The sequence below is a fragment of the Dermacentor andersoni genome, chromosome 10, assembly GCF_023375885.2.
Source record: "Dermacentor andersoni chromosome 10, qqDerAnde1_hic_scaffold, whole genome shotgun sequence".
In the NCBI taxonomy this organism is placed as follows: Eukaryota; Metazoa; Arthropoda; class Arachnida; order Ixodida; family Ixodidae; genus Dermacentor; species Dermacentor andersoni.
This window is the reverse complement of record NC_092823.1, coordinates 6,404,138-6,540,644: the sequence shown is the minus strand read 5'-3', so window position 1 is coordinate 6,540,644 and position 136,507 is coordinate 6,404,138. Positions and strand designations below refer to the sequence as shown.

The 136,507-nt window shown below is 47.3% G+C and overlaps 1 protein-coding gene, 2 long non-coding RNA genes and 1 other non-coding gene across 4 annotated transcripts; 3 read left to right on the top strand and 1 right to left on the bottom strand.

Annotated features, from left to right (window-relative positions):
* Positions 1 to 16,889: 16,889 nt before the first annotated feature.
* LOC126519673 (uncharacterized) lies at positions 16,890 to 23,421 on the top strand. The gene is made up of 4 exons (XM_050169035.3): positions 16,890 to 17,437; positions 19,047 to 19,970; positions 21,941 to 22,021; positions 23,408 to 23,421. The coding sequence occupies exons 1-4, from the start codon at positions 17,086 to 17,088 to the stop codon at positions 23,419 to 23,421; spliced, it is 1,371 nt and encodes a 456-aa protein (XP_050024992.2). The 5' UTR covers positions 16,890 to 17,085.
* A 466-nt stretch (positions 23,422 to 23,887) lies between these two features.
* On the top strand, positions 23,888 to 34,606 carry LOC129382039 (uncharacterized). The gene is made up of 3 exons (XR_008610123.2): positions 23,888 to 24,564; positions 26,643 to 26,766; positions 34,042 to 34,606. It is a non-coding gene; the product is annotated as an uncharacterized lncRNA (long non-coding RNA).
* A 13,039-nt stretch (positions 34,607 to 47,645) lies between these two features.
* On the bottom strand, positions 47,646 to 122,456 carry LOC140213629 (uncharacterized). Its single transcript, XR_011890543.1, has 2 exons — positions 120,610 to 122,456; positions 47,646 to 47,839 (listed from the first exon to the last, which is right to left on the bottom strand). It is a non-coding gene; the product is annotated as an uncharacterized lncRNA (long non-coding RNA).
* On the top strand, positions 79,503 to 79,577 carry TRNAS-GGA (transfer RNA serine (anticodon GGA)). Its single transcript has one exon. It is a non-coding gene; the product is annotated as a tRNA-Ser (tRNA).
* Positions 122,457 to 136,507: the final 14,051 nt, after the last annotated feature.

Here is a 136,507-nt window from a genome sequence, read left to right as displayed (position 1 = left end):
TCGACGGTATATTACAAGATCACCTGAAATACCTTCAAACAAACGTTGTAATTGCAACAGATGCTTCACAATGTGAAGAAAAGTCAGGTGTAGGAATATTTTCCCCGATTCTCGATTGGACATTTTCTCTTCGGCTGCCAGATTTCATACCGATTTTTTTAGCTGAATTCATGGCCGTGGTGCTGGCATTACGCAAATTAGGACCATCAATTACGTCAGCCGTGATAGTCACTGATTCTTTATCATTGTGCTCATCCCTTACTGCTTCTAGTGATTCTCGCGTGATGAGGACATTTCAATCATTGGTACCTGGTTACTTGAGAAGCGTGCGTTTGATTTGGGTGCCCGGCCATAAAGGACTAATCATTAATGAAATTGCAGACTCTCTAGCCAAGGCATCGATAAGTGGCCCGATTCTTCCTTGCTGCCCTTTGACTGCTTACGTTACTGCAGCTAGATTTCGCAGGAGTATCATTATACAGTCCGTATCAGGCTCCGCAATTACTAACTCTGAGGATTACGGACATCTCCTACACCCTTGGAACAGAGATTTTTGCCGAACACGGAAAATTGAAGTGTCCATCACGAAGCTGCGCTGCCGTATACCTGCATTGAACTTCTACCTCCACAGGCCTGGTCTGGTCCCCTCACCATTATGCTCATTCTGTGGCGAAGCGGAGACAATCGACCATTTCTTGTTGTCTTGCAGACGGTTTTCTATTCTAAGAAAACGACTACTTGAAATGCCGCTTCGCTCTATTGGTCTAACTTTATCAGTGCCTGTGATCCTATCTTTTGGAGCCTCCATTGTTGGGTTCAGCCACAGAAATGTTTGCTTGGCGATCCAAAATTACCTAATTGAAACCAATCGTTTTCCATGTTAGATTGATCGTTCTCCCTCCCTACCATAGCTTTCTTTTATTTCTTATCTATTATTAATTGTTATTGTAATTATTATTATTATTTTCTTATACCCGGTTTTCATCTGATTATCTATTTTTTTTCTCCAGACATAAAACGTTTACTTTTAAGCTCACACGCCCAAATTGTTAACTCCCTTGTTTCATTATTATTTTTAGGCACCTAATTAAACCGCCCGATTCTTGGCCAATCCCCCACTGTGGGTATGTGCCACGGCCACATAGGACAACAACAACAAAAAAAAAAAACTGTATCGCATTTTGGACGGGGACAATAACCCCAACATTTATTACGGCGTAACGCTACCGTACTTTAACGAACGCTACTGCAAGCACCGAGTGGGCATATCTTAAGACGCGGAGAAAATGGAGTGTTACCGCACCGTCGGCCAATCGATACTGGAAGATTTTGTAATGGGCACGCTGGTGAGGGAAATGTTTGTCGGCATACACGGATTCGACGGATGACTTCCTCTTAGATAATTCACTGTAAGCCGTAACACTAGCATAACCCAAGACTACCACCAGCCATACTACCAGCTGATCCGAGAATAACACACTATTGCTTCGCAATCACCAGGCTTAACCAAGCTAAGCCACGGCAGTTTTTTTTAAAGCCGCATAGGGACTAAGTTTTACATTCTCCCACCAGATGGCAGAAACACAAAACTCATGATTCGCTTTGGATTCTGTTTTTCCAGTGGTTCTCTTGAAATATTATGTTTTCTATTTTTCCTTCCTAAAACATTGCAGTGTCGTGTTCATTTGTTAAGTCATCGCATTTATGAAGATTTTATTCATTGGACATCATAACTACAAGCTTGCGCATAGCTTTGTGTTAGGCAAAAAAAAAAAAAACTTTCGTGCTTTGTAGCGTGGAACCTGGGAGAACAAAATGGCTATTCTTATTACGTTCTTCTGGAAGGTCCGTTTTCTTCGACTTTAGCCTGTACTTAATGGCACATACTGCGAGCTAATCAGATTCACCTGGGCCACAATGCCACCCGGCGGCCAGTGCCATTCCTATGCAATATTCGTGCGGAACAAAGGGTCTGCTAAGCTGAGTCGCTGCCCGAACGTTAATTGTTTCTAAACATTCATCCAAATAAGTAATGCACCAAGTAGGAGAAGATGTGCAGCGTGTGGATTGATAGCTACTGTTAATGTGTTCCCTACAGCCAAGTGGTATGAATCCGTAGGTGTGGCCGTAAAAAAAGCATTTGAATAAATGTCCCGTGCTGTGTGTGCCCCGGTCGCTCTACAGAGAAGCTAGCTTGGCTAGCCGTCAGTATTTAGGATCAACAAATGGCGTCGCTCGTTCGGTGCAGTTGCTTTTAATGCGCAACATTGTTTGGCGAGTACCCCAGCAATTTGGTAGCAAAATCGTGCAAAATCGTGTCTGTAACGCCAGAAAACTTGACGCATTTCCCATATGAATACATAGGTCTTCATAGAAAGGGTTGGGGTGGCCAACTTGAAATTGGAAGTGGCATCAGCATAAATTTGGGCGTGATACACGGATGGGCCAAGTTGTATTTGGTAGTGATATGGGAGTGGCCCAACCTAAATTTGGGGTGAAATGGTAATGAGCCAAGCTGAATTTGAGGCGGATATGGGCATGGCCCAACCTAAATTTGAGGTGATATAGGGGTGAGTAAGCCTAAGTTTGGGGGTATATGGGGGGTGGGCCAGCCTGGATTTGGGGATGATACGGAGGTGGCGGAACCTAAATTTGCGGGGGATATGGGGGTTGGGCCACCCTAACCATGAGGATGATAAGGGGCTGAGCGAAGCTGGATCGGGGGTGATATGGGTACAAATACGGCGCCGAATAAAACAACACACGAAGAAAGGAGACACGAGACAAGCACGTAGGCGTGCTTATCTCGTGTCTCCTTTATTCATGTGTTGTTTTATTCGGCGCTGTCTTTGTAATCATGCTTAACCAACTAGCCCACCAGCACATGCTCGGTGATATGGGGATGGGCTAACCTAAATGTGGGAGTGATTTGCGGTGAGCCATCCTAAATTTCAGGTGATGGAAAGGTGGGCCAGGCTAAGTTTGGGGCTGATATGGGGGTGGGCCAACCTGGATTTGGGGATGATATGGGGGAATGCCAACGTAAATTTGGGGGTGACATGGTGACGGGCTAACCTAACCATGGGGGTGATGTGCGGCTGGGCCAAGCGGAATTGGGGGGGGGGGGGAGGGGGTGATATATGGGTGGACTAACCTTAATTGGTGGGTGATTTGCGGTGGGCCATCCTAAATTTGAGGTGATCGAGGGGTGGGCCAGCGTTAGTTTGGGGCGGATATGGGTGTGGGCCAACCTCGATTTGCAGGTGGTATAGGAGTGGGCCAATCTAAATGTGGTGGTGTTGTGGAGGCGGGCCAATCTATATTTTGGGGGTGATATGGGGGTGGGCCAACCTAAATTTTGGGGTGCGTCGACTCGAAATTTGCAGGACGATTGATGGAAATTCGTGCGTGGACCAACTTGAAAATTAGGGGTGGCCCAATTGAAATTTGGGATTGGGCCAACTTGAAGTTTAAGGCTGGGCGAAAAGAAAATCGGGCGTGGCCGACATTAAATTTGGGGGTGGGCCCATTTAAATTTGAGGGGGTGCCAACTTGAAATTTGGGGGTGGGCCCATTTAAATTTGAGGGGGTGCCAACTTGAAATTTGGGGTGGGCCAATTGAAATTTGGGGGCCTGTTTACGAGTAGTTAGACAACACCAGTGGTGTTTCTGCATCTTTTTCATCATCGCAAAGTACGTATATTAATAATTGTTACCAAATACACCTCAAGGTGAGCTACCACTCGAGCCTTCCCAGCCCACTGAGCTAGTAATGTCACAGGAGTGCTCTCATCGTGACGACTGCGACATTCTATGTGTAGATCCACAAGAACAAATCGCAGACCGAGCTGACCATTTTCACACCAATGTCATCGCTAACACTACTCGCTCGTGCTAGACGCAACACAAGCTTACAACGATCATAATTCAACTTTCAATCGCACGCTAGTCGACACGTTCAGTGCACAATTTCGTAAATCATCTGGATAGGAACCTTGCTGGATGTTTTACTGTTACGTTGCGTCGTTTTTCACGAAAGCCTTCTCCCGCAAAGAGAATACATTTTTGAGATTGACGAGGCAAACTAGTATATAACTCATACGAAGCAAATGTATTAAGGGTTATAGTGATTTTTCAAAAAATATGTATAATTAAATGAGATCTCAGATGGTATTGTTTCGACCGGGCATGACAACGATTTCTTCCCGCCTGTCACAGTGCTTTGACCGAAAACCTAATCATTTTGCTCAAACGTGTTGCCCCAATACTACATGTGCTGAATGTACAAAAGTGCGGTGCGTGGTCACAGCTTCAAAGCCAGTCTATTTTGTGTACTGTTGTTGATATTGTAGTAATGCAGAGTTTTCCTCTTCATAAGAGCACAAAAAGAAAGAGAATATTACGGATACTAGCTAAGCGCAAAGTACATTGGAAGATCTGAAACCAGCAATTATATTTAATTTGCGGGTTGGTCTTCTCCGCTGGTAGATTGCTGTCCGATCACTTCAAGGAATTTTGTTTGTGTGCAACTAGAGCAAAAGCAAAGATACTACCATCTCATTGCCAGGACCTTTATGCCCTCAACACACACAAGAAGAACACCAGATAATTGACACTATCAATTTATAAACTGATATGGTTTCGCTAATTTCAGTGTAGCGTGGATTGGATTGGGAAAACGTTTATTGAGTCTGCAGTAAAGCGCGAAGGCGCGCTTCGGACGTGGCCTACTTCGTCATCGTGGCGGGTACTCTGCGAGGATCCCCGCTCGCCGTTGCCGGCTCGGCAGGCTCCTGCCTAGCCAGCGCCTCAATGACCTACTGGACGGCCTGAAGTTGTTTTTCTTCGTCGTCGCTCCGCGCTGCTTCCTCAAGCTGCGGCGTTATACGTCCTGAGTTAGCTTCGCTTCGATCTTTGGAGCAATCCCATAGCATGTGCTCGAATGTGGCCGTCTCCCTGCAGCACGCTCTGCACTTGTCATGGGGGTGCGATTCTGGGTACATCCTATGCAATAGCGCCGGGCTTGGAAGCGTTCTCGTTTGTAGTTGCCTGAACAGCACGGCCTGCGACATGCTCAGCCCTTTGCAGGGCGGCGGGAGAAGTCTGCGGGCCAGCCGAAAGCCTTGGTCAGTTCGTTATAGCTGGTCATCCGGTCTTTGGAGCTGAACCACAGCGGGCAGCCGTTGCCTTGGGCGCGGTCGGTTAGTCCTCGCGCTCGGGCGTGTGCCGTTTCGTTGCGATTGGCATGCTTCTCCGACGCTTGTCCTGCGTGCGCCGGGAACCACTTAATTCGACTCCTCTTGTCGCGGTCTGCCTGTCGGAGCAGGACGCGTGCCGCCGTTGGGGCAATTCTTCCTTTGGCGTAGTTCCTCACCGCCTGTCTGGAGTCGCTGAGGATCATGTGGCATTCTCGGTCTACGATAGCCAGGGCGATGGCTATTTCCTCTGCTTCCTCCACTTCCTTGCTCGATGTGCTGGAGGTCGCCCGCACGTTGCCTCCGGAGTCGACCACCGCGATCGCGAAGCCGTTGCGGCCGGCATATTCGCCTGCATCCACGTATCTGGCGTCGGTGCCTTCCGCGTGCAGGTCCGTCAGTGCCTTGGTCGTAGCGCGTCTTCTGCCTTCGTTGAATTCAGGGTGCATGTTCCTCGGCAAGGGGTCAACCCGCACGTTCCGTCGTACGTTGTCGGGGACGGGGCATTTCGGTCCCTGCTGTTCGTGATAACCGATGCCTAGACTGCACAGGATCTTTCTGCCGCCCTTTGTTGATGACAGTCTTTTCAACTGAGCGGCTCTTTGTGCTTCCGCGATATCGTCCAGCGTGTTGTGTATGCCCAGCTGGAGGAGACGTTCAGTTTCGGGTAGACCGAAGGGTGTCTTGTAAGCCCTCCTGATTAGGATGTCTAGCTTGTTCTTTTCGCTTTTCATCCACTTGTGGAAGGCTTCCAGGTACACTATGTGGCAGAGTACGAAGGAGTGTATAAGTCTGATCAAGTTTTCTCCTTCATGACACCCTTCTTGGTGGTAACGCGCTTGAGCAGTCTGGTGGCGTTGGCCGCCTTACCCATGATGCGGGTGACGGTGTCTCCGTTCCTTCCGAGCGCTTCGATCGTCATGCCTAGGACTCGGATCTTGCTGACCGTCGATATTGTGTCACCATCCCTGGAGCGGATCTTGATCTTTTCGTGTTCCCTTTGCTTCTTGATTCTGTGCGTTTTTATCGGTTGGTAAAGCAGGAGCTCCGAGTTACTTGGGGAGCCACGCAGTCCCGTACCTTCCAGGCTTTCTTCGATCGTGTGGACGGCTGTCTGTAGCGTGGATCTTATGCGGGCATCACTGCCCCCGTCCACCCACAGCGTAATGTCGTCCGCGTATATCGTGTGCTTCAGTCCTTCAAGCTGGCATAGTCTTTTGGCAACGTGAATCATAACAAGGTTACATAGCATGGGTGAGATGACAGAACCTTGGGGAGTGCCCTGGTTCCCTAATGTCTTCTCGTCCGTCTTCAGGTCGCCGGCTTTGAGCTCCACCGTTCTGCCGGTGAAGAAATCTTAGAAATATTCGTACGACCTCTCGCCTAGATTTAGATGGGATACCTGCACAAGGATGGCAGAGTGCGTCACTTTGTCGAAGGCGCTTTCTAGGTCGAGCCCGAGGACGGCTTTGGTGTCCCTGGTTTCGCCGTCGATGACCTGATGTTTGATAAGTAAAAGATCTCAGTGCCCAGCCACTCTGTGAAGAAAGATGACCAGCAAAGCTGTGTATGTGGGCCCCTTAATGGCGAACTGCACCTCCGCCGTATGTCCGCCGCGCATAGCACTGTCTTCGGGATCGGCCCACGTATGGGGAGTGCTTAATGCCTGCTTCACCTCCGCCGCAGGTCGGCCTGGCAAGGCGTTACATTCAGCCCATGTATGGGGAGAGCAGAACGGTTGCTTCACCTCCGCTGCGGGTCAGGCCGGTATTACGCTATCTTCGGGATTTTGCTCTACACGCGGACGCGATAGTAGGGAAAGTAGCCCTTTAGCTCTGGTGGCCCAATCGAAATACATGTAAAAGGAGAATTCGTTTTTTTCTACAACCACTGCAACAAATTTTACAAGGTTTGTTGCACTTAAAAGAAAAACTTAAAATCTATTGACGGTTGGTTTAGAATTTTTCATTTAGGTCATCATTTGTTTATTCAAAATTGGCAAATATCGCAAATATGCAGAAAACGAGACCATCAAGTTTACAACTCGGTCTTTTGGCAATGAAAACTGATATCACAATTCCGTACATTGCATCTAACAGCACAACTAAAGTGGACAAAATTGATGTATTACGTATGAATCTAAAAAAATTTAGTAATGTGGAAATACATCTTTTCCACAACCCTTGTTCACAACGTAACGACTTCACGTAAGATATAAATCGGCATATTGGATTTGTCCGCTTTGAATTGTCTAAAGGATGCTGTTTACAGAGCCGCGATATCAGTTCTTGATGCGGAGTTAATTTGTCAACTTCGTGCTTCTGTATTTTTCACCCACCGTGGTTGCTCAGTGGCTGTGGTATTAGGCTGCTGAGCACGAGGTCGCGGGATCGAATCCCGACCTCGGCGGCCGCATTTCCATGGGGGCGAAATGCGAAAACACCCGTGTACTTAGATTTAGGTGCACGTTAAAGAACCCCAGGTGGTCAAAATTTCCGGAGTCCTTCACTACGGCGTGCCTCATAATCAGAAAGTGGTTTTGGCACGTAAAACCCCATAATCTTTTTTTTTCTGTACTTTTCGCACTTTCGAATTTTTGAAAATCTTTTACCAGAATTCAAGCCCTAAGTAGAAGTACTGCTTCCAATAGTCACTAGAATTTACCTTTCTCTCCCGAATCCAGCAAATTTCATTAAAATCGGCCCAGGGGTTATCTCAGAAAAGCGTTCCGGCGTTTTACATCTATTTGAATAGGCCGTGTCGGGAGTTGGGCCCGAGTTAAAGCTTCCTCTTAACGACTTCGCTGTAAAAAAAGGAATAAAAGAAAAAAAAATGGCTGTGGCTTAGCTAAGGTTAAGCCCAGGATGCGAAGCATACTAGCCTTTATTTTAGTTGTTGCACCACTGTTTAGCCTGGTGAACTGCTGTTGCTTGGCTATATTTGGTTCGGCTAGACGAAGAAACAACTCATGCGTTACTCTGCTTCGCCTTCAAGAGTGGAACGCGACAGCGTTCCCGTCGACCCGCCAAGGGGTGTAAGACAATGGGCTACGGCGCAGCGACTACGCGCCCCGCATTGGACGCGGTGAGCGTCGAGCAACGCAGCGTTCGGCGCCGCAACGAAATGTGCGCCTGAGCAAGCGACGCACGCCTGAGCCTTAGAAACAGCTCGTTTCTAAGGCAACACCGCATTCACTAGAGGCGCTTTTGTACCGCTTTGAAGCATCGTACTCGTGGCTCAGTGGTAGCGTCTCCGTCTCACACTACGGAGACCCTGGTTCGATTCCCACCCAGCCCATCTTGCAAGAGTTGAGCCAAAGCCACCTAGAAACAAGCGCAGCTGCTTATATACCGCCGCGACGCCGCGAGCGACGGCGCGAGTTGGAGCCCCGTTTCTCCTCTGTCGTGACGTCACGGTGTCACGTGGTCAGCCTTGAAGGCGACGCCGCTTGCGACGGCGCGAGTTGGAGCCCCGTTTCTCCTCTGTCGTGAGGTCACGGTGTCACGTGGTATGGCATGGGGTCACTAAAGGTCATTGAAGGCGACACCGCCGCACCTGAGGAGCTGGGTTGAGCTCTAGTAATATGCTTCGCATAAAAACGCCTCAGCCGTCAATATCGCCGCCTCAAATTTCGTCATGATGGCACCGCCACCATCGGCGCGGCTCCGTGAGCAGCTACCAAGCTGTTCACTTTCGTTATCTTCCTTCCCTCGGAGGCAGCGCATTGTCTTGATGCCAGCGACGCGCTAAATCTGCACCATCATTGCGTCATGCATCGCTTCTGCGACCACGCAAGCTTTCGGCGGCACACGTTCACTGCCGCATTGACACTAAAACTTTAAAATGCTTGCCTTCGAGATGGAACGCGTCTATGTGGCCATGGGGACATGTTCACGGGGCCATACTATTGATGACAGCATCACAAAAGGCTAGATGTGGTCAGGTTGACTTTACAGGTTTGGAAGGAATGACTGACGGGCTAGTTGCTTCATTATCACATGAAGAACAGCGCTTAAAGTTAGCGCAGTTTGTGTGTGGTTCCTCCTTTTTGTCCCGTCGTGAAGTGCTGTTCTTTCAGTGACTTTACAGATGTTCTTTTTCTGCGTCAGTTACGTCTTTCAAGAGTGTTTACTTGGAAAATTTTTATTCGCATGGCTCTTACAGAAGCATGTTTAGTCCAAATTTTTTCGCTTGGCTGCATAATCTCGAGGACGGGCTCCAAACTGCTCATTTTCTTTAGCCACGTAAGAACCATTACTGAAAATTTAATTAACGTAGCTTTGTTAATTACGCAAACAACTTCTCAACTTACTCCCCGTCTAGAGGTTACCAATTTGAACACTCGAATGATAAAATGATGGTAACATTGTTCGTATCGTTTCAATAGTTTTGTTTCGTGCAGTTAAAAGCAGCCGGCATATTGATGGTGCTGTGGACTTCTTATAAAGTACGTGTGAAAGCTTGGACAGGTTATCTTGGCACAAATCAACTTCATGAGCTTAAGCACATGGCCCAACCTTGCACGTCATGCATGGCCCAACCTTGCACCTCAGCGCTACGGTACATCCCGCAAGGTGTGCGAGAACATTGTGCGCGCTCCCAATTGGGTTTCTGAGCGTTGGTGGTATCAGGCTCGGTTTCCTGGCATCATAAGGAATAAAAACAGCTTCCTGGAAGAAAGCATTGGATACATTTTCAGTACAGTACTTTGTAACATATTGTCGCGTAGCTGTCTTTACGTTTTTTTTTTTGTTGTTGTTGTTGCCTGTGCTGTGTGGCAGTGTTCCTTTCTTTCTTACCGCTTTTCTCTCAAAATGTCTTTTCGCCCACGAGTCGGGTTGCCGGTTGCGGGGGGGGGAATCTCACGCGCGGCACCCCCCGTTCCGCCTGAGGGTCCGGCCGGCCGACTGCGCAGTCGCCCCCCCCCCCCCCCCCCCTCTGTACTGGCGACGGAAGCGGCGCCTCCTAATTGCTCAAACTGTTTGCGGATGCTTCTCGACTCTTTTGTGCGCTTTCTTTTTGTAGACGCCGCCAGTTCGTCTAAAGCCCAACGGATGTCTCTGTAGTTTTTGTGCATCTTTACTTTTCTTTGGGTCATAATTCTTCAGGTAAGCGGCTGTCATCAAGTTCAAACTCGGCGAAGTCCGCCAACGATTGGCTGTGAGGATTTGAATCTGTGCAGCCTGATTGGCCCTGGTCAACGAAGAGTTGGTATTGGTGATCTGTTTGCTCTCGGGCGGGATGTTGTGACGTTTCCCGAGGGTCCCAGTGCAGTTCGCGCCGGAGACACCGAGGGACGAGGTCGCAGCGAATGCTGCTGAGATGTCGCAGTTATGAATTGTACAAGTGCGTAAATGCTTATATTCGGTTAACCAAAGTTCAAATAAATCAAATCACGAAATGTCTACGGATCTCCAGTGTGCTCGCTTCATCTCTCCGGCGCGGAACAAGTAGCGGACAGCTTTTTACGCTACAATATGGATCAGCACGGATATGTACGTTAGAACGAAAAGTACTGAAATATTAAGGTGAGGGTTTCGCTGGATGTATTTTAGCTGTCCAATGATAAGATCTAAAGAAAAAATACTGTGATTTTGTGAAAATTAATGCTGAAATGAAAAATGAGCTCCGACACAGTACCCGTGGCGGAACTGGCCCCTGGACTACAGGGCTACATTGAACCACGATATGCTGGTTTGATAAATACCAGTAATTGGAAAGTGGTTCGCTCTTGAATTTCATGTGTGTCGGCGCCGCTGTGCAGTGTTGGGGGCCCTTGTTAAACCACAAGCACTATGTTTCAGCTAATATTGAAAGCAACTGTATTGTTTTTTTTTAGGGGGGGGGCTATTTTTTAGCGTCTAACCACAGTTCCAATGTTATCAGTTAGCTCAAGAAGCGCCTGCATGTGTTTCTGATATCCAGTATGTTGTCACGGATTCAATAGCGAAAGATCAAATCAAACATGTTTATTCGGCAGGAAGAATACAAAATTTCCCTGCGTGAGGAAACGACTAAAGGCGAGAAAGCCTGACGAGGTCTTGGCCCCATGATGAACAAGACAGTCTACAGCAGTTGACACGACTCAATATACGATTCATTAAGTACAATGCATCTGCTTCTCATATCGGATCACATACGTATTTGTTTATACATGTATATGCAACACGCTCTACAATACATTATACATTTAAAAAAGATACATTGAAATGGAATCTAACAATTTTGTTTAAATTTTCGCAATTTCCAGCAAAAAAAAATTAAAAAATATTCATCTCAACATATACAAAACATAATTTGACAACATTTATGGATCGACTATGAGGTTAGTAGTCAGAAGCAATGATCTATAATTGCGCTTGAGCTTCTTGGCTTGTAATGTCAGGTCAATATTCGATTCATGGAGGTTTAATAATTGCACTGCTTTATATTCAATGGCCTGTTTGCCATAGTTCGTGCGTATTTTTTTAGTTTTTCGGCTAGAGCTTCTGAACCCATATTTCGTGGATACAGTTCTTGGGAAGGAATCCTGTAATTTGTGTTTGTGTATGTGTTGCATCAACTTTAGATTATATACTTTCTTTGCGGATAGGATTTCATGTTTGAGAAAAAGTGGTTCAGTGGCTAGGTCCTTGGCATGACCTTTATATTTTTCCAGAATACGAAGCACGCGCTTCTGCAGGATTATTAACCTATCATAATTTGTTTTAGTTGTTCCCCACACCAGCATTCCGTATAGTAGTTTCGAGTAAAATAACGTATAGTAGAGTGATTTAGTTAACCACGAAAAGAGAAGAGAAGCAATTTTACTGAGACATCCTACAGAGCGAGCCAGATCAGTTAAGAGATGTTGCACGTGTGGTGTCCGTGACAGGTGTTCATGGAACCAGACTCCTAGGAATTTCTGTGTTTACTTGTTTGATGCGTTGGTCATTATAATAAATTGTTACATTGCCGCGGATGTGCTTGTTAATAGGCCTGAACATAACAAATTTAGTTTTTTGTGTGTTTAGTTTTAGTTTATTTTTTGTTGGCCAACCTGAAAATTTAGTGAGGTATAGATTTGCTGAAGCTTCTACTTCATGAATAGTAGATCCTGTGAAGAACAGGCTAGTGTCGTCAGCAAACATTGTAATTTCCGGTGTATATTGAACATCCGTAATATCACTGATATATACAAGGAAAAGCACGGGACCTAATATAGATCCCTGTGGAACTCCTTTTATTACGCTTAAGTACTGGGACTCTACATTTTCTATGCCAACAAATTGATATCTTGATGATAAATAGCTTTTAAATAAGTCCAGGACAACACCACGAATTCCATAGCGGCTTAATTTCAGCAATAGGATATGATGGTCAACTGAATCGAAAGCTTTACGCAGATCAAGGAAGACACCCAAAGTGAACATATTATTTTCAATATTTTCTATTATGTGGTTTTTTACACTTAGTAGAGCCTCTTTCGTCGTTTTGTTTTTTCGAAAACCATGTTGATATGGCGATAATAGGCTGTGTTTGTCGAGATATTTCGTAAGACGGTTGTTTACGCATTTTTCATATATTTTCGAGAAGACTGGTAGCACGGATATCGGTCGATAATTTGTTAATTCAGAAGTAATGCCGCCTTTATGGATAGGAGTAACTTTCGCCACTTTAAGTTTTGTTGGGGAAGTTCCCTCCAGAAACGAAAAATTTATAAGATATGCTAATACCGGGCTAAGTGTAGATGCAACAGCCTTAACTGGAGCCACTCTTACGTCATCATAACCACTTGAAATGTTGGTCCTTAGTTCTGCTATGTATCTGCGGACTTCTTCTGGTGATACCTCGTTCAACACGAGAGAATTCACCTGGTTACCTAGTTCAATTTCATATTGCATTGTATCCTCATCGCTAACAGCCACATTCACGAAGTAATGATTAATTGCATTCGCAAGCTCCCTGCCTTCTAAAATAATATCATTAACTTTTATTTCTTTGGGTGTATTGCATGACACTGTTCTTCCAGTTAAAGAATTAACTTGCTTAACTAACTATCTAATCTAATTAACTAACTTGCTTCCATACTTTTGCAGGATCTGACTTTATGGGCGAGAACATTACTTCATAATAGGCTATTTTTGCTTTTCTAGTGTCACTGTTTAACCTGTTGCGAAATTGTTTGAACTCTCGCAATATTGTAATATCTCTGGTAGCTAGAAATCTGTGAAAAAGTGCGTTCTTTTGCTTGATTCTTTTTAAAAGGTCACTATTTATCCATGGCTTTCTATTTTTACCCTTTCTTATTTTGAACTGTTGTAGCGGAAAAGCAGTGTTGTAACATTGAACGAAGATTTCTAAAAAAGTGTCATATGCTTTATCTGGATTTTCTTGCACATACACACGTGACCAGTCAGCTCATTTAATTAATTCGCTAAACTTAAGAAGAGTTTTGTCAATAATACTACTATATCGCGGGAGATTTGGACGTTTCTCTTTAATGAATAAGTTTTGTGTACAAATATAAATAGGTAGGTGATCACTAAGGCCTGAGCAAAATATGCCTGCGTTGTAATCGCTTTTGTTTACGCTTGTTATACAGACATCGATAGATGTGGAGCTGTTGTGAGTAACACGGGTAGGCTCTAATATAGCATTTTCACATCCATAGGATGCTATAAGGTTTATCAGATCAAGCGCATACAAATCTTGACTCATCATATTAATGTTCACATCACCCATGATGAAGTATGTTTTTTTTATGTCATTAAAACAATGCATAAGTTGTTCTAAATGGCTTAGAAAACGGCGCTTGTATCCAGTTGGGGGTCTGTATACTACAGTAAGCAGAAACGAGTTCGTTTCTATTGCTAGACATTCTATGTCACCACTACTCATAGAAAGATCATCAAGTACTTGAAAGGAATATTTCTGCTTCATGTATATAGCTAACCCTCCGCCTCTTCCAGCGCGATCCAATCGCACTGCAGAATAATTGGGGAATTCAGGAGACATGTCAATATTACACAGCCATGTCTCTGTGAACAGTATTGTATCAGGGTCAGCATGAAGAGAACGCAAAAATATATCAAATTCTTCCTTCTTATTCTTAAGACTTCTTATATTTTGATGTACTAAGGTAAAACCAGATCTAGAACAAGCATCACTACTCATCCGTGCTGTTTTTTCCATTGACAAGAAAAATAATTTTTGTACATTTTGTCCTCCCTTTCTTCACTTGATGAGATCTAAGTCAGCAGTACTTGTTATGCGGATTACATCTGTAGTTTCATCTTTGCGAGCCAGAATTTTTCCTCCACTCGTCCATACATATTTCCATGTTGCGGTTGTGAGCGTTATCTTATCAGATTGCGCGCGTGAAGCAAATACTGGCGTACATTCTCCATCACATTTGACGACCCGAGATTGCGATGCAATGTACGAGCATTCCAATCTGACGAACCGACGCCTTGATCCGTAGATCGGAATCGGAGAAAGCACTTTGCGCGCAGCCATCGTTATGTTTGAGTGTTATTTTCGTTTCCAGCGCAAGCTCACCTTATAATGAGTTACATTCGTGTCTGACTCTTTTGGAAGTGTTTTGTTCTTGACATTGGGTGCTATTCTCGACACGCATGGCGGCTGCACGGCCGCCATCATCCGCCATGTTGACTCTCTGATTGGCTGTGGCGAGCTCACGTGCCTTGAAATTTGTGCCGGGAAACGGAAGTTTTGTGAAATGTCATTTTGCGTTTTCATCAAGATGACGAAACGTGACGTGGAGCTGCAAATTTTATGGACTAATACATTTTTTTGGTCCTTGGCAGATATATTGTGATGTTAGCGCTTCAAAAAGAATGTGAGCGGTAGCGTGCAGAAGCCAGTGCAATGCATCTGCAATTGCGCAAATATGTGGTGGCGATACAACATATGCGCCAGGCCAGCTTGCTGATTGGCTGAAGGAATATCTCGTGAGGAGCGTCACAGGAAGGGCTGTTTCGTAAACGTCATTTTGACGACGCGTAACGTTGCGCTGGGCCGCCATTACTGAGAATTTCCGCCATAATTATTGCTGCGACGAGCCGCGCGAAATATGCTAATGAGCAGCCATATGCAATGACAACCGAGAGGAATGCGTATCGCCACATTTACCCCGCCGTTTGGCGCCACGAAAATATTTAGTTCATAACGCGTTCTCATAGTATTTGCCATAGAGTTTCTCACTACATTACCTAGAGGGAAATCTGGCGCTGTTGCGCTGTGGTATGCATGGGAATGCCGGTATATTGTGGATTCGGATTGGCGTCGTTCTCGTAGAGACAGGACACCTTGAAGACGCGCTTGGCAAGTACCGTTCCGTCTGTCACAATGATTCATTTTCTACAAGAATAGCACGTGAAAAGCTGTTTTAGCTTTATTATTACGCTAAAACATGTTTTGTTTAACTATGAGAACTTGTTATTGTGTGTACGACTACATGTTACGTAAGAAGTATCAGCGGGCCGCTAAAGTTGGAGGACAGACGACAAGGTTCGCGCTCGCTTTGAAACAGTTGGTCGTTTGTTCTTGCTTCTCTTCGCTTGGTCATGCATTGTAGGTGAGTAAAGATGTTTTATGCGTGAATGGAAACATTTTATAAAGATTTTACTTTGAGAACGCGTTATTTGCGTAGCCATATCCACGTTTTAGACGAAGCCTCTTACAACACCAGCCAACACGAGCCTCGCAGACACATATACCGTCATTCCCATGACGGCACGGTGCCCCCTTAAGAAACTCCCATAGACGGTGGCGCCAGATTACCCTCTAGGTGTTATAGTGAGAAACTCTATGGTATTTGCATCGCTCTCGGGTAGTGTTGGCATTTCTGTTTGGGGCCATCATTTTTTAAAAGAACGCGTTTATTCGAAATAATATTGGTTGAACATAGCAAACTTTCGGCAATGTTGTCCAATTTTCACTGCTGCATTTGTATTGTAATCAAGATTAATGCCGTTTCGCACAATCAAAAGTTATGACAACGGCCTCTTTCTAATTTATAAAAAGAAATGTACGCAAGGCGGCGCCTTGAAGTTTCCCCCCACACCAGCGAAATGAACAAGAGATGGCAGCGCCGGCGCTTAAGTCGCGCTAGTGGATATCTCTGGCGCGCGCAACGCTATCGGTGATATTCGGCCGTTTCTCAGCCAGCCGAGTCGGGCTGAGTCACTTGCGTTTCACGAGATAGCGATAACGTGGCCTAGAACGTGCGCGCATCACCACTGGTAGGTCGCGTATGTTGTCTCAAGCAAGAAAACAAGCGCGTTGGCGCCAACCATGCGATGACTCATTCCATTTTCCGGGGACACGCATCCTAGCTATTGAAGCAGACGACGGCTTGTACGCAGCAGACGACGGAAGCGAGAAGCCTTTTCGACGAAATAATCATATGCTTTGAGATAGCTGCTTTATTTTTACTGCGGAGGAAAACTGTTTTGCTTTACTGATAACGCTTCGTTCAGTGCCTTCATTTCAGTTTCTTAGGCAAAACGTCAAGTTGGCGTCACGTTACGTAAGCAAAACTTGGCCACCAGCGCCATTTTGTTTGCGTCGCGCAAACGTCACGCCCCGAATAAAATGGCGGAATGTCCAGAATAGCGCCCATTACTACGTGCACCTGGTGTTCCGGAACGATGAGGGTGAGGAACAGTTTTATTAAGTTTATTCTCATTCATGCGTTTCCCCGCAGGCCGGCTGAGGCCGGTGAACAATAGAAGGCAGCATCCACGTGACCCTGCGTTCCCGGATGTTGGTTCCCTAAGTCGGTTTCCAACTGTCCCTATGAGGCCACAGAATACCTAGTGTGTCACGTGACTGGGGAGGCTTCTTCCCTGTATTGCCGCCGGAATATACAACCCACGTGCGTGCAATGACACGGAAACCACGTGTTTCCAAACGCCGCCAGTTCGCCTATAAATATGACTGCTCGAAATTGTCCTGCTCTTGCCTACTCCGCATCGGAATGGCGCAGGTCTGTGATCGAGCTGCCATCGGCGATGACGATCGTCGCTGCGAATTTTGCAGCAAGCTATTCACCCAGAGGAAGAACATGCTGCAATACATCAGGAATGTTCACAAAATGGCCGTGGATGTCAAGAAATTGATGAAATGCGACGTATGTGGCGCCTCCCTGCTTACAATGGAGAAGTATTCGGAGCACCATATCGCAGCGCACAACTTCGATGCTGAGTACGTGCACCTGGTGTTCCGGAACGATAAGGGTGAGGAACAGTTTTATTCAGTTTATTCTCATTCATCATTAGCAAATGATGTTGAAACGCAATATTATATCTCGGACTTTTTTAAATTTCTCGTTGCGCAGTGTGCCTCCAAAAAGTAGTTGGTTATGCCTTGCGCCTTTGTTTTCTCTCTCTCCATCTGTTTCGCGAAGAGCAGCTTTTGCGCAGGTGCCTAATCTATTTCCTCGGGGCATTTTGAAGTTTGTATCCTCGTTAAATATAATTTAATTCTTTGTTTATCCATCTGTAGTTAGTCAGTCGTGTGCGCGCTCTCCGCGATGCACTACAACACATACGTTTGGCATGGTCTGCTTTTCTGCATAGCAAGTGGAGTGAAATTTGACGTTTGTACATTTTTTTTTTCTTTTTAAGCGACAGGAGTAAGCTGTTTTGCTTTCTGACGTTGCTTTGTGCAACGTGCGTGCGTTGCCTAGTCTTCGCCTCAATGCACGTCGCAATGCGGCAGAGACGCAGAACCGGGACCACAGTTGAATTTCCGGATGTCGCCGGGATGGTCTCCCAGCGTATTGTGGGAAAACTCTTTAGTAGTACATTTCATAGAATAGAACGAAATTTGACGCTCGCGCAATCCCCCCCCCCCTTTTTTCTTTTTTCTTAACCGAGAGGAGGAATTTGCTCTGCGTTCTGACGTTGTTTTGCGCTGCTTGCGTGCGTGGCGTAGTCTTCGCCTCAGTGCAGGCCGCAATGCGGCAGAGACGTAGATCGAGGACCACACTTCAAATTGCGGCCGTCAGCGGCTTGGTCTCCCGACGTAGATTAGGAAATTTTTTTAGTAGTACAACAGTCCTTCAATTGAAGGACTCTGGTTGTAGATTTCATAAAATAGAGCGAAATCTTACGCATACGCAATCCTTTCTTTAAGAAGAGTGTGTTAGGAGGCTACTTGGTAACAACATTTCTTTTTTTTTTTTTGTGTGTGTGTGTGTGTGTGTGTGTGTGTGTGAATTTGAACTGCGCTTGGGACGAGGCACCGAGGTAGAAGACAGGACAAACGCATACATAACAACTGGTCTATTGAAATCGCACATAATGCTACCTCTTCAAACCAGGCGCATGCCCAAGCCAGATCATAGCCGCATGACCATGAAACACTCCCTCGCCAAGCCCCTATCTACAGTAAAAAATCAAGCTCTTCTTGAAAAGAAAGAACTTTTCAAGAAGAAACTGAGAGAAGGGATTCGGGCATTGTTCTGAAGCGTAGCTCGTACCATGTGCTGTCAGTTCGTTTTTGTGTCATCGTAACAGCATTGCGGTGAACGTACAGTCCGATTCAATATTGAGGAAGGAGTGAGGATAGATCATGCTGAAGTTTCAGATTTGTTTCTTAATAAAACAAAACTAATATGGTAAATATTCTGAAGTTCTCATGCACCGCATTTGAAATTCAATTTCAACAGAAATTTGAGCAATATCAAGGGTGACCTCATAACATGGTCAAGTTGAAGGTGAGGGAGTAAAATAAATGCTACATTAGCCTGTGTCCAAGGGCTTCAGAGTGATTATTTTTGTTTGCATCTCTCTCGCCAAAGTACTTGTCACTATCTAATGATATTTTGTGCATTTATTACAGAATTTCATGAATGGAAAGCAGAAGAAAAGAGCAGCCAAAACTGCTGGTTCATTTTGCCCACGGGCCCCAAAAAGCTGGCCAGTGAAGAGACAAGGATCCACTATTATTGTAATAGATCAAGCAAGGCAAGGAAAAAGGAAGGTCATAGTGGCCGTCGGGAGAAAAGTCAGGGGAGCTGTAGGTCTGGTAAGATATGTCTTTCATTTATTACTGTCACAAAGGACAGCACTCAGAGTGCGACACCTGAAGGCACCACCATAAAAGTCAGGTATCAACGAAACCATTATGGTCGTAGACCAGAAATTCAGCACTTGAGAATGAGTGAAAAGGAAAAGGCCAGCATAGCAGAGGACCTACAACGGGGTGTGCCCATGAAAACCATCCTAAAACGAATAAGAACATCTGTGGCATCCAAGCTGAGGCCAGTGCACTTGGCAGAGCGCTCAACCCTGCATAACATCAAACGGCAGTTTAACATTGCTGCTCCTGAACGTTGTCACACTAATGACGCTGTCAGTGTAGACACGTGGATGCTTGTGATGAAAGAAAAAGGTGAAATACTTGTCCGCCTGTACAAGGCACAAGGTGCAGTGGACCCAAGTAGTACATTTTCTTCAGCAGACTTTGCTCTTGTTCTGATGACAGAGCCTCAGAAGGAGCTACTAGAAGAATTGGGCCCTGCAGGGACTGTATGTCTTGACTCCACACATGGAACTACAGGGTACCAGTTTGAGCTGACCACTCTTCTGGTGCTAGATAAAGTAGGATCAGGTGTACTTATAGCTTATTTCATCTGCAACCGGATGAACGAGCAAACTTTGACAGCATTCTTCAAATGTCTGGAGTCGGCCATGGCCAAAAAAGTGGCCGCTAAGACATTTATGCCTGATGATGCTTCGCAATTCGCAATCCACGAACAGGAAGGCATGCCGGATATCACTATATCTGAGCAAGGAATATTATCGCTTTTACTAAACATTGACACAAAAAAGTCTGTTGGCCCTGACAACATCCCAAATGAGTTTTTAAAACGTTATGCAGAATGGGTGTCTAAATACTTAAACGTTATTTTCAGCTTGTCCCTGGATAAGCGAAAATTGCCCTCCGACTGGTTAAGAGCGAAAGTTATACCTGTCCACAAAACCGGAAACAAACATTGTGTTGAAAACTACAGGCCAATTTCAATCACGTCCACGTGCTGCAAAATACTAGAACATATAATATCAGCAAGTTTATTTGATTACCTTGAGGGCCAAAATCTGCTTAATCCTAATCAACACGGCTTTAGACGAAAATTGTCAACGATCACCCAGCTCGTAGAAACAGTCCATGAGTTAGCAAAAGCAATCAACGATAAACATCAGGTAGACGCAATTTGTCTTGATATGTCGAAAGCATTCGATCGGGTCCCACACATAGAACTTATAAGGAAACTAAAGAATTTTGGAATTAATAGTACTATTGTCGCTTGGATTAAATCGTATCTTAAGAATAGAACGCAGTATGTGGAAATCAACAACGCGAAATCCGGCATTCTGGGTGTTTCATCAGGTGTTCCCCAGGGCTCCGTGCTCGGTCCCGTCTTATTTCTGTGTTATATCAACGATATTGCAGAGACAGTTTCCTCAGGTGTTAAGGTTCGGTTATTCGCAGACGATTGCCTGCTTTACTCACATATAACATCCAAAGAAGATCAAATTACCTTAAGCTCGGCATTAACTAGTATCCATGATTGGTGCTCAAAATGGAAAATGAAAATAAATCATAACAAAACGTCATTTATAAGAATAACAAACAAAATAAAAGATATTCTTCCATTTGAATACGAAATTGAAGGACACAAATTACAGAAAGTAAGCTACTTCAAGTATCTAGGCATCTGTCAGTTTCTGAAAACTCTGTCAGTTTGTTTGAAAAATCAATACACCTTTACTTTGACCTACCAAATTAACCACGACAGCTCGTTTCTAGCACATTTCACCTACTTGAAAATATGAATGTTGCTGTGTGTGCTTCTGCTACCGCATTTGTATTTTGTTGTGAACCGCAGGTTGTGTGCGCTAACTTTATTTTTTATTTGCATGTCTGCAAGGCTGTGATTGCCAATGCATTTACTGCATTGCAACAAATATTTTCCACCCTGTAACGGCCCAAAGATGGGCTAACAGTATTAATAAATGAAATGAAATGGAATGAAATTCTACAAAGCATGGTGCATGGTCATGGGTGCTCCAAAACAGAAACTTCTCTGTGCCTGGCATGTGGATAAGAATTGGCGTAAGAAGATACTCGAGTGTGTAGAGAAACAGCTAAGGCCAGATGTCTACTATAGTGTGCGGCTACTGTTAGAGTTTCTTGACGAAGAGGAATTTGAAGAGTATCTTAAAGAATTCCTTTCTAGTGAGGAAGAAAAACTGAGGGACTTCCTGAAGTACTTCAAAGACCACTGTGCACTTAGGCCACAAGAGTGGGCCCATTGCTTTAGGACTAGAGCAGCTTTCTACACTAACATGCACCTTGAGAGCATGCACAGGACGTTAAAGCATACTATGCTGGAGGGAAAACAAAATAAGCGTGTTGACAAACTAATTTCTGCCCTCATGGACCTGACTTATCATTTTTAATGAAGAGGGCTATACAGATGATGAAAGGGGCAAAGGGTAAGAAGCTGAGCACAATTCATAAGAACCACAGGTCTGGCAGTGAAATGGCAGCTTGTGCCAGATTAAACGAAGATGGCACATGGACTGTGCCACCTCAGTCTATTAAAGGGCTCTCGTATAAAGTGTAAAAAGTGGGAGATGGTGCTTGCTGTCCTTTGAGCTGCAAGGAATGCGCAGTGTGTGTGCATACTTACATGTGCACTTGCTATGACCATCTTATACGCTTTACAGTGTGCAAGCACATTCACTGTGTGGTCATCGCTAATCCAACTAGCAGCGACAAGGACCACGAGAGCTCACCCGAAGAAGCATGTGAGGCAAGCCAGGCATTGCACATTGTGCAAAGTATAACAAAGCTGGAAGCAGCCAAAGCAGTGTCAAGCTCGGCACTCTTAAGAGCAAAAATGGACTCAGTCAGACAGGCGATATCAGATGGTGAAGTCTCTGAGGGTGTGGCTGAGAAGGCAAACAAGTTGTTTGAGCCAGTTTTCATGCTTGTTGAAAGTGACCGAAAAATAAAGATGCCAGACCATCCAAATGAACCAGCCAACAAAAACGTTGTGCACCAGTTAAGATTTCACTCTACAAGAAACCCTAGATTGTCACAGCCATCATCTAGCCTTTCAAGGCCCACTGAAGCTCAAAAGGAAGTCCTTAAACGACAGCTTAGGAACAGCATCATAGAAACTGAAGAAATAACCACTTCAGCAGGGCACGATTACTGGTAACAAGCCTCCAGTGCAGTTAGGAAGAGAGAAGTGGTGCAGTACTGTTGTGCTGTCATGCCTTATTGAAGCAGGTTGAGGTGTGCAGCCATATGTCACAGCTGGATGGTATGTGTGTTAGAGCACGAGAGATGCCTCCATGCTTGTTGTATGAGCTGCTGGTAAGTGTTCTGTGAAAATAGGTACAGACCCAGAAGTCATCTCTGTTATGTGGCTATGTGAGAGCTGCTGGATGGTACGTGTGTTAGAGCACGAGAGGTGCCTCCATGCTAGTCATATGAGCCACTGGTAAGTATGTCTGTACATAGATGTAAGGAAGTGCATTGGATGGCGTGTAGTGTTTCTGTGTGCTCCTACCTTCTCTTTCACTGTCTCCTCATTTCTTTTCTACACCAACTTTCTTCACTCTATGCACTATCTTATTCTCCTCTTCATCCTACATTGAGGGTGTAGGAGAGTGAGCTAAGCATGCATAAAGGTTGCTGTGGAGAACTTAATTGCGGCACTGATGAAGGCAAATCTTTGTCGAAAGGTTCACTACAGCTGCATTTATCCTCCAAACACTGTTTATCACTTCAAGCCTTCATAATCCTGTGAGCTTCTGTCTTGTTTAACAGTTGTAACAGTCATACTATTTAATACTATCAATAGCTAGCATACATTTAGCACTGCAAAGTGCTGTTTAGAAGCTGTGCGAGTTTCTGCTTCCCTTATGATAAATACTCCAGACGTTCAGTTTATATTTTATGAAAATCTTTCAAACATTGCCAGTGATGACCTCGGCCTTGACGACCACCATATGGGTTAATGCCGGCATGAGACTGAGGCTTTCCCACGAAAAGAACAGTTAGGCTTTGCTCATATCATGTGACTGCCAGTTTCTGCTGTAATTGTTGCGATTGTCGACTGCACTGTGAAGAGTTTGTTTCTGTAAATATGTGCTGGCCTGATTCCTCTTGTTCATGCGCTTCAGATCTTGTGCTATGAGATGATGAGGTGTAACATAAAAACATGGTGTAAATTTCACAATGCTTTTAAGAAACCACTCAAAGCTTGGAGATGAAGCATTACATGCAACTTGAACCAAGTGTCTGGACAAAGCGAGTGAAAGTTGCTTTGTCATGAGCGACGGTGTCAGTGTTACTATATGTAACCACCTTTAAATATAAGGTTGTTAGGAGCTGTGGCTCGACTCCTTGTTCCCCCCGGCAAAAAACAAAACTATTGGGATTTCCAATTCGTTTTGTAAACATAATTGACCAATATGAACAAAAAAAAAAGCTTGATGAGCCAAGATACAACCTTGCCATACCATGGAAACACTTGAAACTCCTTTTGAGAAGCTTACTCATGCACAAACACACTATATTGCAATTATTTTCAATCATATACTCGCAATTTGCCGCGGCACCACGTCAAGTTTCAAGACAGATTTTTTTTTTTTTTGTCTCCAAGAAGCTATATGCTTAATTCAATCCATTGCTTACTGCCCCACATTTGATTTTCTACGACAAATAAAATCGAATTCTCCATTGATTGCGCCGACGCTCACATTATAATTGTATGCTATTATTATTGATTAGTCTTTTGTATCTTTCTTTTGGGGTGGGGGGGTGGCTGCACTGGTAGCATTCTACGAATTTGCGCCGGGTGTTTGTGTGGGTAAGCTTAAGCGGAGAATATTCTTGCGCGTTAAGAAAACAATGCACTTCAGATATTTTAATTATTGCAGCGAGTTGTATGAAAGATCAGTCAAGGGGTTGGAGACGTCGTTATAGAGAATCCTAATTATTTTTCTATTGCGTGTGTGTAGTTGGCGTTGATGCACAGTTTTCTTTATTTATTTTGGCTACATTGCGCTAATTGCGCTTCCACGCGCTTGCCGACTCGATCGCAAGGGGACAGCCTGATCAACATCAATATCAGCAGCGATGGCGGACTTGCGCTTGCAAAGTTTTCAATAGTTTTCGCCTTTTAAGTGATTCTCTTGCTATTTTAACGTGTGGAGGTTCATTGTACGTCTGTTTTTTTTTTTTTTTTCAAGTTTGGCATGTGTTTTAACACATGGGACAGTGTAGTCTTTTCTTCTTCAGCGGATGTTTGTACAAGACCCCGTTCACGGACTATCAGGTAAGATGTGTACGTACGCTGCACGCAAGCGTTGTGCTTCACTAAGCTGCAGAGCAATACAGAGTTAAGCATGAACGGTACACAAAATTCGCAAGTTCTAAGTATTGCCAAGAACGAACATTAATTGCCGAAGTTCTCACAGACGTAGAAGTCATGGGGCGCGGCAGTGCTGAACGTAGCGTCACAAGTTAGCGGCTGGGCGCAATTAGATTTCTTAAATCGTGTTTTTTACTAGTAACAACGTGTCACTGTTTCATATTATTGGCGGCGTCTCCAGGAAACCAAATCGGTAACGGGGACACCTGAGCTAGAACCCGGACTGGTCCATAGTTTGGGGCTCGCCGAGGCCTGCGCGTGCTAGTAGTATATCTATGATATCTGTAGGCTGTGTGTAAGTCGTACTTTACGAATTTTCTGACGCATTTTACGATCAGCTGTCCGCTTTCGCGGACAAAGCTGGAAGGAGGGGGTTCTGTGGGTTGGGGCAACATACCCTAACCTATGGACCGCCCTGCTTCCAGTTTTGATTCCCCCGATGCCCCTTGGGTACCCTGGAGACCTTGCGCATCTTCCTTGATTATAATCTAAGGTGCTCTCCTGAGGCCTCTGTTTGCCGGTTACATGCGCCTTCGTGGAGCAGTACTTATAAAAAAATCCGATCTATCGTCGCAACAAAAAAAGCGCCCCGCGACTTCTACATCACTCAGCTTGCCCATTGGTTTACCTATGTGTGGCCACAAACATCTGAAACTTGATGCCGGTTCAACAGGTTTGTTGGGAAGGGTGTCAGGTCGTTGCTTTGTGTTGAATCGGCCTTTTCTCAATTTTTAAGAATTTAATTTGAATGCACCTTACCAGTGCTGTGCTGTGCTGCTTGCTACCAGTCCCTTGGACAGGGAAGACATGAGAATCCCTGTGCATACACTTTAAACGCAGTGGTGTGACCGCTACCTTTGGGAAGCTACCACGTTAGCGATATTGTGAGCGCAATACGCGACTTACCTTCATCTTCCTCATCCGTACATAATGTGTGTTGTTTCTTCCTTGCCATACCTCTAGCTCGCCGACAAAAAAACGGTTCCCTAGAAATGGTGGAGGTGCTGGGGTTCTGCGTTAAAAGGACGTAAAAGGTAACAGTGCTTGTGCCTTTAATAACATGTTGCAGTCGATCATTTTGATACGTGTGGTGGTGTTCATGCGTTTGCACAGTGCAAAGACATCCACAATGTAAGAGGTACGCGAATCTCGAATTGTATACTCTCTCCGGGCTTTTCTCGCGACCTCAGCACAAGTAGTGGGAGCACTAAAAAACTGACAAAGCTGGTGCATGAATGTCGCCCAGTCAGAAAGATCTGGCTCGTGTATCAAAGCCAATTGTTTTTTAGATTGTAGAGGCAGACGAGCACGCTGTGCAGTTCCTAAGAACTGTCCCACATGCAGAACTGTCCCACCATTACTGACTCTGTTGCACATTTATCAAACCGCTTGCTCACCGAGCTCAAGCTATGGTGACGAAGACGCAGCACATGCTTTACAGTCACATATTGCACTTGCAATACATCTGTTATGCCAGTTTGCCGAAATAAGCGTGCACACTAGTGACAAGTTTACTATGCGTGCACGGGTATTTGCCTTTCCTGTCCTATGGGCTGTTGGCAAGCAACACAGTGCTGCACACGTCAGGTACACCTCAGGTTTCAGTATGTTTACATTCGGTTGCATGAACATGGAGGGAGTGTGTTTGCTGTAATGAATACCACACAGACTTTGCTAATGCAGGCTTGAGTAGCTTTTCCATGCCTCCACTAAATAGTCGGAATACTTCCATGTATGATAGAATGATGAGCATTTTAACCTCCAGACATGCAGCAGTCTTGGCACCACTGCAAGGCAGAAGCAACCTCCTCACCATGTGAATGCTCAAATAAATCTGATTATTAAGGCATTTTATAAGCCCGCCAAACCACCTGCACCACCTAAATGATGTCACTTGTTGCACCTGGCTGTTCATTTCATTTGCTCACTTTGGCATCCTCTGCTCGCACATATTCGTTTCCAATAATTCAGGAAAATTGCAGGGCTGGTTCGCAATCTTTCCAAAGCTTTAGGAGGGACAGGACCAGATTGTGGGTCTGGAGCAGCAGCGCACCAGACAGGCATGAACCACACATATACCTCTCTGCTGTGTCTACGGAGTACCAGGTATGTTCCTTACATGCATGTTTACACTCGTGTATGTGAGCATGTCATGTGCTTATAGCTATCCACCTGTCTGTAATATTGTCAATACTGTTTTCTTTATTTTACTTTATGGCCTTGTAAAACTGAGAAAAGATAATGAAAAAAAGGAAAGAAACTCTGACTTCCTGATCACCAGTGAAAGTATTGTTGCATAGAAAGAGGCGCAGAGAAAAAGATGTATATGCATGTCGGACAGCCTGCACAAAGTTTTATCTTTGTCTCTTCAAACATAGCGTACCTGCTCGGGGTCAGTGGAATAGCTGTTCTGTAGCATTACCCCTAGCAGTGGAAGCACTGTCCCAGAGCTCTAAAGAGAGTCATCGGAAGCACAGTGCTAAACGTTCAGCCTTAAAATGTGAAGGGCGTCACTGGACAGGAAGAGATGGCAAGGTGAGACTGACTGGGGCAATGTTGTGGTCATGGGTGCCACCTGGTTGAGCACACTATATGGTCCCCTGTCCTGCGAAAAGCTTTTCTGGGAGCCCCACACAGTGAAAAGGGGACCAGAGAAGTACAAGCGCACCAGAAGAGAAATTAATGTCGTATTGTGAAGCATGGTACTGTCATTTCTGGTTGCTTCATGACGCAGTAATGATAGTCACAGCACAATATTTTGAATTTATTTGTTCTGGCAACTCATCATATGCTAGCGAATGGTGCTCATTCTGATCATGTGGCCTGCATTTCAGTGCTTGGATATCTAAGGCCATGTTGCAAAATGCACAAGAGATTTATAATAGACTTCGTATACACACAAAATGCAAGAACAGTCTAATATCACTCAACAGACAGAGCGTTCACGGCGTCGTTCAAGCTCAGTGTCGTTAAGCGTGCACAAGAACTAGTTTTAACTGATGTCATGACTGGCCTGTATGATCAACAATTTGTGTCGCGCCGCCAAAGCAACAGCGAAAGGCTGGACGTTTTAAATACGCCGAACCACCCGCAACTGTTGGAAAACGCCTAGGAGGCCCCAATAGTGAAGAAACCTTACCCTTTGTGCAGGCATTTTCCCCTTCTTACCCACGCCTTGCATGACACCCTGATGCCTGCGTAGTCTCCACAGTGAGTGGGACGATTAAGCTTCGTGTGTGCATTTGCTCTTTCTCTTCCTGCTCGGCAGGGAAGACGCCGGCGGTGTCTGTGTGTGCGTGTGTGCACGTCAGTGCCTTTCCTTCTGCTGAGCCAGTGGCGGTTAGAAAATCCGTTGAACACTTCCATGTATCAAGCGGCGACCACTAGCGTTTTCTCTCTCCTTCTCTTGAGCAAGGGTATTCCAAACACTATAACGAACATCCTCGCGAATCGACTTCAGCCTTCAGTTTTTTAGCAAACTAGAATGTCTGTCGCTTTCCATCAGAAAACTTGCAGAGCTGACCACTCCGCAACAATGTGAAGTAAACACTCATTGTTACTTGTTACGTTGTTGCCGTATCTCCTGCCTGGCCCACTCGGTACTCATGAGCTGCTGCAAAATTCAGTCAGTGGCACGATCCTTAGCACCTGGGTGCACAATTTGTAACGATTGGTGCCAGCGGTGCGACCCGACAACCAATGGTCAAGCTCCAGACCACCAAGCCCACGCTACTTCCACAGTCCTGGGTTCACATCTCTAGTACGAAGCAGCAGCAAAAAAAGAATTGACATCTGTGAATAAGGTATATGGATGTCGGCTGCTTTCCTTGAACATAGGAGGCAAATGCCTTCGGGAAGTTCAGTCGCACTTTGTTATATTAAAAGGCGTCTCACCAACATTGGACCTTGCAAACCGACAAGTGCAGTGCATAGATCACACACCTACAATCCTGTCTCCAAATTATCAAAATGATGCACAGCGGGAAAACAGCTGAAATTTTAAACAAAAGCCATCAGGCCCTGCTTCAGCCAGAGTCAAGGTTGCATGCACAAATGTCTCTATGTAAAATGTGCTGCCTGCAACATCACCAACCATGGCACATGACTTTCGTAAGTCGTCAACCAATGTTAAATGCCATCCCTGGATGTGTAACCCACAGCAAAAAAGGAAGAGAAGAAAAAAAAGAAAGAAAAGACAAGGCTCGTCATGCAAGTGTGACGTGAACCCTTGGCTCTGGTATGGGGGAAGACGAAGAAGGAAGATCACTTGGAGGGAGGCAAAGCGGTTGAGTGCCATTGCTTTTAGCGCTCCCCTCCTGGCAGCATGAAAATGCAACATTTCAATTTCTTCCATTTCCTTTAATAATGAACTAATTAGAAATGTTTGTTTGATAAAATGCTCCCTTGACGGCGTCTTACAACTTCCAATGTACATATTGTCACGCGCTAACAAAAGAATAAGTGACAGTACGAGCAGGCAGAGACGAAAAATGCCAAGCACTAAGCGACAGTTCTCCAGCTGGCGCGGGATCTTTGACTTCGTCGTCTTCTTCACCGTTTTGCTGGGCATGCAATTCTGAATGTTCGCTGGCTCAAAACACCAGGTGGCAATATAATTAAAATTTGCCATGGTGCTTGGTGAGAGGGGCTTTTTCAGCCCAAATTAGATCCTGCAGACTATAGTACTGTATGGAAAATATGGTACATGGAACTGTAAAATTTAATTTTCCACAGAAATTTCTACCTGTGCAATTGGAGTTGGCTTTGTCGTAGCATAGATGTCAGGACTGTGAAAGAACCTTTTATTCCCTAAAGATCCTGTGCTGTAGTATATTTGAGCATTTACATAAAAGCATGGAGACCCTCAGTGTGTAGCATTCCAAGTAGCGGCATATAGGTTGTGTGCTGCCTGTAGGGATGCCACTGAAAGCCATCTACGAACTGGCAGATTTGAGAATTGTGGAGGGGACATGGCTCATGGCTGTTCTGCCTGTGCACCAAGCACTGCAGAGCACAGTGCTGCAATTTTCTGTTTGTGCATTTGGAAGAAAATTATTCCTGCAGTCGCAGTGACTACACAGAAAATGCACCCTACGAGAGTGGACAGAGTTCCAAAGTAACTGTGGTTTGAAATGGTCCACCCCCCGTGTGTACGAGCACCGATTTCCCCAGACAAGTGTGGCAATGCCTGGCTTTGAATGCAGTGTGCTACTTCGTAAATATTGCAGTTGCCCAGCGCTACGCTGCCTGGATTATGTGGTTGCCATAATGACTTCTCGGTACCCGTGGGACGAATATTTGCACTCGAAATAGCGACAGCAGCCATGCATTTCCTGCCGACATAGAATTAGGTTCAGCAATGTCATCTGATGCATGCACAGGCTGTGATGTGGTTGGTGTGGCCATGCACTGTTTTCTCACTTCAAGTATGCTGGTGAACTGCCGCTAGTTACAGATGTCTGCAAGGAGTGCACACTGTGTGAGTGCTGTACATGAATTGAAATTACGATCACCGCAGTGATGATAAAGAACACATTGAAAAGTAATCTGACAACACTTATCAAGACTGTCTACAAGTTTTCTGTGAGAAATTTGCTCAGGGTTGACAAAAGCCATCTTAGGGACCGTTTAATGGGGTGTTACCACCGATATCATGAGATGAAAGAAACGGAAGCCACTAGGAGTTTTCTGGTGACGCAAGGCACTCAAATAGATGGCTTTGAATTGCAATAGACATTGATATTATCATTCTATTTGTCTGGGCACATGACTTCTTCACCAACCTCTCTGTCATCTCTGTAGCACATTAATCTGGGATAGTAACTCCGCTCTGATGCAGAAGATGAAAGTGCATGCCAGACATGCTGACCACACCGACTTGGGGAGTTTCACTTTCTTGAATATGGCAAAAGTTCATGTTTTGGGCGAAATAAGAGCTCGTGGGCAATTTTCATCTGTGATAAAGAGAAGTAAGTGCTGCCAGTGGTCAGACGTCATTGAGGTTGAGCTTCTCAAGCAAGTGGATGCCATCGAGAACACCCAAAAGTCAGTGATAGCCATTGTGCAGCAGCTTAAGGTGGCAAAGTCCAGCCGGGCTTTCTGTGCACAAGGTCACCAAAAGGCATTCCTAAGTAACGGATATTTTTTCTCCTACACTGCTACCCTAGAGTGCCCAGAACATGCACCGTTCGATCCAAGCATGCAGCTGTTATCGAAGCTTAGTTTAGTCAGTTATTGAGGCTAAAGATGGTTTTAATGAATGCACATTAGGAAACAATTGTGAATGTAAAAAAATTTGAACTGTATTGGCTCTTTGGTGGCATACTGTTGCTATTCCTGAAGTTATGTCCTCAAAAAACTTATGCTCCAGATATTTGAAGTTTTAGTAAAAACTATTGGAATGGAAATATCAATTTTTCAATTTCAAAGCGAATTTGAATAATGAAACTTAAGTGCAAAGCAATTATTTTTCTAATATGAATACTATTGGTATTGTAAAAATGCATTTTTTTGCCAACCAGAGGTGCAAAATAGTTTACTGCATAGTAAATAATGTACAGAGATATTATGCTTCGTGGTTAACAAAATTCTCTAATACAACACTTTTGTTTGACAATGTCATCACTAGTTATTTAATGTTTCATGAAGCAAGGACAACAGCTCGACATGTTTGAAGAGCAGTGACACCTTACTGCATATCACCATCGATTCAGACATCGAAAAGAGCTGCTTAGAGTGTCTGGTATCAACAGGTCGCTCTTCACAAGCCGAGCCAACAGTGGGCACCATCCTTACACCATCGCTCAAATGGATCTTTCTTTTTTTGGCCCAAAATGTCATCATGCAAATATCTTTGAACCTGTGATTGTGGCACTCAAAATTCCTGCTAGTTGATGAGCTCATCAGAGTCTAGCCACAGTGCTGATGTGGAAGTGGCCTCTTCAGAAGCTTTTGTTGTTGAATGCATACCTGGGTTCCTTGGTGTTGAAATTATCCTTGCTTTCTCTAAATCCAAGGGCGAGATCAAACAAGCATCTCGCTTTCTGAATTTTTGCTTGCACTCTCATTATTCGCCTTTGCCATGCTTTCGTCAGCGGTCGTCTGCTTGGTGAAGCGAACATTCAGAAAGCTAGAAGCTAGCGCAATCTCATCCCGGGTTTTTAATCCAGTTTGACATTGAAGCATCCTGGTAGTATTAAAGTACTTTAGAATGAGGTTCCAGAAGCATTGCCAAGTTTGCCACTTGGTGAAATTTGTAGTTTGGAAACAATTTAGGCTCTTAGCGAGATTAGCAGCGGACACAGAGGTTTTCACATGGCGATTGGTGTTGTCCAAATGCATGAAGAGGTCACAGTGTGGGTACTTAAGGTGATAGTGTGGGGTAACCATAGGCACCAGCAGGGGCCCCGTGACAGTGTCCCCTTTAACTTCAGATATGCTTCACTGCATGATGGTAAATATGCTTAGCCGCATAACACGACTGTGCTGCGGCGAAGGTGACTTAAAATGACAACAGCCGAGAAGGTGCAAATAGCACTGCGCTGCCTGGTTCTTGCTGCTGGCCTTATTTTTCTTCTTTTCACCGTGTCCTTACTGTAAGTGCACTGCAGAGTTACAATGCAGGAATATGCGTGCGTGTACAAGCTTTCATTCAAGAGTAACTCACGATCATAAGTTACGTCATCATGGTTTGGTACCATGTCACGGCACCATAAGCGAGACATAATAAAGGGGGCCTCAAAGGCTGCGGAAGAGACAATCTTTTGTGTGAGATTGGGCTATCCTTGCTGCACACAGTGCAATATTATATGGCTCTCATGTCTATGGTGGCACTGTCGATTATGAATGTTTCCTTACTGCGTTAAAAAAATGTGTAGTTCATCTTTCAGATAATAATGGCATTATAACTTCAGAGTTGTTCAAGTTTGGGGGACTTGTTCATTACAAGTACATTAATAGAAAAGCTTTCGAATGTCTAGGTCGTAATTGCATTTGAAGAACTGTAAGTCTTCTTACACATAGCAATTGGTAGGTTACTGTGCGATGTTGAAAGTGGTTTTCATTCACAGGCCCTACGCAGAGAGCAGCAACACAATGCCTGGCATGTGAGCAGTGTGGGTAGCAGTGAAACTTTCTGTATCCTCACTCTTTGCTTGTAACATTATCCATCAAGGTGTGTGGGTTTATCTGTTAGTAGCACAAAAGTGCTAGAGCTGCATTTATGCAAGCTTTTCCCCCTTTTCATATGCTGTAACTGTCTCAATAGGTCCTTCCTGCATAGAGATATTTCTGGTGCTCGTAACCGATTCCAGTCTTAGTGCATAAATTTGCTTTATGAATTCTTTGTAGACAGAAGGTGCTTGAATATTGGTTGCATGAAATGCTCCAATGCACACTGTATACGTACAGGGTGTCTTTTATTACCATACAGATTTTCTTGTTTTAAAGTTATGAGTGCAGCAAATGTGGCATTCTTGCAGAGGAATTCCTCTATTTTGGAACTCCACAAATTTGGAGGCAGTGACACTTTAATGCACCCTCATTTCTTACAAATCTTGAAAGTTGCACCTAATTCAAGATATTCGTCATTGAGTTTCACTGGTAAATCGAGGCAATATTGGAACAGAGTGTGCTGGGAGCGCAGAAAAGAAGGTCCCGCTATCTTATCAGATGGAAACACCCCCCCCCCCCTTACAACAGGCACGAGAAAGTCTGAAACAAAATCTTGGCCAGTCATCGTAGCTGCTGATACGACACACTTTGCCTGGCAAGCATGTGCGTCAGTGTGCCGTGTCAGGCTATCATTAAAGCTTTGTCCCACACTTCTTGATGGGGCGCTGCCGCCTGATGTGGAGCAGGATGCACCAAGTTTTGATTGTACTCAATTGAGCGCGATAAGGAATATTTCAATATAAGTGCAATTTTCGAGATTTAGAAAAAGAACGGGTGTGCATTCACATGTGACCGCCTCCAAATATGCGATTTAGACGGCTGCTGCCAAGGTACTAATAAAAATGTGACTGAATTTTTCAAAATTAATTTTCTGAAGCTCGCATTATTAGCAGCAAAGTGTGTCCACCTCACCTAGAAACTCCTTTGCAAAAACGCCTGGCTCTCTGTGCTCAAAACTTTTTGCGAAATATCTGCATGGTTAAAAAAAAACTAGATATGCATAAGTGTTAATGTATTAAAATCGTACACTATCACTTTTCAAAATTTTTGTCCTTCTATGCAACACCAGAAAAATTGGAAATAGAAGCTTCAGGTGACCTATCTGATGTGCAAGTAGCATGGCCATATTATTGTTTTCATTTTTCGCTGTTACCTTTTACTGTGATGTCGCCACTGCAGCAGCTCGATGGCTGTGGCTTTTCATTCCAGGTCACAAAGCTGCACCCAGGTAGAGGCAGAATCCAAAAATGCTCGTTTACTTAGGTATAGCTACACATTACAGAATCCGAGGTCCCCAAGATTCATCCGTAGCCCTCCTGTAGCCCACGAGTTCCATATTATTTATTGGGATTGAAGAGTAATGTTTGTGCTGTATACATTGTATCCCTTTATTCCAGACTAAATAATGTGCATGAAAAATTATATCTTCATGACTTTACACCATAGCACCAATATCCGTCGTGCGTTGTTTTTGTCTTTGCAATAGCTATAGCAAGGATTTTTAAACAGCCACAAAAGAAAAAATAAATGGTCAAGGAACCAAGAAATGGTGTTTAGCAGCTCCCTTATTTTTTTAATCGGTGGCAAGTTTTGCACTCGTGTGTTAGCAACACTGTTTCGCCAGTTGTGTACTTCAGGAGAAGTGTTACCTTTCTGCCTTGGAACTTGGTGGTTTTGTTCTGCCAGCTGCTTGACCAAAACAAGCAAAATGTACTTCGGATATTCCACGAATTCATTCTGTATGCATTTGGTACAATAAAATTTGTTTCAAGAATGGACAAATGCAGTGATGGTTGCATTGAAAACTGCAACACGCTGATTTTAGTTTCATGCTTCATTAATTTTCTCAGAGCCCCAAAGAAAGCATGCGAGGTTTGAAAATGTATCGTCCGACTGAGTGCTGGCCTGCCGTGACATTAGTGCACTCGGTCTAGAGAACTGATTAATGCTGCACATTCATTGAACATGGTGGGTGCGAGACAATGGCCCTGACCATCCCTCATGCATTGGCATCCCCTGCCTAAACCACCTCACCAACACAGCCTGTTAACAGCAAGAAAGCTGACAGCGCTTCCAAGAATTTATATGCACTATTTATTACTACCGCCCTACTGAACTTGCTTCATTGCTCTGCTGACAATTGTCTTGACAAAAGTGGAAGCTGAATCGGTCGTGTTCGATCAGTTTTATTTACATACAACCTATTATAATGTCAACCTTTCTTCGCCTCTTCAACTGTTCCACTGCTGCTGCTGCCATCTTGAGGAGGAGGGGCAATGTACATGGCAGGTGCATGGGAGGATTTGCAACAATTCCCTCCGGAAAGCTGTAAGCCGATTGGGGGCAAAGTTTCATCATCATCATCAGCCTGGTTACGCCCACTGCAGGGCAAAGGCCTCTCCCGTACTGCTGCAACTACCCCGGTCATGTACTAATTGTGGCCATGTCGTCCCTGCAAACTTTTTAATCTCATCCGCCCACCTAACTTTCTGCCGCCCTCTGTTACGCTTCCCTTCCCTTGGAATCCATTCCGTAACTCTTAATGACCATCGGTTATCTTCTCTCCTCAGTACGTGTCCTGCCCATGCCAATTTCTTTTTCTTGATTTCAACTAAGATATCATTACCTCGCGTTTGTTCCCTCAGCTTATCTGCTCTTTTCTTATCCCTTAACGTTACGCCTATCATTCTTCTTTCCATAGCTCGTTGCGTCGTCCTCAAATCAAGTAGAAACCTTTTCGTAAGCCTCCAGGTTTCTGCCCCGTACGTGAGTATACTGGTAGAACACAGCTGTTATAAACTTTTCTCTTGAGGGATAATGGCAACCTGCTGTTCATGATCTGAGAATGCCTGCCAAACGCACCCCAGCCCATTCTCATTCTTCTGATTTTTCAGTCTCATGATCCGGATCCGCAGTCACTACCTGTCCTAAGTCTATGTATTCCCTTACCACTTCTAGTGCCTCACTACCTATCGTAAAGTGCTGTTCTCTTCCGAGCGAATCGCAAGTTACTAAGGTATTCTCCATTAACTCTTATCCCCAGTTCTTCCCAATCCAGGTCTCTGAATACCTCCTGTAAAGACGCTGTGAATAGCATTCGAGAGATTGCGTCTCCCTGCCTGACGCCCTTCTTTATTGGGATTTTGTTGCTTTCTTTATGGAGGACTACGGTGGCTGTGGCGCCGCTATAGATATCTTTCAGTATTTTTACATACGGCTCGTCTACACCCTGATTCCGCAATGCCTCCATGACCGCTGTGGTTTCGACTGAATCGAACGCTTTCTCGTAATCAATGAAAGCTATATATAAAGGTTGGTTATATTTTGCACATTTTTCTACCACCTGATTGATAGTGTGAATATGGTCAATTGTTGAGTAGCCTTTACGGAATCCTGCCTGGTCCTTTGGTTGACAGAAGTATAAGGTGTTCCTGATTCTATTGGCGATTACCTTAGTAAATACTTTGTAGGCAACGGACAGTAAGCTGATCGGTCTATAATTTTTCAAGTGATTCGCGTCCCCTTTCTTATGGATTAGGATTATGTTAGCGTTCTTCCAAGATTTCGGCACGCTTGAGGTCGCCCATCAGTATAGTGTATTTTGTTCTGACTTTATCCGTCGCCAGGGTGGCCAATCCTACTCTGGTGACCGGTTCTGGTCACCGGGATCAGGCCACACTCCAGGCCTGTTTATGCAATTTTATTAACACGCGGATTTCTTTTAATCCGGTGGAAAATTGCGCGGCACCAGGATTCGAACCACGGACCTCTTGCACGCGAGGCGGGTGTTCTACCTCTACGCCACCGCTGCAGTCTTTAGTACAACACACCGGAAGTGTGTTGTACTAAAGCAAACATTTTCACGTTGCCCCACCTATTCAAGAAATTTAATATTTAGGTATCACTGCTGCACAAACTAAGCTGGTTAGTTGGTTGTTTATGGATTACATCGTTCGTATAGTTAACGCGACATGAAATCGAAAGGATGACAATACCGGGTACATTTGTGCAATAACAATATTTATTTACAATGAAATAAACAATGTAGGCACCAGAAAACGTAGGTTCACAAATTGTTATGAACAAGCATCAAGTGCTCTCCTCACGAAGTCTTAGTGATCTTTCGGTGCATCAATCTTTTCCTTTTCTCGTATTTTTCGCAATTGATACCCTTCGTAAAGAAATGCAGCCGGGTTGTAATGTAAAAGCTGATCACATTCTTCGTGAGCTCAGCTGCATGTTCGCTGCAGCCAATTGTGCATGTGCATTTTGTCTTCACCAGCCTCAGCACATCCAAGATACTATCGGCATGCAGTTGCCTCTTGCTTGCTGAAGCATTCGGTGAACATGTCTTCCAGCATTTTGATAAAAGAAAAAAGTACACCACGTGGGTAGAAAAGCCCGCCTCTGTCCTTGTGCATTGTCAGTGCAGCAAGCCCAGGAGTCTCATCTCCAGATTAAATCGTCAGACCATCCATGCAAGCCTGCCAGTCTGTTTTCATTACACACTTTCGTGCAACATACTCTGACACATAGTGAATTATGCGAGAGTCACTTATCTCTATGTGTTGGTCATGATCTGCTCTAGACAAGATCACTTCGGCACCAGGTAAATTGCCCGAACCAATGAGAGCATCAACCTGATCCCACAAGTTGTTGCTGGGAAGGCAGCTGGTGCTGCTCACTTGCGCATCCAGCAAGGCACTTACTGCACATGGATCCGCATTCCCGTATCTTATGGCCTTCACTAAACTGTAAAAGGGCATGCAGTTCATTGTAATAAGAAACTGTGTGGGTGTCGGGTGGTCGCTGCAGCCTGAGGCTTGTGTGACGATTCCGAACAAATTCTCAATAGGGTCCTGACTAAGTCGAGATATCATAAGGTGCCTAAACCCTAAACTTGCGAGGTACGAAAGAAGCTCAAGAGTGCTTGAGATGCTGACACGGAGCCCAGTCGCTATTGACTCGCTCAAGAACCCTCCAGCTCTACCTGCATGCTTCTCCCAAGCCGCCAGGTAATCCAAAAAACCTGAGAGAGCTTCGGCTGAGGAAGTTGGGTCTCAGGGCTTCTCCCAGGAACCGAGATGTCATACCACAAATGAGGCGGTTGATCCTCCTGTCAAAAGATCATGTAACTCATTATGAGTTTAAGCTCATCCAAACAAATGTGCTCTAACTTTACTTATTTTATTGCAATAGCCATTATAGGGACAGTCCATGCAAACATTTGTCGTCGTCGTGGCACTGATGCTATCATTATCAGTGCATCGCCTCTTGGGTGAAGCTGTGACATTTTACAGATGCACTTTAATGTCAAGTTAAAAAACACACATACGCTAGTATACACATCTATCTACGTACATAAAATAGGCACACATACTAGCTGTGCGACCGCCATATTCACTTATTCAACAGCATCATGACAGTCGCCAGATTATTACCTGAAAAATTCCTGTGTGCCATGTATGGGTCCAGTCTTTACCTCAGTGTCAGCCTTGTAGAGGTGAAGGCCTTGACGTTCTCTCTCACCGAAGAGTTGGAAAGCGTATGAAACTCTTTGCTGTCCGAAGGAATTTGGCTGCAGGTGGCATTTTGTTATTCCCGGCATTGCCTTTAACGTAGGGCTGCTGGAGTCAATCTTGTAAGCTTCCCTGACGTGGCACATTGTTACCTGAACAAAAGCAAAATAATTACTAAACTTGGAAACAAATCAAATAATCACTTTTGCTCAAACAAACGATTTGGCAAATGTGATATCTGAAGAATTTGATTTCATAATGATGTCTCCTTTTTGTCCCCTAATGACTAAAGAAAATGACTTACGTGTCCGTCAAGTGTGTTGAAAGGGCACTTCATCAGGCCGTTCCTCAAGCACTTGATTTGGTGAGAAAATTCCGATATGAAGTGTAAGTGACGTCTGTCATCAACTGGATGTTCAACTTTGCCCTTCACATCTCCTGCTGTTCCCCGGACTCCGAGAACTTTCCACATGCGGCGGTTCCATGCAGCGCCGTCACAATAAAATCAACAAAAAGCCCACTTTTTTCTGTGAGTACTGTCGCTTCGATCATTACTTGAGCCAGCAAATCTCCTTTCACGTTGCCTTTCGTTGCAAATGTCCGAATCACTTGCGTCCACCCACCGACGAATGGCACAAATAGAATCACCATGCCGTGATATGAGTGCATAGTTTTATCTGCTGCAGTGGTGAACTTCCCCAAATCTACAAACCCTTCGATTTGGCCAAATTGTTTTACAGTCAGATGCTCCGAGAGCTTGAGCTCACCTACAAGAAGCCCAGCGTGCTTCTTGAATGGGTCCATGTCTTGTGTCTTGTGTTTAAGATCCTCCAACACTTTCTTGCTGAAGCCAAATGCTGATCGATAGAGGGCCATGTATCGCTTGAGTGTGGACTTACTTGGTAATGTAAGTATTTCATGTCCCTCATGTGGCCATAAAGACGGGAACTCTTCATTTTCATTATGATGCATTCAAGGATCCACATTTTGCTATAGCGGAAACGTTTCTTTTTCACTGCTGCTGCGGCAAAGCATTGCTTTACACATTCCTGTTGCTTCTGAGGAAGCTTTGAAATCTGATTACTCAATACTTCTTCTGTAACTTCTGCATTGTGCCCCCGCATCTTTTCAACGTGTTTCTTCATTGTGGCAATCTGCGAAGCGAACCGCTTGCTCCTACGTGCCACTGATCTCAGCTTTTGGGCAATAGTTTTACGAGGCCTGGCAGGCGCTCGACGGACTCTGGACTTCCTTGTAAGAAGGGCCTTCTGGAAGTATCTGCAGCTCAAGCATTGTCCACCTGAAAGCAAGATGTGCGAAAATTGTAGAAAATACTTATTTAAACATACCAAAACAAAAAATCATATGTCACAAAGAAAAAGTATATACCGCCAGGTAAGTGAGAATCGCAAAATTAAATAACTATACATTACTCACCTTTGGCTGTTACTTTTCCGCTGCAGTTGGCGTTGAAGCACGTCTCATGCTTGATATTGAGCTGCTTTCCGAGTCCTGCTGTCAAAAAGCACGCATCATATTCTTTGGCATTCAGAGCGCCAACACATGGTTCAGTAGCTTCCGTGCTTTTCAGCACGTTCTCTGCTTGTTCCTGAGATTTCAGGCCGAGTTCCTTAATCAGTTGTCCCCTCATGTATACCTTGCAGTAAACATCGGGTTGCCTGTCGCAGAGGAACGCGACTACTTTATCGGACGTGACAACGCCTTCTTCTAGGTTTGTCGACGTGCAATAAAGCACTCCGTCAAGGTCGGGGAGTCGATGTGAACTCCAATACTTGGAAGGAGTCATTAAATCAAAAAGAAACGACAAACAGTGTTGACGCTCTGCCGTAACGCCCTCCTCTTACGCAGAGTCATAGTCTATCCCGGAAGCGCCGGGAGCAGCCAGTGAAAACTCCGAATGATTATTGTCCAGTGCTGCAGTGCCTCCTCTATGCTTGGCACTGCCAGTGAGCGTCGGGTTGTTTTCTTCGCGGGTGCTTGGTCACTTTCGCACCTTTTCCTTTTGATCCTGGGCTTCGGTGTCGTCTTCGTCAGGTACTGCGGTAAATTCGGAAGAATCGTGGGAACAGCGTTTTGTGATAGCAGTGGCTTCTCACGAGGAATGCGCACCTCCTTGCCGTCTATAAGGTGCACGAAGTCCATAATTATGAATCGCGGTTCCAAGTGCAACTCACAGACCGCGCAACAGTCATCCAGTGTTTTATCTGCACGGTGGAGATTCCTCTCCCATTCCTTTCGCCGTTCTTCATCATGTGGAACGCTGAACAAAGGCGCCTTTGGTGCATCTTTCACGCCACTGTAGCCAGTTCTGCACCCGGGTGCAAAGCAGTAATTTCGACGGCGACTTGCCATTCTCACTCACTCACTGTGCACATTGAGTAAAGCGTCAAGCACAGAGCAAGCACAGAGTATTACGTGCCTTTCGGGCTTTGCATCTGTGCTGGTGACGTCCGAATGATGGATGTTAACGCGTGTGAGCACCCACACGAACCTATCGCGATAGCCTCGTATCTACGATGGGCCCATCGTATCAGGCAGGGCAACTCGCGCTATCTCTCGCGATAGTTCTACGCACGTTACTTCACAGCCTTTAAATACTGCTCGCAGATAGGGGATGCTCGTTCTTTGTCGATTGCTGTTCATGCTTGCACATGTTGCTGCTATTGGGCTAGTTGCTTTTGGTTATGTGGGGCACAAGTTCGCCTCAATAAATTGTTGTCTTGGGGCCCTATAACGTAAAACTATTCCAATATGTTTCTATTCCAATCTCCTGACGTCAAATTTGCGTAACCGCCAACGCAAGCACGGGGCCGTCACCCGCAGGGTTGTCTGAACAGACCAATCAAACGCTCTCCTCGTTCATAGGAGGTCACTTTTGTTTGCTTGAAAAACGAATAACATTGCCTACACTGAGCGGCTTGTGGTATATAATTGGCCGACAAGAGGCGAGGAGAATGCTCAAGTGGAGAGGGATTCGATGGGGCCGAGCCACTGCACTGAAAGTCGATAACCGGATGAAGAGGGTGGTGCCGGCGTCTACGATTGGTCGGCTTTCCCTTCTAAGCTTGCGGTGGCTGGTCAAAAATCACGGCGGCATGCAACGGAAGCTCAAGAATGACGCTAAAACGGACCCTCAGCAAAGAAGAGTTGGCAGAGTGAGGTGGCAAACGTGCCGAAAGTGCTCGAAAACGTTACACGGCCACGCAAGAAGTTTTATTATACGCAAATACACCCATGCTCTCCGGCAGGTGCGAGTAGCCAGCGTGTCAGCGATCGGCGGCAGCTATCTTTTATTCCTTTCGGAACGGGGCAGCCTGCGCCTATTCCGAAGAAAATTCAGCTTTGTTCGGCATATTAATGCATCTTTATCGCGTACACGTCACTTTGACGCGGTGAGTTCTTGCGGTTTTGTGACGTCGCGTGACAGGCAGGTGAAGTGGGTGCAGCCCGAAAACTTTTTACCAATAGCCGAGGGCTAATGGCGAAAAGGGGTTGAATCAGAAATTACTGTTTTTCTTTTTTCTGTGAAATCATGCATAATCAGTGTGTACACATCATATAAGATGGGGAGGTATCGCGGTTTTCGTGACGTCGCGTGACAGACAGGTGAAGTGGGGGTGGTCGAAAAAAGTTTCTGACCAATCGTGGAGGGCTGATAGCAGAATTGGAATAGAAAAGTTTGGAATAGTTTTACGTTATAGCGCGCTTGCTGCGCGCTCGTCTTCTCTAATTACCGGTGTGTAGCACCACTCGTGACAACTGGTGGAGGTGCGGGGTATGTCCAGCGCTCGTTCAGGCACTCGCGACACCAGTCTGCATCAGCCAGAAGAAGACGACCCACGAAGAAGCCTCTTCTCTAATTACCGGTGTGTTGCACCACTCGTGACAACTGGTGGAGGTGCGGGGTATGTCCAGCGCTCGTTCAGGCACTCGCGACACCAGTCTGCATCAGCCAGAAGAAGACGACCCACGAAGAAGTCTCTTCTCTAATTACCGGTGTGTAGCACCACTCGTGACAACTGGTGGAGGTGCGAGGTATGTCCAGCGCTCGTTTAGGCACTCGCGACACCAGTCTGCATCAGCCAGAAGACGACCCACGAAGAAGTCGCCGGAATCTTGGGCTCACCCCTGAGTACGGCTTCGTACCATAGAAGACACGTCCTGCAAAAGAGGCCACGACAGTCAAGATGAGCGAGCCCATCACTCCTACAGCCGTCGTGTTGCAGCAGCCACGGGAGCCACCGACATTCCGTGGAACCCCCTGCGATGATCCTGAAGACTGGCTCGAACAGTTCGAGAGCGTGGCGAGCTAGAAGTGGGACGACGACGCGAAGCTGCAGCACGTTTACTTCGCGCTGGATGAGTCTGCACGTACGTCGTTCATCAACCAAGATTCGCAGCTCAGGACATGGGAAAACTTTAAGCGAAGCCTTGTTGTTACATTTACAAGTGTCCTTCGCAAGTAAAGAGCCGCGCGATAACTTCAAACACGTCTCCAGCTGCCCAACGAATGCGTGGCCGTCTTCGTGGAAAAAAATGAAGAATCTTTTTGGTCGGGCAGACCCAGAAATGCCGGAAGAAAAGAAGCTTGGTTTTCTTATCAGAGGAGTGAAAGGAGAGCTTTTCGCTGGGCTAATGGGGAACCCACCAAAAACAGTCGCTGAATTTTTAAGTGAAGCCGCAGCCATGGAAAAAACACTCGACGTTCGAAGAAGACAGTACGGACGCCCTGCTCTGGTCCGTGGTGCGTCTCCCACGGAATTCGACACCATGAGCATGAGCAACCTTCAAGACACAATCAAGGCTGTAGTACAAGAGGAACTTCGTAAAATGTTCCCTAGCTCCAGTCTTCAAGTCGCAGCGCTCAGCGACTTTATCAGACAAGAAGTCCAGCAGGCACTGGGAACAGGGCCACTAGTTCAGCCGCACCAAGCACCCGAATACACCTCTCGACCACCTCAGGTTATGTCGTATGCCGCCGCGGTGCAAAGCCAAGTGCGGCCGACCAGATCGGCGTACTCGCCATTGCAACGCTCACGACCAAATGACCACCCGCCTAGAGTCAGGCGGGCGGGCACTGGAACCGCAAGCCAGCGGTTTGGAACCTTTGGAACCGCAAGCCAGCGGTTCCAAAGGTATCTGTAAAACGCGTAGCCTCTGTCTTGAAGGACAACAAGCTGTGTGTATCACCCGCACATAAGGAGGGGGGTTCCGCGGTGTTGTCTCATGAGGCCTTCAACGAAAAAGCCTTAGATGCTGTAAAAAAAAGTGCTTATCCCATGTAGGAAACTGTGCGTATCAAAAGCGAAAGCGAAACTCAAGAAGCTTTGTAAACGCCTGCGTTTAGATGGTGTTATGAAGGGTATAGGTGCCAGCAAGCTTGATTGCCTTATGTTCTTTAGTGTAAAGACACACAAGATGGATGCGCTTTTTCGAGCCATTGTCTGGAAACGGCACCTGCGAAAAATGTATAGCATTGTATCTTCAAAAAATTCTCAACATGTTGTCAATTCAGGACCCGTTTCTTGTAAAGAACTCTGATGTGGTACTGGATTACTTCAGGTTGTCAACACATAAGAATATTAAGGCCTTCTCTGTAGACATAACAGACCTGTTTAATTCCTTACCGCATTCAGGTCTGCTCTTCAGTGTTCTGTTGACGCCTTTGGAAACGTTGCCTTCACAAACGCCACCGGGATGTCGAATGATGGTTTCTTAGAACTTCTTAGTTTTTATCTTCGGTCTACTTTCTTTCTGCGTGAAGGACAGCCTTGTATACAGAAGGAGGGAATCTACAGCGGATCGTGTATAGCTCCCATTCGTAGCGATATATTCTTAGCAGAACTATACAAGAACATGAGTGGTCAGCTTACAGATTTTAGTATTCTCGAAGTGTTTAGATACGTCGATGACTTTTTAGTTCTACTTGACTGCAGCTCCAACTGTATTGATTTTTTACCCACTAATGCATTTTATTTTATACGCGAGGGTTTATCTTCTCTAAAAGTAACGCATGATTGACGGAAGTATTCGATTTCTTGACATTAAGTTTTTATTTTGCAACGACCATGTACGCTGGAAGTTTGAGCCTCGCGCGAACAAGCGACTGCTCCCATATCAGTCGGCGCACTCTTAGTTGGTTAAGAGGACACATCCTTGTGTCCGTGGTTTTGTTCGCGCTTAGCTACTACTTCAAATATGGTTAAGAGGGGAATCACAAAGACATGCTTGTCAAACTCATTATGTAATTCATGCCCGGAGTTGATGACCGAAAGCTTCAACGATCAGATCCTCCGTCTTAGATTGGCAGGTTACCCCACTCTTTAGCGTTGCTGAAGGTCTGCTCAAGTCGAAGCTATCAAAGAATTCCGCCAGCTCGCCTTGTATAGATAAGAGCAGCGTTGCTGTCATCCCATATATCCACGGCCTATCGCACCGTTTCAAGAACTTAGGTCAACGTGCGAATCTTAGGGTTGTGTTTTCAGTTTCTACAAAATTGCAATGTCTGTGCAGACTAACTAGACCAGGCCTGTCTGACAAGCGCACGTGCAAAAAGAAACACCAGGAACCGTTTGTTGAAAATGCGGGAACAGTTGTTTAGAACGTTCCTTTAAAGTGGGGAAAAATTACGTGGGACAAAGCGGCAAGTGCCTCAACGAGTGTTTAAAAGAACACCGGTATAATGTAGCAGAAAAGCGTGGTTGGTTCCTTGATGCTCACTGCAGACATTGCAAGTGTGCTGTGGCCGGGGTGGATGATGGTGACCACTCGACATGTGCTCCAGCATACAGAGACTGCTCCATTGTGGGAAGAGCCCGAAGAAGATTAACTCGCGAAATTATCGGAGCAGAAATTATTTATAGGCTTAGGGATAACTATGTGTCAAAACCATCAATTGCCCTTTTCCGCAATGGGTTAGCTTACCTGCGCAATGGTGTGCAAGGAATTTTTGCAAACAGCGCATGTATCATGATGTACGCGAAACAGTTGTTTATATGTACGGGTCCCTTGCTCGAAATAAAGATTGCCGCAAGTTAGCACCTATGTGTGTCACGTCTTCATTTCGTCCTTGTCTTTTCACGCGTTATAAGCCTCACGATGTATTACCAACAAGCCCAAATCACTGCATTACAGCATAATAACATTATAAATGTTTTACATGTGTACAGTAGTAAGTATTGTAAAAAATTAGGATCACTGAAATTCTTTTATTAACTTGTAGAAAAATGCAGGAAAGAAATTAAAAGAGGGCAAGACGTGTTAGACGGTTAAAAAGCCTATTGATCGATTAGAAGATTGCGAAATGCACTCTGCTTAGAGTGGCAAGCGATGTTATCTGCTAGAGCGTTCCATAAACGGGGCACGGGGCAAAGCTGAAAAATTAAAAGCGTGTGTGTTGCCATAAGTTTGAGTGTAGTTGAACTGATTGTCCAGTATTTGTGACGTCGAGGAGGCTTTTTTCAGGTTTGATAAGGTGAGGCCAACTGTGTGAGTCGATCTATGAAATAATAGTAGATGGGCGATATCACGGCGCGTAGTTGGTAGTTGCAATGAAAGATCGACTTCTATTTGAAAATGCATTTGGATACACCGTCGGCAGAAAATAGCAAACCAGGTTTCACGGTGGCCGTCGGTGACCCCAACTGCCCTCGAACGGTGTGTTTCGATCAACTCAGTGGCGTAGTGCTGGGCGCTGATTGTCATATGAGGCGCACTTTCGACATCATTTTATAACGTTTATTACAATTACATGTCAGCCACAACTGAGTGACACCACTGCGCTTTCGCAAGCGCTGTCCGTCCTCGTCCATTGTGAGCTTTCCACATTCCGGCAAAATGCGGCTGCGTTTGAGGGTGTCTCGAAGCTTGCAGGCCAAAATAACCTCGCGGCGCAGGCATATCGCAATTCAGTAGCCGCAAGTAGCGCGATGAGAACAGGCTCTGCGAGGAGCGAGCAAATTGTGTGCTGTGATGGCATCTCCGGCCGTAGCTTATCCATGCTGCTTTCCTCTCCGGATAGCTTTTCTCGGACGGAAACCGAAATAAACTTGTGCTCCGTTTGCCAGTGAAGCAATTTGTGCACAATACGCAACAGAACTAGCCGGCCTTTTCACGAAAATACCGCGATCGAAACCTCCACAGACCGGCGTCTCAATGCGCGCTAGGGCTGCGTTGGTTGTTCGTCTGCTTCTCGTACCTAACCATGTAGAGGGCGCTCGTGACAGCCGGTTTCGCGCATGCGCAACAGTATTTGTGCAAACCGTTCAATTCTCAAGTATTCTGAAAGGGTTATAGTGGTAGTGAATAGATTTCCCGCTTCGGAAGCAAAGCTAATTTAGAGGCAAAACCGGAGACGAGCCGTGAGATCGCGATGGAGAAGCTCAGGATACAGGACCTTCTCGATGTTTGTCAGGAGATGGGCATTTCGGTTGCCGCGGCAAGGCGAAAGAAAGCCATTCTGGACTTTATGAGGGCGCAAGAGGTAACTGAGGAGGAAATCGAAGAGGTTTGGGGAGAAATTCTTGAGAGGAGAAACGAGATAAAATGCGCGACGAGGCAGCAGAAAAAAAAAATTGGTTCGAGGAGGCAGAGGAGCAGAAAAGACGCGAGGAGACAAAGGAGAAAAAAAGGCGCGAAGAGCGAGATTATGCTTTTAAAAGGAGAGAACTAAAGATAGAGCAAATTCAGATCAGCTCGGCGCGTTCAAGTCCCCTTCCCGGTGGAGACGATACGCCTAAACTGATAATACAGGACCTGATGCTACCGTACAGGATAGGCGGTGATATCGCGCTTTTTCTCGTGAATTTCGAACGTATGCGCGAAAAGATAGGGCTGGACGAAAGCCTTTGGTGTCAAAAACTTCTTTCAGCTGTCCCAGGAGAGGCGCCGGAAGTTCTCGTACGTTTGTCTAAAGAAGGCTACGAGAACTATGGAAAGCTAAAAGCCGCGCTTCTTCGCAAATACCGCCTCTCTGCCGAGGCATTTGGACAGCGTTTAGACAGGCAAAAACGGGCAGCGAGTCGCACACTGAGTTGGCGTACGAGTTAAAGCCTAACTTAAAAGACTGGCTCGAAAGTGCAGAAGCGTATGGCAACCACAACAAGGTGCTTGAATGCATAGCACTGGAGCAGTTTTACCGAATTCTTCCAGAAGTTAGACTTTGGCTGTAGGACAGGCTCCCAGAGGTAGACCTAGAGAAGGCAGCGCAGATCGCGGAGGAATATTACATGCGCCGAAACTTCCAAGAAAAACTTATTCAGGAAGATGCATCGAGAGAGAGAGAGAAAGAAACGTTTATTATTCGAAATAGTGACCCGAGCGAGGCCCTGTATCACCCTAAGGTGGGAAGGCTCCTTAGTCCAGGAACCCTCTGGCTTCGACTGCCCACTTGGCCCTGGCGACGAGTTGTCGTTGGTCTTCCGGGTCCCCGAGGGCGAGCTTGGCCTCCCACGTTTCGAATAGGTAGGCTAGAAAAAAAAAAAAGGACAATTCTGTAAAGCGGTTTTCCCCTCGTAACCCAATTTAGCCGAATAAGAAATCATCCACGAGCAACGAGTTCAGCCAAGGAGTATCGACTAAGGCTGAGGCGGTGAGGGAAGGCCTAGCAGAGACAGCCCAGTCGGCTGGGGCTGCTAAAGCTAAGGCAGCCGTAGGGCGTGCGTTCGAGGCCCGGACAGTCTACTAAACTGCTGCTGTTTAATATGCAGCTGCTCATCATCGCACTGATCGGCGCAGCTCTGCCCGCTACCATCTCGGCTGTCCCACACGCAACTTCAAACTGCCTGGAACCGTGCCTTGGCCGTGACCCTGCTGTCTATCGCCACTGTCAACACATTGAGGACCTGCAGCGGCAGGTTGAAACATTCAAGACTCCTGCGGCCGCGACGACAGGGGCAATCTCCGATATAGAGGCGCGTATCAATGACGCAGAAAACCGAGCCCGCCGCAACAACCTTATCTTCTTCGGTATCCCCGACCCAAGTGCGTCTGCATCCGCCGCTCAGGCAGAGGAAGAAATCATTCGGCTTTGCGCAGAACAATTAAACATGACCGTGAATCCTGAGGAGATTGAACGTGCGCATCGTCTCGGCCGCCATTATAACCGAAACCGTCCTATAATTGTAAAATTTCTTTTTTATAAAACAAAAGAAAAAATTCTGTCTAACGGCCGCAAGTTGAAAAGGACTAACTATAGCATCCGCGAAGACTACTCTAGTACTGTGCAAAATGCCCGGAAACAACTTTTGGCTTTCGCGAAGACCAAGTCAGCTGCATTTTCATTACTCTACAAAACTCTGTATATAGGATCTGCTAAGTACATGTACGACAAAACTACAACATGTGTAAAAGAAATCCAATAGAAATCGCTGCATCACCACCATCCAACACACCGTTCGATAACGACAACCCGCCCTAACAGTACTATTTCAGCAATATATACTAACATACGTAGCTTCCTTTCCAAACGTGACATTGTATCTAATAGGGTTTTATCATCTGGTTGTAACTTGTTGATACTTACCGAAACCTGGCTAACCGCTGACGTATCCGACGCGGAGGTCATGGATGACCTACCCGGTTTCCATGTTTTCCGAAACGATTGCCAGCACTCTAGAGGCGGCGGGGTGCTCATCGCCGTTAGTAATACGATACCCTGCTCCGTTGTTCACAACCCAAGCGACCTTGAAATATTGACACGTGTGCTTATCTTTATCGGCCGACCACGTTTCGCCGCTTAACTGTAATCGCACAGCGAGGGACGCGCCTGCATGTATCCGACGTTTCTGGAAAGTTATCGATGCTTCTACCCGGCTGTCCGTTGTCGCCGAACCTTGTGTTATCTGATTCCATCGCATGACTCGAATGTTGTAGAACTTTGTGGAAGGCATGCGGGTCCCAACGATTAGTCTGGAACATTCGACGACTGTTCTATAAAAGCCGACGCGCTTGACCCGCTGATCAGATTTTCGACGATCGCCGAGCGTGTTCGCCGCTATCGTTGTGCTATAAGTGTAGCCTGTTTTGTGGGCACAGGTTCGCCCAATAAAAGTTTGTTTTGTCATTCACAGTATTGCTACTGTGTTATTCAACGTCACCACTACGTGACATCTGGTGGAGGTGCTTTTCGTTCATGTACCGGACGCGCCCGACAAGCCGTGATCCAAGCCCGGACCGCAAAGAGAACACCAACGTAGTCCCGGAGCATCTAGCAAGCCGCCGTCTTCAACAGCTGCCCCCGGAGCACGGACTTCTACCTGAGAAGACCAAGAAGATTGTGGACAAGGCAACCCCAATGGCAGCCCCAGCGTCCCCCATCGTGCTGCAGCAGCCCAGGGAACCTCCGACGTTCCGCGGATCAACATTCGAGGACCCGGAAACCTGGCTCGAAACGTATGAGAGGGTCGCTAAGTTTAACAGTTGGGACAGCGACGACAAGCTGCGGCATGTCTATTTCGCATTGGAAGACGCCGCCAGGACGTGGTTCGAGAATCGGGAAGCCACCTTAACGACGTGGGACCTTTTCCGAAGCGGCTTTTTGCACACGTTTACAAGCGTCGTGCGAAAAGAGCGAGCCCAAGCTCTACTAGAAACCAGAGTGCAGCTGCCAAACGAGACGATCGCGATCTTCACGGAGGAGATGGCCCGTCTTTTCCGGCACGCCGACCCGGAAATGTCGGAGGAGAAAAAAGTTCGCTTCCTGATGCGCGGCGTCAAGCAAGACCTTTTCCCCGGACTTATTCGTAACCCACCGAAGACTGTGGCTGAGTTTTCTGCAGAGGCATCGACGATCGAGAAAACTCTGGAGATGCGCACCCGGCAATATAACCGCCAGGGGCGCACGCCGCAGTATGCCATCCAAGGACTGGGTTCGGACGACCTTCAACAGACCATCAGGGCCATTGTGCGCGAAGAACTGCGCAAGGTCCTGCCTTCGTCGCAGCCTCAAGTAGCTTCGATCGCTGACATCGTGAAAGATGAGGTTCAGCGATCGCTTGGGGTTCCTGAGGTGCAACCTCAGTTACCGCAGCCCCAGCCAGAAGCGATGACCTACGCCGCCGTCACACGCCGTCAAGGTCCCCCTCCGCGACCACGCCAGGGCCCTGCAACGACGCAATTCCGTCGTCCGCCGCCGCCGCCGCCAGCACGCCCACCCGTCGCCCAGCGCACCTACGCGAGGAAGACGGACATTTGGCGAGCCCCCGACCACCGTCCGCTCTGCTATCACTGCGGAGAAGCCGGCCATGTGTATCGCCGATGCCCATACCGGGAGATGGGACTGCGAGGTTTCGCCGTCAATGCTCCGCGCCCGCAGCGAGGTGAACGCCCTCGCGATATCGCCGACTACCTCGCCGCTACTCAGTGGAGCTCTCGACGACCGTCGCGTTCGCCATCACCAGGCCGCTACCTGTCGCCGCAGCGCCGACCATACACTGGCCCAGCCCGGGGCCGGTCAGCGAGCCCGTATCCGGAAAACTAAAAGCAGCAACCGATGGAGGTGCGGTTGCTGTTCGTCGAACTGACGAAGATCCTCCGCCGCCGACGAAGACGACGAAGAAACCATCTCGACGACCTAATGACGACACGCCGCCGTCCCGAAGTCAGGAAGCCAAGACTACACCGACGAAAGACGACTTGACGACGCGACGTTCCAGCTTCAGTTCAACACGACGCAGCCGTGATCCGACGCCGAGACCTAACTGTAACGCAAGACACAGAACCACCGACCTCGACGTGCTTCTCGACGGCCACGCAGTCACCGCCTTAGTAGACACAGGAGCCGATTACTCCGTCATGAGTGGACCCATCGCCGCCCAGTTGAGGAAAGTTAAGACTGCATGGGAAGGCCCTCAAATTCGCACCGCTGGAGGACACCTGATTACGCCGACTGGGATCTGCACGGCAAGAATTACCGTTCATAACCGGACTTACCCTGCCACCTTCGTTGTCCTCCAACAGTGTTCACGAGACGTCATTCTCGGCATGGACTTCCTGAATCAACATGGCGCAGTCATCGACCTGAAGTCGAAATCGATAACGCTGTCACAAGATCAAGCGATACCGCCGGAGAGCTGTCGTAGTCACCACGCCTTGAGTGTGCTCGAAGATCAAGTGAGCATCCCGCCGCGCGCCAGCATAATAAGTTCCGTCGGCACTGAAACACCCGCTGACGTAGAAGGCGTCATCGAGGGCGACCAACATCTACTGCTCGACCGTGAAATTTGCGTCGCAAGAGGGATCGCTCGACTCCACGGAGGGCAAGTGGAAGTTATGCTAACCAACTTCAGCCAAGAGTTCAAGCACATCAACAAGGGCACGACAATCGCATACATCGAGGAAACTGTGGAAACCAGCAGTGCCTTTGTCCTCTCGGATTCAGCCGCATCTACCCCGATGAGCATTGTCCCCGAACCAGACTTCGACGTGAATCCAAGTCTTCCTATGAGTAAGCAGCAACAGATCAGAAGTCTTCTCCGACGATACAACGACTGCTTTTCGACGTCATCGAGGATTCGACAAACACCAGTTGCAAAGCATCGCATAATAACCGAAGAGAGCGCTCGACCACTCCGCCAGAGCCCTTACCGAGTTTCGACGCGAGAACGTGAAGCTATTAGGCAACAAGTCGACGAAATGCTGCGCGACGACATCATCCAGCCGTCGAAAAGCCCGTGGGCCTCTCCTGTAGTCCTGGTAAAGAAAAAGGACGGAACCCTACCCTTCTGCGTCGATTATCGTCGACTGAACAAGATCACGAAGAAGGATGTGCACCCCCTTCCACGGATAGACGACGCATTGGATCGGCTCTGCAACGCTAAATACTTCTCGTCGATGGACCTCAAGTCTGGCTACTGGCAAATAGAAGTCGACGAGAGAGATCGCGAAAAGACTGCCTTCATCACGCCAGACGGCCTCTACGAGTTCAAGGTCATGCCATTCGGACTGTGCTCGGCGCCTGCAACGTTTCAGCGCGTCATGGACACGGTGTTAGCCGGACTGAAGTGGCAGACGTGCCTTGTTTACCTGGATGACGTCGTTGTCTTCGCCGGAAATTTCGACGATCACCTTAGGCGGCTTGCGACAGTGTCAGAAGCCATCAAGTCATCATGGCTCACTCTGAAGCCGGAAAAGTGCCGCTTCGCTTACGATGAGCTTTTGTTCCTAGGCCACGTGATCAGCAAATCAGGAGTACGCCCCGACCCACAGAAGACAGCTGCTATCGCAAAGTTCCCGCAGCCAACCGACAAGAAGGCAGTGCGCAGATTCCTTGGCATGTGTGCCTACTATAGGCGCTTTGTCAAGGACTTCTCATGCATCGCGGAGCCGCTAACACATCTAACCAAATGTGATGTCGCGTTCAAGTGGGAAACGCCGCAGGCCAAGGCATTTCAAGAACTCAAACGACGCATGCAGTCGCCGCCGGTACTTGCACACTTCGACGAGGACGCCGATACCGAAATCCACACTGACGCCAGTAGCCTAGGCCTCGGTGCCGTCCTAGTCCAGAGGAAAGAAGGACTTGAAAGGGTGATATCGTATGGTAGCCGGTCGCTGTCAAAAGCGGAAAGCAACTATTCTACGACTGAAAAGGAATGCCTCGCCATCATTTGGGCTATAGTTAAATTCCGCCCTTACCTCTATGGCAGGCCATTCAAAGTCGTCAGTGACCATCATGCATTGTGTTGGCTAGCTAACTTAAAGGACCCTTCAGGACGGCTGGCGCGGTGGAGCCTCAGACTACAAGAATATGACGTCACGGTAATATACAAGTCCGGAAGAAAACACTCCGACGCCGACTGCTTATCGTGCGCCCCCATCGATCCCCCGCCGCAAGACGACGAGGACGACGACGCCTTCCTTGGGATAATAAGCGCGGAAGATTTCACTAAACAGCAACGAGGAGACCCGGAGCTAAAAGGCCTCGTCGAGTATTTGGAAGGAAACACCGACGTTGTCCCTAGGGCATTTAAGCGCGGGTTGTCGTCGTTCACGCTACAAAACAACCTGCTCGTGAAGAAGAACTTCTCACCAGTCCGCGCCAGCTACCTTCTTGTTGTACCGTCAACGCTGCGTCCAGAAATACTGCACGCCCTACACGACGATCCAACCGCTGGGCACCTCGGATTCTCCCGGACGCTGTCGAGAATACAGGAAAGGTATTACTGGCCGCGTCTGACCGCCGACGTCGCCCGTTACGTCAAGACATGCCGTGACTGTCAACGACGCAAGACACCACCGACAAGGCAAGCAGGATTACTACAGCCGATCGAACCTCCTCGCCGACCATTCCAGCAGATTGGGATGGATTTGTTGGGGCCGTTTCCGATATCAACATCCGGGAATAAGTGGATCGTCGTGGCGACGGACTATCTCACCCGCTTTGCTGAAACTAAAGCTCTACCAAAAGGCAGCGCAGCCGAAGTGGCGAAATTTTTCGTCGAGAACATCCTGCTGCGACATGGTGCCCCAGAAGTCCTCATCACCGACAGAGGAACGGCTTTTACAGCAGAGCTCACCCAAGCCATTCTGCAGTACAGCCAGACAAGCCACAGGAGGACAACTGCCTACCATCCGCAGACGAATGGTCTCACGGAGCGCCTGAACAAGACCCTCGCCGACATGCTAGCAATGTACGTCGACGTCGAACACAAAACGTGGGACGCGATCCTGCCGTACGTAACCTTTGCGTACAACACGGCGGTGCAAGAAACAACACAGATCACGCCGTTTAAGCTGGTTTACGGCAGGAAGCCCACGACGACGCTTGACGCCATGCTGCCGCACGTAACTGACGAAGAGAATGTTGACGTCGCTAGCTATCTCCAGCGCGCCGAAGAAGCCCGACAGCTCGCCCGCCTGCGAATCAAGAGCCAGCAGAGGACCGACAGCCGACACTACAACCTCCGACGACGCTTCGTCGAGTACCAGCCTGGCGACCGTGTTTGGGTCTGGACCCCGATACGCCGACGAGGACTCAGTGAGAAACTACTCCGACGCTATTTCGGACCCTATAAGGTCATCCGACGTATTGGCGCTCTGGACTATGAGGTCGTGCCAGACGGCATTTCGCATTCACAGCGGCGCCGCGCACGATCTGAAGTGGTCCACGTGGTGCGCCTTAAACCCCTTTACGGACGCTGACGAACTTCGTTATTTTTGTTCTTTTCTTTGCTACGAGTGCTTTTGTTTATTAACTTCGTTTGTTTGCAGCATCGGGTCGATGCTTTTTAAGAGGGGGGTATTGACACGTGTGCTTATCTTTATCGGCCGACCACGTTTCGCCGCTTAACTGTAATAGCACAGCGAGGGACGCGCCTGCATGTATCCGACGTTTCTGGAAAGTTATCGATGCTTCTACCCGGCTGTCTGTTGTCGCCGAACCTTGTGTTATCTGATTCCATCGCATGACTCGAATGTTGTAGAACTTTGTGGAAGGCATGCGGGTCCCAACGATTAGTCTGGAACATTCGACGACTGTTCTATAAAAGCCGACGCGCTTGACCCGCTGATCAGATTTTCGACGATCGCCGAGCGTGTTCGCCGCTATCGTTGTGCCATAAGTGTAGCCTATATTGTGGGCACAGGTTCGCCCAATAAAAGTTTGTTTTGTCGTTCACAGTATTGCTACTGTGTTATTCAACGTCACCACCACGTGGCAATATTACGGCTACTCTTTCGTGCAACCCCGCAAACTATTCTATGTGGCGTTTGCTACCGCCCCCCGCGAGCAGACACTAGCTTCATTGACAAGCTCAACTGCGTCCTAGATGTGCTAATGAAAAAATACACTAACGCTCAGATTTTGCTCTTCAGAGACTTTAATTTCCCTAATATCAATTGGGATAGCTATCCACCTTCGTCACATAGTATAACCGAAAATGATTTCCTCGAAGTCTGCTTTAATTTCAACTTAACTCAGCCAGTCTTAGAACCAACACGCGTAGTGAATGACTCAGCCAACATTTTAGGTCTCATATTAACTAACAATCCGTCTAGCCTATCTTCGATATCTTATCTCCCGGCAATTAGCGGCCATAAAGTAATCCACACTGTCTTTAACTTTACCTTTCCAAAACGAGAATCATGGAATAAAATAATACGCCTATACGACAAAGGCAACTACAAAGCCATTAACAAAGAACTTATGTCCTTCTACCCCACTTTCAGTGATGAATTCCACAACCGCACACTTCAAGCAAATTCGTCGATCTTCCAACAAAAAATCACCGACCTTGCTAATAACCACATTCCAGTTGTTTCATTACCGACTAACAGCAATAAACCTTTGCTCACAAAAAAAATTATCAACTTTAGAAAACAGGAAAAAACGATTTTTTCGGTCGGCAAAGCAAACCAATTGTGTTGTGGCTCGGGACAAATATTTCCAGGAGTTTATCTCTCAGCTATACGCCGCGAAAAACACTCCTTTTTCCATGACACGTTGCCTCGTGTACTGAGCACTAACCCGCAGAAATTCTGGCAATTTCTAAACCCAAAGTCACCGGATGCTATCACTATCGCCGGCCATAACGATATAGTGATCCCCGAAGAAAAGTGTGCCGATGCATTTACCCGCGCGTTTTCATCAGTATTCACCACTGAACCTGATGCTCCGTTACCTATACCGCCGTCACCTGTGCAATCTGTTATGTCTCCCATCGAATTCACTGAACATGGCACAACGGCAATAATTGAAAAGCTAAAACTCTCATCGTCATCGGGGGCGGATGGCATCAACTCTAAACTGTTAAGAAATACTAAACTCATCTGCGCATCGTACTTTAGTTTAATCTTCTCACAGTCTTTATCCTCCTGTAACATCCCCGTCACCTGGAAGAAAGGGCAGGTCGTTCCAATCTACAAATCAGGTAATAAAAACTCACCTCTTAACTACAGACCGATTTCCCTAACCAGCGTACCCTGCAAGATAATGGAGCACGTCATTTTCACCCAAATTATGCACTTCCTTGACACTAACAACTTCTTTCACCCATCCCAACATGGTTTTCGTAAGGGTCTCCCGTGCGAAACGCAACTTGCTATGTTCGTCCATGACTTACACGTTAATCTCGATGCTAACACCCGAATCGATGCCATTTTTCTGGATTATGCTAAAGCATTTGATAAGTTACCTCACCAACGCCTAATACTCAAGCTCTCCCAGCTGAACCTGCACCCTGACATCTTAAATTGGGTTATTGAATTTCTCGCTAACCGATCACAGTCAGTGCATGTCAACATCGCACCTCCGCACCCCTCACTGTAACATCTGGCGTCCCACAAGGTAGCGTTCTAAGCCCCCTACTTTTTCTTATTTATATTAACGACCTTCCCCTTAATGTTTCCTCTCAAGTCCGTATGTTCGCTGACGATTGTGTCATCTACCGCAAAATTACTAACGACTCTGACCACAGTATTTTGCAAAATGACCTTAACAAAGTGCGAGACTGGTGCAACGGACCACAGGATGGTAAGAACTCGAATTAGCCTAGACCTGAGGAGGGAACGGAGGAAACTGGTACATAAGAAGCCGATCAATGAGTTAGCGCTAAGAGGGAAAATAGAGGAATTCCAGATCAAGCTACAGAACAGGTATTCGGCTTTAAGTCACGAAGAGGACCTTAGTGTTGAAGCAATGAACGACAATCTTGTGGGCATCATTAAGGAGTGTGCAATAGAAGTCGGTGGTAACTCCGTTAGACAGGATACCAGTAAGCTATCGCAGGAGACGAAAGATCTGATCAAGAAACGCCAATGTATGAAAGCCTCTAACCCTACAGCTAGAATAGAACTGGCAGAACTTTCGAAGTTAATCAACAAGCGTAAGACAGCTGACATAAGGAAGTATAACATGGATAGAATTGAACAAGCTCTCAGGAACGGAGGAAGCCTAAAAGCAGTGAAGAAGAAACTAGGAATTGGCAAGAATCAGATGTATGCGCTAAGAGACAAAGCCGGCAATATCATTACTAATATGGATGAGATAGTTCAAGTGGCTGAGGAGTTCTATAGAGATTTATACAGTACGAGTGGCACCCACGATGATAATGGAAGAGATAATAATCTAGAGGAATTTGATATCCCAGAAGTAACGCCGGAAGAAGTAAAGAAAGCCTTGGGAGCTATACAAAGGGGGAAGGCAGCTGGGGAGGATCAGGTAACAGCAGATTTGCTGAAGGATGGTGGGCAGATTGTTCTAGAAAAACTGGCCACCCTGTATACACAATGCCTCAAGACCTCGAGCGTACCGGAATCTTGGAAGAACGCTAACATAATCCTAATTCATAAAAAAGGCGACGCCAAAGACTTGAAAAATTATAGACCGATCAGCTTACTGTCCGTTGCCTACAAAGTATTTACTAAGGTAATTGCAAATAGAATCCGGAACACCTTAGAGTTCCGTCAACCGAAGGACCAGGCAGGATTCCGTAAAGGCTACTCAACAATAGATCATATTCACACTATCAATCAGGTGATAGAGAAATGTGCGGAATATAACCAACCATTATATATAGCTTTCATTGATTACGAGAAAGCGTTTGATTCAGTCGAAACCTCAGCAGTCATGGAGGCATTGCGGAATCAGGGTGTAGACGAGCCGTATGTAAAAATACTGAAAGATATCTATAGCGGCTCCACAGCCACTGTACTCCTCCATAAAGAAAGCAACAAAATCCCAATAAAGAAAGGCGTCAGGCAGGGAGATACGATCTCTCCAATGCTATTCACAGCGTGTTTACAGGAGGTATTCAGAGACCTGGATTGGGAAGAATTGGGGATAAGAGTAAATGGAGAATACCTTAGTAACTTGCGCTTCGCTGATGATATTGCCTTGCTTAGTAACTCAGGGGACCAACTGCAATGCATGCTCACTGATCTGGAGAGGCAGAGCAGAAGGGTGGGACTAAAAATGAATCTGCAGAAAACTAAAGTAATGTTTAACAGTCTCGGAAGGGAACAGCAGTTTACGATAGGTAGCGAGGCACTGGAAGTGGTAAGAGAATACATCTACTTAGGACAGGTAGTGACTGCTGATCCAGATCATGAGAGTGAAATAATCAGAAGAATAAGAATGGGCTGGGGTGCGTTTGGCAGGCATTCGCAGATCATGAACAGCAGGTTGCCATTATCCCTCAAGAGAAAAGTGTATAACAGCTGTGTCTTACCAGTACTCACGTACGGGGCAGAAACCTGGAGGCTTACGAAAAGGGTTCTACTTAAATAGATGACGACGCAACGAGCTATGGAAAGAAGAATGATAGGTGTAACGTTAAGGGATAAGAAAAGAGCAGATTGGGTGAGGGAACAAACGCGCGTTAATGACATCTTAGTTGAAATCAAGAAAAAGAAATGGGCATGGGCAGGACATGTAATGAGGAGGGAAGATAACCGATGGTCATTAAGGGTTACGGACTGGATTCCGAGGGAAGGGAAGCGTAGCAGGGGGCGACAGAAAGTTAGGTGGGCAGATGAGATAAGGAAGTTTGGAGGGTCAACATGGCCACAATTAGTACATGACCGGGGTAGTTGGAGAAGTATGGGAGAGGCCTTTGCCCTGCAGTGGGCGTAATCAGGCTGATGATGATGATGATGATGATGGTGCAACGACTGGTTAATGACCCTTAACGCCAATAAATGTAATGTGCTTCACTCGCAGCCCTTATACTCGCCGTATAATATTACTAATACTACTTTAGAAAAAGTGGACACATTTAAATACCTCGGCGACACCCTTTCATACGACGTAGACTGGGCTGCTCATGTAACGCGCATTACTGCCTCCGCTAACCAAACACAAGGATTCCTAAAACGCCATCTGCGTCATGCACCGCAACACCTCAAACTACTAGCATTCAAGACGCTCGTACGTCCGAAAATTGAATACGCATCCGCCATCTGGTCACCACATCACTTACCTTATCAATGCACTTGAAAGAATTAAGAATCGTGCGGCAAGATTCATTCATTCTTCGTATTCTTACAGCACTAGCGTATCACTACTAAAAGCACAGTCCGCCTTAAACACGCTATCATCCCGGCGTCGCATTTATTCGTTAATCCTCCTTCACAAGTTTTATTGAAGTTCGCTCCATCATGCACCATATGTGTTGGCCCCACCCCCTCGCCATTCCCTGCCTACAGGGCATTCCTTGCAAGTAACCCGTCCACGCAGCCGAACTACAACCTTCTCTGCATCCTTCTTTTGCCGATCATCAACCGACTGGAACGGCCCGCCCCGTCACATATCCGAAATCACCTGTTCAACGACGTTTGCTGATAAGCTTAATACTAATATTCTTCATTGAACTCATGTGGCCACTAATTAAAATGAACATTCGTAAACCCCACCCCTTATGTAATACCCCATTGAGGGGTCTTTAAGGAAATAAAAGTGAGTGAAGTGAAGAGACCAATTATCTGCTCCCGTTGCAACAAGGAAGGCCATACTTCCTCAAATCGCGTTCGCCAGCATTAGCCAGTCAGACGAAAACATGAGGCTGTTCGAGCCATATATGCAGAATGCCGTGGTAAACGGGAAAATGTGCAGGGCAGTTCGCGATTCCGCGGCCACCATGGATGTCACGCATCCGTCCTGTGTTTCTCCTGAGGACTACACAGGGAAATGCGCCTGGATTAGACAAGTCGCAAAAGAGCAGAGCGCGTGCTTGCCAGTTGCCATGGTAACCCTAGAGGGCGCTTTTGGAAGGTTGCAAACGGAGGCAGCCGTGAGTCTAAGTTTACCCGAACACTTTTCGTATCTTTTTTCGAACAAATCGGAGCAGCTTTTAGAAAAGGAGGGCCGGTCGTTCTCTACCAGTCTCGCTTGCATGGCATTAACGCGATCGCGGTCACGCGCCCTCTCAAAGAAACTTGAAAGCTCATCTTCAAACGAGGAAACTGACAATATAACGTCCTCACAGCGGCAGCTTAGGCCGGGAGATACGGCTGGTGAAAAGCAGATGACTCAGACTTGTGACAGATCACGTACCGGATAAATGACAGTGGTTGAGGAGCCTCTCGAGACTCGGGAAAACGGGCCGCCTAGGGCTGAAGTGGAAGGTTCACTGCTTAGTCCCGAATCCTTTTGCTGGGAGCAGCTTAGTAGGGCTGACCAAGAGACGCTTATCGCGGCAGAGAAAAGTGCCCCTTCGCTAACTGTGCTGCAGGCTAATGTGAATGAAGAAGTGGCCCGAAAGAACATATCGTTCTACACTAGGTCAGATCTCAAGTACCGGAAATATTAGGATTCCAAGTGTCGGACATACAACCAACTACTCGTGCCAGAAAAGTACCGACCACTGCTTTTAGAGTAAGCGCATGAGAATGCTTAGGCGGGTCACCTCAGTATCAAGAAGACAAAGGCTAGGCTAGCGCAAGATTTCTATTGGCCACGATGCTGGAAAGAGGTTGAAACACTTGTTCGGTTATGCGACGCATGTCAGCGAGTTGGTAAATCCAACGATAATTGGAAGGCCCCAATGAAATCGGTGCTCATTATCACAGAACCATTTCCGAAGCTGCATACAAATGCTGACGGTCTTAGCAGATCTTTTTATGCTGCAGCCTATACTTATCCGAAAGCTTATCTTAGAAGTTAAAAGTTTTAATGCTACGTTTTCATGTATACTCTTGTCTCTTCAGTTATTTTAGCACATTGAAGTTGATTGATAATCACTTACCGCACACAATCATGTGAAGGGTCTCGTAATGTTAGTGTCACCGATTAAAATGAGCTCCGGATCACTCGAGAGCCTACCCCAGCCACTCGAATGGGCTGTCATTGCAAACCAAGTGACAGAATTTCGCTCGGAGCGAGACAGGGCAAAACATAAACTTTCTTCGGTCGCCTCAGCTGTGTCTGGCCTGCCCAAACGACCGTTAGGAATTGCTTTGCAATCTATTCTTTAGCTGTTTATTCTCTTTGAATGCGTCTTCTTTAATAGCACTATTTGTATCCCGGGCTCTTTATTGGGTGTGTGATTCCTGTTTAGTACAATAACAGTAATGGTGCTGTTGAGAGCACAGAGGGGGTTAGAGTGGTTGTTTTCATGGAGTTTGGTCTGGCGCTGTCGAGAGCATTGAGAGGGTGCTCACTTTCGTTGAAGAGGTTGGCGTTGATTTTCGGTTACTCCGTGAGCTTTCTCAGATCCAAGCAAAGGAAAGACCAGCGGATGAAAGTCCGGCACAGCCATTTCCTTAACCCCATCAAGGACGTCACTCAATCAGCACATCTCATACGTCGAGTCGCGTCGAACAGTTCGACTTCTGGATGTATTATCTGGCGGCGGGGGTGCTGTAGCGCGGCTCACGTTGGAGTTTGGCCTCCTCATAGAATTTGTCGAGGGATCAAATACCTGAATAATTGCTGCATTGCCACTGCCAAAGATGCCGCAAACGAATTCTTGAACGCTACACACTGTCAAAACAAGTAAAATACGTATTTTTTCATAAAATAATATGTTCTTATGTCCCAAAAATTGTGTCAGAAATAACTGATTTCAATGCTTCCATGTTGTTTGTATATTTATTAAGAAAGAAAATATCACACGAAATTTAAACGTATATCAGTGGGAAACGAGCAAAGCAGTGCATGCCGCTGATACGATAAATGTAAAGGCCGTGAAATGAACAAGTTGAAGACAAATATGTTGATGATTCTTTGTCATTCGAGAGCCTTGTTTACATTTTTGTACATATGCAACGGCCAGGGAAAAATCTCAGTGACACTGCCCTTCGTTCCAGTGTACTGCGCAGGAGCAGCTGTCACCGGTTGCGTATTGTAATTGCACCAAAATCGTAGTCGCAACAGCGATCACATATAAAAACAGCAGTTCTGCAAAATATAAATAATAAATTCGAAGTAAAATGGAATATACAAATGCGAAGATAAAGCTTGATAACAAGCAAAAAAGTGCCTCTGGAAACAAAGTTCACTGTATGTTTCCACAAAACCTCGCAACAAGATATCTAAATATACGTATAAGTATCCAATAAATCTACGTATCTAAGCAAAAGTCGCTTTACACAGGGCGCCAGAGTTTAAAAAATGCCGATGCACCCTAACACCAAGCGCATGTTTCTCGCTTTTGTACGTAGTGCGTCACGCTATTTTTTTTTTTTTGTATATTGCTTAATTAGATTTTTAGTCATGATTAATAAACCAACTTCTGAAGTAAGGAAGCTAGTTAAAAAATTCAATTTAGACAATTGCAGAGCGGTTTGCAAAACGTCCAAATAAACAGTTTCTTTCTTTTATATATATATATTAAGCATTAGTGTATTTCAGCTTACTAATGATGCCCGCGAAATACAAAACAAGTGACATGCCCGCTTGCGCGTCGTGATTGCACTGCTTCCAAGCGTTCCACGCGCATACAGCCATAGACGCGCTGCCGCTTAAAAGGCGACAGGGCAGCGACGTAGGCGCTCACTGTGCCATTTATGCCAGCGATGTGCTCCCCTCGCGAAAGTTCGTTATAGCGATAAACAGACGTAGCGGTTATCGGTTGTGCTGCCGGAAGCAACAGGTCCGTCATTTCGCGATAGCTGTAAGCAAATTGAACATCCTTAAATAAGCAAGAAGTCAAGAAGCCTTTGAGGGAATCGAAGCACTACTACTTTAATGTGACGTTGCCAACGTTTTTAACGAGCAATCAAAAAAAAAACTGTTGTAGTGTCAATAAACGAGAGCAGTCACTTATATCCCTCGTTGACCCTCAGTCAAACCCTATTTCAAGCACTGACGTCGCTGAAATCCTTAACGAGACCTTTAGTGCAGCTTTTTCAAGTACCGTAACTGACATTACTGATGTTAGAGACTATGCATGTAACATAAGCTTTTCAATGGACCCTGTCACGTTTAGTTATGACTGAATTATCAACATAATTAAGAATTTCAAAATCTCCTCTTCTTGCGGGCCTGATAACATTAACACCAAAGTCCTAAAGTGTACTCCGCATTTTTTTTTACTGAAGATATGTGAGCAATCGCTTGAAACAGGAAATATACCGCACGAATGGAAATTGGCTAATGTGATTCCACTCCATAAATCTGGCGACAGGCATTCACCCTTCAATTATCGTCCCATATCATTAACTTCCATTTCATGTAAAATCATGGAACATATAATATTTTCTCAATTATCTGATTTTCTTGAATCATTTTCGTTTTTCACGCCTACACAACATGGTTATTATCTTTCAGCATGAAATTCATTCCATTCTTGATGAAGGTTCAGAGGTCGACGTCATCTTCTTAGATTTTTGCAGGGCTTTCGATAAAGTGTCCCATAGTCTGCTGTTGTATATGCTTGCTCATCTTCATATCGACCCAAATGTTCTAGCATGGATTCGTTGTTTTAGAGCGCAGCTCTTTGGCGTCCGTTCCTGGGTTTCGCGTCGTCGTCGGCGTTGTCGTCGGCCTCGTAACCAGCTCCGCCCCCCTTTCATCCCCCCAGCGCTAGCAGCGACCGACTGATACCGCTGGATGCCGCTGACGCCGCTAGAGAGTCAAGATAACGTGACTGCATAGAACACCGTCGCCGCCATGCAGAAAGAGGAGGAAAGGGTCCCCCCCCCCTGTTCTTGTGTGGCGGATAGGGTGCTCTTCAGTTGCCGACGCGCCGGTTATTTCACGTAGGCCCCGGCACGTCGACGAATACGTGACCACCTTCCCACGGCTAGACCTGGTTCTTAGCGCTGCGGAAGCGAGGGTATCATATTGTTTGTGTCGGCATCGGCGGCGTTGTCCCTGAAACCAACTCCGCAGCTGGGGTTGACTCACTATCGGCGTCAGCGGCATCAGTCAGTCGCTGCTATCTCTTCCCTCCTCCCTTTATCGTGTTGTCCGCTTGCTGCGCGCGCTTCTGCCCCCATCGTTTGCCGCTGGGTGTACACGCCGCCCCCCTCCCCCCTCTTCCTGCGAGTCTCCGGTTGTCAAAGCGCCGGCTCGAACTTAATTCCTTTCTTCGCTCCTCCTCCAATGCAACCCCTGTGCGGTGGCAATCAGAGAGCCAGATCGGTGGCGGCGGATCTGTATATGTGCACCGCCCGAGCCGAAATTGCCGCTGCCGTTCGCCCTGTGCGGTGGCAATCAGAGAGCCAGATCGGTGGCGGCGGATCTGTATATGTGCACCGCCCGAGCCGAAATTGCCGCTGGTGTACCAAGTCGAACATATATCAGTCTATTTCTCCGACCACAAAGCTTCCTTCATGACTGTCAAGAACTGTTAGTGGAGTCTTTGTTAAAGGAATACGTGTGAAAAATAAAAAAAAAAATTCTGTGATAGCGCATACATGTGTTGCTCGATTTCTTTGCCTCAATCTATCGAAAAGGTGAAACAGCTTATTTGCTGCGCTCAAATTTCGCATTAGGAAGTAACGTAATCGTCGGTAATTTTTTTAGTATAATATTCAATATGGCCGCTTTATACCGGTGCCGTACGCTGGGTATGCGCCGTGCTCGCCTCGCTGGCTTTGCGGCATGCCTCAGCTGCCGCGTTTTAATGGCCAGGAGACTAAAGAGCCTCTACTGACGCCCATACAAACAAGCCACAAGTGAGTGAACAGGACGTGCGACTTTATTTTATCTAATCGCTCGCAGTTTGTCCACGTTAACGGTCTTCAATCATCTTCAATGCCGGTTACGTCTGGGGTACCACAAGGATCGGTACTCGGACCCTTGTTATTCCTTGTGTACATTAATGATCTGCCTAACAATATAAAATCTTCTATCAAACTCTTTGCAGATGATTGCATACTATACCGTGAAATTAAAAACACTAATGATGTCCGCTTATTGCAAGCAGATCTTAACTGCGTTACTGACTGGTGTACTAAATGGAAAATGGTTTTAAACGCATCAAAGTGCAAATCCATGCGCTTTTCACGTCAAGGCGTCTCGCCACCAGCCTCTTACAGCATCAAAAATGCTTCGTTAGCCCCGGTTACCTCGTATGAATACCTCGGTGTACATCTGACATCAAATTTATCCTGGAACCAGCATATCACCTACATCACTGCAAACGCGAGCCGCATGCTCGGTTACATAAAAAGAAACTTTTCTAATGCGCCCATTTCAGTCAAACTCCTTCTTTATAAGACACTGGTTCGTTCAAAGCTTGAATACGCCGCGTCGATATGGGACCCTCAAGCTAAGTCACTTATATCTGTGTTGGAAGCTGTTCAGAACCGTGCCACTCGTTTTATCCTTCACAACTATGACCGCACATCAAATGTCACATTAATGAAAAACACTTTGTCACTACCATTACTTTCATTACGCAGAAAAATTTCACGACTCTGTCTTTTTTTTTTAAGATCTACAATGTGAATCCTGTTTTGAAAAATGCTTTGCTCCTTCCACCCACCTATGTTTCATCGCGCATTGACCATCCACGCAAAGTGGGCGTTCCACCTTGTCACACTACCACTCGCTTAAATTCCTTCATTCCAACTACGTCATCTGAGTGGAATCACTTGCCAGCAGATGTGGCACTCGCCGACGATCTCGAGCATTTTAGGAATAAGTTAAGTGTCTGCATTTCTTGTTCATGACATATGTGCCCTTCGTTTCTTGGTCCCTCACGAACTCTGTGTTGCTGATTTCTAGTTTGCCTTGTTAGTTCTTGTTTCCTTTTCTCGTTTTTTAGCTTTCCATGGATCTGCACAATTGCTGAAACCTGTAAATCTGTGAAATCTATAAAATTCAGTGCAGTGAGCTATGTAATGGTATGTATGCAATGCTAGGCTATAATGCAATGACATGTGATGCTGTGACCCATGAATGCATTTACATTTCTTGTTCCACTCCCCTCAATAATGCCCGCAGGGCCATGAAGGTATTTGAAATAAATAACTAAAAAAACTCAGTTTTCAGAAGGCTGAAAATGGTGGAATAAGAGTATCATTAATGTCCAGACGCTGTCTTTCACTGAATTTAGGTTTATTTTTCATGCGCTTTCACAGCAAGCGCTCTAAGCAGCGATACAACACTGGGATCTTCTGAGAACGCTTGCTGTCGCTGCCTTGAGCACCGTCGGTAAAATGCTGTGGCAGACTTCAGTTATCTTCTCCTGCAAGGCTTCTGGAGTCGTCGCTTCCGCCATGTATACGTGAGCCCCAGAAGAAAAAGTCAAGAGGGTTGAGGTTGGGTGACATTGCCGGTGACAGGCCCATTTCTCCCTATCCATTGCCCTTGTAAGGTAACACCAAGGCTTGCTCGTGCTTGACTGCAGCTGTGGGCTGAAGCCCCGCCGTGACGACACCACCTTGCGTCAAGCTGGGCTAGTCGCATGTTGCAGCAGAAGTCTTCAACCGGCCCTTTGAGGAACTCGCATACCTCTTGCCGGTCAGAGTGTTGCTAAAAAACACTGGGCCAATGACTGTACAGTCATATATTCCGCAACAAACGTTAGAAGACCACTGATATTGGTGGCGCGATCTTCCTAGCCAGTGGGGATTTTGCTCACTTCTATAGTGGGCGTTGTGGATATTCACTTGCCAATTTCGGGAAAAGTTCACCTCGTCAGTCCGAATACCTTGGTGAGAAAGTCAGAATCCTGCTCCTCCTGAATCAAAAGCCAATTCGCAAAGTCGAGTCTCTTTTGAAGATCCCTTGACTCCATGCATTGATGCAACTGCGGCTGATAAGGGTGCAGTCCAGCTGTTTTCAAATCATCCAGGCATTTGAGTGGGACACACCGAGCTGTGCACTCACGCTGCGCGTGCTAGCGTGTGCACTGGCCGCCGTGAAAGACAAAACGTTGGAGCGAACCTCATTATTTATGACTGAAGCTCTCTACCTCTTTTTTGTGAAGCTTGTCAGGATTGGGGGCTCAATCCCATCGCTCGTAACCCGTTGTCAAGATTGGAGTCCGGCATGAATTCGTAGGGTAGCTGGCCCATGCCGTCGTCCAACTTATCCACGCTGAGGACGTTGATGAAGGGAAGGACTGCTTCTCATCGAGAACGAGGAATAAGGGTTTATTTACAGTATTTACATGCAGTTCATCAGTCTAACATGACTGCGAGAGAAAGTACGTCAGTCTAACACGACTGCTTGAGAGAGTGTCTCAGTCTAACATGACTGCTTAAGAAAGTGTCCTGAGCATCCGCACAACAGCCGCTTATAAACACTCGGTCCTCCCCCGATCCAAAGGTGGCGGAAATGTTCGTCCAGTCATCGTAAACACGCCGCCTCTCCGCGGGACAGTTTACACATACACACGCGCACACACACACAGGTGCACGGTCCGGAGCCGACGTCAGAGGGGCTTCGTAGAACTCGGAGCCGACCCGCGCAGTGCGCCAGGGTAGCCTTTGTCTTGCGTCTTGGTTGGCGCGTGGGAAGGGGTGTCCGACGACGTCCCCGCGGCAACTCCCCCACTCATGTAGATCAGGTCCGCGCTGGGGAGTTCGGTAACAATAGTTGGCCCGCCGAACTCATTCAGTCACAAGGGCGACGAGGCTAGAGCGTAACGCCAAGGAAAGTTGCCGCCACTGTCGAAACTGGCCGGCAAAACTTGCACTGCAGCTGGCCGCTCTTAACAAGCTGCCGGTTTGCTTCAGCGACTCGTAGGTGTTGAACATTGTCATCGGGCTCGGTCGCGTACCCGGGTGCCAACTTCGAAATATTCTTGCAGCCTGCCGTCTCTGTCTGCATGCAGCTCCTGGGGCAAGGAGCATGTCTGCTTCTTTTTCCTCGTTGGAAAAAGGCATCACGAAATTGCTCGCGCTTGAACAGCCGATGCACGATAATGTGCTAATCGCTGTCTGGAATTACCACCTACCACCACCACCACGTCCGTCAGTCGCTTTACGTAGCGCAGGAGGTAACGGTTGCTAGCTTAAATCAAACAGCTAACGCTTGCGTCGCTGCCCTGTCGCTTCTTAAGCGGCAGCGCACCTATGGCTGTCTGTGTGCGGGAAGCTTGGGAGCAGTGCAATTATGACGCGCAGGCGGGCATGTCGCGTTGTGTTTTTTGTATTTCGCGGGAATCCGCAGCGAGCTGAAAAACACAAATATTTAATATATAGGAAGACAAACTGTTTACTCGGACGTTTCGCAAACCGCTCTGCAACTTTTTAATAGGAATTTTTTCCCTAGCTTCGTCGCTTCAGAAGTTAGTTAAGCTTGACTAATGATCTAATTAAGCAAAATTTAAAAAAAGCGGGACACAATGCATACAAAAGTGAGTAACATGCATTTGGTCGCGTCGTCTTAGAGTGCATTGGCATATATTTAAACTTTGGCTAAAGTTACCTAAAACACTCCGTATAATGCGTCAAACAAGGCAATTGATTGATTGATTGAAAACTTTATTATTCCACCGAGCTGGGGTGTCCGCCTCTTAATCTACACGTAGGTAGGGGGGGGGGGGGGACTTAGCAGTCCCCGCGCGTTGAGGACGGTGAGTCTTCACGGCCTCAACGGCCAGGCGGTCGCTGGCAGTCTTCAGCCTCGCTCTGGAGCAAGGCCTCCCAGGCTTCTCTACTGTCAATGTTTTCCTTGGCTCCTGGGGAGCCAGCACACTCCCATATTATAAGCCTCTGCTGGCCGCATACTCCTCCACCATATTCGCCGCTATCTGTAGTTTAAGTTCGATGGCTGCGTCACTCCCAATGTTAACCAAGATGTTGATATCATCCGCGTACATGCTAAGTTTGATCGATTTAATCTTATTGAGTTCCGCCGGGAGACGCCTCATCGCTATGTTGAATAGGAAGGGTGAGAGCACCGACCCTTGCGGGGTTCCCTTGCTCCCAAGTGTGATGGGAGGGGATTTTACATCCGGAAATTTTATATTCGCCTCCCTCTGTGACAGAAAGTCTTTGACGTATGCATATACCCTGTGTCCCACACCTACCTCTTCGAGGCCTACCAAGATAGCCTTATGGCTAACGTTGTCAAATGCCTTGGTGAGGTCGAGACCTAGGATCGCCCTGGTGTCAGTTGAGTCGTATCGGTCTAGGATATCATGCTTAAGTCTGAGCATGACATCTTGTGTACTGAGCCCTGGCCTGAATCCAGCCATTTCATGCGGCCAGAGATCATTCTCCTCCATGTACCTGGTCAGTCTCGTTTGAACAACATGCTCCATCAATTTCCCTACACACGAGGTGAGGGAGATTGGTCGCATGTTGTTCAAGCCAGGTACTTTGCCTGGCTTGGGAATAAAGACTACGTCCGCCTGTTTCCATGTTTTTGGGAGTTCTCCTTTCTCCCACTCCTGGTTCATAAATTTGGTTAATGCAATGATGGACTCATCGTCTAGATTCCTAAGAGCTGTGTTTGTTATCCCGTCCGGACTGGGGGCCGATCTCTTTCTGAGGTTATTAATCTCTGCTCTAACCTCTGTCGTGGTGATGGCGGCATCGAGATCTGGATTGGGAGGTCCCTCGTAGTCCCTAAACACCTCGCTCTCTGCTTTTCCAAGATATGTCTCTTGGAGCTCGCTAATGAGCTCGTCGTCTGTGCCAACAAAGCCATGCCTCGCTCTCACCTGGTTTGTACTAGCTTGCATTATTGATTTACTAGGGTTGATTAGATGTCTGGGAAGGCTCCATGTTTTGGAGAGACTCACATTGGCTTCCATCTCATCGCACTTGCTGTACCAATTCTGCTCGTTGAGCTTAATCGCATATGTTTCTATTTCTTTGTTGAGTCTGGCTAGTTCGCGCCGGATATTCCTGTTCCATCTTTGTGCCTTGAGTCTTTTCTCCAGGTTACTCTTTCTGCTCCGCATGTTCAGCAGTTTGCTGTCTAGTGCTGGGGGTGCTTCCTCATCCTCTATAGTTGTAGTCACTTCCCCTATATGCGCTTTAGGAAGGTGTGTCCCCTCGTCGATATTGTAGATATCGCCCGGCAGTGAGGCCTCCTTTCTTATTTATTTATTTATTTATTTATTTATTTATTGACACATACTGCAGCCCCTGCTGGGGCTATAGCAGGAGTGGATAATACAATACAAGAAATACAACAGGCAACAAAGAAAGTTTAGGCGCAGTGTGGAGGGAGTACAGACAAGAATTCATTTAATGGGAGAGAACGGTTGGTTCCTGGTAGCGAATTCCATGTTTCAATTGTTTTAGGGAAAAAGCTATACTTAAAAGTATTAGTGCGTGCAAGAAATGGTGTAATGTTAAGCGCGTGATGTCTCCTACTAGAAGAGAATTTTGCAAAGGTGATATATTCATTACTGGAGAGGCGACAAGATGAGTGAATAATGCCATGAAAAAACTTTAAAGAATTAACGTGTCGCTGTTCGGCGAGAGATGTCAGGTTGAGTGAAGACATGACTGACGATGGTGAGAACTGGTGGTCATAACGTCGGTAGACAAATCTGATGGCTTTCCTTTGTATGGCCTCAACTCTGTCTATTTCGTACTGCTTGTAGGGATTCCAAACGATACTACCATACTCAAGTATAGGGCGAACAATAGTCTTATATAACAGTAATTTAGTGTCGCGCGGAGAATTAGACAGAGTACGACGTAAATAACCGAGTTTTTGTAGAGCTTTAGTCGTAATGGAATCAATGTGCTTTGACCAGGACAGGTTAGTGGTGAACGTGAGACCAAGATATTTATATTCAGAAACGCGTTGAATTAAATTATCATTAAATCCGTAGCTGAAAAGGAACGGGTTAGCTTTATTAGAGAAGGACATAACGACAGTCTTACGGAAGTTAATATTCATTTGCCATGTTTCACACCATTTAGAAAATCTGACGAATGATTCACTAAGGCGAACATGCTCAGAGGGAGATGAAATGATGTCATACAATACGCAGTCATCTGCATACATTCGAATTTTAGATGATATCTCGTGTGGCAAATCATTATTATATAGTAAGAAAAGTAGAGGTCCGAGGACCGAGCCTTGAGGGACGCCTGATGACACATCCACCACCGAAGAATTGATCGAGTTAAAGCTTACGAATTGAGTGCGGTGAGACAAAAAACTTTATATCTAGTTCACTAATTGAGGGTTGTTAAGAATGGCATTTAGTTTGGACAGTAGTTTTGAGTGAAGTACGGTATCGAAAGCTTTGGAAAAATCTTGAATATAGCGTCAATTTGAAATCCCTTATCCAGGTTAGAAGCTATGTCATGCGTGAACTCGACAAGTTGTGGTATGGTGCTAAAACCACGTCTGAATCCATGTTGTACATTAGAGAGAATGTTATTTGATTCAAGGAATTCCATAATGTGTTTGTATATTATATGCTCTCGTATTTTGCATGAATATGGTGTTAAATATATTGGCCGGTAGTTAGAAAGATGCTGCTTACTACCTGACTTATGTAACGGAAGCACCTTAGCCATCTTCCATGATGAAGGTACTATGCCGGAAGTTAGTGATTTATTGAAGATAAGAGTAAGGTATCGTGAAGTCCATAAGGCATACCGAACGAGAAACAAATTCGGAATTCCATCAGGTCCTTTACTTTTCTTTGTATCAAGATTTAGTATGAGGTTTAAGACACCTTCTGCGCTGAGATATCATTAATGGGGCAAGTCGGATGAATGTTTGGAAAAGGAGGAACAATATGATTATCGCAAGTAAAAACGGACTTAAAGTATGCGTTGAAGGCGTTGGAGATTAATAGTGAATCACTAGTCATTTCGTTCTTCACACATAAGGATGTACAAGAGCTGTCACGAGGAAAAATGGATCCCCAGAATTTACGCGGGTTACTTTTCAACAGAAGCGGTAGCTGCACGCTATAAAAAAAATCTTTGGCTGATTTGGTTTTTGTACAAAGATCCTCCTTCGCCTTAGCTAACCTACCAGTGTGTACGGGGTTATGGGAGTCCTTCAAGCGTCTAAGCCTGCGAACACGACGTGAAAGATGTAGTATATCTCTGTTCACCCAAGGAATTTTAGTATTTTTCTTTTTTGTTTTGATGGGAATGAAGTGTTCGATACATGACATGACAATATTTTCAAAATATGTCACGAGAACATTCACGTCACTTGATATGCTGAGTGTTTCAAAGGTGTCGAAGGCACCAGCCAATGTATCTAAAATAGAGGTGTCGTCAGCGGGATTGAAATCGCGAAATGTAGTAAGAACGAAGGATGGTTTAGGAACAAGCACGGAAGGGATACAAAAACAGCCTTATGATCAGAAATCCCAGGTAGCACACAAAGTCTTGAAAACGTCGTATTAAGGGATTCAACGTCTGAAACGGATTTTTGACCAAAATCGACGCATCAACGACGTTCCAAACAATACAGCTTAAAAACGAGGGGTGAATACGTTTTGAAAACGTTGAAAGCCAAACAGCTTAAAAACGAGGGGTGAATACGTTTTGAAAACGACTTCACATAACTCGCTCTATCTGTTTAGTTATCAAGCGTACCGGGTACGTTTTCGACAGCGCCGTTTTTGGCGGGAGAATTCCTCGCTTGTCAAACAGCACTCGTCGTGTCAATTGCTCCTCTATTCGACCTACATCAGAATGAGTGCGGCAAGAAAAAGAAATTCTTTTGTGGTGTTAACCTCACGTCAGAAGAGACGAAGGATTGCAAATGAACGTGGCATCCCAAGGGGAAGTGTTTTGCGCCAGGAGGAAGTGGAGCGCGAGTACAGAAACATCGAAGCATAAATAAAAGTATCGAGTTAATAAGCGAACATCACTTTTGGTGCCAACGGAGGGTCACATCGGTACAGTCGTTTCTGGTAATGGTGCTTCGTAGGAAGTGTGCCAACGAATTCTATACTGTGAGCACAATGTACATAAAAAAATTTGCAGAAACCATCGTCGATGATTGTTAATGCAAGCGATTAGTCGCAACGAGCGAGCGAACAAAAGAACGCTAGAGAAAGCGAGCGAGAGAGAGCGCAAAATATAGTTAGCGTGAGAGCGAACGAACGAACGCGCGAGCGTTTTCCTTGCAGATCAGCAGACCGACCGATCGACAGAGGGCAGATCGACAGACCGACCACCGACGACTGAACTACGAAAACATCCGACGGGGAGGAGACAGAAAGCTATTCGCTTTAATATTTCTGAAACTCGTCGTTATAGGCTCGCCACGCTTGGGCGCAGAGGGTGGTGTGATCGCACCTATATAGAAACGGCGATTGTTTTTAACATGCCGTAACCACAATGACGCGGCACTGAAAGCGGAAACCGTCCGAAATGAGAGATGAAACTGAAAGGCCTTGCGGAACGCCCAGTGGCAACTTCCAGCTCGCCACCCTTGCTGCAGATGGGAGTGGCTAAAGAACAATGGAAGAGCGCGCGGCGCCTGGCACTGCGCAACATGATTCACGAGTCGAGAACTACAAAAGCGCAATGCGTACGACACGCAAGGCGCCACACCACGGCGTGTCAGCCTCTTTAGCGGCTTATACAATATTCAACAACCCATCAACGCGATCCAACCTTGCTCAAGGTGGCTATACCGTCGTCACATCATGTGACTAAGGCGGCCACGTGATTCGTGATGCCGGGCAGCATGCCGGGCGAGCCGGGCATAGTTGCGTCACCGCACTCGCATTTCGCTGTGGTGTGTTTGCGGCTGTGCTGAATGTGCTGCCGCTGCCCTTTGTCATGTAAGTGTTGCAGTGTTTTGCTGTCAAGAAAACGACATTCTGTGATTAGTTTGGTTTGGGTGGTTTTAATTTAGAAATCGGTAGTGTTTTCATTTGGCATGGGACCAAGGCGGCCACGTTATTCGTGAAGCCGGGCATAGTTGCGTTATCGCATGGCGCTATGGTCTGTTTGCGGCTGTTCTGAATGTGCTGCCACTGCCCTTTGTCATGTAAGTGTTGCAGTGTTTTGCTGTCAAGAAAACGATATTCTGTAGTTAGTTTGGGTTGTGCGATCTGTTTGAGCCGGGCATAATAGCGTTATCGCACTCGCATTGCGCTGTGGTATGTTTGCGGCTGTTCTGAATGTGCTGCCGCTGCCCTCTGTCATGTGAGTGTTGCAGTGTTTTGCCGTCAAGAAAACGACATTCTGTGATTAGTTTGGGCTGTGCGATCTGTTTGTGTGGTTTTCATTTGGAAATCAGTAGTGTTTTCAATTGGAGGGCGCCGAGTGGAGGGCACTATTCAGCTCTTCAAGTTCATTGTCATGTTATGTGAGGCGCCTGTGCAATAACGCTGTAATTAAGTTAAGGGCAGTATAAGGACGAAAGTTAGAGGGACGAAATCGTGCTTGTGTGTCCCTGGCGTCGGGATCGGCCGCTATGCATGATCCTAACAAGAAAGTCGCATTTTGCAGAATGCGAAGAAAGGCAGCAAAATTGCTGTCTATGCGCACCTTGCCGATCTCCGCAATAGAGCCGTCGTGGTATTTTAGTCTCCCCTTTAGCAAGAGTGTTGCAGACAAGAGAACTTGTACAAACGGGGTTTTTTAAATGATTCAGTACTAGTACGGTATCCCAAGAGTTAAGTCAAGTGCCCGCCCTATTCCCTCGCGCTTCAGCGCACTGACAGAATTTTGCGTGCACCATATATACCGTGCTTTTATCGTTTGCGCTTCAGCTTCTCCATTGTGTTTTCGCTCCCTTTACCCACGTGATGCGTATTTCATGGTTTTAAGGGAAACTTGTGTCCAATATATGAAACGGTCAAGTTCAATTTTATTTGACCCCTCAAATGGTAGTAATACAGTGAGCCCCTTGTAGCTTTGTGCTGGTTATCAATTTTTCTACTTGGCGAATGGATACAGCATGTACGCTGCATAACTTGCTTGTGGATACTGCGTGCGTGAGTCGGGTATGCCCTTGGTATAAAATAACTTGTACGCTCCAGGTAGCACGGTTGTTTGCAGTTTGGGACATGTGTCGGACTGTACGCTGTGCGCCCTTCGCGCTTTACTTAGTCGGCCGCCTGCCGAGTTCGTGCGGGTGCCATGTGTGCGCATGGAGTTTGCGAAGAGCTCGCGCGTTTTTTTTTTTTTCGATTTGTGTTCTGTTCGCGCGCTTCGCACAACAGGGCATGCCGCAGTTCTTTGCCCTTGTGCAACACATTTTCCTAGCGTACGTATGTGCATTATTTGATACCGGTTTCACACAGGGCCCTTCTGACCACGATCCAGTCCGTTACAAATCGAATTTCTCGGTCGTGATTGGCTCCTTTGCGCAAGCTGCACGGGTGAGGGAATCGCATCGATCATTTCGATCCGGATCGGGCTTGATCGCGATGAAGAGTGGTTGTGTGACACCGGTATTACACATGGCTCCCACATAGGGAACACTTTAAGTTCAATGCTACTGGATAAAGAGCAAGTGCACATATATGCCAGCGTTGGTATGTGGGCAAGTCTTTCTTGTGAATCCTATGCTTGTGCGTTCAAAACATTTCAGCTACCAGTGTAGTGCATCAATGTGTCTACTTCGACAAAATGGAGCACCAGTGCAGATATCTGGGCTTACCTGTCCAAGGCAGCAAGTGTGGCTACATTGAAACCACTACCAGCATGTGCGGCTGTTTTATTTCCAGCGGGACTGCAGAATATTCAGTAGTGTGCTCTCAAGCTGTTCCTCGATGAAGCTCTGCCTGGACTGTGTGCCAAATATTTTTGGACATGAAAGTGGGGGTCAACTGGTAAACATCAGTGGAACTGTGCCTGGACTCTGTGGCAAATATTTTGGATGTGAAAGTGTGGGCGAACTGGCTAAGAATTGACTCTGGACTGCATGTGTTAAACCTTTTTGTCATTCAGAGTGCTTTAGTAGACTGGAGATGTGCGCAACGTGTGACATGTCAGTGGGCTAATTAATGTATTTGCTGGTTTGAAAATTATTCTTTGCAACTTTGTTTTTGCCAGAGTGGTACAAATTTGCCTCTTGTACGGGGCTTTTTAGATAAACCAATTACTATTTATTATGACCATTGCTTCCTTTGTTACACAAATGCAGCTTCCAGTGCATTCCAGTTTATTTCCATGTTTATGTAAGTTTCTAATATGAGGCTTGCATATTCATTTCTCACGTTCTGGAGTGGCAAGATGCAGCATTACTGTCTCATCGTTCACCGTACTACAGTAGTGCTTATTTGTTACACTGACTCCCCCGTTTAAGTATTCTGTACTAGTTTTACTTTATTGCTTTTTTGTTGTATAGTTCTTTTTCTAGCCATACCTTCTGTGATATAACGTAAAGGCAATATTTCCAATTTTGCATTGTTTCCATTGTTTGATTTCTGTCACATGATTGTTTTATGATGGTATGCGGTGGTATTTCTTATTGTGCTCATTTCAAGCTTCTAGCTGATTGGTAACATTGCTTGGAGGCATGCAGTTACCATCCGATTCAAGCTCTTGCATTTTTCAGTCTACTTCTTCCATTCGCTCCGATGTCACTTCTGGATAACTCTAGTCCATCTAATAGCACGTGCTCTTTACTATGATAAATGAGAAGCTTTAGTACACTCCATGTTTTTCTGTTCATTTTTGTATGTGTACTTGGAATTTTGTTTATGTACTAGTGAATGCTCACTTTCGAGTTCATTACAAATCTTTTCTGCGATTTTTGTCATTGTTGATGTACTTTTACTTCTACTTGCATTTCTCACACATTTTGCTTGAACCTTGCATAAGCATTACATTTTAATAAAGTGTTTTTGCTTGGTCACTATGCTCTCATTTCATGCACTCTTGGCATGAATGGCTTGGTCAGGCCGCCTGCCAAGACGTGGCCATTTGTTCTTTGCAGGATGTCATTCCCATTTTGGCTGTAAGCATCGTAGCTTACTAAAGGCGGTATTAAGGATTCATTATTCCTAACAGGTTCATTATCATGTGACTTGGTATAGGATGCGCCGGCCATGCGGGCAACAGTGCTTGGCACTGCGACATGGTTCTCACAGACATCGCCGTCGCTTCTACTCATCCGGGGCGCGATTGGAGATCGTTGCTGGAAACGCCCGTTGAGTTTCACCTCACGCGATTGGCCTAGGCCGTGCCGACGGGTGCGGCTGACGACGTCGGCGCGGCATAGGCCAGTCGCGTGAGGCAAAACTGAACGCGTGTTTTGAACAAAGATGTCCAAACGCGCCCCTGGCACCCGCGAAAATTCGCTTCAGATTATCGTAAACCTTTCAAGACCACTTCTAGACCAGCTTTTTGATAACGTCATAAAAACGTTTAGAAATTGGTTACGAATAGTTTTGGCAAAGGGATTATTTGTGTCTTTCCCAATCCTATTTCTAGACCAGCTTTTCGAATACGTTTTGCAGACCTGTTCTAGATCGTCTCAAGAGAGTAATTAAGCCGGACATTAGCAGACATATACGACGTTTTCCCAACGCAGTTCTCTCATTCGTGTCTTCTTTAGCCCGTTTTTATCGTCTTGGATAAACGCTACGAAAACGTTACGTATCTCTTTTGTGCTACCTGGGATGCCATCTACCACTTCACAAATGTAATCATTCGCAGTGAGGTTCGAGCTAAGAAAGACCAAGTCCAAAAGAGCATTCTGCCTGGTAGGCTCGCAAACGATCTGAGTAAGCCCCAAATTCAGGCTAAAATTTAAATGTTCTTTATCGAAAGAGCCATCATGACCGCATGTCGATAGAGAGGGCCAATGAATGCCCGGTGCATTGAAATCGCCCAGACAAATAAAGTTCGAAGGACCTAGATTGTGCATGTGCATGAACGTTTCGATTGCTTGAAGCGAGTCCACCGTTGTTCCCGGGGGGCGATAGAAAGCGCCGATTACAAAATGCGTTTTTTCCAAGTAAAGTTTGCACCAGGCCGACTCCGTATCTAGAGGAGCTGGAAGAACGGAAAACCTAAGATGAGACCGAAGCAAAAGGGAGACGCCGCCCCCCTTGCTGTTCTGTCTGTCCGTCCGAATTGCGATATAGTCTGGTGGAGTGAATTCCGAGTCAAAAATCCCATTGTGCAGCCATGTTTCCGTGATAGCAACAACGTGAGGACAGTACGAGTGAATAAGAGATAAGAAGGCAGAAAATTTATTGGTGATACTTCGTGCATTAAGATTGAGTAAACGAAGGCAATCAAGCGATGTGGGAGCTGGTCAAAGATGCGATGACGGTGATGCCGTATGGCTGCTGGCATCGGCACAGTTGTTAACTAAAGGCACAGAAGAGGAGCGAAAGGAATTACTGGAAGATTTCACCATTGAGTTAGACAAGTGATCCCAGTGATAGCGAATCTTGTTAATCAAGACATGATCAGAGCGCATTTTTACAACAAAACCTTTGTCGCGAAATGAACCAGAGGCCTCCGAGAGCTTTTTGTGAACAGATCCCACATTTGAAGACAGGTCATCGGTGAAGCGCAGATCGGAATTTCCGAGATTAGTGGCATTTTTGAAGATCTGAAGCTTTTCCTGGAAACTCAAGATCTTCATTATTACGGGGCGCCGGTGGCCTTCCCGAGGCCGACCAATCCTGTGACACCGTTCAATGGACGGACATTGCATCATTAATGTCTCAGAAAATAGCCGTGACACATTAGCTAATAATCAATAAAGGGAAAATCAGACATCCACCCGTTCGTAGCAATTGCTACAAAGGAAACCCATACGGGTTCCTCGAAAGAAAAGCTTCCTAGTTGAAGAAAAATTCGTCCTGGTCCGGGACTCGAACCCGGGACCACCGCCTTTCCGGGGCAGCCGCTCTACCATCTGCGCTAACCAGGCGGCTAACAGATGGGAGGGCGAAGTCGAATTTCTCGACAACACGAAGCAAGGCAAGAGATTGACGTAATAGTTCTGCGGAAACCCGCAAGGTGGAGAGGAGTAACCAATAAAGGGAAAATCAGACATCCACCCGTTCATAGCAATTGCTACAAAGGAAACTCCTCGCTTGCCTTGCTTCGTGTTGTCGAGAAATTCGACTTCGCCCTCCCATCTGCTAGCCGCCTGGTTAGCTCAGATGGTAGGGCGGCTGCCCCGGAAAGGCGGTGGTCCCGTGTTCGCGTCCCGGACCAGGACGAATTTTTCTTCAACTATGAAGCTTTTCTTTCAAGAAACCCGTATGGGTTTCCTTTGTAGCAATTGCTACGAACGGGTGGATGTCTGATTTTCCCTTTATTGGTTACTCCTCTCCACCTTGCGGGCTTCCGCAGAACTATTACGTCAATCTCTTGCCTTGCTTCGTGTTGTCGAGAAATTCGACTTCGCCCTCCCATCTGCTAACCGCCTGGTTAGCTCAGATGGTAGAGCGGCTGCCCCGGAAAGGCGGTGGTCCCGGGTTCGAGTCCCGGACCAGGACGAATCTTTGTTCAACTATGAAGCTTTTCTTTCGAGGAACCCGTATGGGTTTCCTTTGTAGCAATTGCTACGAACGGGTGGATGTCTGATTTTCCCTTTATTGGCTACTCCTCTCCACCTTGCGGGTTTCCGCAGAACTATTACGTCAATTAGCTAATAATGTTTCGTGAGTTTCGCCAGCCGGTTCATCAAGACCGTGTAGAATTATATTGTTGCGACGGGACTTGTTTTCTAGTTCATCATTCTTGGAAAGTAGCCGTGCCACAGTTGTCGAAAGCGAAGTCACCTCTGCATGTAGTTTGGTGCACAGGTCGTTGACCGCAGGGGTGTTAACCGCTGCGGCCATGCGATTGTCTAAGTCCTCGAGAAGTGAAGAAACAGCCTTGAAGTTGTTTTGACTGAGACATGCTTCCTATTCATCATTCTGCGTGACAAGCCTGTTCAGTGTGGCTGTTAATGCCAGAATTTTATTTTGCACGTCATCAGACACAGAGCCAGAGGCCGAGAATGAAGATTCAAGTGAAGCTAGACGGCTTTCAAAGGCCTTGAAACGGGAGTCAACGGAAGTTTTAAGATTAGCAATATCTTGCGCAATTCGGTTCTGGCCAGCGAGGAGCTGAGCAAACATATGACCAATGCTGTGAGTGTCAGCAACCGCTGCTGGCGGCCTATCGAGGGTAGGGGCGCATCCGGACTGCGAGTTTAGCTCTGTGTTGGCTTGAGGGTTCCTTCTAGGAGGCCCCGGGTTCGTCTCAACATCACCACTCAACGAAAGGCTACTAACAAGATGTAGAAGCTCTTTCGAAATGTACGCAAAACAGGAATTGCAGCATCGTGGGCAAGGCAGCAGCAACAAAAAGGGGTCGTCAGATCGAATGCAGTAAGCATTATCGAAGTGACATACCTGCACAAAGAGCAGAATTCGTCTAAGCATGGTTGCGGCGTTGCTGTCACCTTGCCCACTGAAGAAAGCGGCCAGCGGTGCTGCTCTTTAGTCGCAGGCGCTGACGTCACAGTGTTGGATACCAGTAGGATTGGACAGTCCGTGATTACGTAGTACCCTCTATTTATCCCACTCCGTTAACTTCGGTTGTTTGATGAGGCGTGTTTTGACTCCTTTTCCTAGCGTGAGCGAAAAAATTACCGACGATTACGTTACTTCCTAATGCGAAATTTGAGCGCAGCAAATAAGCTGTTTCACCTTTTCGATAGATTGAGGCAAAGAAATCGAGCAACACATGTATGCGCTATCACAGAATTTTTTTTTTTATTTTTCACACGTATTCCTTTAACAAAGACTCCACTAACAGTTCTTGACAGTCATGAAGGAAGCTTTGTGGTCGGAGAAATAGACTGATATATGTTCGACTTGGTACACCAGCGGCAATTTCGGCTCGGGCGGTGCACATATACAGATCCGCCGCCACCGATCTGGCTCTCTGATTGCCACCGCACAGGGCGAACGGCAGCGGCAATTTCGGCTCGGGCGGTGCACATATACAGATCCGCCGCCACCGATCTGGCTCTCTGATTGCCACCGCACAGGGGTTGCATTGGAGGAGGAGCGAAGAAAGGAATTAAGTTCGAGCCGGCGCTTTGACAACCGGAGACTCGCAGGAAGAGGGGGGAGGGGGGCGGCGTGTACACCCAGCGGCAAACGATGGGGGCAGAAGCGCGCGCAGCAAGCGGACAACACGATAAAGGGAGGAGGGAAGAGATAGCAGCGACTGACTGATGCCGCTGACGCCGATAGTGAGTCAACCCCAGCTGCGGAGTTGGTTTCAGGGACAACGCCGCCGATGCCGACACAAACAATATGATACCCTCGCTTCCGCAGCGCTAAGAACCAGGTCTAGCCGTGGGAAGGTGGTCACGTATTCGTCGACGTGCCGGGGCCTACGTGAAATAACCGGCGCGTCGGCAACTGAAGAGCACCCTATCCGCCACACAAGAACAGGGGGGGGGACCCTTTCCTCCTCTTTCTGCATGGCGGCGACGGTGTTCTATGCAGTCACGTTATCTTGACTCTCTAGCGGCGTCAGCGGCATCCAGCGGTATCAGTCGGTCGCTGCTAGCGCTGGGGGGATGAAAGGGGGGCGGAGCTGGTTACGAGGCCGACGACAACGCCGACGACGACGCGAAACCTAGGAACGGACGCCAAAGAGCTGCGCTCTAAAAACGGCCGTGGCTTAGCTTGGTTAAGCCTGGTGATTGCGAAGCAATAGTGTGTTATTCTCGGATCAGCTGGTAGTATGGCTCGTGGTAGTCTTGGGTTATGCTAGTGTTACGGCTTACAGTGAATCATCTAAGCACCAGCACGTCCAGGTGCATCTCGGACTTGAGCACGCCGTTGGCGAACGCCCGTATCGAGCTGAAGGACGAGAGGTCCAAGTAGCGCATGACGATGTTCTCGATGCTCGACACCCGCCGAACGTAGGCGGCTGCGAGGAGGCCGCTGCTGATGTCGCGACACGCGAGGATGACTCGGGTAGTGTTCCTGCATATACAGGAACACTAGACTCAGGCGCCGCGCCGCGCCCCTGGTGAGAGGAGCGGGAGTTAGGCCGCCGTTGGTGGCTACCGCCTCGCCTCGCGACGGCGTGAGATGGGGCCCCGTTTTTACACAGCTGGTGTGACGTCACTCTAGGTCACGTGGTGTGACGTCACGCAGCGAGGTCGCGCTAAAGGTCAATGGGGCCTACCACCGCCTCGCCACGGAACGGGCTGAAGTGTGACCTAAAGTAGTTTTGCTTCGCAATAATAATAAAGTGGTCGCTGCCTAGATATTGTCCTGTGCTTTTCCATGTTACTGTTCCCGCCATATGGCTCATCCTGAGGTCGGGTGCTGTGTCGCTGGTTATACTGTTGCCTGTGCGCGTAGGGACGCATGGGTCAGTATGTAGAGTAAGCCCTAGCGTTTGTATATCTTCCCATATTCGTCTACCCTTGGGGTCCCTGTATGTATATCCCCATTCCTCGTGAGCCGCGTTGAAGTCTCCCATAATGATGAGAATAAGTAATGAATCTAATTTTCTTTTGCTTGGGTGTGCTGTACACATTCAGCAGGAATATGTTATCTCTATTTTTCTTCCCTGTGATAATCTCAAGGAGAACAGCCTCTGCCTCGCTAGGGAAGACATCATGGACAATGGTTGCAATGTTTCGCTTTACGAAGGTGGCGATTCGGCATTTATCCTCCTTGCCGCTGTCAAAGCTTTGGTAACCCGATAATCTAACAGGGGCCTTTCCCGTTTCCTGCACGACTATCGCTACGGGTGCTTCCTGTTGCAGCTCGAGGTATTGTTGCAGCAACGCTCTTTTCCTCTGGTACCCTCTACAATTCCACTGCCAGAATATGGAGGCATTTTTCTTAACCGAATTTTTATCCATTTCTATTAAGAATCGCTTCTACGGCGCCGATTTTCTCGCACAGCCTAGCTATTGTCGTGCCTAAGGTATCCATCGACGTGCTTAGGCCGTCTATCTTGCAAGATTGTTCGTTCACTTGCGCCTGTAATAGCGCAATTGCTCCTCCATTCTGTAGCTGTCCTGCTTTCATGGTTTCGTTCTCCTTGTCCATTTTCATCAGCCACGTTTCAATTTTCTTTTGCCAGCTCGCCAGCGGGTCGGTCTCCCCCGCCTTACGTTTGGAAGGGGGTTGTCTCGTAATATCAACATTCATATCCTCTTCCTCCTGACCAGATGCAGCTGGCACAGGAGCAGGAGGAGTGATGTGAGTGTTGCATTTTTTGGGAGCCTCTGCAGGTACCTTCTCTGTTTTTAGCGCGCTCAGCTGATTTTGGGTTTCCCTCAGCAATCGTTCTAACCTCATGTTTGTTTTCTTCTGCTCCTCTATTTTTTTCTTAAGTAAGCTAATCTCATCTTTTTCAGCCTGGGAGCCCTTGCTACCAAAGCTTACCAAGTGGGTGTTTTCTTCTTTCTTCCCCACGGGTCCTTGTGGTCCCTGGGCGGCAAGCCGGGTCCCCGGCCCTGGTCAGCAGGCCACTTGGCTGGAGTCTGCTGGCGGCCTCCTCCGGACCAGCAATTGGACCCCCTTCCGGGTCTCGAGCTAGATCTCGCTCTCGACTGCTGCCCCGCCTGGTCTCTGGTAGCATCTCTTGCTCTGCCTCGGTGCTTCTCTCTAGGTGCCGAGGTGGTGGCCTGGGGCTTGCCTTGAGTTGGGGCTTGCACCTGGAGCTTCTCTTGTTCTATCTTCTTCTCCCATAATTTTTTCTTGATGATGTACGGCATGCGATATATCTCCCGGCACTCGTTGCCGCCTAGAAGGTGGGCTTTCTTGCATAGCAAGCAACGGGGCTCGCAGCTGTGATTTGGTTCGGGGTGTTCGGCTCCGCACCCCCGACATCTGACGTCATTGGGGTTCGGGCAAACATCCGCCCGATGTCCAAGTTTTCCGCAGGTGACGCATACTTCATATTTTTTCTTGTATAGGTAGCAGCGTGTGGGGAAGCATCGGAGGTAAACTTGCATCGGCACTTTCCAGTCTTCAAACAGGATCAATACAGATTTGGATTTCGCCCCAAGTCTTCTGACTCCAATGATCAATGGGTTTTTCTTATTTCTTCTAAGTGCATCGAGGATTTCCTCGTGAGTTGCATCCAGCGGGACGTCGTGGATCACTCCTTTCCCTGCGCTTTCCGGCATGGCAATATACGCCTTCGTCTCGACCATCGATCCATCGACGCGAAGGGCCGTGATCGCAGCGTATTTGCTTGCCCGTGCCGCATCTAGCGTAGCTACCATGATTGACTGCTGCGTCAGGTTTGGTGATGCTACGTCTTCGGCTGCAGCCTCCGGGTCGACCCCGGCTGCCTGGGCCAGGTAGACGTGCATGCGCAATCTTCCAACTTCCTCCAGGATGCGATTGATACCTCTTTTCGGGCGAATAATAATTTTCTCAGCACCTTCCGGAACCTCCGCGTGCTGCTTCTCGACCGATCTTGCAGCCAGCTTCTTCCCCATCCGGGGGTTGGGCCTCGTACCGCTCCCCGTCGGCTCGCGCACGGCGGATGCGTCGCTTTGCTCGGGCGTGAAACGGCCTTTTCTCCGAATAAACCACGTTCCCCCGCTTGAGAGCTCGTCCGGGCGAGCGGCATCGTCCACGGTCTCCATTTCCAGGCTCCTATAAGCTTGCGAGCGCCGCACAGCTTCGCCTAGGCTTCGGCTCGGCCCCTTCGCGCGTGGAGCTCGGTTAGGCCTAGCGCTCAGCTGGCGGAGTTCGAATTTCAAATGTCCGTAAAAGTCGAAAAAAGGGCCTACCGCCAGAAATCCGGTATCCCTATGTTTCTTGTAGGTTCCGTCGATCGCTTGTATGAAGAATTTCCAGGAAAAGGCCAATAAACATGTTGCGTAATCACATATTCACAGATCACAGAATCCTAAGGCCGCCCCTCCCCCTCCCTCCGCTCCCCCGATGCATCGCGCGCGACGGAAGGCGGCGCGCTTGCTTCCCGCTTTTCTCCGTTGCACACACAAGACTGACCCACCATCGTCGGCTCAACCCCGCACCAACCCCCCCCCCCTCGCTACGCTTTCACTCGCACATACAGCATGCGGCGCGCGCTGACGATGTTATCGCCCTTGGAATTCATACGGAACATGACGGCGACAACAGGAATGCGCCTTGAGTCTCCATCTAATTGCTGTAGAGTATCCGGCTAGTGAAGAGTCCCCTGGCCCATTACTTTTCGCAACAGTAGTAACAAAATTGAACTTTCAGCATGCGACAATTCGCTGTGCCGCAACAATGTCTTGTGTGTGTGTGGGGGGGGGGGGGGGGCGGCGGTGGTACCGAAATGAAGAAACGCAAAGGAAAGCATGTTGGCCTCAGTCGAATGCCTACTTGGGGCACCTAATGTAGCTACCTAAGGAATATCCGAGAAACCGTAAGACTCTTGGTCCACAGGGAACCGTATGCATGCCGCTCGTTATCCTACACTGTCGAGATAAAAGACTTTCCGTAGACGTTGCGATAACATCGATAGGATTGTGATGCCCTCAAGCGAACGCGTTGCAATCCGTCGAGTCCCCACAATGGTGACGGCGAGCAACCATTGCTTCTTCTCGTCTGCTAGCAAGAAAGCATCCAAAGCTTTCTGAGGCGAAAATCCACTCGGCCAGAGAAAAATTAAAGCGCACCGCAGTGCGCCTCGCGGTTGTCAGGGCAACACGTGAAATACGCATGACGCCTGGCTGGCTCTGGTAGCCCGCGGGTAGCGAGAACAAAAAAAAATTGAAGAGGCTCAATGTGTCCTCGCGAATAAAATTTAAATATAGAAAAAATTAATGAGAACGCAGTTATCTTTGCTGGCGTTACTGTCTTGACATGGATGCTTTGGCTCAGGTGAAAAAGATGTAGATATTCTTTTCTGTGACATGAGGGCACAAATGAACCAAAACAACGCTTCGTCTCATCGGAACTCGCTGCGTGCTTTGTCAACTTGTCTAATAGTGTGTTGATTTTGCTTGTCTCGTTGTATGGTCCGATGTACGACTTTAAAAAAGTCAATGCAGCTTTGGCGTCAAATGTTTATAATAACATTAAACCCACAAAGATCCGGAACGGAAAATGTAAAGCACTATTTTGGAAATGTCAATGCACCTTTCGCATCAAAGCTTTATGTGATATTTATACCCATAAAGTTTCTGAATCGAAGTCCATGCGCTCCGTAGATTCTGCGGCATCTGCGAGATGCCGCGACGAGCCCGCTCGCCATCAAAGCGCCCTTGAAACGTAGCGCTCGGATGGGAATCTTTCCGTTATGTGACTCCAGGTGCATGGGCGTTGCCACGAAATTCAGCCCGAGTTCAAAATCTTCGCGCCGGAATGTCTTTTCGGGCGTGAAAAATAAATTCTGGAGAAAATCCAGATTGATTTCCGGCGCCGTGCGTTGTTTTGGTCGGCGGTGCATCACAGCACGAAACAATTTCGGGGGGGGATGTGAGGCCCCATAAGCCCCCCCCTCCGGCTACGCCCCTGGTGCCGTACCACGTGCCTATCATCGAGGCGACGAGAGCTCCCACTTCTCCGCGAGGAATCAAGAATTCGGCATGGGAGGGGACTTCAAGAAGCACTCAGCCATATCCGCGACGAATCAAGAATTCGACGCGGGTGACGTCATCCCCTGCCCCACCTGGTTCCTGCCAACGAGAAGTCGCCAAAGAAATTTAAGGGAGAACCGGCGCATTGTGAAGGGAGAGAGTCGCATCCAGCCGCCCAGTCGGTCTGATGCGCTCTTACAGCTACATGTACGCTATCATCCACTATCTTTAAATATTGTATAAAGCTTTTCATCTCTTCTTCGTCTGCGGAAAGAGTCCGTCTCTCGTCCTCCACCCCGAAGTCGCAACACATTGGCGGGATTTTGCGAACGGGTCGACGACTGTGATTGGCCGAGAAGAACAGTGAATTCGCTCGGCGAGTGAAAGGAGGAAATGAACTGGATAAAAAGCGGAGCTGGACTGTTCGGGGGGGGGGGGGGGGGAGGTTAGCTCGCCTGCCGCGTGTTCTGCGTGTTGGCGGGCTCGCGCGCCACGTGTTGGTGTGTATTGGTGACCTCGCGCGCCAGACTCTGTTGTGCGCTGTTCTCGCATTCTTTTATTTTTCAACATGGATTTTCGCGTGTCGGGGGGTCGCCCGCCACACATGGGCCACCGACGCCACGCGAACACGTCGTTCGTGACTCTCGTGCCTTCAACCCTGCATGAACTCAAAGCGAGAAAACAGATTCGGCGCCATGCAGAGGACATTGTTGACGAGTGGCTTAAAAAGCAGGCCACTACCTTTCATCCTGCGGTTGTCGCCTAGCCTGGGGCCCCACTTGACAGTACGACGATCCCGGCAGCCCCTGCAGTAGCTGTGGAGCCGACGCCGGCGAACACCCTACCCTGTCTCGGACGCAGGACGGATCCCTTGCAGAAAGGCACGCAGTCCCGCTGCCCAGCTCTTCAGACGATGAAGAGATGGACCAATCGAGCTCACGAAAACGCGCCAGCGAAATCGAGAGCGAAGACGAGGGGGCGACCAGCCCTCGCAAGCAGGCACCGAGCGTTCCTCCCCACTTGGAGAAGCACGCATCTCCCGAAGATCAAGTGGAAAGGGCGGAAAACGGCGACAACATCTCCTGTCACGCAGGAGGGACGGTCGCCACCTCCTCCCTGCCTGACTCACAAAGTGACGCTCCTACCGCCGAAACGCTGTCGTCTGGTGCGGCTCCTATCCTGATGGAGAGTACGGACGCCATCTCTCGGTCTATCGACAAGGTGTCGGCCTCTTCCCTCGCAATCCCTCGAATCGAGGGCGCGCCTGCGGCCACAGACACAACGTCATCTGCTAGCATTGTGGGTATGCTGTCTGTTACCACGACTGCTGCAGCACACACTCCCAACCCGATGGTTTCAGCCCCGTTGGCGCTTCCGGACGAGACCCTCGCGTCAAAGTGCTTGAAGGGCCCGTCACGCTACATACCTGCACAGCAGAACCTGTGGAAGCAGAAGAACACTTCAACCGCTTCAGAAGCTTCTACTTCCCGGGTGGCCCACTTTTCGCAACGCACTGTTAAGATTGCAGCCACTACAAAGGCAGTGGAGCGTCAGGACCTCCCAGCTCGTGAGCCACCTGCGGAAGGCTTCCAGCTGGTCCTGTCGAAAGGAGATCGGCACTCTGCAAAGGCTTTGGAGAATACAGCACTCCCAGTCAACACTGCGGTCACCGGCACGGTGCTCTTCCGCCCATCTGCACCAGGTGGAGCCTTCCGGGCTGCCCCGCGCCTCTCACTGGAGGCGGCACTTTCTGCGCGACCAGGGGTTTCTGCAGTTCGTGTCAACCACAAGCGCAACATCGTGGCCGCCGATACGACCACTCGGGCGTGCCTTGAGGAGCTGCTGGCAGTCGCCGAGCTCCACGGTATTCCAGTGACTGTCTGCCTGCCTGCAGAGCGTGGAAAGAGCACCGGCTTTATACACGGGATGGACGGAATGCCTGCAGACAAGGACCTGCTGGAGGCCATCGAGTCTTCCGTTCCTGTCCTAACAGCAACGAAGGACGGCAGCACGGCGACCATACGGTTTGCGGGGCCGCTCCCCCTGAACAAGCGAGCATCTTCAAGCTCTGGTTCAGGGTAAGGCCGGCATGGCCTCGTCCACTGCAGTGGCGGCAGTGCGGTCGTTTCGGTCACGTGGTGGAGAGCTGCAAATGGCCGACAGGCTGCATTTCCTGTGGCAGGAGCCTCCTTGATGGCTCCCCCTGCCAGGCAGTCCACTCTGTGAAATGCGGTGGCGCCCACACCGCGGATACTCTCGCCTGTCCCAAGTGGCAGGAAGAACGACGCGTGGCCACCATCATGTCGTCCTCCACCACTGCACTGCCCAGGCTTGCTGTGCAGGCAGCGGCTCGCGAGGAGAGCCAGCTGGAGCAGGCCACCACACCGTCGTCGCGCTCCTACGCAAACGTAGTCAAGGGCATCGCTGACACTTCAAGGCGCCCGGTACCAGCTCCAAGCAGCTCCAGTCGTCAGATGCCTCAGACCACTGCTGTCTCCCCAACCACATCCCCTGCCGCCCCCTGGTGCAGGCAACCGTGGAACAGCTGGTTGCAAACCTGCTGCTGACTATGTAGGCACAGCACCATGCTTCCTGCTGACCACCCACTCCACGCCATCTGCCTGCAGGCAGTGGCAGTCCAGAACCAGATCACCCAACATGGCTCTGCTACAAGGAAGGGACGCCGCCACCCAAGTGTTTTCCAGTGGAACACCACTGGAGACCGTGACACCGTCACCTGGTGGAGCTGCTGGTGGACCGGTTTGTTGCCAGAGTACCTGTCCTGCTGGCCACACCACCATCATCCACTGCACTGCAGTGCCCTCCATCCTGCTACCATCCAGGATGGGTGACTGCACAGAATAAGGAGCTGTGCAGCGAGCCTATCCGTATGCACGAGCTGGAAGCAGCGCTCCAGAGGACCAGGGGACGGAGTGCGCCAGGGGCCGATAGTATCACCTTCTAAATGATCCGCATCCTAGAGGATTCCGGCAGAGAACGGCTACTGGAGTCCTTGAACGACATCTGGTGCTCAGGCATCTTCCCAAAGAGCTGGCGCACTGCCGTGTGGCTCCAGTCCTGAAGCTCCGGAAGCCTGCGAAGGCACTCTCGTCGTATAGGCCAGTCTCCCTCACCTCTGCAGCCTGCAGGTGATGGAGAGGGTGGCACTGGCGCGATTGTAGTGGGTTGCTGCCCAGCTGCAGTTCTCCTACGAACAGCAGACGAGCTTCAGGCGTCATTGCTACGCAGCAGATTCCATCAGGCGTTGTTGCCACTCTTGAGGATGCCCAGAGCTGCGCGGACGTGGCCATGCTGATTCTGCTTGGTGTGGAGAGCGCATTTTGACGGCCTCCCTGATGCTGTCGTGGTGGCTGCGCTGGACAGACATGGCATCAGCGGCTGCCTCAGAGGGTTCGTGACAGCCTTCCTGACCGGGAGAACCTTCCGCGTCCGTGTTGCAGGGGAGTTAAGCAACCCCAGGGACATTACAGCCGGTGTCCCACAAGGCTCAGTGCTCAGCCCCCTCCTTTTCAACATGGCGCTGGCAGGATTACTAGCTTCACTCCCGCCCGACACACGCTTCCCAGCCAGCTGCTTCATCTACGCCGATGACGTGGCATTATGGACTAGGGGACCGAGGTGGTTCGTTCCAGCCATCAGGAGGTGCCTGTAAAAAAGCCTTGGATGCACTCGTCACCTACCTTGGAGGGATTGGGCTCAAAGTCTCGGCAAGAAAGACGGAAGCCCTGCTGATCCACCCGCAAGCCTCGGGCCACGTCAACATCAGGAGACTCAAGGTTGGGGCAAAGTTCGTGCCATGGAAGCCGGGTGGTTACATCGTCATTATCATCAGCCTGGTTACGCCCACTGCGGGGCAAAGGCCTCTCCCATACTTCTCCAACTATCCCGGTCATGTACTAATTGCGGTCATGTCGACCCTGCAAATTTCTTAATCTCATCCGCCCACCTAACCTTCTGCCGCCCCCTGCTACGCTTCCCGTCCCTTGGAATCCAGTCCGTAACCCTTAAAGGGAAGCTGGAAGGTTTTCCAGAAAAAATGAGTGAAGAGCAGTACGCCGTGGTTTTCAACCCTCTGAATTCGAATATCGCATCGGAGTTGAGTGAAAGAAAGTGCAAACATATTTTATTTCGACGAAAAGTGCAGCAGCAGACACGCCCAGCTCGCGCGCCTCGTTTCCGCCTGTGAGTGGTCGGGCGCCTCGTGACGTCAACAATGGTGTGCGTCCGAACCGACTGCTGCCGCTACACACGAAGCACGGTGCAAAGTAGTTTGGTGGTGTTTTGCTGAGACGGTCGTGGAAATTTTCGAGAGCTTGCGTTTCCCTGAGGAGTTCGGCGCTAAGTCCAAACTCTACGAGAGCGATTTTGCGCGCGACGGTGACGGGCGACGGCTTCGAGCGACAAAACGGGCCGTCGCTTGAACAAATCGCTCGGTGTTGTCGCTCGATCGCTCGTTTCTAGAAATCTAGAACTCGTCGCTCGTCGCCCGGAAATGCTATGAGCGACTAGCCAATTGTGCGAAGCCGAAACTGGATGTACATAACTCCAATACTGCTGTTTGTCGCACTAAACGGGCAAACTATTGAATTTTACGCGTGCAAGAATAAGAACCTAGTGCAAGACCTTCAGAAATATTTTGTGCTCCTTCTTCAGTAAAATACATCAACTTAAATTGATAAAGCATGCGTCACGCTAGTTTCGGCGCGTATATTGCTGCCCTCATTCCGGGAAGTCGTCGCTCAAAGCCGTCGCTCGCGTGGAGTTCGGCTTGCAGACGACGAGTGAACGCGACAGCCATCGCCTCGCTTGTAGCGCTGTCGCCGTCGCGTGCAAGATCACTTGTAAGGGGTTTATACTTGTACATACTACACGTACGTACATACTTGTACATACTACATGTACGAGCCGATTGCGAAGAGCCCGGCCTCTCCAAGAAGCAAAAAATGCTGGTGCAAGCACTGCCCTCCACGCGAACGAAGGCGAAGTGTTAGCATCTCCTTGTGTTGGAAATGTTCTTTGGCGAGTATGTTTTTTGCTAAGCTGCATTCAGCGTTCCAGTGAGTACATTTCCGGGCAAACAACTGTAGTGTTATGTTCCTGCATGCCTCTTCGTAGAACGTAAGCAGTGATGCGATCTTTAGCATTTGTGCGCTGCCCCAAAGCTGTCGGCAATCTACACAGACGGTTTAAAACGCGGGAAAAGTTTACCGGCTGTTGTAGCACGTGTAGTATAGAACCTTCATCAGCGCGCCATCCGCACGCTACTCGTAACCGGCGAATTCCGTCGGCTACGTGAGATGGTCGGTTTCTTATGTATGCAGCGTCTTGACGTGAGCAGGCTTTCCACCACATGCAAACTTTACGCTTGCAATGCGTTATGGTAGCTGCATGCAGGCTGTTTCACAACACACGTGCGAATAGAAAATTCGCGGCGCTTGGCGATGAAACCTGCGTCAAGGGTGGGCGATAAACATGCACCTTCCGTTCAGCGTGCTAACTATTTTTTTAGGAGAACCCAAAGCACGCATTATTGATAAACTCCGGTAGTAATCGTCACGGAAGTGGTTAGAGCACAACACTTGTTCTTAAGCGCTTGAAGTTGTTTCGCTTCACAGCAGCCTCCCACTTAGCTGAAAGTTTCTTGTCTCGCAGGAACTAATGGAACATCGGAACATCGTCGCGGCGCTGGTGTTCGTGCAAGCGTAGGCTGCACAGAACGCCGGCATGATCGGCCTACAAGTTCAATTGATGCTGCGCACGTCAACTGCCACTCCTATATACACACAATTAAAGGAATGTAGGGTCGAGCGAAGCAGATTAGGACTGCACGCACGCAGATATAAGCCCGGTCAGGCACGGTCGCGGAGGCTGCGAAGGAGCGGAACACCAGTGTTGAGATCACGACGCCGCCGTTTCCGGTCTCCGCTCGCATCGTCAGCAGCAGCGCGCGGCGCTCGACGGGGGGCGGAGCTACAGCGCAATATTAACCGACGATTGCGTCGCTCCTAAGTGAAAAATCCCCCCCAAAATGTTACCTTCATGGTTTATAAGGTTCCCGCATCCGTATATGAGCGTCTTATTGAATTCGATAGACTCTTCAACTTCCCTTTAATGACCATCGGTTATCTTCCCTCCTCATTACATGTCCTGCCCATGCCTATTTCTTTTTCTTGATTTCAACTAAGATGTCATTAACTCGAGGTTGTTCCCTCACCCAATCTGCACTTTTCTTATCCCTTAACGTTACACCCATCATTTTTCTTTCCATAGCTCGTTGCGTCGTCCTCAACTTGAGTAGAACCCTTTTCGTAAGCCTCCAGGTTTCTGCCCCGTACGTGAGTACTGGTAAGACACAGCTGTTATACACTTTTCTCTTGAGGGATAATGGCAACCTGCTGTTCATTATCTGAGAATGCCTGCCAAACGCACTCCAGCCCATTCTTATTCTTCTAATTATTTCAGTCTCTGATCCGGATCCGCGGTCACTACCTGTCCTATGTAGATATATTCCCTTACCACTTCCAGTGCCTCGCTACCTATCGTAAACTGCTGTTCTCTTCCGAGACTGTTAAACAGTACTTCAGTTTTCTGCAGATTAATTTTTAGACCCACTCTTCTGCTTTGCCTCTCCAGGTCAGGGAGCATGCATTGCAATTGGTCCCCTGAGTTACTAAGCAAGGCAATATCATCAGCGAATCGCAAGTTACTAAGGTATTCTCCATTAACTTTTATCCCCAATTCTTCCCAATCCAGGTCTCTGAATACCTCCTGTAAACACGCTGTGACTAGCATTGGAGAGATCGTATCTCTCTGCCTGACGCCTTTCTTTATTGGGATTTTGTTGCTTTCTTTATGGAGGACTACGGTGGCTGTGGAGCCGCTAAAGATATCTTTCAGTATTTTTACATACGGCTCGTCTACACCCTGATTCCGTAATGCCTCCATGACTGCTGAGGTTTCGACAGAATCAAACGCTTTCTCGTAATCAATGAAAGCTATATATAAGGGTTGGTTATATTCCGCATATTTTTCTATCACCTGATTGATAGTGTGAATATGGTCTATTGTTGAGTATGCTTTACGGAATCCTGCCTGGTCCTTTGCTTGACAGAAGTCTAAGGTGTTCCTGATTCTATTTGCGATTACCTTAGCAGATAGTTTGTAGGCAACTGACAGTAAGCTGATCGGTCTATAATTTTTCGTCTTTGGTCCCCTTTTTTATAGATTAGGGTTATGGTAGCGTTCTTCCAAGATTCCGATACGCTCGAGGTCATGAGGCATTGTGTATACAGGGTGGCCAGTTTCTCTAGAACAATCTGCCCACTATCCTTCAACAAATCTGCTGTTACCTGATCCTCCCCAGCTGCCTTCCCCCTTTGCATATCTCCCAAGGCTTTCTTTACTTCTTCCGGCGTTACCTTTGGGACTTCGAATTCCTCTAGACTATTTTCTCTTCCATTATCGTCGTGGGTGCCACTGGTACTGTAAAAATCTCTATAGAACTCCTCAGCCACTTGAACTATCTCATCCATATTAGTAATGATATTTCCGGCTTTGTTCTTAATGCGCACATCTGATTCTTGCCAATTCCTAGTTTCTTCTTCACTGCTTTTAGGCTTCCTCCGTTCCTGAGAGCATGTTCAATTCTATCCATATTATACTTCCTTATGTCAGCTGTCTTACGCTTGTTGATTAACTTAGAAAGTTCTGCCAGTGCTATTCCAGCTGTAGGGTTAGAGGCTTTCATACATTGGCGTTTCTTGATCAGATCTTTCGTCTCCTGCGATAGCTTACTGGTATCCTGTCTAACGGAGTTACCACGGACTTCTATTGCACACTCCTTAATGATACCCATAAGGTTGTCGTTCATTGCTTCGATACTATATATAAGGTTCTCTTCCTGAGTTAAAGCCGAATACCTGTTTTGTACCTTGATCTGGATTTCCTCTATTTTCCCTCTTACCGCTAACTCATTGATCGGCTTCTTATGTACCAGTTTCTTCCGTTCCCTCCTCAGCTCTAGGCTAATTCGAGTTCTTACCATCCTATGGTCACTGCAGCGCACCTTGCTGAGCACGTCCACATCTTGTATGATGTCAGGGTTAGCGCAGAGTATGAGGTCTATTTCATTTCTAGTCTCGCCGTTCGGGCTCCTCCACGTCCACTTTCGGCTATCCCGCTTGCGGAAAAAGGTATTCATTATCCGCATATTATTCTGTTCCGCAAACTCTACTAATAACTCTCCCCTGCTATTCCTAGTGCCAATGCCATATTCCCCCACTGCCTTGTCTCCATCCTGCTTCTTGCCTACGTTGGCATTGAAGTCGCCCATCGGTACAGTGTATTGTGTTTTCACTCTATCTATCGCCGATTCCACGTCTCCACAGATGCTTTCGACTTCCTGGTCATCATGACTGGATGTAGGCAGGATGTAGGTGGTTACATACCAGGGGCTCACTATTGACCATCGGCTCACATGGATCCCAGCTGTCAAGGCCGCCTGGGCCAAGGTGCGATGAGTCCGGGGGCCATCAGCAAGCTGCAGCAGCGTGGCCGTGGCTGTACCACCAAGTGGGCACTGCATCTCAACCAGGCTGCAGCGTCCTCCGTACTTCTGTACGCCTTTACCCTGGTGAACCTCTCTCCAGCCAGGACAGCACACCAGGAGGGACTGCACAGGGGAGTGGAGCGGGCCATCCTGGATCTCCACAACTACTCCCCTGTGGCAGTAACACTCACCAAGGCTGCAGAGTAGCCGCTGTCTCTTCGTATGCTCCAACGGATACTGGGGCATGTCGACAGACTACAGCGGACCCCCGATGGCCAGGCCCTCATGGAGCGTCTTCGGAAGCAGCCATCTTCGCCGATGGGAAGGCTCTGCCAGCTGTACGACGAAGTGATTTCGGGTCCTCCAGTCGCGGTTGTCCCACCACCACCTCATCATCGGCCACCAGAACTCCATCTTTCGCTGGACGGGACATCGAAACACCGAATACCTGCAGCTGCTCTGAAGCAGGCAGCCATTTGCAAACTCCAGAAGCAACTGGAAGGGCTGCTGCAGGTGTACACGGATGGTTCCGCCATGCCAAAGGGATCAGTAGCAGCAGCATGCTCCATCCCAGCAAGAGCCTGCAGCAGGCAGTGCCGCTTGTCTTTTCCGGCAAGTTCTACTGCAGCAGAGCTGGCCGAGCTGCATTTGGCGGCTGACCTATTGGCCTAGGACCCTCCTGACCAGCTGGTCGCCGTGCTGTGCGACAGCAAGTCTGCACTCCAGTTACTGACGAACCACCACCAGGCAGGACTGACGGGATTCCTGCTGACCTCCAAGCTATCAGCACTCGCCGCCTCCGGGGTGTCCGTCTGCTTCCACTGGCTGCCTTCTCATGTGGGTATAGCTGGTAATGAGGAGGCGGACAGTCTTGCTAAAGCCGCTCACCATCCGTGCGTTCCCTACACCCAAACAGTAGCGGCATCTGACTACATCAGAGCGAGATTGAAGCAGCTCCTCGTCGCAATCCACCCCGATTTAACTGTGGCAAACGGCAGGGCCCCAAAGCTTCGGACTTCTTGTCGATGTCCGCAACCGGCGTTTACAGGACCCCCTGTCACAAACAGAAGTGCGCGGGAAGCCATCCAGGCATCCACCCCCAGCCCCACGCTCGTAGCACCGCCGGGCGCTACACGATTCACCGGCATCCTCGGCGATTTCCCCGAACTGACGCGGCCACCACAGGCCAGCGCGCCCGTCAAACACAATGTATGCCACCACATTGTCACCACAGGCCCATCAGTTTACGCACGCCCACGTCGCCTGTCCGCGCAAAAGCTGCAAGCAGCTCGACAGGAATTCAACCACATGCTCGAGCTCGGCATAATCCGCCCGTCCGCTAGTCCGTGGGCGTCTCCACTGCACATGGTGCCGAAGTCTACACCAGGAAACTGGCGACCCTGCGGCGATTATCGAGCCCTCAATCGAGCGACCGTGCCCGACCGCTATCCGGTACCTCACATTCATGATGTCACGTCCAGCCTACATGGTGCGGCGATTTTCTCCAAGGCCGACCTCGTGTGGGCGTACCATCAGATCCCCGTGGCTCCAGAGGATGTATCGAAGACGGCGATAACCACGCCCATCGGCCTGTTCGAGTTCCTACGCACGCCGTTCGGCCTGCGAAACTCCGGACAGACATTCCAGCGTTTTATCAACGGCGTTTTGCATGGCCTCGACTTCTGCCATGCATACCTCGACGACCTACTCATCGCAAGTACTTCACCGGACGAGCATGAGGCGCATCTGCGATCCGCGTTTCAGCGCCTGGCGAAGCATGGCATCCTGGTGAACACGGACAAGTGCGAGCTGGGTGCCGAGAAGCTGACTTTTCTTGGCCATGTTGTTTCAAGCTCTGGCATTCAACCTCATCCAGACAAGGTTAAAGCTGTCGAGAAGTTTACACGACCCACCACTAAGCGCCAGCTCCGCAAGTTCCCTGGCCTTGTAAATTACTACCGACGTTTCGTACCTCGGTGCGTGGCCGTTCTACACCCTCTCCACCTCCTGCTGTCGACACACGAAGGTGCTGCTAGGGAGCTGCTCTGGACGGACGACGCCGAAGCGGCTTTTCAAGAGATCAAGAGACACCTCGCCGACGCCACACTTCTCGCGTACCCGCAACCGGGAGTCCCACAGTGCGTCATGGTAGACGCCTCGGACGCAGCTGTGGGTGCTGTCCTTCAACAACTCAACAAAGGAGTATGGCAACCGATCGCTTTCTTTTCTCGGAAGTTGACACCCACCGAGCAGCGTTACAGCACTTTCGGACGCGAGCTGTTGGCCGTCTACGCAGCAATCCGGCACTTTCGTCATTACTTAGAAGGGACGGAATTCTTTGAAATGACTGATCACAAGCCTCTCACCTACGCCTTACGCTCCCTCAAATGTGATGGCGGCACGCGCACAGCCCGCGAGCTGCGGCAGATGTCCTACATATCGGAATTCACCACGGACATTCGCCACATAAAAGGAGTAGACAACGCTGTCGCCGATGCTCTGTCGCGCAGCCCATTAAATGCCATCACTCACACGGGAATAGACCTCGCTAAGGTGGCGGCAGCTCAACGCGACGATAATGAACTGCGCCGTTTGCAGGAAACATCGACGTCACTCATCCTACAGTGGTTTCCTTTGCCCGGAGCAGGAGACATTTGTTGCGATACATCTACAAGTAGCCCTCGACCATTCGTGCCTGCTTGCCTCCGTCGGGAGGTATACGCTTCGTTACACGAGCTTTCACCCCAGGAATCCGGGCGACCCAGAAACTGCTCACGGCACGTTTTGTATGGCCTGGCATCAACCGCGATTGCCGACAGTGGACTCGCGAGTGTCTTAAGTGTCAACGGTCCAAGGTTCAGCGTCACACGGTGACACCGTTGGAGACTTTCCCAGGGCCAGATGCTCGATTCGACCACATCCATATGGACATAGTCGGACCATTGACACCTTGCCAGGGCCAAACGTACTTGCTCACTTTGGTCGACCGTTTCACGCGGTGGGCAGAAGCTATCCCGATTCCCGACATTACAGCCGAAACTGTTGCTCGCGCTTTTGTCAACCACTGGCTATGTCGTTTTGATGCACCTTCCTCCATTACAACGGACAGAGGAAGCGTGTTTGAGTCTGCGTTGTTCGCCAGTCTGACAAAACTCATCGGCGCCTCGCGCATCAGGACTACGGCCTACCACGCGATGAGCAATGGAATGGAATGGTCGAGAGGTTTCACCGGCAGCTGAAAGCAGCACTTATGGCAAGTGAACATGACTCTTGGGTGGAAGCATTGCCTATCGTGCTCTTGGGCATACGCACAGCGTGCAAGGCAGATATCGGCTGCAGCGCTGCGGAACTTGTCTACGGCACGACGCTACGTATGCCCGGTGATTTCTTTGCATCTGGCCAACAGCAAGCTCGCATTTCTGCCAGCGACTACGCATCTCGCCTCCGTGACATCATGAACAAGCTTCGAGCTACACCTCCGCGACAGCCCACAGAGAGGAGGACACACATGAGCAACGAGCTTGAGTCATGTAGTCACGTCTTTCTGCGGAACGACGCTGTACGACGACCACTACAAGCACCGTACGATGGGCCATTCAAGGTTCTCCGTCGTGGGCGGAAGACGTTCACTATCGAAATGCGGGGGCGGCGGGAAGTTGTCTCGTTGGAAAGACTTAAACCTGCGTACATGGAAACGCAGTCCATGACACCCACCTCCACCCCGTCGCCTGGAAGCCATACAAAAGTGTCTCGTCCCAGGGCAGCGGTTTCCACCAGGGCGGAAAATGCAGCCCCGCCTGATACTCGCACCTACCACACGCGCAGTGGCAGACGTCTAAATGCGCCAAATCGCCTCAACCTCTAACCACACGAGTGTTTTGTCGTGTTGGTTCCGTTCGTGTTCTCACTAGGGGGGGGGGGGGGGGGGGGGTGTGCTGTGGTGAACACAAATATGCCGCGGATAAGCCGCGGTGCTGCCAGCGCGGAACAGAGCCGACCGCAGTCGACCGTAGCCAGCCGGCCGCCGAGAGAGGGCCGGCGCACAAAGAATAAAGATTAGTTGGCACCGAGACTCCAAGCCCCACGCCTCGTCTCTGCTTTCCTCGCGCGTGCCAATAGTAGTAGTACGCAACGACGCCGGCAGTGCGAGCCCTCAACAACAGGTCACGTTCATCAGTGCTTAAATCGCTGAACTCGAGCCCAGCAACGCGAGCTAATGTATCGTTGTCAGGGTCATCCATTGCAACGAGCGTCGAAGTTGGCGTCACAAAATAAAGAACCAGCTTATCGTCGTGCGCTTTCCCTTCCGCTAGCCACCATAGTTCCGCTTTCGCCCTGCTGTCGGCTCTGTCTTGGCTCTGTCTTGGCTCTTTCTGGCCGCGCGTTTGCGTTTTGTGCAGAAAAGCCGTAGCGCCGTCTGCGGGAGCCGTTTTACTCACCGACGGCGCAACGTCACTATGAGACCATGACGTCAATACTCCTCGATCGGAGGGCGGGTGATTTGAACTGCGCTAGAGGTACGCGGACGCTTCAGAACGCCTTTTCTCTTAAAATAAGTCTCTTCTTCGCACGAAACAAGCGTTTCGAGGTTTCTGGGATGGTATTTTAACAGTCCAGTTGACTTAATATTAACCTTTAGTGTCCCTTTAAGAATGCTTCAAACCAACAAGCATCGCTACTAGATAAATAATCTAGTAACGTTGCCAACAAGCACCCCACGCATAACAGACTACATCACAACATGCCTGAGCTATACACATCATATTACGAAAATTGCCTTAGCACACTAGACGTACATCACTTGCTCTGGCCATGTGGTCGGACCCACGCAAACAAGAATCAAGACTCCGCCAGGCTACAAGAATCATTACGCAGTACGGACCTGGCGGGGCAGCTCTGGGCCGTCCAGCGAGCCCACGATGCGGCCAGGGAGTTAAAACTCCCGCTCCCAACCTGGGAGTATTCCGCTCTATGGGGCCTTGCGCCCCGTAGCTCGCAGCACCTTTCAGTAAAGTTATTTCATCGATCCATCCATCCATCCATCCATGTACAGTACTTCTCTTCCACGAATCTTCCAATCGCCTCTTGCTGTCGGATCGATGGATGGATGTTATGAGCGTTCCCTTTGGAACGGGGCGGTGGGTTGCGCCTCCAAGCTCTTGCTATTATACTGCCTAATGCCCTACTTAGGTTAAAAAAGAAAGAAAAAACACTATGAATTCCCATAACCAAATTTTCTGATCCCCTATTGCGAACTTTGCCTTTTGTACGTCCCCGTTTCTTGTCATTTCCCTACTTTTCTTCCACCAACCTTCTAATCGCCTCTTACTAATCTCTATTGCGGACACGTTTACTTTTCCACTGCTCTCGCTGAACCCACGGGCTTCAAGGAGGCCAGTGGTGCCTAAATTGACCATTGGGCAGACGTCTTCGCATTCTAATAAAACATGCTTCATCTTCCCAGCAAGCACATGCTTATTCTTCCTTCTTATATCTCGCTTTATAGGTGCGTGGCATCCTGATCTCGCTTCGAAAAGTAATGAGCTTCCCTTTGAGTTATCGTAAATTGTTTCTTTCCTGATTTCGTTTTTTCCTCCTAAGTAGTTACTCATGTCAGGTTTCTTTTCCATTGCCGCCACCCATGAGATTATTTCAGCCTCTCTGACTTTCCGCTTGACCTTCTTTGTTGCTGTGTTGCCCACCCTACAGGCCGCATACTTGCTGGTAAGCTTCCTGGTTCTCTTCCTCGACTCTGAATCAATGTTTTTCCTGTACAGATACCTCAACACTCTACCAGCCCATTAACTTTCTTCCATATTCCACAGTCGTTCTTCATAATCAATTTTATTGCCAGCTTCCCTCACTTCAAAACTAGCCCAGCCCGTATCACCCTGCACAGCTTCATTTGTAGTCTTCCCGTGAGCGCCGAATGCGATGAGTCTCACTAACCTTTGGTTCCCATGGAGTCCTGATTGTACCCCTGATTTAAAGCAAACAACCGCATTTCCAAAAGTAAGTCCTGGAACCATTACCCCTTTCCACATACCTCGCAGCACCTCGTGCCTATTGTATCCCCCATAATGCTCTGTGCTTCATTATGGCTGCAGTTCTCTTCCCATTAACTGTTATTGTTTTTTTCCTGTGTTTCCATACATCTTGAATGAGTAAAGGCAAGGCGCAAAAGATCAGGACTGAAGGACCGGCTCCGGTCCTGTCATTTGTGTCCTTCTTCAGTCCTGGTCTTTGGCGCCTTGCCTTTATACATTCAAGCGTGAACCAACTAGCCCAAGCAAGAGTTTTACTTCCATACATCTATTGCCTTCGTTTATCCATATACCAAGGTATTTATATTCTCTTACCCGAGGTATTTCTTGGCCCTGTATTGCCACTGTCTGTTCACTGTTTTCATTGAATGCCATAACACCTGATTTTCTAACCCTAAATTTCAAGCCTAAATTGTTGCCTTCCTATCCACAGATATTAGCCAGACGTTGCCAATCACATTGCTTGTTAGCTAGCAACACAATGTCGTCCGCATAAATTAAACCTGGAAGCTGCTGTTCTACTACTGTACGCGCCTGTTTGTATGAGATTAAACCCGATATTACTTCCTTCTAGCGCCCTCTCCATCGTCACCATGTACATCATAAACAGCAGTGGGGATAAAGGGCACCCCTCCCTCAGTCCCTTGTTGATATCAACTTTCTCCTCGCTCCTCATCCCTTCCCATTCAATGCAAACGGTATTTTCTAGATAAATCTCTCTCAAAAACTGTATACAATCGTTACCTAAGACCTCCCCTCCCAGAATATCCCACAAAATGTTGCGGTCTACGTTGTCATAGGCTCCTGTAATGTCTAAAAAGGTCACATATAACGGTCTGTTTTCTATTTTTGATATTTCAATACAATGAATAAGAACAAATAAGTTATCATCCAAACGCCTACCTATTCTGAAGCCATTCTGAAGTTCACCCATCATCATCATCATCATCAGCCTAGTTACGCCCACTGCAGGGCAAAGGCCTCTCCCATACTTCTCCAACTACCCCGGTCATGTACTAATTGTGGCCATGTTGTCCCTGCAAACGTCTTAATGTCATCCGCCCACCTAACTTCCTGCCGCCCCCTGCTACGCTTCCCTTCCCTTGGAATCCAGTCCGTAACTCTTAGTGACCATCGGTTATCTTCCCTCCTCATTGCATGTCCGGCCCATGCCCATTTCTTTTTCTTGATTTCAACTAAGATGTCGTTTACCCGCGTTTGTTGCCTCACCCAATTTCTTATCCTTTAACGTTACACCCATCATTCTTCTTTCCATAGCTCCTTGCGTCGTCCTCAATTTCAGCAGAACCCTTTTCGTAAGCCTCCAGGTTTCTGCCCCATATGTGAGTACTGGTAACACACAGCTGTTGTACACTTTCCTTTTGAGGGATAGTGGCAACCTGCTGTTCATGATTTGAGAATGCCTGCCAAACGCACCCCAACCCATTCTTATTCTTCTGGTTATTTCAGTCTCATGATCCGGATCCGTGGTCACTACCTGCCCTAAGTAGATGTATTCCCTTACCACTTCCAGTGCTTCGCTACCTATCGTAAACTGCTGTTCTCTTCCGAGACTGTTAAACAATACTTTAGTTTTCTGCAGATTAATTTTCAGACCCACCCTTCTGCTTTGCCTCTCCAGGTCGGTGAGCATGCATTGCAATTGGTCTCCTGAGTTACTAAGCAAGGCAATATCATCAGCGAATCGCAAGTTGCTAAGGTATTCTCCATCAACTTTTATCCCCAATTCTTCCCACTCCAGGCCTCTGAATACCTCCTGTAAACATGCTGCGAATAGCATTGGAGATATCGTATCTCCCTGTCTGACGCCTTTCTTTATAGGGATTTTGTTGCTTTCTTTGTGGAGGACTACGGTGGCTGTGGAGCCGCCATAGATATCTTCCAGTATTTTTACATATGGCTCATCTACACCCTGATTCCGTAATGCCTCCATGACTGCTGAGGTTTCGACTGAATCAAACGCTTTCTCGTAATCAATGAAAGCTATATATAAGGGTTGGTTATATTCTGCACATTTCTCTATCACTTGATTGATAGTGTGAATATGGTCTATTGTTGAGTAGCCTTTACGGAATCCTGCCTGGTCCTTTGGTTGACAGAAGTCTAAGGTGTTCCTGATTCTATTTGCGATTACCTTAGTAAATACTTTGTAGGCAACGGACAGTAAGCTGATCGGTCTATAATTTTTCAAGTCTTTGGCGTCCCCTTTCTTATGGATTAGGATTATGTTAGCGTTCTTCCAAGATTCCGGTACGCTCGAGGTTATGAGGCATTGCGTATACAGGGTGGCCAGTTTCTCTAGAACAATCTGACCACCATCCTTCAACAAATCTGCTGTTACCTGATCCTCCCCAGCTGCCTTCCCCTTTTGCATAGCTCCTAAGGCTTTCTTTACTTCTTCCGGCGTTACCTTTGGGACTTCGAATTCCTCTAGACTATTTTCTCTTCCATTATCGTCGTGGGTGCCACTGGTACTGTATAAATCTCTATAGAACTCCTCAGCCACTTGAACTATCTCATCCATATTAGTAACGATATTGCCGGCTTTGTCTCTTAACGCACACATCTGATTCTTGCCTATTCCTAGTTTCTTCTTCACTGTTTTTAGGCTTCCTCCGTTCCTGAGAGCCTGTTCAATTCTATCCATATTATAGTTCCTGATGTCCGCTGTCTTACGCTTGTTGATTAACTTAGAAAGTTCTGCCAGTTCTATTCTAGCTGTAGGATTAGAGGCTTTCATACATTGGCGTTTCTTGATCATATCTTTCGTCTCCTGCGATAGCTTACTGGTTTCCTGTCTAACGGCGCTACCACCGACTTCTATTGCGCACTCCTTAATGATGCCCATGAGATTGTCGTTCATTGCTTCAACACTAAGGTCCTCTTCCTGAGTTAAAGCCGAATACCTGTTCTGTAGTTTGATCCGGAATTCCTCTAGTTTCCCTCTTACCGCTAACTCATTGATTGGCTTCTTGTGTACCAGTTTCTTTCGTTCCCTCCTCAAGTCTAGGCTAATTCGAGTTCTTACCATCCTGTGGTCACTGCAGCGTACCTTGCCGAGCACGTCTACATCTTGAATGATGCCAGGGTTCGCGCAGAGTATGAAGTCGATTTCATTTCTAGTCTCACCATTCGGGCTCCTCCACGTCCACTTTCGACTAACCCGCTTGCGGAAAAAGGTATTCATTATCCGCATATTATTCTGTTCTGCAAACTTTACTAATAATTCTCCTCTGCTATTCCTAGAGCCTATGCCATATTCCCCCACTGACTTGTCTCCAGCCTGCTTCTTGCCTACCCTGGCATTGAAGTCGCCCATCAGTATAGTGTATTTTGTTTTGACTTTACCCATCGCCGATTCTACGTCTTCATAAAAGCTTTCGACTTCCTGGTCAGTTGTATTCATATAGGAGGTTGTGGCCAAGTACTGCACCAGGGTGGCCAATCCTGCTCTGGTGAGAGAGTGCGTTACCGGTTCTGGTCACCGGGATCAGGCCGCACTCCAGGCCTGTTTGTGCAATTTTCTCAACACACGGTTTTTTTTTTTGTATTTTCCGGTGGAGAATTGCGCGGCACCGGGATTTGGATCACGGTCCTCTTGCACTGGAGACGGATACTCTACCGTCCCCGTAGGAGTTAAATTAAAAATTAATTTATGGGGTTTTACGTGACAAAACCACTTTCTGATTATGCACGCCGTAGTGAAGGACTCCGAAAATTTCGACCACCTGGGGTTCTTTAACGTGCACCTAATTCTAAGTACACGGGTGTTTTCGCATTTCGCCCCCATCGAAATGCGGCCGCCGTGGTCGGGGTCCGATCCCGCGACCTCGTGCTCAGCAGTCTAACACCATAACCACTGAGCAACCACGGCGGGTCCCGCAGGAGTTGTACGCCTCATTTAACCTACAGTGGTGCCCTATTTGATCAGTCAAGGTGGACCAATCTGAGCTCGGTTATACCGCATGGATGGCACTCGGCTAGAGAACCTGGTATTTATGACCTGCACATGTGAGGCCATACATATTTGAAGATATATATCTTTCTTTTTTTGATAAAATAAAGGAAAAGACATTAAAAGAAAAAAAAAAGAAAGAAAAAGGGGCGAAAAAAAAGGAACATAACAGGTGATTTGAACTCGTGACCCTTCGATGTTGCCCGGAAAGATAGCTCAGTCGGTTGGTTCGTCAGGCCCCAGGCTACTTTCAAGCGCCACAGCTCCTGCTCCGAGCCTCACACTTACGTGGAAAGAGACTCATGTTGTCCGCGATAGACTGGAGACTCATGTTGTCTGCGATAGATGTTGTCCGCGATAGAATGGAAGGCATACTTTCTAGGAAAAATGGCCGCTTGAGGAGAAGAGCGAACTCGAGCGGCTTTAGAGGCTAGGAAAACTGCCCTAAAATATTTAGACTTGAGGGAAAGCTTCGTTAACAAATTATAACACGGCAATCAGCACTCGAATACGAAGAGAGAAATTACTGAGACGTGGAAAATTCCCTTGAAAAAAATCTGGTTTGCGAGACAAATGCTTGTATGTATTGAACCTCTTAAAAGATGAGGGGGGAAATATGCGCTCACCGAGAGGGCATCGTCAGCACGAGACCACCACCAGGCACCTTACAGAGATGTGGAGAGCTTCGCGGACGGAACGAAGCCTCCCCTCTCCGCCGGCCAAGAGGGGAAAACGCGCTTTCCGATCGCTCAAGGTTGCGCGGACAAAGCATAACTCTAGCGTCTAGGAAAAGCTTAACCAGGTGCGATGGCGGCACGCATAGCGTGGGAAGCTAGCCGCCAGAATAACTATACCAAGGACTGCTGCTGTCGAGGGCGAAATACCTTCGTGTAATTATAAGAAACGTAATAGGACTACTTTCGAAAGAAAAAAAAGGAAACGGCCCAGAGGGCTATACTACGAGAGCTATGACTGATAGTGTTCTACATATATATATATATATATATATATATATATATATATATATATATATATATATATATATATATATATATATATATATATATTCATCTCATCTATGGGATCGCATGCGCGCGCTGTTGCTTTGTCTCTGCGTGTAGTAGTTAAGAGAGCCAGTTTAAGGGCGGAGAAGAAGAAAGGAAAGAAAAGCAAAAACTGCAGCGCCGTTGTTTTAAAGCGCACCCGTGGTAGAGAAACGGAATGCGATATAAGCGTGCGTAGCCATGATACGCACACGACAAACTGCCTTAAAATATTTAGACTTGAGGGAAAGCTTCGGTAACAAACGATAGCACAGCAATCAGCACTCGAATATAATTATAACCCTAATACTAATTGTAAATATTCATCTCATCTATAGGATCTAATGCGCGCGCTGTTGCTTTGTTCTGTGTGTAGTAGTTAAGAGAGCCAGTTTAAGGGCGGAGAAGAAGGAAGAAAAGGAAAGTCTCTGAAGCAAAATTACAGCGCCGTGGTTTTAAAGCGCACCCGGTAGAGAAACGGAATGCGATATAAGCGTGCGTGGCCATGATACGCACACGACAAACTGCAAGTTCACCCAAAATACCGTTATTCCCTGCCCATGCTTGCAGCTTTCATAATGGGAACAGCGTGAACAAGACGACGACAGAGTGAAAGGACACAGGACGAGCGCTGTCCTGCGTGCGTGCGTGTGCGTACGTGCGCGCGCCTGTGTGTGTGTGTGTGTGTGTGTGTGTGTGTGTGTGTGTGTGTGTGTGTGTGTGTGTGTGTGTGTGTGTGTGTGTGTGTGTGTGTGTGTGTGTGTGTGTGTGTGTGTGTGTGTGTGTGTGTGTGTGTGTGTGTGTGTGCGCGCGCGTGTGTGTGTGTGGACGTTTTATTCGAAGGACGATGTACACGCTTCTATTTGCTTGTAACATCGGTGCGCTTGACGATTATTTTCGTGGTTGAAATGCGGCGAAAGGACAGCATCTGCTTAGCCATGTAATTGTCCAAACCGTCCATTGGAAACGACATCGTATGTGCCGCTGGAAAAATTGTCGGCACATACGATGCGTGTTAGTTAAAGTCATTTGCAGTTTCCCACAAAATGTTTGCTACAAATCCGTGTTGCCTCTGTTGGCAACAACGGGCTTCCATCGACCCTGTGCGGAAATAAACAAAACATATCGGCGCATAGCACAAGTACCACATGCACACACAACTTTAACTGGTACATCCCCTAAAATATAGAACAGAGGCAGCAATGTAAATAGTTTGGCCATTTTTAACTGTGCTCAAGAGACGGAAGTTGAACGTATCAATAATCATTTCTGCTTCAGCAATGCCGTCGCGACCAAGACACGGGCGTGTATCGTCCAGTGACTCGATCGATCGGTGCAGTGGTGATGCAGGAATGAACTCCGGTCATGTTCAATGCATCGTGCACATATTCAATTTCTCTGCACGCGTGAACTCTGGCCACTGCTAGCTCAAGCAACAGAAGTGATTTCCATTCTTGGGCAGCGCACACACAAACGAAACACGAGAAAGAAGACAGGACAAGCGCTGGTCTAACAAGTGAAAGTTTTTATTTGAATAAAAGGATTACATGCCGAGTAATAATGAAATCCGTGTGGATTGCATGTAAAAACCATACACTTGCGAGTGATGAATGAACCAGATCGCTTCGTTTGCTGGTTGCTTACTTTTTCGGCGCACCGCAGTAATCCATGTCTGTCGTGTGCTTTTTTCGTAGCATTTTCTTTTGAATCGGCAGTATTTCACTGGTGACATCAACCCTTTCGTGTTTACATTGCTGTTGTGACAGTTAACAACACAATAATACATTCCAGTCATAGGCGCCGTCGCGCGAGCTATGCGCGGGCGCGACCTTGAAAGGAAGCGGCGTGGGAGGTACACCCGTGGGAGGTGAAGTCGTTCTGCCAGGGTTGCAAGTCTCACTCGACCAGGTTATGAGTTAAGAGCTTGAAGCTGTGGTCGGCAGATTCCTCGTTGGCGTTCCGTAATTTTCCTCCCACGGGCGGGGTATGTTGCAGAAGCCGCGGGGCGCTTTTTAACGCGATAGCGTTGCTCGTGTCGCAGAAAAGCCGGTGTCGGCGGCGTTCGCCGTGAGCGAAAAATCCCGGCAGGCAGTTCATAAATAAAAACAACTTGCAAGATGGGCTGCGTGGGAATCGAACCAGGGTCTCCTGAGTGTGAAGCGGAGACGCTACCACTCAGCCACGAGGTCGATGCTTCAAAGCGGTACAAAAGCGCCTCTGGTGAATGCGGTGTTGTCTTAGAAACGTGCCGTAGAAAGTTATACTTCGGTGTATATCGGTAATTATGAGCATGTAACTTACAGAAGTTGCAGTTACACGAGTAGCGAAGTACGTTTCCCCTACATTTCTCCTGCGCTTTCCGCACACGCAGAGCCATCTTGCGGCAAAGACAGAAGACCCCCTCCTCTCAATGTACGGCGCTGCCCCGACAGGTGGCGCGCCAAGCGCGCATTGGGGCTTTTATCCCTTTTATCTTTATCTTATCTTTATCTTATTTTATCTTTATTAGCTAGTGTTTTGAAGTTTTCTTTTGCATGGAGTAGGGGCGCAAATTTTGAATTCTTGGTAGTAGTAAACGTACCGGCTTTGTCTAGGTCTGGCGGCTCCCCCGTCAGGCCTAGGTGGTAGGAGGGACCTATTTGATAGGCTCTTTTAATTCTTTCAGCTAGCTCGTCGGATTCTTACATGGAGTAGGGAGTGATAATTCTTTATTTTTGTTTGGGATAGCGGTCGAGGTCGGCTTTGCGTGAGTGATTTGGCGAACTTGCTCGTTGGGCCTAGGGACGTAGGCCTAGCGATGAAATCGAAGAACGTGAAGGCCGAGGGGAACGGGGAGCAAGTGCAGTGCGACGAGTGCCTGCGATGGTGCTTCCTCGACGAGACTAAATTCCTGAATTTAGCAGACGCGGAGGGGTCTAGCTTCACGTGCAGGTCGTGCGAGGGCGTCAGGGAAGCCGTGCAAAAACTGGAAGGGAATTGGGCGGCTAAGTTCGAAGAGCTTAAGGCAGACCTGAGGGAGGAGCAGGAGAAGCGGGTAGCACTGCAGGCGAAAGTTGAAAATTTCGTCAAGGTGGAGGCGGCCCAGGCCGCGCAGTTAGTAAGGACTGTGGCCGAGCTTGAGGAAGAGAAAGACAGGTGCGCCGAACTGAAAAAGCGGCTCGACGCGTTGAGACGCGGGCAGCGGAGAATGTCGGGTCAGGACACCAAAGCGGTGGCAAAGACTCAGAAAGTAGGGTAGACCCTACAGGCCAAGTGGGAGGCAGGGAGCCAGAGCAAGCGGTCGCCAGCTCGCCGCCGGTGAATCGGCGTAGCTATAGTGAAGCAGCGCAACACGCCCCGAGTGAGGCGACGCTGCAGCCACAGGAAGCTGGAAAGAGCGGCACCTACCTTCAGGTCGCCACGCGGAAAAGCAGGAGCCCAGGGGACAATGCCCTTTGTCGCGTCCGAATCACGCAGAAAAGGACACAGGGAAGCAGGGAGAGGTAGGAGAGAGTGAAAGGGTGATTATCGCTGGCGACTCAAACATGGCTGGGTGCTCAAAAGCAATTGTGGAGAGGGTGAAAGGCGACAAAAGAGTGGCGGTAGGGACATTTCCAGGGCGGACACTGAGTTCTGTCATGGAGCGAGCAAAAGAAAAGCTCACGGAAAATGCCCACGTGCGCAACCTTGTCGTAGTAGCAGGTGCGCTAAATGACGTCCTAAACAGGAAAGGGCCAGGACTAGCCCAGCGCTTGGCGAAGGGGGTGGACGACTTGCGCGAGCTATCCCCTCAGGTGCAGATCGTGGTGTGCACGGTGCCGGAGGTGCCTGTGCGTGACAGTCACGTACAAAGAGCCGTAATGGCTGCCAATGAGGCAATATGGAAAATGAGCCGAGAGAAAGGCTTCGAGGTTGTCGAAGTAAACAGGGAAATGAGAAGTTGTGGTGGTTTTAAACGAGATGGGATCCACTTCAATTACAGGCTAGCACGAGAAGTGGGCTGGCGACTTGGGGGTCGCGCTGTTGCTCTTTTAGGGGGCCCGCGGGCGCTCAGGAGGACAGAGTAGGTAGTAATGACGAAGGTCCCCTAGGGGAACATCAGCTGAGCATCGCCGTCGATAACTGAAAAAGGAGGAAAGCAAGAATAAGAGCTCGCCATGCAATAGGCTACATAAAAATGCCGGGCGGCAGAAGAAAGGAAAAGTGGGCAGAGCTTGAGGAGCGCACCTTAGAGACTCAGAAGAGCCGCCAGTTATTGAGAATTATGTATGGGAAGGGTGCAACAGAACTAAGTCGGAAAGAAAGGGAGGGGGAGTCGGAATGCTCATCCATCATGGAGCCAAATGGAAAAGAGTAAATTCACAATGTCAAGAGCATCTTTGGTTATCAGGTACAATGAGTGGGAAAGAAACTTGGCTGGGAGTAACGTATTTGTGGACCGGAAAAAATTGCACAGGGAAGAATAAAGAGTTAGTGGAAAGCATAAGCGCTGATATTAAGGGTTTCGGCAATGGTGCTGAGATTGTCCTATTAGGTGACATGAATGCCCACATACAGGATTTAGATGGCTATACCGACAATAACGGGAAGTCAATGCTAGACCTTTGCGAGCAACATAACCTCGTGATCGTGAATACAGGGGCTAAGTGTGAAGGACAGATCACGTGGGAAGTGGGAAACCGGCAATCGACCATTGATTACTGTCTGATGACAGAAGGAAGTCATGATAAGTTGAGAGAAATTGTCATCGATGAGGAAGGGTTTACCAGCATAGGGAGTGACCATAAACGCATCACTTTGAAAATGGGATATGTAGTTGGGAAAGAGAGCAAGGAGAGCACAATGGCCAGTCCAAATTTGAACGCTGAACAAATAGCAAATATAGTCACTAGAGTTGAGGAAGAACTTGGCAAGTGGCCAAGTAAGGAGTGGAAATATGGTGAGCTTCTAAGTGTTATAACGACAGAAATACGGAAAGAGAAACAACATGTTCGTTGGAGAGGAAAAAAGAAACAGAAAAGCTGGTGGAACAAGGAGATACGAGAAGCGATCGCCGAACGACAGAAAGCATCTCGAGAGCACAGGCAGGCAAAGAAGGCGCAGTTGCCACAGGATGAAGTAACCAGTAAATGGGAAATATACCGGGAGAAAAAGTCTGTGGTTCAAATACTGGTGCAAGCAAAATTAAAAGGTGAAAGTGAACGTTGGTTGTGAGAAATACGTGAGAAAAAGAAGGCCGCACCTAGAATATTTTGGAATCACATAAAATTATTAGGCAGGAACTCAACAACAATACAACAACATATCCTAGACGAAGATGAAAACAGACTGGAAGGAGAAGCGACAATAAATTACATCCAAAACGTAACAGCCGAATCTTTCCAAGGCAAGGACGAGGTTGTATTTGAAGAAAAAAAAGAGCATGAAAGAGGCCCAAGTGGAAAAGGAGTTGGTGCTGACAAATTTAGACTGGAAGAAAGCGGAAGAGAAAATTTCTAAGCGCACAGCCACAGGGCGAGACGAGGTTCCCGTTAGGCTGATAAATGAATTGGGACCAAAAGGTAAGGAAGCTCTGGTGAAAGCAGTGGAAAAAACTTCAAAAGATAGACGAATACCAGACAGTTGGCGACAAAGTAGAATGAATTTAATTTATAAAGGTAAGGGGGAGAAAGACAGAATTGACTCGTATAGACCGTTGACCATTACATCGGTAATATACAGGCTAGCAATGCAGGCAATCAAATTAAAGCTTCAAGCATGGGCAGAGAATAATGGCATTTTGGGAGAGCTTCAGAATGGCTTTAGAATAGGTAGGCGTTTGGATGATAACTTGTTTCTTCTTACTCAGTGTATTGAAATATCAAAAGCAGAAAGCAGACCGTTGTATGTGGCCTTTTTGGACATTACAGGAGCCTACGACAACGTAGACCGCAACATTTTGTGGGATATTCTGGAAGGGGAAGGCTTAGGTAACGATTGTCTACAGCTTTTGAGAGAGATTTACCTAGAAAATACCGTTTGCGTTGAATGGGAAGGGATGAGGAGCGCGGAGAAAGTTCATATCAACAAGGGACTGAGGCAGGGGTGCCCTTTATCCCCGCTGCTGTTTATGATGTACATGGTGAGGATGGAGAGGGCGCTAGAAGGAAGTAATATCGGGTTTAATCTCTCATACAAACAGGCAGGTACAGTAATACAGCGGCAACTCCCAGGTTTATTTTATGCGGACGACATTGTGTTGCTCGCTAACAAGCAAAGCGATTTGCAGCGTCTGGCTAATATCTGTGGACAGGAAGGCAACAATTTAGGTTTGAAATTTAGTGTTAGAAAATCAGGTGTTATGGTATTCAGTGAAAACAGTGAACAGACAGTGGAGATACAGGGCCAACAAATACCTCGGGTAACGGAATATAAATACCTTGGTATATGGATAAACGAAGGCAATGGATATATGGAAACACAGGAAAAAACCATAATAGTCAAGGGGAAGAGAAATGCAGCCATAATGAAGCACAGAGCGCTATGGGGATACAATAGGTACGAGGTCCTCCGAGGCATGTGGAAAGGTGTAATGGTTCCAGGACTTACTTTTGGAAATGCAGTTGTTTGCTTTAAATCAGGAGTACAATCAGGACTCGACGGGAACCAAAGGTCAGTGGGTCACCTCGCATTGGGCGCTCACGGGAAGACTACAAATGAAGCTGTGCAGGGTGATATACGCTGGACTAGTTTTGAAGCGAGGGATGCTCGCATTAAAATTGAGTGAACGGCTGAGGAATATGGAAGTAAGTAAATGTGCTGGAAGTGTGTTCGTATCTGTACAGGAAAAACATTGATTCACAGTGGAGGAAAAGAACTAGGAAGCTTACCAGCAAATATGCGGCCTGTGGGGTGGGCAACACAGCAACAAGGAAGGTCAAGCGGAAAGTCAGAGAGGCTGAATTAATCTCATGGGTGGCGGAAATGGAAAAGAAACCTGCCATGAGTAACTACTTAAGAGGAAAAAACGAAATCAGGAAAGAAACCATTTATGATAACTCAAAGGGAAGCTCATTACTTTTCGAAGCGAGATCGGGATGCCTTAGAACACGCACCTATAAAGCGAGATATAAGAAAGAAGAAGCATGTGCTTGCTGCGGTAAAGCTAGGGAAACGACGGAGCATATTTTATTAGAATGTGAAGACGTCTACCCAGCGGTCGATTTAGGCACCACTGGCCTCCTTGAAGCCCTTGAGTTCAGCGGGAGCAGTGGTAAAGCAAACGGGTCTGCAATAGACATTAGTAAGAGGCGATCGGAGGATTGGTGGAAGAAAAGTAGGGAAACGACAAAAGACGGAGACGTACAAAAGCACAGTTCGCAATAGGGGATCAGAAAGTTTGGACGTGGTAGTTCATATAGTGTTTTTTTTTCTTTTTTCATCGGTTAACCTAGGTAGAATATTAGGCAGCATAGTAGCAAGAGCTTGGTGGCGCAACCCACCGCCCCGTTCCAAAGGGGACGCTCATAACATCCATCCATCCATCCGGGGCTGTGCGGAGACCGGTGCGAGGCGCGTCGCGGCCCCGACTCCCTCTCCCCTGACGACGCTTCGCCGTGCTCCCTCACGGGTTGCAGAATCAAGCGTCCTTCTTTTCTTTAGATCACTATCTATATATCTCTCTGCCCGCGCCGATCACGACGTTTGGCTGGCGTAGATCGTTTCCCCTTCCGAGACACCGAGTTCTTTGGTTCGTTCCGCTTGCTCAGGCGCACGTTTCGTTGCCGCGCCGAATGCTGCGTTGCTCGACGCTCACCGCGTGATTGGTAGGTGCAAAGTCCGATGCGGGGCGCCTCGTAAGTGATCGCTGCGCCGTAGCGCATTGTCTTACACCCCTTGGCGGGTCGACGGGAACGCTGTCGCGTTCCACTCTTGAAGGCGAAGCTTAAGCGTCCTCCATTTTTTTTTTTTCGTTGCGAAGTGCTCTTCTCTCATCGCGACGATAGCTTTTTTATATTTTTTATACAAGTACTGATCCAGCAGGAGCGCACATGTAACCGACAAGCTGAGGTCTCAGGAAAGCACCTTAGATTTAATAAAGCAGGGAGCGTAGAATCTCCGGGGCACCCAAGGGGCAGTGGGGGGATCAAAGCTCAAATCAGGGCAGTCCGTAGGTTGGGGCCACCGAGGCAGGTGTGTGCCAGGGAGTGTTCACACGGACAGCTCCCCTGGCACGCGCAGCGGTGCCTCGCAAATACATTAAAGGCACCTGCGCCCATGATGTTTCTTTTGCCTCGGTGCAGTGAGCAAGATTAACCAGAATAATATGGAGGGCATCCGGTGCAGTCACGAATGCGCGTCATGGCATATGTAGCTCGCGTCGCCGGGCGTATGTAGTAATATCAGAGCTTGTTCTATGAACCTTATGCATAATATTTGCTTAATTTGTTACGGTACCTTAAAGGAATGGGTCTAGAGGACGGTGATGGTACGTTTTTTCGTACCGCCCTAATCCTATACCCCGCTACACACACACACACATACCCCCTTTTTTATATACATACAATTCCTTCCCATGACAAACTGCACAGTTCAAGTCGTCAACTTGTCAAGAACTATCATGGGAGTTTGTCAAGAACTATCATGGGAGTTACTGTAACAAACACCATTCCACGTTGAGATTGTTTGCTTTTATTTTTTATTGTAACACTGAGAACAGCACAGAACATTATTATGTATATGTGAGAGAAGTATAGGCATTTTGAACATGTCGATATCACAAGCTTAATCCAGTGCGCAATACACAGACAAAGCAGCTGCTACAACATGAACTGCAGCATTAAGGGCCACACAACACATAGGTAATTAAAGGTGAAAAATATAGAGGGAAGCTTCAAAATACACTCTGTAGCGCTGCGAAGTATAACATATATTGTATGTGTGCAGTAAATGTTCAAAAAAGCAATGCATCCATGTACCATTTGCCTTCAAGTTTATTATCGAGCTCAAGTTTACTGAAGTTTATTATGAGCATATGTACAACAGGAATCTGCTGACACACCCGCACTCAAGGTGGCTGTTTGAGGTGTGCTGGCTGCCTCAGCGTAAGAAAAGAAATTGGGTAAATGTCAACACCAGTGCCACTGCTTCTTTCCTCTGACCTGCACGTGCCTCCGCGGCATCTTTGTTGGTGGAGTCTGCATAGCTGAGCTGGCATGGCGAGGCATAGGAGTCATGTGAGAGGAAGAGTATTGTTTACATGGAGAATTGGCTGTTTACATTGCCTGTCGTATTCCCTCAAATGCTTCCTTGGTGACTAGGGTGGCACACCCGCAGTCAAGGTGGCTGTTTGAGGTGTGCTGGCTGCCTAAACATAAGAAAAAGAAAGACATTGGATTAATGTCAATACTACCAGTGGTATTGCTTCTTGCCTCTTACCTGCATTTGCCTCCACGGCCTCTTGGCTTGCGGAGTCTGCACGAGGGAGCTGCTGTCGCTAGGCGTAGGCATTGTCTAAGCCAAAAGAAAAGGCTATTCAAATGGTGAATTATGGAAATAAATGCAGTTCTTATATCTGCTTCTTGCACTGATCTTGCCTAAAGGTTTTCAAAGATAGTGTCCAGAATGGCAGCAGCACTTTGACTTGCTTTTTCTTTTTACCTGCAGGTGTTGCTGCAAGATCCTTAGTATGGCTGCGTGCAGCATTGTAACACCTGGTTGAGGCATTTGAAGTGGCAGCCAAAAATATAAAGAATAATCCTTGTCTGCATGAATGCTTGTAATTTCTAAATGCAATGCAATTTCTAAATGCAATGCAATTTCCAAATGCAATTTCTAAATGCAAACTGCATTGCCGCGAAGTGCTCCAAGTCCTACTGAACGTCCATCGAACATGTTATTGGTGTCTGTGGAGGGCGTGCATTTCTTAGCTCTGATTGACACGGGAGCTACTATATCTGTTATGCGTGCAGACCTGTGCTCTCGTCTGCGGAAAGTGAAGACACCTTATACTGGATCATCCCTGATTGGGGCTAATGGAGCAATCATTCGACCATCAGCCCAATGTACAGCACGCGTCTTCATTGATGGTATCCATCATCACATTAGGTTCGCGATTTTATTCCCGTGCGCTGATGAACTAACTTGAGGTTGGGACTTCCTCTCGTCAGCGTCCGCTTTAATCTCTTGCCGCCAACGTGCAGTCCATATGACCGAGACACTTCATTGCAGCGGGAGTGCCGATGAGCCACGACTGCGTTTTCTCGCTGCTGCCGGTACTGTACTGCCTCCCGGTCACGAGCAAATCATAACTCTCTCTTCTTCGGACATCCCCTATGGCGACGTGTTCATCACGCCTTACGGCCGCTGTCTTGCCCCTGGGATTGTCCTCGCTTCCTGCCTGGTGCGGTTCAAAGAAACCTCTGCGTTACTCATCACTTTAACACGACCACTGAGACAATCCTCCTACCTCAAGGCTCTGCAGTGACCTGTGACCCAACCAATCTCCCTGCTTCCTCTTGCCGCCTCGCAAGCTCTTCCTCAACAGGGCAAATCTGCTTCATCTGCCCCTGCTTCCGTGATAAGACCTTACCTTACTGCTGCTCAGAGTGAAGCGTTGCTAAAATTGCTCACTATGCATCAGGCCTCCTTTGATATGGATACTTCGTAACTCGGACAGACTTCCGTTGCCTTCCATCGTATCGACACCGATGGCCAGACTATTGTACGCCGTCGTCCCTACCGAGTCTCTCTGGTTGAACGCAAAATAATCGAGGAGAACGTCGCCGATATGCTGAAAAGAATCATCACACGTCCCTCTGCCAGTTCTTGGTCATCACCCGTCGTTTTAGTGCAGAAGGATGGATCGGTACGATTTTGTGTTGACTACCGCGCGCTAAAGAAGATCACCCGTAAGGATGTATATGCGATGCCCTGTATCGATGACGCCCTTGATTCTTTGCAAGGCACGCAACACTTTTCCAGCCTTGATCTTCGCTCCGGATATTGGCAGATTCCAATGGACGAAGCGGACACAGAAAAGGCCGCCTTTTCTACTCTGGACGGTCTTAACGAGTTTAATGTAATGCCTTTCGGCCTATACAATGCCCCCGCCACATTTGAAAGAATGATCGACACTGTTCTTCGCGGCCTCAATTGGAAAACTTGTCTATGTTACCTCGACGACATCGTCGCGTTTTCCTCGACTTTAACTGACCATCTGCAATGCTTAGATGAAGTGCTCATATGCCTTTCTACTGCGGGACTTGGAAACACGAGGAAGTGCCGTTTCCCTAGCACAATGATTGAAGTCATGGGTCATCTCGTTAGCAAAGACGGCATCCAGCCCGATCCGGACGAAATTTCAGCAGTGCTCAACTTTCCACGCCCACTTCGTGCAAAGGAACTGGGCAGCTTCCTTTGACTCGCCTCATACTTTCGACATTTTATCCGGAAATTCGCCAGCATTGCCTCCGCCCTCCACAAGCTCCTTGCTAGTTCCAGTTCCTTGGATTGGAACGATCAGTGTGGAGCCGCGTTCCAAGAACTCAAACACGCCCTAACATCCCCACCTGTTGTCATTTTGATGACAAGGCGCCCACATTACTGCATACAGACGCTATTGGTCAAGGAATTAGTGCCGTACTGCTGTAGCGCGACCAAGACTTTTGCGAAAATGTTGTGGCATATGCAAGCCGCGTTCTGACTTCCGCGGAAAAGAAGTACTCGATAACCGAACAAGAGTGTTTGGCTGTTGTCTGGTCCATTCAGAAGTGTTCTCCGTACTTCCACGGTCGACACGGTTGTGACCAACCACCATGGTTTATGTTGGTTGTCGACAATCAAAAACTTGTCTGGACGCCTTGGCCGCTGGATACTCTCATTACAAGCATATGATTTCGATGTTATATACAAGTCCGGAAGGAAGCACCAACACGCCGATGCTCTTTCCCGATGCCTATTACCACCATCATCGGAGCACATCACATCACCTTGTCAAATCGGCCGCACGGAGGACGCATCGTCTATTACACCGAATTCCTCCTCGACTCCATCAAACATTCCTTCAGTGCTTTCCACTCACCAGTGCGCCAATTCTTATTGCCATGGTATCATCAAGTGCCTTAGCGGTGTTTCATTTCCACCCAATTCCAGGCTACGGAAACAGCTCAAACTGTTCAAGTTCGAATATGGCGGGCTCTACCGTTGCATTTTTCACCCGGAAGGCCATCGATGGGTTCTCGTTCTACCGTGCTCTCTTCGCGTTGCAGTTCTGCAGGCCTCACACGATGACCCTACGCCAGGCTACTTGGGTTACCACAAAACACATGAGCGCATACGCAGCTGATTCTTTTGGCCAGGTCTTTCCACGAGCATAGCTAGATATGTTGCCTCGCGCACGCTTTGCCAACACAGTAAGCGACCTAGTACTGCTACGGTTGGGACGCTGCAACCACTTTCTTGTCCAGCAGAACCCTTTACTGTTGTCGGCATTGACTCTTTCGGGCCACTCCCACCTACTCCAGACGACAACATATGGATCGTCACTGCTGTTGACCACTTGACCCGGTACGCTGAAACAGCCCCAATACGTTCCGGAGCGGCCTCAGAAGTAGCAGCCTTCTTCTTGCAGGCTATCTACTTACGTCACAGGGCGCCTCACGTTCTTTTGAGCGACCGAGGCAAGGCATTTCTTTCAAGCACTCTTAATCAAGTTCCGCAAGCGTCCAACACCGTGCACAAGACAACGTCTAGCTACCATCCTCAAACCAATGGCCAAACAGAGCGATTTCATCGCACGCTGTGCGACATGTTAACCATGTATATTCAGCCTGACCATCGCAACTGGGATGCGATTCTCCCATTTGTAACATTTGCACACAATACATCTGTTCGAAGAACCACTGAATACTCCCCGTTTTTCTTAGTATATGGCCGCCACCCAACCTAACCACTCGACGTTTTTCTTCTCTGGCCCCGTCAACGCTTCACCATTCATTTGCGACCAGTTTGTGTCTCGTCTTGCCCAATGTCGTCGTCGCACCCGTATGAACACAAGCAAGCCAAGACCGATCGCAAACATCGGTATGATGCCTCTCACCGCGTCGTTTCCTACCGCTCTGGTGACGATGTGCTCCTATGAACACCTGCACGAACACTCGGTTTATGTGAGAAGCTTGAGTCTCGATACATTGGCCCCTACAAAGTCATAGAGCAGACCTCGCCGGTGAATTATCGCATCACACCTGTTGATGCCCCAACTGACCTACGCTGCCGCGGAACAGAGATCGTGCACGTTTCCCGCCTGAAGCCCTTTCATTTCCGTTCCACTGTCTGATGTGCGGCACGCCAGGCTGGCCGCTTACGTCCAAGGGGGAAAATAGTGTAAGCATTCATGCGCACTTCATCTTCATCTATACGAAGTCATCATCAATCATCGGCTCGTGTTCGTTTTGTGTCGGCGCCATTTTTCCTTCTTGGAATAAAGCGTTGTCTCGACCGTGGTATCTCATTATATTGACTTGCTTGACCTCCACTAAGGAGTCTAGCATTTTCAAATACCATTATTTCTTTTAAAAAATCATTCGACGGTTCTCATAATTTCTGTACCTTTGGCCTTATGATACTAGGTATTCATATTTTTTTTTGTTTCTGACTAGAAATGTCTTCTTTAATTTACAGCTCAAATTTTACTTTGGAACACACAGAAGGGCTTGCCATTGCATCTGCATAACAGGGAAACAGGTTTCATTGAACATTTGCAAAATCCAACAGAACATTGATGACTGAAGCTTGCAGTGTGATTTGATTGAATGAGTCACAAAGATAATTCACCTCACTTGGTAAATTAAAACACATATTAGTATGATGTACAACATATGTTAGACTAATGTGGGGGCTTCTCTTGCTTATGCAGCAAGATAATCGGTGCGCGAAAAAAAAGTTGTTTTTGCATACCCCTTGAAGACACTGATTTACGGTAAAGGAGCTGGAGCTTTGCGCATGATCTAGTTATTTTACCTGCGAGTATACTCAACAAACATTTGTGTCCCAGCTGCTTAGTGGTATATGTGATAATTTCAGTATTGCACATGTGTATGTTGTCTAAAATAACTGAATTTTGAAATGCTCACAGGGCTCTGATGTGCATATCTGCAGTTTAGGGATATACGTAAAAGAATCAGCATCAAGTGCAAGTGAACGGTCCCACAGGCCCGGAGTCGATCATGCATATAGATTCGCTGCATACATTTGAGACCAGAAAAGATGTGTCACCTAAAATTGCATGCAAGGAAGTGTTGAAAATATTGCACAGTTAATAAAATGCTTACGCTATGAATATGTAGGTTCATGCACTTGGTTTCGTCCGTATTAGCCACTCACCTGTTGATTGCTTCCTGGCACAGAAATACTCGGCACATCAGGCTTCAATGTCTCTCTGCTGTGGCCTTTCTAGAAGCATGATTGTTCAAAGTGCAATAATTAAACAGATTCAATGACTTGTAGAATCGCCAATACAATACCGGTTGCACTGATCCACCTGTCCAGCAATTCCCTATTACTGAAGGGAAACCTGCAAATAAAAACATCGCTCCGCTGGTTCACCGTCTTCTTTCTTTATTGCTTTTCAGACAGAGCGATAGGTAAAAAGAAATGCTCTAGTGTGACGCTTCTCAAACGATTGTAATACATCACGAGAGCTGTCTACTCGAGTGATGTTCTGGACATGATACATTCGCTTACTTACATTTGAAGGTAAATGCCAGAGCCCTTCAGGGCTTGGATGTGGCACAAAAGGCACGAAGGTGCCATAGCGTCCGATGTCGCGCGATCGCATGTCAAACCTAAACTCTACGAAACTATTACGCATCCAAAAAATAGATTCGAAACCGAAATTCGTGCCATGCTTTACTGCATGAATGCGTACATCGTGATTTACATAAGTCATGCACTTGGCAAGTGCTTTCTGTAAACATTATATTAACGCGTCACCTTCATAAAGCCATCAGGTATGCATTTTTAAATGACAAAGCATAAGGTGACATGTACTTGTTTTCAGCTCTTTCAAATGTAACTGCGCTGGCCACATTGACCAGTAGCAACAGGCTGGCACCCTAGCGTTTCCCCCCTTTTTGGGCCAGCTTTTCCTCTATAGTTGGTTGTATTAACTCTGTGGTGTGCGCTACGCACCCATGCACTTGCGCGTCACCCGCGCTCACAAAGTCAAACGTAACTTTTTTTTTTTAAAGAACGCGGCAGCTACCCTCTCTTGGTGATCGGTCAGGATTTGACGCCTAGCCAGTGGCACATACTAATGTGTGCCGATTAAGTCGTCCATGGTTTGTCGTTTATGCGACCCAGTGTCGCATAGCGCACAGACCAAGCGGTGCATGACCCAATTCGTGTCATGAAATTGGTTAAGTAATACCGTGAAGTGGGCAAAGTTTCCAAAGAATGCTAATTAATTGCCTTTAGAAATACCCCGCCCTGGAAAAAAAGCCCCTACTGGTGCTCTAGTCCGAATAGGGACCAAGGTCCCATGTAAATAAATAAGTAAAGGAATTGGTACAGCAACGGCGAAGCAGGCTGGGACTTCAGCACAAGCACATATTCAACCGTTGCTTATTTTTTATGCAGTGTCTGGCTTTTCACACCGTATTAGTTCCCCACTTCACATCACTTCTACGCCTCCCCGGTCACCATTACTTCGCCTGCCTTGCACATCTGCGACCCGGCCACCTTGCGCGTCAACGGCCCTGTCTCCCACGCGGATAATAGTCCTGGCTTTTCTTCAATCGCACTTCCGGTCCGTTCACAGCATAGCAACTTTTGCCCAGTTGGATCTTCGAATCACAGTGGATTCCTCATTTGGAACATATCAGCTCAAGCTAGAAAAGCCGTACTGGTGCCTAGGAGCCATCGGAGCTTCACTGGGCGTTGGGACAGCTGCACAAGCACAATGTTCAACAGTTGCTTATTTTTTACGCAGGTATGCTATATTGAAAACGCTCACTCTTTTCGTTCTGATGACCACATTTCGCTGCAGTTTCCACACCCACACCTTCATGGCTTCGATTTATGTCTTTTACAGCGAAGCTGTATATTGCTAGGTTGTGAAAATTTGTGCGTCCGTTTATCGAGTCGCTTGGACAGAGAAAATAAAACGCCATAGTCTACTCAGCAATCCTTGTGCCTCATTTCCTTCCGACGTAGACATTGCCCTAGCGACGTTATCATCAGTTGTACTTTAGGCTTGCTATGGGCCGGACACGTTCGCTCTGAAGGAGGAGGTGCACTCAAAGAGCGCCGACGTCCGCAAGACTGAATGAGCGCGAAAGCCACCGGAAGCTGCTGCGCCGAACGCGCAGTGGCTTACGGGTCGCGACCATCGAGTAGCTTCGACGAAGAAGCTAGTACAGGAGCGGCAGCAGCAGCGATGTCCGGCGATGGCGGGCGAATACGACAGACGAGGAGAAATACCGTGAAGTGGGCAAAGTTTCCAAAGTATGCTAATTGCCTTTAGAAATATCCCGCCCTGGAAAAAAAGCCCCTACTGGTGCTCTGGTCCTAATAGGGACCAAGGTCCCATGTAAATAAATAAGTAAAAGAATTGGTACAGCAATGGCGGGCCGCCGATGCCAAGCGCCCAATAGTCATCTCAATACAGCTTCGCTGGTTATCCTTTACAGAGTGGAAGAGTTTTTTTTTTTTTATGCTCAACTTATGCATTGCGTTACTAGTCTCTTGTCGCGCGGTGAAGTAGAATTGAAACCTGGCCCCACGAATAACGCACTCGATGCAGACCACCCACCCGATCAAACTGTGATTCTGCTTATTCAGCTACTGACGAAAGTTAAGGTACTAACCATGAACAGCCTTCAGTTACTGAAATGCTCGATAAATTTCTTTCGATATAGGAAAAATAATGACTATTGATATCTTTGCTTTTCGTCAGACTGTTATCTCTTCTAAGGATAAAAATCACGGGTGGCTGTGCTTGAATCATTGTCATCTGACACGGGTACTTCTGATGTCGCTATGGGTTCACGATCTGATGTGTCATTGTTTACTAACGAAGTAGATTTTCTCATGGCAAAGGTAACCGCTGTAGAAACGTTTTCTAGTATTGAGACCAAAGTGATTGCCATGGTTTCTAAGGTGAATGTGTTTGAATTCTTTTCGATCTTCTGTAGCCAGTGATGTTACGTTCCCCCTGCTGAGTGTGTGAATAAATTATACTCCCTAAATAACACGTTGCAGCAGCTTGTTGATAAAAGTGATGAACTAGAGAATCGATTGAATATAAATACTCTTGTTCGGACTTTCAGAACCATCTGAAGAAAGCACTAATATATTTTTTTAACAGCGTTGCCGCTTTCTCCTTTTTTTTTCTTTTTTTTTTGCAACGCTGCATGACAACCTCAAGGTTCTGAACACGGATCCCAAAAACCTAGTTATTAGATTTCGAGACTTTGGCCACTTTTTACCTTCATATTATATAGGAGCTACCCAAACATGGTTATAACATGACATCTACGATGCTGAAGTTAGTACTCCTGACTTTACCGGTGTACATTGCGACAGAACAAGCAAAATAGGTGGTAACGCTGCTCTTTTCTTGTGGTCTGACTGACGCTAATGAAGTAGAATCCGTATGGTGTCAAGCGATACTTGATCATAGCTCAAGGAAAACAGCTTTATCGAGCGTATAAATTACAGTAAACATTCACTTACTTAATAAATTACCAAGCATTGCGTCGCGTGCACAGGGAAACATGAACGCGGAAACTCGCTATCAGAACAATGGCGAACAAACGCTTCACGGTGCCTCTAGCTTAAACCCTCTCCAAAGCTTGAGAGTACATGCCTTTTCAAATAGGCGCACGCGAACAGAGCGCACACAAAGCCACAAGAGATCTCTGCTCTCTAGCCATTGTACCCGGCCGCATATTAACATAGACCGCACGCGGCCATGCTCAAACACGCCAAGCGCAGCAGAGACTCTGCTGTAGAAAGACGCAGCTCCCCGGTGTCCCTCTTCCCTCCTCTTGCCAATGCCCCACTCTTATCCTTATTGCGTACAACATTTAGAGAGTTTTAGATTAGCGGATGCAAGCGGCTTGCGTACGCAAGAACTAGGGGCCACGGTACTGCGCATGCGCCGACACCTACATCTGGGTGTGCGCAGGTGCAGTACCGCCGCCCCTAGTTCTTGCGTGCGCAAGCCGCTTGCGGCCCCTAACCTACAACTCTCTAATCTCTCACAATCGCGATTAAGTTATCAATCGAGAAAAGGCCGCAGTTTAGTCCGAAAGGCGAAACATTGACTGCGATAGCGAATTAGAGGACGGATACGGATAACAGTTTTATCGATCATATGAATTTCTAAACATATGCATCCTAACTAAACTAACAAGCATGGTGTCACGCGCGTACAAGCAAACATGAGCAGATCTCACTCTATGAGCGCGTAAACTCGCTGTCAAAACAATGGAGTGAGGAAGCGCGGCAGCGGGTGAATTGACCTTCGTACTGCATCTCACATCAACACGAACTAAACCACGGAAACATCGCGCAGCGGACTGTGTCCCTGCCGCAGATTGCTTTTAAGATACAGCGGCCCAGAGTAAAGCCCCTTAAACTTCGTAAAGTAGTGACTCTCCTCCTCCGCCTTCACTCCTGTTTCATCGCTCTTTCACGCTCCCTCCTCGACCGTGACGCCACCTACACTGCTCGAGCGTAGCAAGGGCATCAACATGCGCTCCTCGCCACTCCGTAGATGCTTCTCGAGCAAAAATGGCGCTGAAACAAGGCGCGAGGGCCCACGTGATGCTATTAGGCCAATAGCGACGCGGCGGCTGCCACGGCCGGAGCGCGCGAGGAGGAGGTGGCATTCTTCAAAGCGTGGCACTACTTTACAAAGTTTAAGGGGTTTTAGCCCAGAGTAGACCCAAGGTCGATCCAAATAGGTCGCGAAGCTTCGGGCGACAAGCGGTTCAGTACAGATTGCCACCGACATCAGCAAGGGGGGTTATGGGAGCAGCGATTGAAGCGTGGCTATGTTTGGAGGGAAACAACATTGGGAAAGAAAAAAGCGTTTTTAATTCAAGCGAGACACAGTTAGATTCAATCAACGAAAATAAAATTCCTGGTCAGTGTTATATATTGGTGACGAGTTAAGAAAATACAAGTTTATTCAATTTTATTATTATTAATAAATGCATTTATTTTCGGCGCCCATCCTTACAGGGGGCGTTGGCGCCACTATCACTCGTAATGCAATGCACGTCTTGAAATGGGCAGAAAGGCGCATTCGTAAAGTTCACCTGTTGAAATACGCCCCCCCTCACAGTTTGTGCTTTCTTGCGTGTCGAAGTTTGTCTGAATTTGGTGACGCGGGTAACTTCATCGCTTCTTAATGTGTTCAGTCAAAAGTAGTGAGTTACGACCGCCAGATAATTGTGTATTGTTTTCGTGCGACTGCGCTGGCCGACGGGCTTGGCGTCCTACGATATGATCAGCACTCTACACCTAAAGCTTTCGCCGGCCTCCAAAAGAAGTATGTTCTGTGCAGGGGTGCGATTTCGACAGCCGTACGGCTGGCTTTTCCTGCATCGCTTTCCGCGCTGAAAGCTCGAAACGTCCATCAAGTCGAATGGCGGGGCATTGGAATACATAGCTCCAAAAGCAGGCCAACAAAACAAATTTCGCACCTTCGAAAACAAAATGACGTCAATTCTGCTTTTAACGGACATGGTGTCACATTATTTTTTCTTCCGCCGGAAGTGTTCCCACCACATACAGATGGCGCTAAGCCCCATGAACCGCCGATGGACCGCCATGTTTTGAACGGATGGGCTCCTATGGAAGCTTTGCTACCAGGTATATTTACCTTGGTAGACCCCCCTCCCTTCCTACCTTCGCCCCGGAGCCTTGCGCGCGACAGAAGACAGCGCGCTTCTTCCTCGCGTTCCTCTGTTGCGTGCGCGAGATTGAGCTGCGATCGCCGGCTCGCCATCGCACGCATTCACCCACACATACAGCTAATGTCGTGCGGCAACGATTTTATCGCCCTTAGATTTTACACAGAACCTCACTGCAACGGTGACACCGACGGCAGAAATGCGCCTGGAGTGTCTACATAATTGCTATCGCAATAAAATTGGAGTTGAATTGCCCTGCGTAAGGCATTACTGGTAATAAAATCACCTCCAGCGCTTGTCGAATGGGTGCTGCTGTGCTACTGCAGTTGACTTGCCGAGGGAACGTCGAGCCTTTCCTTAAAAAGTGTAGCAGAAGCTAGGCCTTTCCAGCCCTTCCCCCCCCCCCCCCCCCGAATTTTAAGCAGTATGGAGCATTTCCCCACCAATAATGCTTATCATGTTCCAACTTATTTCTCTTGCGCGATTATAATGCATCATGCAGTTTGTGCCATTCTAAGTCAGCCTCCGGCTATGATTCTTGAACCTGTCAACAATTGATAAATATTTCGAACTTGTGAAACTGAAGGCAATTTGCCGACGAAAATACCACTTGTTCTTTAATTCTAGACCTAGCATTTCTTAGCGGAATGTTTGTTGGAAATTGCTACACGTGACATCGTTGACGGAACTGCTGATCCCAAAGATGTTCTAGTTTGCAATGATAGTGGGCACGTCAGCTGGTCGCCGGTGAACAGGATGTGAAATCCGTTCTTCTATTTCACGCGGATTTTACTACTCGGGGCAACATGCTCGGCCGGCGCATCTGAAGCAACCTGGCTCGATTCAACGGCGTTTTTCTTGAGCGGAGAGTGTGCAGAAGGACCGGATCACGCGTTTGAGTACTACACACGTGAGCTCTTGGGAAGCTTCGGATGGATGGAAGGTAGGAACGTCCCCTTTGAAACGGGGTGATGGCAGTTGCCACCATGCTCAGCTTTTTATTTTTGTTTGATTGTGTTCTAAGTTATTAAAATTCGCCATTTTCTTTAAATACGTCTTCCCACACTTTTAACCATATGTCACCTTTCTGCTTTTGAGCCAACAATCGCTTTTTGCTAATTTCCACCGCATATTTATTTACATGACTATTGTTCTCTGAACCCCAGGGCTTCAGGAAGCGTGACTGTGCCCGCACCAACATCGGGACGGATACCATCACATTGTAGTATGAGGTGTTCTATTGTTTCTACAGATTTACCACACACAGTACATGTGTCTTCTTCTTTAATTTTTTTTTATAGCTCCGCGTTCTAAGACATCCTGATCTAGCTTCAAAAAGTAGGGCACTGCCTCTTGAGTTATCATAAAACGGTTCCTCCCTCATCTGCTGTTTCCAGTATCGATATAGTTCAACACTATGCTTATTTTCCATTGAATTCATCCAATTTTTACCTTCCACGTTTTTAACCTGTCGTTTAATGCTCTGTCTTCCTCCGTACTCGTGTCTGGCATACTTACTGGTTAGCTTCCTAGTTGTTTTCCGCCATTGTGTGTCGTCAACCGTACTGGAGCGCCACCCACTTCGACTACCTCGGACGATGCGCCTATAAGCTCATCACCCGAGCATCCTTTCAGTGGGCACGTCAGCTGGCCGCCAGTGAACAGGATGCAAAATCCGTTCTATTTCACGCAGGTGTGCAATAAGTACTCATCAATGAAATCTAGCGACCGATGCCTAATGCAGCTGATGTGCCCACGTCGCTTTTGTGCTTTGTTCTGTTACGTGAGAGACATCGCGTTGTGTCTTTTAATGCTCTGTCATGACGTGGTATCCAATCCAGGGCCCGAAACGGAAAAGTTGCTGTGTGAACTTCTTGATGGACAAAGAACAATGCATAAAAACTAGAGAATAGGCTTAAGAATGTGAAAGATTCAGTGGCAATTTAAGAGACTTCGGGGCCAAAATTGTGAAATTGGAACAAACTGTGAAGCAGTTAGACAAGAAATTAAATGAGCTTGATGATAGGAGCAGGCGGAACATTCTTGTGTTCAGCGTCTCGGAGCCTGCTGGAGAAACACCAGACTTACTTGCACAGACAGTGATCGATGGCTTATTTCGAGATACACTAGGAGTGAACGTATTCTCCGTAGAGCGTATTCATAGTATTGGCCAACGGCATACTAACAAACCACGCCCTGTAATCTTAAAACTGTTTGACCATCGCAAGAAAGTTGCTGTCCTGGGGAAACTGCTACAAATTAAAGGGAAAGAGCGTCTCGATCTCGGAAGGTTTCTCGGCCGCCACAAGAGAAGTTAGGAAGTGTCTTTGGGATAGCACGATTGACACGAGAAACGACCGAACAAAGGTAAAACTGGTCTACGATAAAATAAAAATTCGCACTGAATTATATGCTTGGCACAGAGCTAGGAAGGCACCAGTATCGAGCTATCAACACCGCGGAAACAAGCAGATGATGGATCGTCGCCGTCGCGCGGATACGGGGGCGACGCAATGAACCAAAGGCTGCAAAACATTTTCCGGTGTCTTAATCTAAATGCCCAAAGTATAGTAAAGAAAACAGCTGATTTGGAAAGTGTAGTTATAGCCCATAAACACCATGTAATAGTCATTACAGAAACCTGGCCGCATGGGGACATAAATGACTCGGAAGTCGCACCGCATGGCTATCGTAGTTACCGCAAGGACAGGGACTTCCGCGGCGGCGGCAGCGCTATCTTGTACTTGGAGTCGTTGTGCATTACAAGACTACCATATACTGTCAACGTTTAATGCGTTTAGGTGAAAATTCACTTCGATGAATTCCATTTGGTAATTGCCGGATTTTACCGCCCCCCCCCCTCTAACAGTGACAGCACATTTTTCAAAGCGCTGAATGGATTCTTGTGAAAGAAGCACCCTTCTAATATTTGTGCTTACTGGTGACTTTAACATTCCATCAGTGAACTGGGGTGGTGATTTTCCTGAAGCACTTTCTAGTTGCGCTGAGCCGCTTATAGACATTGTTTTGTTACATGGCTTAAAGCAGCTAATATAAGCACCTACACGAATACAAAATGACAGCCAATCGATTTTGGATCTTGTAAGCTACAGTATACTTGACTGTGACCCGAACGTTGACATATTCAAAGGAATCTCGGACCATAAACTGCTGTGCTTAAATCTAGAGGTAAAATTCTGATCGAGGTTGACAAAAAGGAATGTATTGTTCCTGTGTTATCGCGGGCTAGTGACATCGATATATTGGATGCTTTAGATAATTCATTTTCTTTTTTTTACCTCGTATGAATCGGATGCATACTCTCTTGAATATATGTGGTGTTTTTTTAGGAATCTCGTATTATTCTTTGTAAAAAAAACCTTGTTCCACACAAACGTAAATTACAGCATACACATAATCCGTACATGATGAAGCAGATCGCATGCCAGCGGCGCAAACTAAAAAAAAAAAAATTATGGTTTTAAGTGCCAAAACCACTTTCTGATTATGAGGCGCGCCGTAGAGGACTCCGGAAATTTCGACCACCTGGGGTTCTTTACCTAAGTCTAAGCACAAGTCTAAGCACCTAAATCTAAGTACACGGGTGTTTTCGCCTCCATCGGAATGCGGCCGCCGTGGCCGGGATTCCATCCCGCGACCTCGTGCTCAGCAGCCTAACACCATAGCCACTGAGCAACCACAGCGGGTTAAACGAAGTAAGGACACAGCTCAGATTGCATCCGTGTTCCGGCGGTTCAGATAAAATATTGGAACTACGCGAAGGACAGCATTAAAAAGACCAAAGGTTCTTACGAAAGCATTCACCTAAAAATATTTTCTTACCCGCCGTGGTTGCTCAGTGGCTATGGTGTTGGGCTGCTGAGCACGAGGTCGCGGGATCGAATCCCGGCCACGGCGGCCGCATTTCGATGGGGGCGAAATGCGAAAACACCCGTGTGCTTAGATTTAGGTGCACGTTAAAGAACCCCAGGTGGTCAAAATTTCCGGAGTCCTCCACTACGGCGTGCCTCATAATCAGAAAGTGGTTTTGGCACGTAAAACCCCAAATATTATTATTATTAAAAATATTTTCTTATGTCATCATCAGATAAGCTTTGGCGACACATTTCACAAAAAAAAAAAATCGGCCCCTACTCTTTCCGTTGATGGTATCCTTATGACAGATGACGCAGTAATTGCCGAAGTACTTAATACTTATTTTGGTTCTGTATTTTCTGTCGATGATAGCCACACCCCAGAATTTCAGAAGTTTGATAACATAGAAGCTAGTACTGATTTGTGTATTCTAGAAGAAAGCATACTTGCGCTTTTGTTAAAATTAGACATCAAGAAATCGCCAGGTATAGATGGTATACCTATTACCTTTCTAACATGCTGCGCGGGATGGTGCTCAAAAGATTTATTATTTAAGAAATCACTGTTTAATATGGAGCTTCCAAGCGACTGAAAATATGCGAAAATCACCCCAATTCCTAAAACAAGTGCGCCTTTAGATGCGTCATCGTATACACCAATTTCCTTGTTATGCACATGTGCAAAGCTTTTAGAGCACATAGTTTTCAAACATATATCTACTTTTCTTGAAAATGAAAGCCTAATGGGTTCCTTCCAGCATGGTGTTCACCATGGTTATTGAATAACAACTCAGCTGATCGAGAGTATCCACGATATAGCCGCTGCCCTAAACAGACATAACCAGATTGACATTATATTTCTAGACTTTGAGAATGCATTCAACCGTGTTTCCCATCGAAAACAATTATTGAGCCTAAATCTAATACTACAAAACACCACCTTACTAGTTGGATAGAAGCCTACCTATATCATCTAGACATCAAGTCGTGTACATTGACGGCGTAAATTCGCGTGCCATTTCAGTACTTCCAGACGATGAGCGAAATGAGAACAAGGTGAAGGCAGGAGCCAACGTTTCGACAAGTGCACTTGTCTTCTTCAAAGTGGACTTGTCTTCTTCTCTGTATATATGTATAGCCTTGAAGAAGACAAGTCCACTTGTCAAAATGTTGGCTCCTGCTTTCACCTTGTTCTCGTTTTGCTCATCATCTTGAATTTCCATCTGCCGCCTTCCCCGTGTTTTCTCAGTACTTCCAGGCATTCCACAAGTATCCGTCCTTGGTCCTCTCTTTTTTCTTGTGTATAATAATGACATTCTTCAAAACATTCCTGTCAAAATACGGCTCTTTGCCGATGATTACATTACATATCAGGAAATTACTTCATCTAATGACCCGGTTTTACTAAACTCATCTCTGGATCGAATACGTACATGGGGTTCAGAGTGGCAGATGACCATTAACATAAACAAAACCATAGCAATGACTATTACTCGCAAGAAGTATCCCATAAATTTCCCACACAGCTTTGATAATTAACCTTTAACAGTAGTAACCAAGTATAAGTATTTGGGAGTCGTCATCTCTAATGATCTTAGATGGAACGACCACATTGACTATATCCAAAAGAAGGCGATAAAAAAAAACTGAATACTTAGGGACGTGTTTGGGTAAGTGAATACAAGAAATTAAGCTTCTCACGTACAAAACCTTTATTTGGCCACTACTAGAATACTCCACAGCTGTATGGGAGCCATACACAAAAAGAAACATTTCAATGCTGAAAAAAATACAGAGGAAATTGGCTGGATTTGTTTGTAACAAAAACAGTTGCCAAGCATAACCTACAGCTTTCTTAGAAAACTCTAAACTTGAAAAACTAGAAATTAGGCGACATCATGAGAGAAGGAAACTTTTTTATCTTCTTCACCACGGACAATTAGGCTTATGATGGGTACATATTTAAGCGACGTAAACCAACGGCCCACTCGCTCCTAGCACACTAAAAAAGTAACTAACCTTTCATGTAACACCAACTTGTTCTGATATTCCTTTTTCCCAAGTATAACCAATTGGAATTCACTTCTAGCAGCTGTAGTCGAAAGCTCGACAGTATCATCTTATTTACATGCTTCCGATTCCATAACACACAACTCTGATGCACTATATGAGCCTTATATATATATATATATATATATATGTATATATATATATATATATATATATATATATATATATAAGTTCCTTTTTGTCACTTTGCCGTACAGTGTTCTCAGTAACTAAGCCTCTTGTTGCAATCTTCCAATTCTTAACGTTTATTGGTGTATCTCTTCATACGTGTTTACTGTACATCTGTCGTATATATGAAAACAATTATAACCAACTCCTGCCTAAGGTCTGAACCTAGACCAGCAGTACTGAAATAAATAAAGTATACCTGTGCCTAAAACTATAACTGTTTATCGTACTCTTCACAACTTCACGCAAGCTGACTGGTCAACTGCTATTCTTCTTGCAGATTTTTTAGCGGTTTTTAGGCACTGCATTATTTCTAATCATGTGAATAGTTTGGTAGAGTTCTTTAATGCTACTGTACAATCATGTATTACATGTTTTGTGCCACTTAAAATAAAGAAAACATAGATTTTCCATGGATGACAACAGATATCCTTCGTCTTTGTTGCCGCCTTGCTAGACGAAGGTGCCAAAGACACACTCTCGACTCTCCTGCAGTCACCCAATTGCCGACCGTTAAGGAGAAACTTCGACAAAGAACTAAAGCAGCCAGATTCCTTCTACGCCAACACTTTACCTAGTTTGCCAAAATTTCCAGCCTAATTTCACTTTAAAAATCAGCATTCCAATCCTTCATAATAAACGATGTATCCACTAATGATCCTTAAGTCATTACAGCTGTTTTCAATACATATTCGCAATCAGTTTTACCTACAGATAACTTCAAAATTCATCCTTTCAGTTCAGGCTCACATGTGTAATTAAAGATTTAAGTTAAATTGGGTTTACTGGAGCAAAAGCAACTAAGGCTATGCTGCGCCAGACACAAGGTGATAAAATTTCGTTAGTAAATGCAGCATACACTGCAGTAATTAAAGCTTACTTAAAGAATATCTTTCGTCTATAAAACTCATCACGTCGGTCAGAGGTACCAGCGCATTTTCTCCTAACATCAGCATTGGGTAAAGTGGGCGATGTGACTTATACAATACACAGACGCATTTTTGTCTATGGATTTTGAGATGTGGACACGCAATTAATTAGTGTTAACAATAATTAGTGTTAACGATTCATAGCATTTATCACATGTTGGTTGTTCCTCCTCTGTCAATAATTATGTGCGATGCACGTATAAAAGTCGACAAAGCATTACTTCAATGAAACATTCTTGATGACAGCTTGTCTTCCACACCCCAAGGACAGGTTTGATGAGCTAAAGTTTGTTGTTGTCTTTAAATTTCCATTTGCGTCACCAGTTAGAGAGCAGTGCCTTGCAAACAGCTTGAATCCCATCGCTAACAGGTATATGAAGTTTTAAAATATTACAGTTTTAGAACTTTTGGGGCCCCAGAGAGCTTTGCGGGGCACGCAGGAGTGAAGAGTTCTAGAGCAGGACAGCGTCTTGCACTGACAGTGCCACCATGGAGTCAAAGAAAAGCTAATAAAAATTATTAAATATGCTATTTTATGATAAGAGTAATTTTGACTTTTGTGTTTGTACGTTAATTATAATTTAGGGGTTATTCTAGCAGTAGAAAGAAATTAGTTGCGCTTAGTTTTGAGTAACCAACTTTACGTGCCTTCACCAGCCAAGATAAGCCATGTGAGGCCTACGAGCCATGAAATCGACAATCGAATTCGGAATCAACAGCGTCTAATGAATCGATCTTCATAACAAATGCTAGTTGAGACAAAGTGATAACCACAGTCACGTCTCCTAGCTTGCAAACTTCACACGTTACCACGAATCGAGCCCAGTTTGGTGCTAGGTTAGAGCCGCTGCTTTGATGGGTGCCGCCAATGTTTGTTGACTCAAAGCTTTTGGGGCAGCTTTTGGGGCTCCTGCTAAATCAGTGAAATAGCGTGCCCAAAGCAAAACCCAAACGCAGTTTGCGTCTCGCGCATGCACAGTGACTTCGGCACTATTTTTTTGGGACCCCTATTATAAAACTCTCTATTCAGATTTCTTGCCTCTACTGCATATTCATCCGCCTTTTCATTACCGGAGATCCCAACATTACTTGGGACCCAGCAGAAACGTGTGGTCTGGCCTTTACTTGTGTTAGTGTGTTTAGGATGTCGCCTATAATAGGTTCATACTGTGAATGTATATTGAGGGCCTTAAGTGCACTTAAAGAATCTGCATAAATTACAAATTTTCCATGTTTGGCACCTTTAATATTTTGTACTGCCATACACACGGCATAATGCTCAGCAGTGAAAAGTGATACAAAGTTTGGTAGCCTAACTGTGTGTTCCCCCATACCTTCAACCACGCTGCTTCCGACATAAATGGGTGTCTTCGAGCCATCGGTGTAAAATTTCGTTTAAGTGTCGTACATGTCTTGAACTGTGCGAAATTCTTGCAGTATATGTTCCCTAATGATTTAAGTGTGTTTCTGCCAAGGGCCTTAAACATACGGTTTTAAAATTGAAATTCTAAATAGGGTTGTGGTTAACATTACATTCATAATTCCTTTCTGGGCTAGGATTCACCTCAATTTGTAGAAACAAAGAGTAAAATTGGACAAGAAGAAACAGGTCAACCTAGAGGCAGTAAGGGTAAAAGCAGACAAATTCAGGCTGGTGCTTGCAAATATGCAGCATTAGAACAGAGAGATGAAGATGACATAGAGGTAATGAATGAAACCATAACTAGGCTGGCTTCAGAGGCAGCAACTGAAGTAGGGGGCAAAGCACCAAGGCAACCAGTAGGCAAGCTCTCCCAACTAACAAAGGACCAAATAAAGAAACAACAAAGAATAAGTGTGCGACTCAAGACATAAGATAGAATTCGCGGAACTGTCAAAACTGATCAACAAGGTGCCGTAAGCCGTAAAAAATGGACGCAGCCTGAAACCTGTGAGAAGAAAACTTGGCATAGGACAAACCAAGATGTATGCACTGAAAGATAAGCAGGGTAATATCATCAGCAATCTTGAAGGTATAGTAAAATCAGCATAATTCTATACTGACCTGTACAGTACCCAGAGGACTCAGGATAACTCCATTCAAAACGGTAATGAACAGGATACAGAAACTTCTATAACTAGCGATGAGGTCAGAAGGGCCTTGCAAGACATGAACCGAGGAAGAGAGGCAGGAGACTACGGAATAACAGTCCGTTTAATCAAAGATAGAGTAGACATAATTGCAAAATTGGCGGCTCTCTATACGAAGTGTCTATCGACTGCAAGAGTCCGAGAAAACTGGAACAATGCAAATATTGACGCGAAATAAGTTTGCACGTGTTGACACGGGACCCTTAAGGCGAGAACGATGAAGTTCGTGTTTGCGCGCGGGCTCTCCGAGGACCAGCCATCGCTAAAGGCAGACGTTTTTTCCCAATCTGTCGGTGGTAAACTGTTTTAGTTGCCATAGCTGGGTGACATTTCTGGTGGACGTGCGGGGTACGGTCGATGTTAAGATCTCCGGAGCCTACCCCAGACCTCAGCCCGGCGAATAGTTCAACCGAGCTTACCCCTGTGCACGTACGTGCCAGCCGACGCCTCCAGGGACTCCAGCCACAGCACGGTCTGCTACCCGAACGAACTAGAATGACGACCCAACCACCACCTGCCACTCCTGCAGCATCGCACGTTGTCGTCAATCACATCCGGACGCCGAATCTGTTCCACGGAAGTGCTTCAGAGGACGCGGATGACTGGCTTGACCATTTTGACCGGGTTGCCAACCTCAACGACTGGAACCACGAGCGTAAGCTACGTTACGTGTACTTCGCTCTTGAGGATTCCGCGAAAACATGGTTTGAGAACCACGAGGCGACATTGACGTCATGGGAAGAATTTCGTAGGCAGTTCCTCAATGCCTTCGCCAGGGCGGACAGGAAGGAGAGGGCGGAGTTAGCGTTGGAGGCAAGAATTCAAGGCCCGAATGAGCGAGTGACGGCGTACGTAGAAGACATGAATCGGCTTTTCAGACGTGCGGACCCTTTGATGACTGAAGCAAAGAAGGTGCGCCATCTCATGCGCGGCGTCAAAGAGGAAATCTTTGCTGGCCTCATTCGAAATCCGCCGGCGACACTTGCCGAGTTCCATGACGAAGCCACTACTATGGAAAAGGCCCTCCAACAGCGGGCCAGGCAAAACAACCGCGACGCCATGATTTCAAGGGAGCTCTCTGCCGTTACCCTCGGTAACGACGTTGGCGCCCTGCGAGAACTCATCAGCGCTGTAGTCAAGGAGGAACTGCAGAAGCTGCAGACGACCACTGCCCCTGTGGGACAAC

Bases quoted from the DNA above. Each gene is read 5' to 3' on its own strand.
- LOC126519673 (XM_050169035.3), top strand. From the start codon at position 17,086: ATGACACGGAAACCACGTGTTTCCAAACGCCGCCAGTTCGCCTATAAA. The intron at 17,438-19,046 runs GTGAGGAACAGT...CATTTATTACAG, and splicing joins GGTGTTCCGGAACGATAAGG to AATTTCATGAATGGAAAGCA. The intron at 19,971-21,940 runs GCATGCCGGATA...TACGCTTTACAG, and splicing joins CGCAATCCACGAACAGGAAG to TGTGCAAGCACATTCACTGT.